Source organism: Dermochelys coriacea, chromosome 20, assembly GCF_009764565.3.
Source record: "Dermochelys coriacea isolate rDerCor1 chromosome 20, rDerCor1.pri.v4, whole genome shotgun sequence".
Taxonomy (NCBI): Eukaryota; Metazoa; Chordata; order Testudines; family Dermochelyidae; genus Dermochelys; species Dermochelys coriacea.
The window spans coordinates 7,314,928-7,459,106 of record NC_050087.2 but is presented as its reverse complement, the minus strand read 5'-3'; the positions used below and the strand labels follow the sequence as shown (position 1 = coordinate 7,459,106).

At 39.7% G+C, this 144,179-nt stretch overlaps 5 protein-coding genes across 13 annotated transcripts; all 5 read right to left on the bottom strand.

The window, feature by feature from the left end:
• Positions 1 to 50,465: 50,465 nt before the first annotated feature.
• On the bottom strand, positions 50,466 to 121,509 carry HOXC6 (homeobox C6). Of its 9 annotated transcripts, none has more exons than XR_006278371.1 (4): positions 118,427 to 118,441; positions 89,782 to 89,813; positions 52,657 to 53,271; positions 50,466 to 51,819 (listed from the first exon to the last, which is right to left on the bottom strand). XR_006278371.1 is itself a non-coding variant. In XM_043506739.1 (3 exons), the coding sequence occupies exons 1-3, from the start codon at positions 118,522 to 118,524 to the stop codon at positions 105,948 to 105,950; spliced, it is 648 nt and encodes a 215-aa protein (XP_043362674.1). In that variant the 5' UTR covers positions 118,525 to 121,509; the 3' UTR covers positions 105,213 to 105,947. The 9 variants fall into 9 exon arrangements, 3 of the variants coding, with proteins under 3 accessions (XP_043362674.1, XP_043362672.1, XP_038234346.1); XR_006278372.1 differs by having other exon boundaries at positions 52,657 to 53,268; XR_006278369.1 differs by lacking the exon at positions 118,427 to 118,441 and adding an exon at positions 97,460 to 97,517.
• HOXC4 (homeobox C4) lies at positions 78,140 to 80,402 on the bottom strand. The gene is made up of 2 exons (XM_038378414.2): positions 79,668 to 80,402; positions 78,140 to 79,194 (listed from the first exon to the last, which is right to left on the bottom strand). Exons 1-2 carry the CDS (start codon positions 80,209 to 80,211, stop codon positions 78,845 to 78,847), a joined length of 894 nt encoding a protein of 297 aa, XP_038234342.1. The 5' UTR covers positions 80,212 to 80,402; the 3' UTR covers positions 78,140 to 78,844.
• HOXC5 (homeobox C5) lies at positions 100,328 to 103,366 on the bottom strand. Its single transcript, XM_038378420.2, has 2 exons — positions 102,226 to 103,366; positions 100,328 to 101,577 (listed from the first exon to the last, which is right to left on the bottom strand). The coding sequence occupies exons 1-2, from the start codon at positions 102,680 to 102,682 to the stop codon at positions 101,363 to 101,365; spliced, it is 672 nt and encodes a 223-aa protein (XP_038234348.1). The 5' UTR covers positions 102,683 to 103,366; the 3' UTR covers positions 100,328 to 101,362.
• A 2,510-nt stretch (positions 121,510 to 124,019) lies between the features above and the next one.
• On the bottom strand, positions 124,020 to 128,653 carry HOXC8 (homeobox C8). Its single transcript, XM_038378419.2, has 2 exons — positions 127,352 to 128,653; positions 124,020 to 125,585 (listed from the first exon to the last, which is right to left on the bottom strand). Exons 1-2 carry the CDS (start codon positions 127,785 to 127,787, stop codon positions 125,293 to 125,295), a joined length of 729 nt encoding a protein of 242 aa, XP_038234347.1. The 5' UTR covers positions 127,788 to 128,653; the 3' UTR covers positions 124,020 to 125,292.
• A 4,398-nt stretch (positions 128,654 to 133,051) lies between these two features.
• On the bottom strand, positions 133,052 to 138,335 carry HOXC9 (homeobox C9). Its single transcript, XM_038378417.2, has 2 exons — positions 136,075 to 138,335; positions 133,052 to 134,401 (listed from the first exon to the last, which is right to left on the bottom strand). Exons 1-2 carry the CDS (start codon positions 136,610 to 136,612, stop codon positions 134,157 to 134,159), a joined length of 783 nt encoding a protein of 260 aa, XP_038234345.1. The 5' UTR covers positions 136,613 to 138,335; the 3' UTR covers positions 133,052 to 134,156.
• Between the last annotated feature and the right edge of the window lie 5,844 nt (positions 138,336 to 144,179).

The following is a 144,179-nucleotide window of genomic DNA, read 5'->3' as shown; positions in this document are numbered from 1 at the left end:
AACTTTCCTGCTCCTACTTGATTCCCCTGTTTATGCACTACAAGCTGCATTAGCACTTTTGGCCACAGCTTCACACTAGAGCTCATGTTCAGCTGATTATCTGCCATGGCCCTCAAATCTTTTTCAGAGCCATTGCTTCCCGGAATAGAGTCCCCCATCATATGAATGTGACTTACATTCTTTGTTCCCAGATGTAGTCATTTACATTTAGCCATATTAAAACACATATTGTGTGCTTGTGCCCAGCTTACCAAGCGATCCAGATGGCTCTGTCTCAGTGACCTGTCCTCTTCGTTATTTACCACTCCCCCAATTTTTGTGTCATCTGCAAACTTTGCCAGGGATGATTTTGTGTTTTATTCCAGGTCATTAATAAAAATGTTAAATAGCCTAGGAACAAGATCACAGGATGACTGTGAGCCAACAATGGGATGCAGCTGTGTTAAAAATAAAATAAATAAAAGGCAAATGTGATCCCGGGGTATAACTGGTGAGGTATTTCCAGTAGAGCTAGGGAAGTATTAATGCCCTTCTACAAGGCCTCATCTAGTAAGACCTCATCTGGAATACCATGTGCAATTCTGGTCAACCACGTTCAAGAAAGATGAATTCAGCCTGGGACAGGTGCAATGAAAGGCTGCTAGGACGATCAGGGGAACGGAGATCCGATCTTACAAGAGGAGACTAAAAGAGCTGGGCTTTGTTAGCCCAGCAAAAAATAAAAATAAAAAGGACTGAGAGGGGATGTCACTGCTGCCTATAAATACATCAGAGGGGTAACCACCAGGGATCAAGAAGACCTCTTGAAGCTAAAGGACAGCACTGGCACCAGAACAAACGGGAATAAATTGGCCAGGGGTAAATTTAGGCTAGAAATGAGAAGGTTTCTAATCATCAGAGGAGGGAGATGCTAGAACAGCCTCCCCATCGGAGTAGTGGGGGGCAAACAACCTAACTAGTTTTAAGATTGAGCTTGATAAGTTTATGAGTGGAGTCCTAAGCCGGGGTTGCCTGTGGAAATGGGGACTGGACTCAACACCCAGGAGGTCCCTTTCAGTCCTATGTTCCGATAGACTAAGAACTTCATAGAACAGAGCAGAACTTTGCACCACTTTGGCCACGGGCAGGGGCCTGCCAATGAGTTTGTACGTCATCTACATGTGCACTGCCAGAATGGCGTAAAGTGCCTGCAGTGTTAATGACAACCAGGCTGCGCTATTTGGTGGCCTGTTGCACCTACTCTGTGCTCCATTGGTACTGGTGCGCATGACAACAGAAAAGGTTCAGGCTAACGCTGACCCTTGCTTAACGCGTACCCACACATAAGCAAGCGCCTGGCAGAGCTTGCTGTGTGGTTTCCAGCTTTCGTAGTAGCAAACTCTGCTCTAGTTTTGGTTATACTTGCAGCACAGGTGGCTGTTTCCACATGTTCACATCTTGGGGGAAACACATTTTCCCTTGGGCAGAAATTTCCCATGGGTCAGCGCGGCCCTGAGGCAAATTATTATGGAAGTTTGAGGGAAGTTAGCTACTTCTGAGCTCCAGGATTGTGCAATAAAATAGTCTTTTAGCTTAAATGAATAACCCCCCAGAAATGACTGAATTAAAAGGTTCCAAAGTTGCTGGGCTGTTGGTCCAGGAGGAAGGCAGAAGAGATCATTATGATCATCCAGCCTGACCCTCCTGCATAACACAGGCCAAAGAGTTCACCACCATCTAGCCTATAACTTAGTGAGCCAGGATGACAAGAGTCTACCAAAATCTTCAGGGAAAGGAATTGAAAGACAAATGCCAAAGTGATAGGCACCTTAAAAACACTGTAGCTATGTGGTACAGGTCAATAGATAGATGGACAAACCGTCTATAGTATGTAATAATAGGATATTATCCTTTTAGATAGTTTGGGAGCCCTCAAGAGGCACTCACGGTGTTTTAGAAGCCACCAGAACCCAATCACAGCAACCACCTGCAAGTAGCTAGGTCACATGTAAATTACATACACGTTTGTATATATTTAGCAAAGCTTATTCTGAAACAATGTGGCTTTTTCCATATTTTTGTGCAAAGAGCAAAAGGTACTACATCCTGTCTACAAGGAGCAAACATTACACCTACCATCTCCTCTAGATGGGTTCTCCCACCCACCAGCATCACTTCCATGTTGTCCAGGTTGTCCTTACCATGGATAGGTACCTCGAATACAAAGACGTCATGCTCTGGGTCTAATTAAATATGAGTTATAGGACTGCTGTAGGGAGAGAGGGAAAGCGGTGTATCCATCTTCCACCCTGCAGTTATACCATTATAAGGGAAGCTGCTAGCAATCCCTATATTTAGGTTGCATAACATCCTCAGCTAGGATGTGTCCATTGTTTGCAGCAGGCCTTTGAAATTCCCAGAGATGAAACCCTCAGGTTAGAGAAGAGCCTTTTCTTTGTCCTCCAAAATTCACATTTCCTAACTTTGGAGCACTTGACTTTACAATCGAAATGATGTTCTTTTAACTTAGAGTTTGTGGTGGGGTTTTCGTATTGTATATCATTCTATATCAATGTGTTTTATATGTTCAGAAAGAAAGAAAGAAAATCAGTCATTTGTATAAATAATAACTTGCAGCCAAACTAGCTAGAAATGTTATTAATCATGTTTATTACATTAGTGTCTAAGAACTAATCAGTGTGCTAGGCACTGTACAGTGCCATAGACAGTTTCTGCCCCTTATCTAAATGGATAAGACAGACACATGGTGGAGCAAGAGGTAGTACATACAAGCTGAGTGAAAAAATCAAACAACTGGGAATTTTAAATGGCCTTAGATTTGTGCACCTAACTCTCCTAGCACATTTGAAAACCCAGCTGCTCTCCTTTGGGGACCCAGTTAGAGTCCAGCTTGAAACTTTCCGCACAACACCCGACTGAGGCATGAATTAATACAACGATCACACCGCAGCCCCTGTCTTGGCATATGCTTCATTTGCCTGACCTTGGCCCTTTAAGATAAGAGTTATTAGGCCAGAAACAATAATAACTAAAACATCAGAAGGTCTCAGCCTGGCTGCTTAAATACATTTTATGGGGGTGATTAGAGCAAGAAACATCACCAACTGGTGTGCTGGATTGCCATCTCAGCTTTGCTCCCGCTAACATTGTTAGCACTTCCTGTCCTCATTAGGAACTGAGTGTTAGATAGAGGTACCATTCTCATGGTCTAGATTGGTTACAGTCCCCTCTGCAAATACTTTCTTCCCAGCCCTTAACTGCTTTGTTTCCCATATTATGAGCCTCGAGCCGGCTGGTTGTCTGTTTCATGGTCACTGGGGTGTGCTAGTAGTTCAAGTGAGAAGGAAATAAAAGCAAGCTAAAGTGGAAATGTCTTATAGCAAAGCCTTGCCCCCCTCAGGAAAAAGGCTTCCCTCGGAGCAGAGGTGTTACTGTGACCAGGATGGAAATTGACGTATTACAAATGCATTGAGATGATTTGGGGACTTTTATTCTACTCCTGGAAATGGAGTTTTGATCTATGCACATTCACTGAAATGTATCAGAGTTCAGCTCCTCTCTGTGGTGTTTTAAAGGACTCCCTAATAATAATAATACCTGCCTCTTAGACAATGCTTTGCATCATTAGCTCTCATAGTGCTTCATAAAGGAGGTCAGTATCATTGTTCCCATTTTACATATAGGGAACCTGAGGCACAGAGAGGGAAAGTGACTTGCCCAAGGTCACCCACCAGGTCAGTGGCAGAGACAGGAACAGAATCCATGTTTTCTGAGCCCTAGCCCAGCACTCTGTCTCCTAGGAAACACTGCCTCCCTATGTAAAGTCTAAGAGTATTGTGGGTAAAGCTGGTAACAGCGTTTTATTTTCCTGCAGAAAGTTTTGATTTTCAGCAGAAATTCAAATGCCAAAATATTTAGGCTGAAAATTGAAATATTTCCGTACTGAAATAATGCCTCATTCTCTTCTAGGGGCCAGGTGCCCTAGTCAGACTACACCGCCCATGATACACCATCGTCTCCCCTCTGGGAAAGAGGAAGCAGTGCATCATTGGAGACCCTGGACATGGTGATTCCGGAGAGCCATAGTCTGGCCAGGAAGCCCGCTCACAGAGGACAATGGGGTCCTGAGGCAACTAAACAACAATTCCCACAAGGCACTTCCAAATTGAAATATTTTGATTTTCAATTGAAATATTTCAGTTTTGGGGTATTCATATTTTGGATGAAAAACAAAAACTTCATGCAGAAAGCAAACACTTTCCCCCAAAAAATTAATTTAGGCAAGACTCTGATTTTTTATTAAAAATAAGTTTTGTAGAAAATTTTTTGACCAGCCCAACTTGTCGCCGAAAGTCCCAATTTTTCCTGGTGCTGTACAAGACAATGGAGATTGTCCTGAAACAAAATTGTGGAAGTCATTACTGGAGAAGTTTGAATTTGGATCTGAACTTTGTGGCTTGGGTCCGTGTCTGATTTCTATACTTGCCCAGCTGCATGGAAAACCATAGACCCCATCGTTACAAACCTCAGTTCTTCAGCAGGGAAAGTAATAGGGTCTCATTTTGCATGTATTACAGTAACAGCTAGACTCCCCAGCTATGATCAGGGCCACACTATTATTATTTATTTGTATTGCAGTAATGCCTGGGAGCCCCAGGCATGGACCAGAAACCCACTGCGCTAGGTGCTGTACTTTATTTATTAGGGGTACTATGGTAGCATAGGAGCCCCAGTCATGGAGCAGGACTCCATTGTGCTAGACATTGTTAAACAGCCTCCGTGTATTTATTAGGTATATTACAGTAGCACCTAGGAACCCCAGCATGCTAAATAGTGTACAAACACAGAACAAAGAGACAGTTGGATACCTAATAAGAGACAGCCCCAGCTCTGAAGACTTAGTTTAAATAAACAAGGGAAGGGGATTGGAGACAGGAATTGATTTGCTCAAGGTCATACGAGAGGCAGAACTAGGAATCAAACCTCAGTACTCCAGGCCAGTGCCCCTATCCCATAGGCCACACTACCTCTCCTGTAGCCTTTAGTCGTGCATGTAGTTCTTAGTCATGAATAGAGAACTGCTGAGCCATTTTGGGTTGAAAAAGACCCCTCAGTGATCAGCTTATCCCATCATTACAGGAATCACTTCATTATTCCTAAGCTATCCTCAACAAATGGGTCTCTAGCCGCGAGCATCTCCAGTAAAAGCAAACCCCCAGTCGCTCTTGGCAGCATGTTCCATTGTCCTAACTGTTCTTAGAGTGATAAACTTTCTCCTAATGTTTAGCTTAATTTTTCCCTGCTGCATCATAAGCCCCGCTCCTTGCTCTCTTCCCATTTACTAATGAGAATAATTGGTTGCTGTCCTCTTGGTAGCAACCTTTTGCATATTTGCAGTCAGCAATCGTGTCTCTGCTCTGTTATCTTTGCTCTAGTCTGAACATGCTCATCTCTCTCGCTCAACCTTCCCTCTTAACAAGGCCATGTTTGGCAGACCTTTCATCATCTTTTGTTTCTCTTCTCTGAAGTCCCTCCAGGATGTCTTTAGCTTGTGGGGTGGGTGGAACTGGGAGCCAATCTTGCATATCTTATGTAGACAAAACTTGCAGAGTTCATAGGCCAGGAGTAACATTTTCAAAAGATCTAAGGCACTTATTAAAGGTTTTTAGGTACCGACCTGCATATTTAAGAGCCTACATGCCTTAAAAATCTGGCCCTTAATGACTTAGGCTCCTAAGTCACTTTTGAAAATGGGACTTAGGCACCTCTGCAAATTTCGCCCTAAGTGCCTAAGTGATTATGGGTCATATTTTCAAGTACCTACATGACCTAGGAGCAGCCTACATCTCATTGACAATCAATAAGACATAGGCTTAGTGCCTAAGCCACTTTTGAAAATACGATTTAAGCTCCTAAGTCCTTGAGGTGCCTTTGAAAATTTACCCCAGATCTTTAGCTAGTATAAATCAGTGGAACCACACTGATTTCCAACAGCTGAGGATCTAGCTCACTGTGTAAGGTCTACAGGATCCTCTATTGACACCCCTTCTCCCCCGTATCAAAAAAACCAAAACAAAATCAGGAATTACTAGTGACAGAGAAGCTTGGTCTTAATTAAGAGCAAAAATATTTAGGCTGTACTTGTCCATGAGAGTTCATCACCTAACTCCCTTTGGCCTTGTCTACATGGGAAAGTTTCACTGGTTTAATTTTTCTGGTTTTTTTTAATTGACTGAGTTAAACTGGTGCAGATCCCTGCATGGACACTGCTCTTCTGGTTTAGGAGTGGTTGATTTCATTTAATATTTAACTTGAACCTATTCCCAGTGGATTTACTATAAACTGAAATCAGCCACTCTTAAACTGAATTAAGAATTTTCATATAGATGTTTACAATGATTTCACTATATCACCAATGCACACCTTAGTTTTTACTGATAAAACTTTCCCATATAGAAAAGGCCTTAGGTTCTTTTAAAATTCCTAGCTTAAATACAGTGACAAAATATGTAACCAGATTCATGTAATTATTGGTGCTGAGGTGTGTAATGCTCGAATCTTGCCTCTCAAAAGTTTCATTTAAAGGGGCAGCACACAGCTACTTTGTGGTTATAAGTCTTCCCTGCTAATGTCATCTCCCTTCTATTGGTAAAAAAATTGACATCATAGATTTCACATGGGACTGTTGTGATCATCTAGACTGGCCTCTTGCCTAACACAGGCCATAGAAATGAAGACTCCTGAAACTGAGATTAACGTAAGAGCGATTTGTACTGCAGTGTGGTCAGAGTCGTGCATGAATTTCTTCTTGGGTGTCTCCTTCATTTCGCGGCTTTGCCACACAGTGCATTCTACATTTTGGCTTTGACAGGTTGAGCACTGATACCTGGAGCTGGTTGAAAATTTTCTGAACAAGCAGTTTTCCATCGGAAAATGCTGGTTTATGTAATTGAAACATTTTGCAGGAATGCGTCGATCATGATGAAATTTTTAGTGGAAAATTATCAGACCATTTCATTTTGACTTTACTGTTTTGACGTTTATGCTATATTACTATTAGTATAATACTGGAAATGGTAAAAGTCAAAATGAAATATTTTGACCTTATCGGAATGAAACGTTTCAATAAGATCAAAAGGAAATACTTCCAAAATATTTCATTTCTTCACAAATTTTGAGATTTCGTCTTTTCATCCCAGTTTGAGACTAAACCAGATTTCAAAATCTCAGACTTTCCCATACAATGAAAATTCCAGATTTTGTGCTGTTATTGAAATAATAGCAACAACAGGGTCCTTTTAAAGGGTTCTTCATCTGTAGATCTCAAAGGAGAGCTAAGTATCACCACCCCTAATTTTACAGATGAGGAAATGAAAGCACAGAGCAATAAGGTGACTTGTTGAAGGTCACATTAGACAGGCACTGGGACTTCTGAGTCCTAGCACGCTGCCTTATCCGTTGGGCCACATTACAAAAACCCCTCCAACTTAGATAACATTACATGAGATAATAATACTTGAAATGTTTGTCCAGCACTTACCGCGATAGGGCCCAATCTGTTAATAAATCAATCCTGCAAAATACCATAGACACATAGAAATATAGGACTGGAAGGGACCTCAAGAGGTCATTAAGTCCAGATCCTTGAGCTGAGGCAGGACCAAGTAAACTTAGACCATCCCTGACTGGTGTTTGTCCAACCTGTTCTTTAACACCTCCAATGATGGGGATTCCACAACCTTATTGGTAGCCTATTCCAGAGCTTAACCATCCTTATAGTTAGAAATTTTTTCCTAATAGCTGCAAATTAAGCCCATTACTTCTTGTCCACCCTTCAGTGGACATGGAGAACAATTGATCACCATCCTCTTTATAAGAGCCCTTAATATATTTAAAGACTGTTATCAGGTCTCTTCTCAGACTTCTTTTCTCAAGACTAAATATGCCCATGTTTTTAAATTTTGCCTCATAGGTCAGGTTTTCTAAACATTTTAGCATTTTTGTTGCTCTCCTCTGGACTCTTTCCAGTTTATTCACATCTTTCTTAAAGTGCGGTGCCCAGAATTGGTCACAGTTCTCCAGCTGAAGCCTCACAAGGGTCATAGATTCATAGATTTTAAGGACAGAAAGAACAATTGTGACCATCTAGTCTGACCTCCTGTATGGCACAGACCATAGAACATCCCCAAAATAATTCCTAGAGCAGATCTTTTAGAAAAACATCCAATCTTGTTTTTAAAATTGTCCGTGATGGAGAATCCACCATGACCCTTGGTAAATTGTTCCAATGGTTTATTACTCTCACAATTAAAAATGTTCGCCTTATTTCTAGTCTGAATTGATTAGCTTCAGCTTCCATCCATTGGATGGAGTTAGACCTTTCTCTGCTAGATTAAAGAGCCCATTATTAAATATTTGCTCCCCATGTAGGTACTTATAGACTCTGATCCAGTTACCTCTTAACCTTTACTTTTTCAAGCTAAATAGGTTGAGCTCCTTGAGTCTATCACTAAGGCATGTTTTCTAATCTTTTAACCATTCTCGTCACTCTTCTCTGAACCCTCTCTTTCTTAAATTGTGGTCCTCAGAACTGGACAGAGGGTTCCAGGAGCAGTCACGCTACCAGTTCCAAATACAGAGATCAAATAACCTCTCTGCTCCTACTCGACATTCCCGTTTATGCAACCCAGGATTGCATTAGGTCTTTTGGCCATGGTATCACACTGGGAGCTTGAGTAGAATGGGACAATTACCTCCTGTGTCTTACACATGACCCTCCTGTTAATACACCTCTGAATGATAGTAGTCTTTTTTGAATCACATTGTTGTCCCATATTCAGTTTGTAACCCACTATAACCCCCAGATCCTTCAGGACATCCTATGAGAATCTGAACACCCTCAGCCTCTATTAAGCTCAGTGGAAACTGAGGATATTAAATTTCCCCCCCCAGGTCAGATTGGTAGGTGCCTTGGGTTTGGGGTTTTTTCACCTTTCTCTGCAGGGTGGGGCGCAGTTCGCCTGCTGGCATCATCTGAGCATGTCTGACCTAAGTAATTCCCTACCATGTCAGGGTCCTTGAGCTCTGGTGGTACCTTGGCTCCTCCTGTTCTCTGCCTATGGCACACTCCAGTTTAGTATCCTGAGGACTGAAACGCTTTTGTCCAACTAAAGTCATTGGGCTCAATATAGGGGTAACTGTGTGATATTTAATGTCCTGCAATATACAGGAAGTCAGACTAGATAATCTAATGGTCCCTTCTGGCCTTATACGTGATGAAACTATGAGTTATACACAGGATCGGGCCCTTAAGATCTAGCTATAGGTTGAAATCAAAACCCTAGGCCCAAAGATCTCTGAACGTTAGGCTAGGGCCAATGTTCCCTCTAATTTTTGACAGGCCATGTGCGCAAAAAAATTCTTCTGTGCACATTGTTGTGCTTCTGTGCAAATTGTTATGGGCGCGGTGTTTTGCTTAGAGGGAACAGTGGCTAGGGCTACACTTATGACCGTGTGTAGAGTACAGGGACTACATGTGTAGCTACACATCGCCATGAAAGGCTCCGGCAATGAGGCTGCCATGGGTAAAGCTCCCCAGCAGGGAGGCAGCGGAACATGACACTGATAAAAACAGTAGTGTAGATGTGTGTGGACTGCTTGGGTGTGCAGAGCACAAACCCTGGGGGAGTCAGGCATGTAGAACACACAACTCTACTCCCCTAAGCCGTGTTTCACCACCTGTTTAACTATGTTAGCTGGGCATGCAGTGTCTGTACTCTACTCACTGCCTGAAAGACTTGCCTACATTACCGGCCGGATCGACAAGCCGCAATCAATCCAGCGGGGGTCAATTTATCGCGTCTAGTCTAGATATGATAAATCGACCGCCGAGCGCTCTCCCATTGACTCTGGTATGCCACCGGAGCGAGAAGTGTAGGCGGAGTCGACAGGGGAGCGTCAGCTGTCGACTTACCGCAGTGAAGACTAAGTACGTCAACTTCAGCTACGTTATTCACATAGCTGAAGTTGCATAACTTAGATCGATCCCCCCTGCTCCCCGCAGCATAGACCAGGCCTTTGTGTTTGAAATCCAGATTCAGATTTAAGAGCTGTGGCTTCAGCCCATTTCTATTAATAATGAACAAGGAGGGACATAGGTGAGACATTATATACATGTATTATTATTATTTATTAAACATTGGAAATCCATCTCAGAAGTAAATCCTGCATATGCATGTTTTTCTGGTTTAGAGGCAAACAACTTTTCCTTTTAAAATGCTCTTTTAGGCTCTAGGAAAATGCCACAGCAGAATCCTGTGTGCAAATGCAGGCACCAAATCCTGTACCTTTCCCCAAGCTTTTGAAAATAATGTTGTCTGTTTATTTTAGATGAGGGTAGCTTTTAACCAAGTCACTGATAGAACAAGCCCAGCCATTGGCTAACCATGGGATATTTTCCAAGTCCAGGAAAAGAATTTTTCTTATTTATTTCTTTGAACATTGAAAATAGAAAGAATGCAAAGGAAGAAAGATCCAGCACTAACGATCCAGCACATTGCAATGAAAAACCTGTTCTCTTGCATTTAGGAAGGTGAGTAAACTTTGAAGCACCTTCTGTACCTATTCCTTGAGTTTCCCAGGGTGTACAAAAAGGCAGGCTTACCACTGCCTCCTCCTTCAACAAAATACAGCACAGAGAGAGAGGGAGAAATTGCCATAAATTTCCATTATTTATACAAGAAGATGGAGCGTATGGCCGGCCAAAAGGCACACAGTAATGCATTTTACATAGTGCCATAATATCCCCTTTGTGTTTCGAAAGCTATCCATTGCAATCTGTACTCCCTTCAGTGCACTTTGTCAATTTGCCTTTATTTATTTATTTTGTGTTCGAAAGTTAGAATGACAAAATACGAAATAGTCTGAGATCCATCAGATATGTCTGATATCTTTTTTTACCGGCCCCTCTGCGTTTTATTCTTCATAGTAGCTCCGATGAATGTGTCTTGGCAAAGCATAACCGTATTTGTACTTTCCTCCTTCTCTATAGGATGCTATTTAAAAATAATAAAATTGGTGTTGCCTACTCTCTGGGTTTCATTGAGAGTCTTGTAATATTTTGTGGGTGGGTTCCCCCTGCTCAGACTCAATTTCATGTGAATATGTGCGAATCCCAGCTTCAACTTTTTTTTCATTTGATATTATATTTTAAAAGAGCATAGCTAGCCCTAGTAGTTCCAGAGAAAAGCTTGAAAATGCAAAACAAGCACACCTTAAAGGCTCAAAAAACAGAAGGCAAATAAAAAGAACCCAGTGTGTGTTTGTATCTATATCATGATTTTAAAGTCATGATTTGAACAATTGGCATTGGCACTGGCCACACTGAAATGTACATACCTCTTCAACGTATAAGGCCCAACAATAATAACATCAGTATATATTTGATTTCCTCTCTGTAGAAAACCATGCACATTGTGGCACTAAATTCAAATAGTAATTATTAACCTGAAGAGTGGTAGCACTTATAAGTCTCTGTTGGGATCAGAGCCGCTGGGTGCTGCATAGACATTCTGTGCCCCAAAAAGCTGATAGTCTGAATAGACAATACTGAGAAGAAGGGACTTGCCAAAGATCACACATCAGGTAAAAGGAGCTGGGAATAGAACCCAGATCTTTTCAGTTCCCTGCTGGCGGAGGGGGCTACTCACCCACACTTCCTCTTTAAATAGCAGCCATGATAATCATAAAGTACTTCCTAAGGTCCTGACTAAGGGTTTACTTCACTGCTTACTTTGGCAAACTTCCATTTGAATTCAATAGGAGTTTGCTTGAGTCAATACCGAGACAAAACAGAGTAAAGGCTTCAGGAGTTGGAACAATAACACTAATCAGAGGGAAAGGTGAGATCTCAAAGCACTTTCCAAACTTCAGTTAATCTGTTCCAGCCTCACAATTGGCCTCCCCCCTAATACAGAGCTAGATACATAGAATTATAGCCCATTTTACAGCAGGCTAAATAAGGTTGCAATGAGGTTAAGTGACTTGCACTAGGTCACTGCAACAAGTCAGTGATAGAACTGATAGAGAACCCAGGAGTCCTACTCTAACCCCCTGGTAAGATAATAACAAGGTTATATAGAATGTAGGTAGGCTCGAGTCCAAAATAAATGCCAGACCTTATATGCAATGCAGTCAAGAGACGATATTTTTGTTGACAAGTGCTGATCAAAAAGAACGTAAGCTTGTGTTTAATTTTGACACAAGTAATCCTATTGAAGTCAATGGTACGTACTGCTAATGTTTAAAATTAAGTGCTTCACTAGATCAGGACTTTAATCAGGGAAATTGGAAAAGGGAAGAAAGCAAGACATATTCCCTTTTCTTTCCAGTATAGAGTGATCTAGTATATACAGATGTCTAGCTGAGAGACACCAAGCTATACATAATTTGTTTTATTTAGGCCATTAGAATACAGTATAAGAAATCCTCAGTGCAAAAATTCTGGGATGTTCATAGTACACACAGCATTCTATGGTCTATTGGAAAAAACAACACAGCGACATTTTCCTATTACAATAATCAGTCAAACGTTACTTCAAGAGGCTGAATCTCCATTTGAATAGACAGCAAAAGATTGTCCTGGACTATGCATCCCGATCCTGCAGAAATACATTTTACATACAGAAAGAAGCCACAGGACTCGGAGACAGGAAATTGCACCACGCAAGAGGTTTTGCATAAAAAGAAACCAAAAAAAAAAATGAAATGCAAGGGGACATTTAAATAAAGCGAAGGCCCTAATTCCAAACCAAGCAAATTCAGGAAATGCAAAATAAAGGCTGCAGCATTTTCCTTAAATATAGAGAAGTTTGACATAAGTATCGCTTTGCTAATTTAATATGTATTGAGGACTGGCTGTCCCTGGAGATGGTTTATGGTGTATAAAATCTTTCCATTCCAGGTCATTGGTTCAATTCAAGCCCAAACTGACAGTGATGGCCTGTCTGGGAAGGCAGTGTGGTCTAGTGAAGAAAGTACTAGAGTGGAAGTCAGGGTTTAGGTGTTATTTTCAGTCCAGAAAACCCCATCTCAGCTGCCATCTAACCCTGTAGGCACCTCAACTCACTAGGTGCCTAAACTCTTGCTGTAAAAGCCCCCTAGGCACATAAGTTTCTGCCTTGGGACATGCAGACTGTGCCTCAGGCAGGTGCCCGAACACCTATCTTACGCCTAGACCCCAGCCTGATGCTCACATCAGGAGAAGCTAGGTGTTGCCCCTCCACCACCAATCTTACTTGTGGGACTCGATCTGGTAGGCGTGTACAGAGCATGCTCAACTCCACACACATTGGCTGGATGGGCGAAGCCACCAGCCTTGTAACTTTTAGCCTAGTGGTTAGGGCTCTTACACAGAATGTAGGAGAACCCAGTTCAATTCCTTTCTCTATCTGTGGGGGAGAAGGGGTTTCCCACCTCACAGATGAGTGTCCTGACCATAGAGTCATTCTCATGCTCTTTCTTGCCCACTGCATGTTTAACACCAGTGGAACAGCTTCAACAAGAATGACTGAGAGAGCCCTACACCAGAATATCCCATAGTCTAGTGGGTTGGGTAGTTTGTTAATTTTGTGAGGTAAAATGTGCCCTGTAAAGAAGGATAATCTCTTTCTCTCTGAATAATGACAGGTTTCAGAGTAGCAGCCGTGTTAGTCTGTATTCGCAAAAAGAAAAGGAGTACTTGTGGCACCTTAGAGACTAACAAATTTATTAGAGCATAAGCTTTCGTGAGCTACAGCTCACTTCATCGGATGCATCGGATGCATCCGATGAAGTGAGCTGTAGCTCATGAAAGCTTATGCTCTAATAAATTTGTTAGTCTCTAAGGTGCCACAAGTACTCCTTTTCTTTTCTCTCTGAAGTTAGACTGGGATATTAAGCGTGAAGTTTTTCAGTGAGCTGTTGCATTCCTACTGAATGGGAGTTCCTGTCCATTGACTTTCACTGAGAAATTGCTGCATCTAGTGATTTTGGGTCCCTCCATTTTTGGCTGCAACACCTTAAAGGGGCCTAATTTTTGGAAAGAATGTCCCTTAAAAGGGGATCTCAAGTTGGGCACTCAAAAAGGCATTTCCAATGGTAGTGGGGCAAAAGTCTCTTATGAAAATGTAAACATTGATGAGGGTCATGGAGCTGAATGCAGAAAATGAAAGTGGGAGTTATTTGATTCAGGGTCTGATTCTGATCACCCATGGCTGTAAACCAGGAGTTTATTTGGATCATACACAAGTCATTGGGCTGAATACAGGGGTAAGTAACTGGGTGGAATTCTGTGGCTTGCGTGGTATAGGAGGTCAGACCTGATGGTCTGTTCTGAGATTAAAATCCATGCATCTATTAAACTACACTGAAGCCAAGATAGTTATAGTGGTTTAAAACTGGAGTGAAATCAGAATCAATCCCCAAATGACCAAGTCCTTCTCATTCTTTTCCTTTTACTCTGTTGAGTTCTGTTCCAAAGATGGATGTGCCAGTGAAAGTTGAATTTGTAAGCTTTCAGTTGCCCTTTGACCCTAGGTGGGTTGACATTTCTCACCTGATTTTTTCCCTATTTCCATCAATTATTCCCTCCAAATGAAATATGAGCAAACTGCATGGAGACTATAACACCTAAAAATGTCCTGTTTCTACATAACAATTTATGAATGTGCTAATTTATGGGGGGATGAAATTTACGGCCGGGGCTTTTAGAAGTGAACCGGTGGCTTAAAATTCCAGATCAGTGACAGAATCCTCAGGCAGGCTTCAGATTACAATGAATAGCACTGGGAAACACAAAACAGTGGAAATCCCACTCTGCTCACTTTGGTATAAACGACTGAACGAGGTGCAGGATTATGGAGAATCTGCCCCATGGCTTTCAAAAGCTGAGAAGAGCTAAGCAGGGGGAAAACAATCACTCCTTGAAATTGTTTTAGGTGATTCTGAGTTCATCCTCTCTTGTAGGCAAATAATAGAAAACAGAGCACAGACTGGAATAGGAAGCCAAGAGAAGAATGTGTGTGTGTGTTTGTGTGTGTGTGTGTATTAGGGTTGGTTGAAAACTGCCAATTATGTGTCTCTGTGAGTGAGGGTGGTGGGTGTTTAATAGAGCTGGTTGATACCTGATAATACTTTTAATGGGAAATTTTTTAAAAAAATGTATTTACTTCCCCCTCTACTTCAGAATATTTCTCCGTTTTTCAATGAAAAAAATCAGTTGTCAAAATCAGTTTTGGTAAAAATATTCAGTTTTCTGAAATTTGTTATTTTTACTTAAAACTTGGAAAACATACTGAAAAATGTGGGGGTTCTGGTTTTTTCATCAAAAACACTAATGCTATCTAATTTTTTTTCACCTAAACATCTTGTCATTGAAACACATGCAAAATGTGGACTAAAATGAAAATTTTTGGTTTGAGCCAAAAGCTATTTTCTGTCAAAAATCTCTTTTCGGCAAAAAGAAATGGTTCCTTCTGGCTCGAGAGTGGAGTTGAGGATTTTTAAAAGGGAGTTAATTAAGAGGAAATTTCAGTGGGATTTAGGTACGTAGGCCCAGATCCTCAGAGACGTTTAGACACCTTTGGGAGCCAATAGGAACCCTGTATGATGTCTCCAGCCCTGTCCTCAGAGCAATTTACAGCAGCCTGGGGATTGCTCTGATCTTACTGAGCGAGCTGTCTATGGTCTCCTAGCGACCATGCATCAGCGGCGGATTGCTGGAGCGATTTGTGCTCTGGCTACCTTCCCTTCTCAGCCCTTATATGCTTCCTGTGCCAAAGAATGTGGAAGGGAGGGATCAGAGCAGGCTCTTTCTGCTGTCTCCACACCTGTTGGGGGTCCCACACCAGGGGCATCCTTAGCAGAAGATTTAAGGGGATTTCACCTAAGAGGTTGAAAAGGGGCCTGAGAATCTGGCCTACTCAGTGCAAAGTAGATTGATCATTTTCAATGAGTACAACAACTACAACAAGAAGTGGGGGTGCAAAGTGAAAGCTGAAGCAGCTCAGAAGATCTCAGCTGATGGCCAGCATCCTACAGGGTTAGACCATTGATAAGGCCAACTTCATTCCAAATATGACATGCCAATCATCCCAAGTGAAAGCTGCAATTTTTACTTTATTTCATGCTATAATATGACATCATACAATAGTGGAGAGTTTATTCATTTTAAGAAGATTAAAGCTGGCTGCTACTTAGTACTGACTTAAACAGCTTACCTGCTTTTCTAGATCAAAGTCTCTCCTTTCACTGTTATAAATTAAACAGTTTCCAATTTTTTTCCTATGGGAATTTTCATCAGAATTGACACACGTTTCAAAATGTTTCAATTTAGACAAAAATGGCAGGTTTGGCGGGGAAAAAAAAACATTTTGATGGAAAAGGTCTGACCTTTCAATTTTCAAAACTGCAGATTAGGTGCCTAAATCCTACTGATTTTAGTTTAAGTGCTTTTGAAAACTCCACTGGTGCCTATCTGCATCTTTAGCTGTCTAAATATCTTTGTAAATCTGGCTTGTGAGGCGCCAAAATCTGAATGACTTTCAGTGAGATTTAGGATCCTAAGGCTCTGGTGGTATTTTGATGCCTAACTCCTGTTGTAATCAAAGGCAGTTAGGTGCCTCAGTACCCTTAGTGATCTGGGCCCCATATGCCTAAGCCACTTTTCAAAATGGGACTTGGGCTTCTAAGTCACTTAGGTGCTACTGAAAATGTTACATACGCCTTGATTCAGCAATGTTTTAGGAGATTTAGGATCCTAAGGCACATTCTTAAGTTGCATTAAAGTTAGTTTTCAGAGAAGCAGCCGTGTTAGTCTGTATCCGCAAAAAGAAAAGAAGTACTTGTGGCACCTTAGAGACTAACAAATTTATTTGAGCATAAGCTTTCATGAGCTACAGCTTACTTCATCAGATGCATGCAGTGGAAAATACAGTGCGGAGATTTTATATACACAGAGAACATGAAACAATGGGTGTTACCACACACACTGTAACGAGAGTGATCAGGTAAGGTGAGCTATTACCAGCAGGAGAGTGGGGGAGGGGGAGGTGACTCTTAGACCCATGGCCAAGTATTCTGCTGAACTAGGGGCAGAGAAAGAGGGAGAGAATGATAATAAACTCTTTCCATGTGTGGTTTCAGAGTAGCAGCCATGTTAGTCTGTATTCGCAAAAAGAAAAGGAGTACTTGTGGTACCTTAGAGACTAACAAATTTATTTGAGCATAAGCTTTCGTGAGCTACAGCTCACTTCATTAGATGCATTCAGCTGTAGCTCACGAAAGCTTATGCTCAAATAAATTTGTTAGTCTCTAAGGTGCCACAAATCCTCCTTTTCTTTCCATGTGTGATACTATTTCTGCAGGGTTACTGGTTGTACTATAAGCCAGGAGGGTGAAGCTGGAACCACTAAAATACCCAATGGGAAATTTGATTCTTATCATCTGTACAGTTAGGGTCCAGACATTATCACATAATAATATTCAGGTTCCAGTAAGGAAAACTAAATGTAACATCTTTTTCCCTTCAGGCAGCTAATTCCTATTGTCTCTGCATTGGATATTTCTCTAAAAGATCTGATCTAGGAATTATTTTGGGGAAATTCTATGGCCTGTGTTATACAGGAGGTCAGACCAGATGATCACAATGTTCCCTGCTGGCCTTGGAATCTATGAATCTCTTTGTGCATTGAGATTGGTTTGATCCTCTGTACAATTTCTCCCTTTGTTCAGCGAGGAGAACAGATCCTTGTGGAAGCTGCACGGCAGGAGAAGCCACTGAAGCATCTCAAAATATAATTAGAATCTAAATATGACACTGCTGATACAGTTGGAGACCTCGCACCATAAAACAACAGGCCTGTGATTTGTAAATTGTACCAGGCCAGCCCTATGTCATACAGAATAGGAGATGCTCCCAGACATTACAGACGTTTTGCAAGTGCATGATTGCTTAAAGATTGCCCATGAGTTTTTCATTACCTCCTATTAATGTATTTACTCTGTGTATCTTTCATCAAGCTACGAGTCGTTTTATTTTTTATACAGGGATGGGTTGAGTTAGTAAATGGCACATATTTCAATATTAAGCCGTTTACTATCATCACAAGCATGAAAGATGCCTCAAATAAGATGCAGCTGCACGTGAAGTTGTTAGTGTCTTCATCCCAGGCAGTATATCTCGTGTATTTTAATTAAGTGGGTGTTCTTTCTCGCGGTGGCCTCGTACATTACCGGCGGTCATCCCAGATGTCAGCGAGGACTTTCCAGAGAAACTAAATCCAAATCAAACCAACAAAAGAGTATCTGCCAACCAGAACCAACCTGCCTCTTTTCTTAGGCCTAAATTGCAGTTTTGCCAGCCCTGTGGCTGTATTACCCAGGAGAAGGCTGGGAACCAGTTTGGGACTCAGGTATGTCTACAATGGAGGTGTAATTTCCAACTGGAGTAGACATATCCATGCAAGCTGTGATCAACCTAGTGCTAAAAGTAGAGAGTGTAGCTAGATGGCATGAATGGTGGGAGAGGCCAGCTGCCCCAGGAGTGATCCCGTCCAAGACCGTAAGCATTTATTCAGGCAGCTATTCTCTCTTGCATGTCCACTCCCAGGGTTACACTTTTATTTTTAGCCCACGAGCTTGATCAATTCTAACCTAGGCATGTCTCCTCTAGCTGGAAATTATACTGTCCAGCTCCAGGGTAGACATACACTCAGAATCATGGTCTAGTTCACATTTTACTTCTGATCTAAGGGTTTGTCAACAAGGGGATATCCAGGAAAGTTAATCCGATTTAACTAAAAATGGGAATTTGAAGTGGATTAGGTAACCTGCCCTATGTGAACACCTTTATTCAGAATTAAAGTGGACTTCATTCAGTTTAATATAATTCACTTGGAAGCGAATTAAATTAAAGGAAATTCAGGCCACTTTAATTCTGAATGAAGTGTTAAAAATTTCCTGCTGAGGATGCCAGCCTTGAGGTCTGGTGGCAAGTTGCTTGGCCTTAATGCGGGTTAACTAATTCACTTCAAATTCACACCTTTAGTTAATTCAGATTAATTTTCCTGCTGCATGTCCCCATGTAGACAAGCCTTTTAAATGGGGTGGTAGGGAGGAAGTGCCCTTCACTAGCCCTATACCCAGTGCAGTATGCTCAGTGTTCACTGGCTACTGCATGGGGAAGTGGGGGTGAGCCAAGTGTGACGCTGGCAGACCCAGTGCCAGCTCATGCCATGGTCCCTGGGCCTCAGTGGATACTGACAAATGCAGAGCTGGAAACCAGTCTGGCTCACCAGTGTGCTAGTATGATTAAAATAGATATTAAGCTATAAGAATGTGTTTTAGCGTTTAGACTTTATGAAATGCTTGTGGATTGCTTCATGTATTAGTCTTACGTATAATATCTGAGCACCCCATGTTAAAAGATAATATTTAAGTGTTTGCTCTGAAACTCTAAAAGTGTTTGCTACAACTGTCAAAGCCCACTGTCAGGGAAAACATACCAAGTGTGAAATGTTAGTTACCACAAGAGATGTCCTCTTCTCCGCAACAAAAGAAGGCCTACAGACATCAGCCAAGCCACTATGGAACATCAGGGACAAAAGACTTTGTTGATTGCTCCCCACACCACCCATGAAGAGGATTCTATCTCAAGCCCTCATCCCATCACAGCTTGAATGCTGAGGGAAGGACATAAAAATCCCTGCAAAGGAGGAATTATCACTGTGCTGCTTGGAATTCAGAGAGGGGGAAGATTTTCTAAGCATAAGCAAGGGATCCCCAGCTGTATGGCTTGGGTTAGCCCTAAAGGACAGCCAGCGCTTGCATGTTATAGCAGCTGCTGTTACCATCTGGAACTTAAGACTGTATCTCATTTGTGTATGTATGTGTACCTGCTTAACCTTGTGAATACTCTTATTTCTTTTTCGTAGTTAATAATCTTTAGCTAGTGTTATAGGATTGGTTACAAGTGTTGTCTGTGATTTGAGATCTGAAGTACAATTGACTCTCAGTAAGTGACTGATCCTTTGCGACTGGGAATAACCTGAATATTGCTGCGATTTTTGGTGTAAGGGACCATCTATCACAAGGCAGGCTTGCCTGGGTTGCAAGATAGACCAAAGTACCCAAGGGGACTGTCAGTGATTCCATGGTTAGACTATTATAGTGCTTTAGCAGTTCACACTCATTGGTTGGTTGGTGAAATCTAATTACAGAACATACAACCAATATGGGATTTAAGCCCTACTCCTTGACAATCTTGCCCTGAGGTTGGCATGCACAGTCATAAGCCACATCAGGCAACTTGACACCAAGAATGCCCCATTCTCCTCTTCCTTCTCATCTTCTTCCTGCTCACATGTGGAGAAGGGGATGTAGTCATTTGCATTGGTAGGAAAATTTCGAGCAGAACGTTTATCCATCAGAAAATGCCGATTGGTTGAAAGTGAAGCGATTTGTGGTGATGATTTCAGTAAAAGTTAATTTAGACATAAAACTTGAAAAAAGTGTTTTGATATGGTTGAAACATTTTGTAAGGCAACATGGATGTTACTGCTAGTGGTGTAATTTCCAGCTTAGATATACACACACACTTGCTATCTTTGCCCTATCATAGAATATCAGGGTTGGAAGGGACCTCAGGAGGTCATCTAGTCCAACCCCCTTGCTCCAAGCAGGTCCAATCCCCAATTTTTTCCCCAGATCCCTAAATGGCTCCCTCAAGGATTGAACTTACAATCCTGGGTTTAGCAGGCCAATGCTCAAACCACTGAGCTATCCCTCTCCCCCCAAATATGGAATATCAGGGTTGGAAGGGACCTCAGGGGGTCATCTAATCAACCCCCTCCTCAAAGCAGGACCAAGCCCCAATTGTTTCCATTTTATTGAAACAAAATGTTTTGATTGGTCAGAAATATTTTGGGGGAGGGAATTTTGTATAATGGGAAACTTTGAAATTTTTTTATTTCCATTCCATTTCAGAACAGCATATATTTTTTTAAATCATGGAATTCCCCACAAAATGAAAACTCTGATTCCCATTCAGTTCCAGTAGTGACCCCATTGAGGCTGTTTTGTCCATGTGCGCGCACACATACACACATACACACACACACACACACACAAAAGCAGGTCTTGGGAAACTCGTTGCAGTGATGCAACAGAGAAGTTACATGTGTCAGTATATAATGCCTGCATCTGTAATTTTCACTCCATGCATCTGGAGAAATGCGGTTTTTTTTTTGGACAAAAGCTTATGCCCAATAAATCTGTTAGTCTTTAAGGTGGACACCTGACTCCTTATTGTTTTTGTGGATATAGACTAACACTGCTACCCCCTGATATTTAATAGAGAAGTTGCTTCCTTGCTCAGGCATACAGGACAGGCCGTAATCTCCCCTCTTCTGTACATATATCAAGACAAGCCTGCCTATTAAAACAAAATGGGTCAGGCTCAGGGTGGGGACCCAGACTGAAAAAGTTGTCTTGCCTTGGAATGACTTCCACTCCAACAGCTTGTGCGGTGTTGGATGACCCATTTGCCAAGTGGATGAGAAAAAATGTCCTTCCTCATGAAGCTAAGAGGTTTTTTCTCTTGGAACTTACCATAAACTGCACAGCTCCCTTACCCTCTGGGCCATCTGCCTTCAAAATATTGAGCTGGGCTAGTGCCCAAATAACCTGTCAGTCTCACCTTGTCTCTGATGTGCTCTTCCTCCATGTAAGGTTTTCATGGGAGAAATAACTGAATGATTTAGACGAGAATTTCACAACCTCCCTGATCTTCCCATATTGCTAATAGGAAGGAGGGAGGAGGGCTAGATCCCGGAGAGATGGGAGGGGTTCCTGGAGTGATCCTGGTATGGAAAGGGATGTGTGAGTCAGAATGGGAAAGGTTGAGAGCCATTGATTTAGATGGTTTCCAATGGTTTGACCCTGTGGTTATACAAATAATAGCTCTTATCTAACAGTTTTCATCTGTAGCTCTCAAAGCATGTTGCAAAGAGCATCTGTATTCGGGATTGTCGTTAAAATGGATTTTCTTCCCCATGGAATTGCAATTATTTTTTCAATCCCAAAATGGAATGAAAAGCCAGAATTTCAAAATTTTCATCATAAAAAATTTAAGAAAGAAGAAAGAAAGAAGAAGAAAGAAAGAAAAAGAAGAGAAAGAAAGAAAGAAGAAGAAAGAAAACCATTTTGATTAAGCTAAACCGTTTCATTTCAGCCTCAAACCGTTTCAAGTTTTTAAATATAAAACAAAGTCAATTTCTAAATAAAAGTCATTTTGAAAGGAAAAATTGAAATGTTCATTCATTTTGACATTTTCAAAACTTTTTTTTCCTTTTCATTCCCCCCCCCCACCCCAAATGAAGTTAATCAAAGCAGCATTTTCCAGTGGAAACTGTGCCAATGAAATGCTCTGACAGATCCAGTCAGTATCATTGTCCTCATTTTACAGTTTTCAGAGCTGCCATAGGGATTGAGATGCACACCATGGGAGATGTGCATCTAAATCCCATAGCCAACATTGAAAATCTCTGTCTTTAATGTTTTAAACATCCAAATGTCAGTTTCCTACTCCCTCCTTCCTACCTCACCAACTCCAGAATCATTCCTGGTATATAACTCCATTAAACTCAATGGGGAAGCACCGGGGATGAATTTATGACTTTCCATAGAAACAAATATTATGAAAGGCCTGACAATGTTTCCCCATGTCACTGATTGGCCTATAAAGTTATGGAGGAAATTGGACAGCTCCCAGGAAGTGTCTCTGATCTATGGACAGTCACAAGCCAATGGGCATGATAGCTGCCTTCCATTCAGACTAAATGAGGGAGCAATTAAATACCCTCTTTGTTTAGTGATCACTGAATGCAATAGGAGTCACCTCGGCAAGGCTGGATTATTGGAGTTGAGTCCCTGTGATCACAGGGATGAGGGGTTTTCCCCTGGGGTCTGAATGCAAAAGCAGGGGTTGGTACTGTTTGGTGGGCTTGTGTGTCTGTGAGAGAGAAGCAGTCTACAGAGAAGGCAGCAGGGAAGCCAAAAAGGAGATAGAAGAGGAAGCACCTGGTAGCATGACTCTGAAGAAAGCCAAAAAGAGAGAGCCTTCTGGGCAGAGTGCTAGCTGGAAAGAGGCTTGCAATTATGAGCAAAGAAACTGTCTCCTGTTGTTGGATTCCTCTTGTTTGTTCAGGGAAGCAGGACTGTGTGGATATTCATTGGATTTAAAGAAGATTGCACCAAAGACATACCAGATTTATTGTCAGTTCTCATCCTAACAGAAACAACCTGCAAGATTCAGAATTTTGGCTAACAGCATGGCCCAGAAGAGAGGTAACACTAATGTAGGCTAACAAGGCTACAACAGATCCCCGGCTGGTGTAAATCAGCATAGCTCCATTAACATCAGTGAAGATGATGATTTACACCTGTTGAGCAAAACCAGATTAGGACAATCTTAGTCTGTGTAAAATGCAGCTGGGAGCAGGCCTCCCAACTCGAGTAGACAGACATGTGCTAGTGCATAAAATAACAGGTGAGTATTGCGGCCCTTGGGCTCACCGAACCCCCGGAACCCAAGTCTCCACTGGAGCTGCAATAGCCACTCCACTATTTTTAGCACACTAGCTCAAGCTAAACTAGCATGAGTCTGTGTAGCCGGTCTTGCTCCCAGCTGCAGTGTATACATACTCCCTGAGGCCCTATGAGCATCTCTCATGAGGCCCCATGATCACACCTCCATGCCATAGCCCCACCCTGGCCTCAGCCCTCCTTGGGACGGCAGCAAGTTTCAGAGTAAGATCAACTGGGGCTGTCCGCACTTCACAGAGCTATTGCTTCAGGCTATTTGCAGACTCAGGCAGGGCAGCAAGTTCTACTTTGTTCTTTTTTCAAGCTTTTCTTTGCATCCATGAAAGCTAGAAACTTGCTTTTATCTTCCGCCAAGGAAAGCAGATATTCTGATTTCATTGTGAGACTCCAGGAGCCGGGGGCCCTAGGCATAGGTCTCTGGTGCCTGTGCCTAAATCTGGCTCTGAAGATGGAGGATCATCTGGCCGGTATGATGTTTTCGTGATGAGACAGCCAGATGGAGCACTAGCTATGACATGGCAGTCATGAAAATCAAGTCAAAGGGCCGTATTTTATTCTAAGTATACCATTGCAATCCCCATTGAAGTTATCCTTTAAGGTCAGGCTATCCCCCTTGAGTGACTCAGTTTAGAGAGTTGTGGGATAAATCCTAAAGGCTTTGTTCACTTATATTTTGTCTACTAATCCATCTCCAATGTGGCTACTTGGAACATTCCAAACCTCTGAGCAGGTTCAAACAGCTGCCATTTTTTAACAAACAAAAAAAACCCCAACCTGTCAGGGAAATATTTCCTGCCTTCCCCAAAATGTGGAATCCTCCTACAACATAGGACTGGCTCCAGGCCCAGGATAACTAGCATTCAATCCTCGACGAGTGACAGGTTTAAGGTCCCCGTGTCTCAGAACCCATTCCTGCTGGAAATGGAAAGTCAGTGGAAGTTTTTCCTGAATGACTCTAGGCATGATTTGACCATAATGAAGAACAGCTGAGAATACTGGAGAGAACAGAGCTCAGAATCTATTTTGTGAGGCATCCCCTGTACATTTAAATAGACTAAGAAAGAAAGAAAGAGAGAAAGAAAGCTCATTACTGTTATATAAATAGGTTTGGCCAGAATTTGATTGCTTTAAATGATTTATGGATAATATCAATATTTATTTTTAAGCCTTTTTTCTATTTAAATGTTCACAATTGTGCAAAATTATGGGTTTGAAGCTTTTTTTAATTTTTATCATTTAAATTTTCACAGGTGTAGGAAATTAGAGGGCGTCATACAATAATATTTAATGACAATACATGCTGAGATGAAAAAAGTTAAAGCTTTATAACCGTGAAAACACAAACCGTTCAACTTCATATGTCAACATTTTAGCCTTAATAAACTCTAATAAGTTCTCAAGCAGCATTTTTTTCTATTTGCATATATGTAAATTTTGGTACTGGTGACAGAAATATTTTTTGTGTAAACGGTGAAATGTATTTAAATGGTGTGTAAATGGTTGTGAGTAAATGGTGAAATCAACATAAAAATCTAATCCTTCCAAACCTTTATATGAATAAACTAATATAGTTAAACTAGCTAGAATATAACTGTTGCCCAGGATCCCAAGGGATTTAGACACTTAACTCCCAACTAGACCTGGGTACATATTAAGAATTTCCCCCACAAGAAATTTCATAGGAAAAATTCCCCATTAAAATTTTTGGGTCATATTTAATTTTCTGTGGACTTTTTTGTTTTGAAACAATATTTTGAAATGAATCCTTTTATGTGTGTGTGTTTGCTTTGAAACATTTAGAAATGAAACAAAAAGGTTTGATTTTGTATTGATTTTGACAAATGAAAAATTCCAGTTTTTCAATTTTTTTTTCCTTTTTGGGGTTTTTCTGTTTTATCCACCTTTTTTTCTCCATTGGAAAAGAGGAAGAATGGTGAAAAAGGTGGGATAATGTAAGGAATCCCTCATTTTTCACACTTCTTTGATGTTTCCCAACTTTAAAAAGTTGGGGTAACAGTCCAAAAGTCTGATAAATGTGGGTGGGGAGACATTATTTTGAAATTAAACATTTCAGGGTTTTTTTCGCCAACATTTTTCAAAACAAAAAATTTTGAGACAACAAACAAAAATTAATCAACAAAATTCTAATGATGCAAATTTTCTTTGAAGATTTTCAATTCTATTCCCAGTGAACTTCAAAGGCATTTAGGGGCTAGAGTTTTAAAGAATTTAGGTGCCTAGAGTTACAGATGGGCACCTAGTGAGATTTTCAAAATCACGTAGGTGCCTAACTCTCATTGATTTCAGATTTTAAATCTGACTCAGAAGACTCCAACTGTGGCTTCTGTCTGAAACAGAATATCAAACTGTAAGAGGAAATAATGGCAACTTAATAATGTGTGCAGGTGAGTGGCTCTTTCAGTGGCCTGCTGGGTAACCATGGGCTAGTCAGGTCCTTGTCCTGTGCCTTAGTTTGCCCATCTGTAAAATGGAGATAATAACACTGACCCTCCTTTGTAAAGCACTTTGAAATCTACAGATGAATAAGTAAGAGCTAGGTATTGTTGTTTTGTTGATGTTGGTAATAGTAGTAGTATGGAGCTACAAACACCAACAAGGACAGTGAAATAAAAGAAAAGCAGACAGAAATGCCTAAGTAAAGTAGGCAGGAGATTTTAAATAATCATATTTGATTTTTTTTAAAATACACCTGCAGGAAAAATAAATACATATATCCAGTGGCATCCCAATGGCCAAAAGAATCTTAAGTCTGAGAGCCGTCACCGATGTAGACTTGAGTTTGCAATGCAACAGTGTCCTGATGTGATACCTATAGTATTGCCAAACATAAATGGCCAAAAACTACCTGACTGGCTTAAAAATGGGCTAGAAACTTTATTTTTGAAATGAAAGCTGTCTCTTGTAATCACCTAACTTTAAAAGTCAAGGCTTTTAGACCTGGTCTACACTAAAAAGTTATGTTAACCCAGCTCTGTCCACTGAGGGGTGTGAAAAATCCACAGTCGCTAAGTCAATCTAATGCCTGTGTAGATAGCACTAGGTCTTCCATCGACTTCTTCTTCTTAGGGAGGTGGATACCTATGCCAATGGGAAGAACCACATCCGTCGGCATAGGTAGTGTCCCTGCTGAAGCCCTGCATTTCAAGTGTAGACAAGCCCTTAGAAAAACTCTAAATGTTACGAGACTCATAAACTTGCTAAAATTGGCAACTCTGTGCCTATGAAATGCAATTATAGATTCATAGAATCATAGAAATATAGGGCTTGAAGGGATCTAGTCCATCCCCCCCCACACTGAGGCAGGACCAAGTATAGAGAATATAAGGCCAAGGGACCATTAACTCATTCTATTCTTGACCCTGTATAACACAAGCCATAGAATTTCACCAAGACTAAACCCTGTCTTCCATCTAGTCTTGATTTGAAGCCTTCAAATCAATGATGAATCCACCCCTTCCTTTGGTAGCTTGTTCTAATAGTTAAACCCTCTGATTATATATGCTCCATAGAGCTCATCTGAAAATGGGGGAGGGAGGCATGTTCCACTGAAATTTTTGACTTTTCGTCAAAACAAAAGTAAGCCAAAATATTTTCCAATATTTGGCCAAAAACTGCTGGCAACTGAAAAAATTAGTATTTGGCCAAAAATGTGTAGTTTGGGAATTTCCAATGAAAATCAAAGGTATTCGAAGAAAGCAGAACTTTCCAAGAAATGGTCATTTAGCCAAACCCTCAATTTTACACTGGGAAAGAAGTTGTGATGGATTTTTTTTTTACAAGCTGTATTACTGAGGTCAGACCTGATCCATCATGGGACAGTTTTCGAGAAGGTGAGAGAAATCCTAAAGTCTTAATCAGTTGTAGTATTCTGTCCAGAAAGAAAGTGCCTAAAATAGTGGGGGGTGGAGGTAGATGAGGGAAAGAATGCAAGAGGGTCACAGAATTGGCAAAAACAAACAGTTAAAAATCATGCCAGGTTGCTGAGGGGCTCATTTTAAATCACTGTTTTACAGAAATTGCAACCCAGATTAGGACAGACTTCCCTCCCATACCACACTTTTCCAGACCTCTTTAAGAATTGCAGAAAAGACACTGATGATGGAATGGGTGCGGGGAAGTGGCGTTTCTGGTGGATGTCTGAGGCTGAGGTCCTGTTGGGATGATCTCTGTGGTGCTGCTGGGATGTCATTGTATGTATGCATGTTAATGATTTGTTAGGGCACTTGGGATAACATTTTCAAAAGGGCCTAAGGATTTAGGAGCCTAAATCCCATACTTTCAAGGAGATTTAGGCTCCTAAAATCCCAAATTACTCTGGGAATGGGATTAAGGCCTGGTCTGTACTACAGAGTTAGGTCAATGTAAGGCAGTTCATGCCACCCTAACTGTAAGCATCTACACTAAAATGTAGGCTCCCACTGATGTACTCACCCACAACACCGAACAAATAACTCCACCTGCGTGAGAGGCATATAATTAGGTCAATGTGGTTTAGGTCATTGCAGTGTCAGTGTGGACACTTACATTGACTGTTGTTGCCTTTCAGAAGCCGTCCCACAATGCCAGACATTGACCGTTAATTCACTGCAAGCACTCCCGGTGAGGATGCACACCACCAACACGAGGAGCGTAGTGTAGACATGGAAAAGTGATTTAATTACTGAGGTGGCTGTATGTCGAAGTAATTTAGGTCAACTTAATTTGTAGTGCAGACTTGCTCTAAGTCTGTTAAGGGATTTAGGGCCAGGTTTCAAGAGTATTCACTCACCTACAGATGCAACTAGGTTGTCTAGTGGGATTTTCAAAAGCACCTAAACAGATTAAGCACCTAGGGCCAGATTTTTAAAGGTATTTAGGTACCTAACTCCCATGGAAATCACTGGGAGTAACGTTGTTTTAGTGCTTTAGAAAATTCCAGTAGCCACCTGGCTGCCTCTTTAGGCACATACAATTCCTTGAAAATCTTGCCCATAGGCACTTTTGAAAATGTTACCTTTGAGCCTTGGACAGGCCTCTCTTTATGAGTTTAAATCTAAACAAATAAGAAGCATGGGCCTTTCCGTACCTCAGGGTAGATAAATCCAAGTTGCCATGAGACAATCCTTTTTCAAAGGTTCCACCAGGCAATATTTTATAAAAGGTGACAGGCGATTCTATAGTCTCATTGCCTGCTGATTAAAATTACAGCAGGAAAGAAAATCTCTCCCTTTTTCCCTCTGCAGAAAAGTCTTAGGGTGGGAAGTTATGAAGATAAAGCGTATCAGTTTCATGTCCCGGCTCCATATTGAAAGAAAGCAATCAGGCCCGCCATGCTCATTCACAGCTGACTGAGTTGTTGCTGTCCCTTTTATTGAAACATTGAAACAGTCATGGGTTTTTTTTTCTTTCCCTGTGAATATGTTTCCTCATACCAGCCAGTGAGTTGCCAGAATGAGCAGTTAGCTGCCTGTTTATATTGCCATAATATGTGTACCAAAGAAAATCTATTAGCACCTTGAAGAAAATCACTCCGGGATCATAAAGGAACTGTCAAAGTTTCACAATCCCCAACTTTCACTCACATTTCAAATTCATCAAGAAGATGGAATAAGAGGGGGCCTCAGAAGCACTTCGGAGGGAGCTATTCTGAGCCCAGTTCAATAAGGCGGTGTTCAAACGGCCTTGAGGAATGTAAAATATTATTCATTCGCAAAAGTTCATAAATTGTGTGCTGCTTATGTGCCTTCTATAACAAACGGCTTTCTCCTCTCTTAGCCGCTAATGAAAAACGGCCAAGTAACTTCAGAGTTCCAGAGGACTTCAGATTCTGAGAGCTCGTGGCTAGAAGTGAAACCCCCCCTGGTTTATGTTTGTTAGCCTTTGGGGCCAGCTGCAAAGTCAACCTTTTCTCCATTGCTCTTGAAAGGACAGGTATTGGGTAGGGATGGATACTTGTGAAGGAGGAGGTCCTTAGCTCTTATATGCATGTATCTGCTAGGTTATGTGGTTGACCAGGGTAATTGAAAGGGCAGTTTATTAACGCATTTTTAAAGGGCTGGCAAGGGATCCCAGAAGCTTATACTCTCTGATATTCTTTTACTGTAGCTTGTAAAATTCAATTTGAATAAGTAAATTAAATAAATAAAACTAGATGTTCAATTTGTCACATTAGTATCTCACAGATTCTGTAGATTTTTAAGGTCAGAAAGGAATATTGTGGTCATCTAGTCCAGTGGTTCTCAACCTTTCCAGATTACAGTACCACTTTCAGGAGTCTGATTTGACTTGCGTACCCCATTTCACCTCACTTAAAAACTCAGGCTTCAGCTTCAGCCCCGCTCAGCGGCCCTGGGCCCTACCAAGTCTAATGCTGGCCCTGGTGACTCCATTAAAACCAACTCACACAAAGTTTGAGAACCGCTGATATAGTATATAGAGCAGTATCAACGAGTCATTGGACGAAATTGTAGTTTGTACTGACTTCGCTGGTGCTTTTTATGGAGCCTGTTGTAAAACAAGGCAAATATCTAGATTAGTTGATCTATCCCCAGAGCTACACGTACTCCTGGTTGAGAACCACTGATCTAGTCTGACCTCCTGCATAACACAAGCCAAAGAACATCCCGCAGTGATTCGTGCAATGGGGCCCCAATAACGAACCCCACCCCTGTAAGCTAGCCATGTATCATTGTCCTGATTTTCCAGATGGGGAGGCTTAGACAGGGGAAATGATTTGCTCCAGAGTGAGTCCACGACAGAACCCAGAATTCATTAGTCCCAGCCTCCTACTCTAATTACTAGACAATGCTTCCTCATGCACAGATCACTCAGACTGAACTCCTCAACGCTGCCTAATGGATCTGAGTGTCCAGTTCCCATGGCTGGTTTTGAAAAATCTCAGCATCAGCCTCAAGCTCTTTTGGTCCAATGAATTGGGTTCTATTCCCAGGTCTGTGACTTGCCTGCTGGCTGACCCAAGGCAAGTCACTTCCTATCTCTGTGCCTCAGTCTCCCCATTTGTAAAAATTGTGGTCACGATACTAACCTTCTTTGCAAAGTGTTTTGAAATCTGCAGATGAACAGCATCATACAAGAGTTAAGTATATATTATGATTATTTAAGGTACATAACACAGCAGGAAAAAATGCTGTCCTGATGTATTTTTTCTAAAATGCATTATGTGTACCATGCAACTGTGTTGACTTTTCAGCCAGAGAATAATTCGGAGGCTTTCATTTTTAAATGATACCATTCCTTCTTATGGCCACAATTATGCTAATGATAGCATTATTAAGTGGCATGGGAATGACCCTTAAATCAAATCAGAAAATTTTCCCTTCAAGAAAATTGCAGTCCATCAGATAATTCAGCACTCGAAAATACACTTGGAGGAAATTGATCAGCTGGGGAAGTCAGATATCCCCCCACCCCCTGTGACTGTGAATTCGGTGAACATATTTTTTAAGAAGATTATTTATGGTTTATTTTAGACACCAGATCATTTGGTGCTTGTTTCATCAATTTGTCACTGTTTTTATTGTCACCAATTGCCCATAACTGGAGTGCATTTAAAATGTCATTGATCTTGATATTATGGTGTCATAATATGACAGTAATAGTTGTACCCTGTACAGGAAGCCCAGTTCCTAAGATTGATGGCTTTCACCGTACCATTATATTCTGTCCATCTAAGTGATAAAGAGCGTGTTAGAGGCATTCAATAGATAAATTAGATAGCTTTTCCAATTATTCCCTTTATTTTATAGGGTCACGTGTCTGATTAAGAACTTTTTACTTCTGTTATTAGCCAGCCAATTTTATATGTTCGCTCATGTGTTTTAATTTTACTGATATAATGAAAGATATTGAAGCGTTCACACAGGGGTCTGTAATTGCCTCCAGTCTTTCTCTCTGTCTCTGGGTCTTTCACTGTTTTAGGAACATGTCCATTTCATTCCTTTTCTGCACGATTAAGGCCAGTGAAGACAGCTTATACTCAGCTTTGCCATGATTTCTGTTAAACATTATGAAAAATAGGGATGAGATACAAACAGACCAGTTTTTTGTAGAGCCCTCACTTGGTGTTATCATAATTAATTATAACAAAAGTTTGGGAAGGAATGTTAAACCTCCTGCTCTGGGTTTAGCCAGTCTCTGATTCTTAGGGCATGTCTACATTGTAATATAAGCCCAGGTTCAAATTTAGGGTCAAGTCTAACCTCCCCGCCCCTTTCCATCTAGACACAAATTGCACTAACCTAGGGCTCAAACCAGGATCCTAGAAACCCGGGGGGGGGGTGATAGGGCTGAGCCTGAGTCAAGCCAGGACCCAGAGTTCAAGTCCTATTGCTTTGCAGTGTAGATACAACTCCATTGGACTTGTGCTTCAGGAGTTTGCCAAAACCATTCCACAATCCCATGGACCAACTTTCTTTGTCCTCTGGACAGTCAAGTATGGTGGAGAGTCATGTTTTCCTACGCTGCACCACAAACAAAGGGCAAGAGAGGCCACATTTTGGGAGGACACTTGGTGGTCTTAGGATATGGGTGGTTGGACTCGGGCCCACATAACGCACTATAGACACTGGTTGGGACCACAGGGTTCAACAATTGGTAGCCTGGGGTTACAAATGAGTGTAGATGCTCAAGCTCAAGGTCAGGGTTTCTCAAACTTCATTGCACCATGACCCCCTTCTGACAACAAAAATTACTACATGACCTCGGGAAGGGGGACCGAAGCCCGAGTCCCACCACCCCAGGCTGGGGGACCAAAGACCAAGCCCTGCCATCCTGGGGGGCACCAAAGCTTGAGGGCTTCAGCCCTGGTTGGTAGGGCTCAGATTTTGGCTTTAAAATGGGGTCACAACCCCCTCTGGTGTCCCGACCAACAGTTTGAGAACCACCGCTCTAGGTTAACAAAACCCGCATCTGCTAATTTGAATTCTACTAACCCTGGCCTCACACTGCAGTGTAAAGATACCCACAGAGATCAGGATGAGACCTCAGTTGTGTGACAGATTATCCCATATATGCTACTGCCAACTTCTTATACATTTCTCTGCAGCATCTGGTAATGACCACCATCAGGGATGAGATACTGAGCTAGATGGACCTCTGGTCCAATCCCATCTGGAAAGTCCCATGAGTCTATGTTTACTGAAGACAATCTAAGTCAGCAGCTGGATTTTAGAGTGCTTAGAAATATTGGCTGTGTCTCACCCTTAACTGTGCAAGTGCTACCACCCCACCAGAGTTAGGACACAAACACACAAAGAAAATCGTACGTGGAACAATTATAAATGAAATTTATTTTGCATAGGGAAGCACAGATTAATTGATAGAAAGCACATGTCATAAGACAGCAACTTGAATGTTTTTGCAATCTGTACATGTCCTGTACTTATACATAGAGGTAACAGAAAAAATAACACAAATCAACTGCAAACCACCTGAAGAAATATTAAGGCTGTTGCTAGAAGGAAGGATCCTTTGAAAGGTGTGTGTGTATGATTGTGTGTGTGCTTTGTTAATGAATTAGACTTTTTCATAGATAGATTAATATATTACAAGGCCAGACAGGACCATTGTGATTGTCTAGTCTGATCCCCCGTATAACACTTCCTTCCCCAAAAGAATTCCTAGAGCAGATCTTTTACAAAAACATCCAATCCCAATTTAAAAATGATCAGTGACAGAGAATTCACCACCACCCTTGCTAAGTTGTTCCAATGGTTAATTACTGTCATTGTTAAAAATGTACACCCTATTTCCAGTCTGAATTTGTCTAGCTTCAACTTCCAGCCATTGGATCATGTTAAACCTTTCTCTGATAGATTGAACAGTGCCCTATTATCATATTTCTTCTGTCAACCTGGCTGCATTAACCATGGGGGTCAGGTCGACCTAACTCTGTTGCACAGAGCATGACATTTTTCACAATCCTGAGCAATGTAGCTAGGTCGACCTAAGCTTTAGGTGTAGACAAGGCACCAAAATTTGAAAATGATGCCCTTAATGCTCTGCATAAGAAAAGGGTTGTGTTCAATTGAAATAGTTAGTGGATATTGCTCAGCCTTCTTCTTCTTCATCTTTATTATAATCATTAGTTATTTGTATTATTCCAGTGTCTATAGACATCATCTAAGATGAGAGCCCCCCCCCAGTGTTAGGTGCTGCACATGCACATAATGGGAAACAGTCCCCGCTCTAAAGAGCTGATAACCTAAAGAGATAAGGAATGGGAGAAAGGAAGGTGTTTATGTCCATTTTACAGATGGGAACACAGGCATAGAGAGATTAAGGCCGACTTTGCACATCATTTTTGCACTGAGCATTATGTCAGTTACCAGGGTGATTTTTTACCAGTGGAATTATACCAGTCCAGTGTGGATGCAGCTATAGTGGTGTATGAAACAGACTATTCTGCTATGAGCACATTTATAGCAATATAATTGCTTCCACACTAGGCCAAATTGTATTGCATTACCTCTATCAGTATGGTTAAAGTGGTACAACTTTTATCTGCAGACAAGGCCAAATGAGCCTAATGGGGGGAAATTATAGGAAGGCATTGGAAAGCTATCAGCAACTGAGTGATTCAGCCTGCATCCTCACTGGGATACCAGCCTGAGGGAAAGTGGCATTTAGCCCTAGCCTATAGCCCCCGCTAGCCCGGGTTTAAAGCACCATTTCTGGTAAGAGGGTTTGTGTGTGGATGGGAAGGGGTGTGGGGCAAACAAGAGCCCAAATTAACTCTGCAGTGAAGGCATGCCCTAAAAATATGAGGTACCCAACTCTCAGCCAATGCGAGTTGTGTGCCTAACTCCCCTCAGTCCCTTCGAAAATTCCATCTGAAGGTCACACAGTATATCTGTACCAAAGCCAGGGATTGGGTGGCTGAGGTATTCAAAGAGATCTAGGGGGGTTAGATACCCAGCTCCTAATGAAAATCAGTGGGAGCTGGCCAATTAACTCCAGTGTTACCCACTCTTATGACTTTATCACAGGTTTCATTATAATGTAATGTTTTTCCTAAAGCCTCAGCTTCTGGAGACATATGATTAGATATAGCTCGGTGGTTTGAGCAGTGGCTTATTAAACCCAGGGTTGTGAGTTCAATCCTTGATGGGGCTGTTTAGGGATCTATGGCAAAAATTGGGGATTGGCCCTGCTTTGAGCAGGGGCTGGACTAGATGACCTCCTGAGGTCCCTTCCAGCCCTGATATTCTATTCTATTCTATTCTATTCTATATGCATCCCAGCAGCCAGTTTTAAAAAAAAAAGTAAGCTTCTCACACTAGTGCTTGAGAGCCCAGCAAGTAGCGAGATAGGGTAGTCTAGTGGGTTGAGCAGTGGGCTGGGACTCAGGAGACCCGCATGCAACTCCCAGTGCTGCAGCTGGCCTTTTGGGTGATCTGAGGCAAGTCACTTACCCCTCTCTGTGCCGCTGTTTCCCCAGCTATAAAATGGGGATAATGATACTGACTTGCTTTGGAAAGAGCTTTGAGATCTACTGGTCCAAAGCACTAGGTAAGAGCTGGGTATTATTTTTTTTAAAATCTCATGATTTTACGCTAATATTATGACTTTGGGGATCCTGACTCTTGATTTTTGAGTGTTTCAAGCTGGCAGTGCTGTCATCTCTTTGGCTCTTTTGAAAATCCCAGAATGAATCCTGCAGCTTGTGTGTCCCATTCCAGACCCTTACCCATGGGACCATCCTCCCTCTTCACTTTATACTGAAGTTCCATTTACAACTGGTTTACATAAGGTTGTGAGCTCTTTAGGGAAGGCACCATCTCTTTGTTACATGTTTGTACAGTACCTAGCACAGCAGGGCCAAGGGGTGAATTCCTAGCTCCACTCTAGTCAAAGAGTGTTTCCCCATTCACTGCAATGGGGCCAGGATCTCACATCCAGGAGCAGATCTTCAGCAGGAATAAATGTTTGTAGCTCCATTGAAATCAATGGGTTCGTGGATTCCCAGGATTGACCCCAATCGGGAACTTCACTACACAATGTCTGGTGTGACATCATCAACTGTAGTCACTCTGGCTGGCACAATAGTCAGTAGGAGATTATGCGTATTTGATTACATGTATTTACAGATAGGAGTGGTTTGCGTTACTGATGGTTATACACACATCAGTAGAAAGTACTATAGTTCTCATTACTAGCCATGATTATCAGTAGGCTTGGATGGATTAGATTTTTATCAGTAAATGTTAGTAAAAGTCGATTTCACCACACACACAAACTCATGAAAAAAATATGTCCACTGTTAATAATCGAAATTTACAGGTAGGCAAAAGTGCTAATGAGGATGTATTCAGGTTTGATTTGAGGGGATTGACTTTGTATATGTGCTTTAGTGGGTATAAAGCTTTAACTTTTTGAATCTCAACATCTGTGCTACCATGAAATAATTATTGTCTGATGCCCCCTCCCTCCCCCACAATTTCCTGCAGTTGTGAAAATTTAAGTCGATAAAAGTTGGGAAAATGATTTAAAATAAACACTGACATTATCTGTCAAAATTACTTAAAAATAAATGGTGCCAAGCATAATTATAAACAACTTGGGCACTATAACAATTGATTGAGATAGCTATGAACCATCGGTTAACCCTTTATGTCCTGCTATAAATGGAACTTTAATACAAGTGTGACTTCTATGAGATAGCCACATTCCAGTCGATCTATATTTTATTTTACAATTTTGAAAATAAATAATAAATTGATCTTTTTAAAAAAACAAAAAAACCATAAGTCTGGCATGTGGCCCATCTCACGTGCCATCCTGTAGAGTAAGGAGGTGTAAAATTCTCCTTTAATCTCCTACGCTGGCTACTCATTTTGTGGGAGCAGCAGAGGTTAGAGAATAGCAGCTGCTTTGGGATTGCTATGCTCTCCTGTGCCTCTGGGTGTGGACAGAAAAGGCCCCTCTTTGTGCCCTCCATATGTACCAGCAGAAGCAGCTGTACCAGTGTGTCAGGGGATGAGCACCGCCGCAGGGCACAGGGCAGGGGATATAGAGACTGGAGCAGGTAGGGGTGGAATCAGGTACTAGGTTGTGACTCTCGGGGGTATGTCTGCAGTGAAATGTATGTGATTGTAACTTGGCTTGGCATAGCTGCAGTAGCTTTAACTTGCTAGTAACAAGAGTAGTGTAGATGTGATGGCACAGCTTCTGCATGGGCTAGCAATGCCAGTATAAGCTCACCAGGGACTCTGAGTATGTACTTGGGTAGCTAACCTGCTCTGAAGTCCATGCCACCACATCTTCAATACTACTGTTACTTGCAATAGCTAGATTAAAGCTAACATGAGTATACCTATGATCACCCCTTCATTTGCAGGGTAGTTGTATCCTATGTCACAATCTCCTTCTCATTCTGCTTCTGCAGCGCTGGGACGGCATGCTGCCCCATTCTCAGGACTAGAGGCTAACGCTGCAATGGAGCCATGATTTAAAGAGACCATTCTCAATCTCCATCAATCTTTCCCGAAAGATATTTGCCACAGTTTCCCCTTTCCCCACTTGTGATGAATGAACTTTTAATGGAGAAGAATAGGCCGACTTTTTAAAGTGAAACGTTTAGAAGGAAGCCGATGATTTAAACAACTTTAGCTCCATTACACAAAAAGGGAAACTGGATCTTAAACTCTCATTTATTTCAAGGAGCTTCTGGCCTGGGATAAACATGACATTAAGTAGCCATCTGAGCATTGCTAAAACATACATTTGCCCTAGTAATAAAATGTTTTTAAGAGATAGTAATGGTTACCTTGAGAGTGGTTCATATTATAACCATTTAAAATCCCACTGCTGAGTTACTTCAATAACTGTCCATCAACCAATGGCAGCAGCACATTTAGAAACAGAAGGCACTGTTGATACTTTGCTCTTATTTGGAGAAAACCTCAGGATTATATACAATGCCAGTAAGGTGTCACATCTAATTCAGAAATCCAGTCCTTTTCCTGGTGCGCTTGAATCAATTGCATCTGCAAAATATGGGGAGGAGGGGTGGGAGTTGGTCTGATGTATTTTGGTGGCATGCAAATCCAGAAGGGGAATCATGCACACAATTGAAAATAAAGTCAGTACAAAGAAAAGTCGTTGCATTTCTATGGAGACAGGGCCCAAGCTTGGTCTCATTAAAGTGACTTGTGCCCTAAATTCAGCAAAGTATTTAAGCATGTGCTTGCATCCACCCCAGTTGCAATCATTTGCAGTTTTCTTACGAGTCTTGTAATATTTTGTGGTGTTTTTTAATAGCCCCTGCTCCAGGAGTCAGGCAAATATATGAGCATCACTACTTTAATTGCAACAGAAAAATTCCCCACCCTCCTGGTTGTGGAGAAAAGTTTGAAAACCAGGCCCCTAAATGCTCAAAAGTCCTAAGCCAAAGGAACCCTCCAATTTATTATAAAATAAATTTCATTATGTTTAAGCCAATCTCAAAATTTTTGCATGGTTGAGGTTGTCAGTACTGCAATCTAACAAAGCACTCAAGCATACCCTTAACTTTAAGCACATGCTTAAAATCATGCCTGGGTTTAAGTGCTTTGTTGAATAAGGATGGACTGGTGAATTAGGACACGGTGAATGAAAATTTGAGCTCATCTATTTATTGTTTCTGGCAGGAGCGAAACAGAGAGAAAGTTGAGTGAGCTGAAGGCTCTGCAGACAGAATTAATGGCTCTGCTATATTTACTGGAGGGGAAAGGAACTGCCTTGCCTTCTGTGATTAATAAAGGGAAGAAAAGAAACTTCAGGGATACATTTGCAGAAGGCATTTCCCCCTTTCAGGGCCCAGCACAGTGAGGTCAATTTCTTCTGAGCGTGTAGGTCTAAATTCTACTCTGTTCCACTAGTGTAAATCTGGAGTGTGGCCTTCTCTATACGGGGGATTTTCCCTGATTACAGCCATTGGTGTAGCTACACCAGTGCAAACCCCTAGTGTAGACAGGTGCAGTTACTATTTCCTCCAGTGCAGTTTATAGCCATCGGTGCTGGAACTCAGGGTGCTTGAAGTGGTTTCCATCATCTACAGGGTTTACAGTTTGGTTCAATGGCTCTCAGCATCCCCACTATACAAATTTTTCCAGCACCCCTGTTTACAGCTGTTAGAAATTGGAGTTAACTGCACCTGTGGAAATCATGGCATATAGCAGTCCAGTTTCACATAAACTGGTTTAAAAAATGAGTTGGTTAAACCCTTTCTGGACATTCATATCTGTTTCAAATTGGTTATATCCATTTAGTTTTGTACAAGGCAGGCTACGCTTGTGCTGAAGAATCTATGCCATTGTTGGCCAACGGTAGCTGAATTTGGGGCAACCCTCCAATTTTGGCATGGCCAAACTCAACTCTGTTTCAATGTGTGTTGCTCTGGAATTACACTGGTGAAACTGAGAGCCAAGTCAGGCCCTGAGCTTTGGTCTGCACTTGTGTTTACCTCTAAACTAAATGCTGAAGTCTGCAGTGAAGGGGAGCTTTGCCTTTGCTAGAGTTGAAGGCCAGAAGGGACCATTAGTATCATCCAGTCTGACCTCCTCTATCACACAGGCCAGAGAATTTCATCTAGTTATTCATAGAATCATAGAATCATAGAATATCAGGGTTGGAAGGGACCCCAGAAGGTCATCTAGTCCAACCCCCTGCTCAAAGCAGGACCAAGTCCCAGTTAAATCATCCCAGCCAGGGCTTTGTCAAGCCTGACCTTAAAAACCTCTAAGGAAGGAGATTCTACCACCTCCCTAGGTAACGCATTCCAGTGTTTCACCACCCTCTTAGTGAAAAAGTTTTTCCTAATATCCAATCTAAACCTCCCCCATTGCAACTTGAGACCATTACTCCTCGTTCTGTCATCTGCTACCATTGAGAACAGTCTAGAGCCATCCTCTTTGAAACCCCCTTTCAGGTAGTTGAAAGCAGCTATCAAATCCCCCCTCATTCTTCTCTATGTAGCCCCAATAACTTGTGTTTGAGCAAAGCATCTCTTCCAGAAAGGCATCCAGTCATTATGTGAAGACATCAAGAGATGGAGAATCCACCCCTTCCCTTGAGAGTTTGTTCCAATGGTTAATAACCCTCACTGGTAAAATTGGTGCCTTATTTGTCATTTGAATTAGTTTGACTCTGACTTCCTGCCATTGATTCTTGTTATTCCTTTTGCTACTAAATTTAAAAGATTTTTCATACTAGGCATTTAAGAAAAGACGTACCCTTGCTTCCCTAGAGATCAGGGGATGATGTTGATAGCACATAGGACAGCAGAGACACACAGATGTTGTGGAAGAGAATTCCTGGGTTGTGCAGCCCTTAGTATAACTGGATAGTTCCTCTCCCAATCATTGTATTTAATCTTGTCTTCAAAAAATAACTAGGTAAGTTCATGGAGGATAGGTCCATCAGTGGCTATTAGCCAGGATGGGCCAGGATGGTGTCCCTAGCCTCTGTTTGTCAGAAGCTGGGAATGGGTGACAGGGTATAGATCACCTGTTCTGTTCATTCCCTCTGGGGCACCTGGCATTGTCCACTGTCGGAATACAGGATACTGGGCTAGATGGACCTTTGATCTGACCCAGTATGGACATTCTTATGTTCTTATGGAGCTCTCTGCAAAGCATCTCCTGGGAGACCTCCCAGGATTGTTACAACTCATGCTGGTGGCATGTTGGCTATGGAGAGTATGTTTTGACTGCAAAGAAGGGTAGTACATGGACATACCTGTCTTGCTATAAAATCCTACAGGAGACAAGGCCCTGTTATTTTGAACTCGATGTAGGTACACCAGGTAAACCCCAGGTTGGGGGGTGTAGGATTGACTTGGACTAGCTGCATCAAGGTAAAATCTACCTTTGATTTGTTGGATAGCTAAGGCCTTTTCTACACTAGAAAAGTTTTGGTGGCATAGCTATAGCGGCAGAGCCTCCTAGTGTAGATACAGCTTATGCCAATAGGAGTTATTCTGTCGGTGTAGTAAAACCACCTCCCCGAATAACATTAGCTATGCTGATAAAGTGCTATTCTATTGGCTTAGCTACATCTACACTGGGGGTTTTGCTGGCATAGCTATGTTGGCCAGGAGGTGTGGTTTTTTCACACCCCTGTCTGGCACAGCTATGCTGACTTTGTAGTGTAGACCTGACCTGTAGTGTAGACACCACTTATACTAGCATTAGAGTACTTCTGCTGGTATAGCTTGCACCAGTACTGGTCCCTAAGCCTATGTCTGTACTAGAAGCACTACAGTGGCATAGTTACAGTAATGGTCGGGGGGTTTTCCATCCCTGTAGTCAATCCACCCCTTTGGGAGGTGGTAGCTAGTTCGATGGAATAATTCTTCTGTTGATCTAGCTGGGTCTCCAGTGGGTGTTAGAATGATCTAACTACATTGCACAGGGCATGACATTTTTCATAGCTATGTCTGCCTAACTTTTAAGTGTAGACCAGGCTTGAGAGACATAAATATGCCAATATAAATGTGTCTACAGTAGGGTTTATACTGACATAACTAATTCAGTTTAAAAAATCACACTCCTACCTGATGTAGCTATGCTGAAATGTAGACCAGGCCTAACTCAATGTAGAAAACACACCTTTTTCCCAATGAATATTCCACCAATGGATTGTCTATAGACAGGAATTGCATCAGTTTGTCTTAAATTGGTTTTAAAAATGAAGTAGTTAAACACGTTGTGGACACTCATATCAGTTTCAAACTGGTTATAGCCATTTAGTTTTGTGCAATTCAGGCTAAACTACTATAAACCAGGTGTAAACGGATTGAAGTTTCTATATGCAAAGTGGCACTAGTTTAAAATCACACCTTATGTGAAGACCAGTTCTAAGTGAAATCAGATTATGTGATCCTCATTTTCCATTGGTCTGAGTCTTGCAAAGTCACTTACACTTGTGTGTAGTATGTGTGAAATAATCCCATGCTCACTAGCATTTTCACGCTCTCCTCACTATTTTAAATGGTGCAAGGGCAAGAACAACAGGGGAACTGAGATGAAAGTTTCTTCACCCTCATCCAGAAATAGTTTAGCAAAGTTTCTTTTATAATATGAAAAGACTGTAGTATTGTGTCCTAATGGATAGGGCATTGAACTGGTATTGCGTTCTGTGCCCAGCTCTATCACTGGTCTATTGGATGACCCTAGCAAGTCACTTCAGTTACCCCATCTATAAATGGGGATAATGATACTGACCTCATTTATACAGCACTTTGAAATCAACAGATGAAAAGTGCTAGCTGACAGGTATTGTTATTATTACCCTGACTTTCTCTTTATGGGACATGCTGACCAGCATTAGCACCTGGCCATGTTTATAGTTCATATTGAAAAGCCAATTGTCCATGGATTAATAGATCCAGAAACTGTAAGACAACTATTTCCCTTCAACAGGCAGCATGAATACTGCTGGACATCCGTGGGGCCTTATTCACCAGTGCTGTGCAGTTTGTGGTTGGGATTGTCAATTGGGCCTCAGAGAATTAGGTGCTGAAATCCCATTTAGAGTCAGATGCTTCTTTGACAACCCTGGGCCACGCCAACATTTACACTGGTGCAAAATGGGTGTAAAATCAGAGCAGAAGGGCTGTGTTTTACACTCTGTTTGCACTGGTGAAAATGACTGCAAAAGATGAACGGCAACAGAGAACCCAATAATGGAGCTCAAGATTTTGGGCCAAATTCTGCTGTTACTTAAGGCTTCATCCAAAGCTCATTGGACCCTCACCCTCATTTAGACTGAGACACTTTTGCACCACTCTAACAGTTTAAAGGGGCTGTAGTAGGGTGGTCACCCCCGCTCTGGCCCTGAAGGGGTTAAAACAGCCCTGGGAGAACCAATAGTAAAAGCAGCACTGGCAGGACTATGGCTGGGGAAAGGGATTAAGAACAGCTGGGGGAAGCTGACTGTATAGCTGACCGTAGGTGTGGCTGGCTTAATCAGGGCCCAGCTGGCCCTTATCAGAGGGCTGTGGGCCAGAAGCTAGAGGAGGCTCACTCTAGCCCTGGATTGGGAAGGGCTAGCTGTCTGGGAGCAAGGTATCTTAAGCGGAGCAGTGCTAGGGAAGGGTAAAGGGAGCTGGGAAGCTCCAGCCTGGTAAACCCCCAGGCTGCAGGCCTTGTAAAGGCCCAAAAAGGTACTGGGGCTACAGAGGGGCAGCCTGAGGACAGGCAAAGGCAGCAGGTCCTAACCCCTTGCCAATGATGAGTGGCCATTACACTGCAGTCTGCCCAGTGAGCGGGGTCTAGATGATGACTGGCAGTAGCCACTTAGGCAAGGTTGGTTTAGAGGGTTGGAGGTTCCCCTGGGAGGGGAGACCCAGAGTGTGGGGGTACTGGGGCAGAACCCCAGGGTAAACGGCACTGGGCCAGTGGCAGGCAAGACACTGGCCAACAGAGGGTGCTCTGGGCTGGAAAGAGATAATTCCTGATTATTAACCAGCAGGAGGTGCTGCACCAGTGAGTCCTCGCCTCGCTACAGGGCCTTAATATAAATGAGAATCAGACCTATTGATGTCGGTGGGAGTCCTTCCATTGGGTACGATCCAATAAGGCCCTTTGCATTGGAATAATATCCAGTGTAACACTGTTGATTTCCAGAAGAGTTATTCAGGCTATATCTACCCTACACAGCACATGCTAGCACAGCCCCTTAGTGCAGATGAAGTGTACACCTGAAAGAAGGAGGAATGCCATCTCCCCAAACGATGTTGTCTATGCTGACAGAAGCACTTTTCTGTTGGCCTAGCTGCAGCTACCCTGGGGGTTTTGTCGTCCTTGCTGTCTCACTAGGAGGTGTGGTGTTTCCACACCCCGACGGACATGTATAACACAATCCAATGGCTGGAAGTTGAAGCTAGACAAATTCAGACTGGCAAATAAGGCATACATTTTAATGGTGAGAGTAATTGACATTGGAAACAACTTCCCAAGGGTCATGATGGATTCTCCATCACTATTTTAAAATCAAGATTGGATTTTTCTAGCAGATCTGCTCCAGGGGAAGATCTTGGCCTATGTTATACAGGAGGTCAGATTAGGTGATCATAAAGGTCCTTTCTGACCTTTGATCATATGCCCGTATATGGTCTCTGAATTTACACCTGAGTCTAGGGCCTTGTCTACACTAGAAAATTATGGCAGCATAACTATGTCACTCAGGGATGTGAAAAAATCCACATCAGAGTAGTGTAGTTAAGCTGACCTAAGTCCTGTGGGGGACAGTGCTAGGTCGATGGAAGAATTTTCTGTCAATTAGCTACACCCTCTTAGGGAGGTGGATTACTTATGTCAGCAGAAGAACCCCTCCCATTGGCATAGGTAACGTGTGCACTGAAGTTCTACAGCAGTGCTGCTGTAGAGTTTCATGTGTAGACAAGCCCTAAGTTAGAGCAGGACTGGCCTTCTCCTTGGAGAACAAAACCCACAGTGTGAGCAGTGACCTCAGAACAAAAAGCAACCGCTGAAAAAAGCAGGACCATCGGCTGCGGTTCCAGCTCTTTGGCTCGTTTCAGGATGAGCCATCATAAGAACGCCTGTACTGCCTGGCGGCATTGCACAGCCTCGGGTCTCCGGCCGAGGCACCTCCTCAACAGTCCCTTCAGGAAGTCGGCTTCGTTTCCTCACCCACGCCCTTGGTGTGAAGAAAGGAGCATTGGTTGAAAAGTTGGATGAGAGATCAGTTTGCAACAGATAAAGAGATAACCACAGTTCCGATGCAGCGTTTCTGTCAGTGTCAGTTGCTTATTAACAGGAAAAGAATAAACACTGAGGAAAGTTCAGATGGGCCCACGCGTTCAGCAAAATTTGGCATACCCTCACTCCAAAACCACATCCATCTTTGTCCCCCTCTGCCCCCACCCACATAGCATAAGCTGTTATTTATAAACAAAAGGCTGAGATTTTGTCCAAAGCTTTGCGAATGTCAACGGGAAAAGAGTATCTAGCTCCAGATTTGAAAATCTCACCCAAAGCTTTTCAGTGCGGCATGCAAAGTCTGGGCCCATTGCTGCTCACTTGACTCTATCAACTAGCCCACTGGGACAAACTCCGAGGCCCAGATTTTCAAACTTGGGTGCTTGGGGATCAGCAAATTATCCCTGTTTAAGCACCTATATATGTGACATGAGTTTTAGGGGTGATGAGCATCTTCACTTTCCACTGAAGTCCATGGAACCTACCTAGAGCTGGCTGGATTCCCCACCCCCACTCCAGAAAATTTGGGGAAAAAGTTTTTTCCATTTTCATTGAAATTTCCAGTGGAAATGTCAATATTTGACTGAAAAAACAAAAGCTATTTATTTTATTAGTTTCCAGCAACTAAAAACAAAAAATATTTAGTGAAATCTGAAGAATTTCTCATGTGTGTGTGTGTCACACACTTATGGACAAAAATATTTTTATTTTCTGATGAAAAATAAAAAAATCATGAAAACGAGACTTTCCATGAAAATTTAATTGGAAACCCAATTTTCCATCATAAAAGAAATTTTGGCAGCGAATGTTCAGTCAGCCCTAGACATAAGCACATGCTTAAAGTTCAGCATGTGCTTACATGCTCTTCTTGAATAGGGATGCTGTTCCAAATTGGGACTTATGTGCATTGCTGAACAGGGATGGATTTGACCTTGCAGAACTGGGAGGGTTTAGAGCAAAGAGGATGACCCAGAGCCTGGGAAAAAATCTCATGTGAATAAAGGGGGAAAAGATTGGGACTCAAAAGGAAACAAAGAAGAGGGACATGATAAAAGTATGAGCTGTAGCTCACGAAAGCTTATGCTCTAATAAATTTGTTAGTCTCTAAGGTGCCACAAGTACTCCTTTTCTTTTTGCGAATACAGACTAACACGGCTGCTACTCTGAAACCTATAAATAATGAACAGTCTAGAGAAGGGAGATCCGGAGCTTCTTTGTTCCCTGCCTCAAAGCACAAGAACAAGGGTCCGGACATCTAATTAAATTAAAAGCTGGGACACTAAAAACTGATGGTGTGTGATTAGACTGTGGAACTTACTGCCACATGAAGTTGTTGAAGCCAGAAATTTAGCAAGATTTGAAAGGGATTGGACATTTATATGGCTAGCAAGAATATCCAGTTACCATAATTAATGAAAACAAAAGTTGGAAGAGATCGCAAACCCTCCTGCTTCAGGGTGTAAACCAGTCTCTAACTGTTAGTGATCAGGATGAGGTCTATGTGAAACCCATCTGTCTACCGTAGAGATCTTATACCTTCCTATGCGGTGTTTGGTACTGGATGCTTTTAGAGATACTGAACTAGATGGACCTTGGCTCTGATCCATTCTGGCAATTCCTATGTTTCTATGATCTTGTTCTTTAGTGATTTCCTGTATTGGGCCTATGGGGTTGACCTGATGCCCACTGAAGTCATTGGCAGTCCTTCCTCTGGCTTCATTGTGCACCGAACCAAGCCCCATGCTACTCAAGGCTGGTAGTTTCTTTCTTTTATCCAACCTTCTCTTAGCTGATGGTACCCACCTTCCCTGCCTCAGGTCCTGAGTAGTCTATTTATTACTCAAAGCGATTAATTAGCAGGATAGGGAGGCAGCAAAACATTCTGCCAGCCTGTTGCTAATTAGTGCGGCGTTACAAGGATGGTACAGAGAAAGAGAGACGGTAGGGACAGCTCATTCGCCCACGATTCTTAATGAAAGCAACACAATCCTGAGTGTTATTTAATTTAATAAGGGAATTAATATCATGATACAAGGCTATCGCCCCTGCTCTTCAGACTGGGGGGAAAATGCCACATTCATCTTACTTTATTCAGAACATCAGCCCACTGAGCAAGCCTCTTGAAGGCTATTTGATTACACAGTAATAGCTGTTTTTTGCCCTGATGGCAGCAGACGGGGTAGAGGCCTGTGGACCTTTGATAGTAGAACAATGAAATACTCAATAACCCTTCCTAGCCCAATCCGCAGATAAAGTCCCCCAGTCTTAATTCGATCTGTAAAGATTAGGCTGGCAATAAAAAGTATTACAAGGCTGACGGCCATGGAGTCTCCCAGGGCATTTGACAAATGGATTTATGACAGTAATAGTAGATTAGAATGCGACATTGAAATCCACTCCAAGGGCCCCACTCTGCTTATAGGCACTTGCGTTAGCAAGTGGCAAGCCAGACACATGGGCTGCTCCCAGAAGGGCTGCCACAGCACTGCCGAGGGAGGTCTTTAACTGGAAACTGAGGTCCGAACGTTAATAAATAGGAGGTGTATAAAATGCTGGCTGTCTGTTGTTTATTTCTTATTGTCTTATCAGCGTTCGCACAGCTCCCGTGGTCCAACTCTGAGCCACAGCAGCGCTCCACAAAACGAGGCGGTTTTACAACATGCTAAATGGACCTGCTCTTGCACTGCATATTATCCTAAGTGATGCTCATTCTCGGATGCCTCTATCATTTTGCAGGCGTATAACTTGAGAGCATTTACAAAGTAACAATTTGACCACTCTTGAATTATAACATCCAGCAAATAGCTCTATTTACACGCCTCATGCTGTATGCCAGATTAACAAAATCTGCTGTCAGATAGCCCAGAGTAAAAGCGGGAGTCATCCACAGAAATCCAGGGGACTTGAGCAAGTGCTGACAAGTTAACTTGAGTTAGGGCCTGAGGCCCAGATTCTCCCCTGAGAGGTAGGCGCCGAAATACCTTGGAGAATCTGGGCCTCAGTTCCTCTGTAGTTGCAAGTGAAGAGGTGATGCCAAAAATCTTAGTGGTGGGGGAATGGATATTAGGTGTTGTTGTGATGAAATTGGGAATGGATGGGGGAGATCCTGAGGAGTTATCGTGCTATTGATTAACTCATGCCTTTCTCTACAGACTCTTCAATCACTGTGCTCTGGGTAAGGTTTATACCATGCCTGCCGGAGGCGAATTTCATCATGAAGGATTTTTGATGAGTGAACAGATTGCCTGGGCAAAAATGACAGATACATTCTTTGGGGGTGGGGACCAGTTTTTTCTTCTTTGTACAGCACCTAGCACCATGAGTCCTGGTGCATGACTAGCTTCCTAGATGCTACTGTAGTGTAGCTAATCAATAATGTACAGCACAGGTGCTGGTTTTTGGTTTTCCCAGTGGGTGCCCACCCTGCTCTTCTGCAAGGCCCCGCCCCTCTGCCTCTTTACACCCCACTCGCCCCTCCCCCAGGACCCTCCCTTCCTCATTCCCTCTCCCTTCCTCTTCCCACTGTCCCCTGCCCTATCCCTTTCTCTTCTCTGCCCACCCACCTCCCCCTGCCCGCTGAGCAGGTGATCAGCAGCCAGCCTGAACCACTGTGGCTGGTGGGTGCTGAGCACCCTTATTTTTGTCCATATGTGCTTGAGTCCTGGAGCACCCATGGAGTCGGAGCCTATGATGTACGATGCCTAATACAATGCGGGTCTGATCCATGACTAGGACTCCTAGGGGCTACTGCAATACTAAAACTGATGTTAATACTAACAAACAAAACGTTAAAATACTGCGGGAGGGTACCCTCCAGGCCAGGCCTCAGTAAGGGTTTTATACACTCTCTACACACACAAATACCCTGAGGGCTTGTCTACACCCAGTTTTTGCACTGATTTAACTCTGATTTTAGCTAACAGCAGCAACTCCTTAATGTGAACATACTTACACTGCTTGAAAAGCATTCCTATCGTACATTACTGATCCAGTTACCCAATGCAAAAACCGGGTGTAGAGCAGCCATAGACTGTCTTACAGGGCTTTAATCTTACACACACACACACACACAAATACCCCCCAACTTTTTTACAAGGGCTTATCATACACAATATAAATACACCCACAGCACAGATTGCCTTACCAGGGCTTTATCCTACAGAGATGGTCTTACAAGGACTTTATTCTATACACACACATACACAAGATGTTCTTCAAAGCCCTTTCCTACACAACAAATAACACAGACCCTTTCACAAGAGCACTCTCCTTCCTTTTTACAACACATAATTCCACTGTCAACAAGCTGCTTTAGCCCACAGCTGAAGATCAAGAAATATGAACCAACTCCCGCTTCACCTGTTAAAAAGGTGGAAGAAGCTGGTCCTGGAGGTGGCATCACTCCTTCTCTAACCTGGTTTCCAGTCTGTGGGTGTTGCTTTGCCCATTATGGGTGGGGAGGGAGAGGTTGCTGGGCTGCTTAATTATTGTAAATGGAGCAAGAACCCTTTTGACCTTTCTGCCACACTAGGTACAATTGAATTAGCTTTGAGTTTGATTTAATTCCAGGAATGGGGTTGTAATTCGCTTACAGCAGAGCATTTTCCTGCAGGGCTGCAATAGGGGTGGGTTGGTGGCCTTTGTGGTGTGTGGTGATACACTTGGTATCCAGGAAGGCCTTCGACGTGTCTCATTTCCTTAGGGACCACAAATGAGGCCTTTTGAAATCCGTTAGTTCTGTGCATAGGGCAACTTCAGCTAATCTTATTTATGGTTTAAAAGCACAAGGCCTACTCCTGCTTCGTTGCAGTCAATTGGAGCTCTGCATTTGGCTTCACTGGAAGCCAGATTAAAACTCACAGACATGCACCCATAAACACTTGCACACACACACACATATTCTCATACACACATATACAAACACATACAGACAAATGCATGCACACGCGCATCCTCATATAAACGTATCTCACAGATACCCACCCACCCACACATACACACATATTCATATACAGACACATTTTACGCAAACCACACAAACCATTCACACAAACCCAGCACACAACAAGATAATACACTTCTCCTAAGCAAGAAAAGAATTCTGCCAACACAATCTTTGTTCTGCAATTGACAAAGATCTTGTTATTTCAGATCATAGCTATTTTTTCTCATAACAGGTTTCTTTAAATTAACATTTCCTTTGCAAACAGAGACTCTTCTATTTTAAAAAAAACAAATTGCACGAGAGAAATTTCTAAGTCAAAAAAATGTCTTCTTTAATTTGCCTGTTTTACCTCCTAAAGTTTGTTGATGGAAGACCAAATGGATAAAGTTCTAACCATTATTAAATATTTATCAGTTAATTACAATATGTAGATTTAGTTGCTGGGTAATTCATCTTGGGGGTGGGATACAATAAAATACACTTGAAAGTTGCGTTATCATAATTGCCTGAGGCCATGGGAACAACGGTCTGCAATGTGTTTTACAGTTATCTGCACTGCTACATTTCATTTTTTTGTGCAAAGCTACCTGATTGTTTTCAGGAGACTCAAAACTGTACAGGCTCTGTTGTTGTTACCCTGTTTGTTTTAAGGCACGGCAAAGCCCATTGCTCACAATGTCTCCAAACAATTCCAACAAGACTTTACACTTCAACTTGTAAAATGAACCACGACTTGTCCAGCTCCTGCCCTAAACTCTATGGGGCAGAAAGTGGATCTGCACACTGCTTTTCTTACTAAAAGAGGAGGCGCATTGTGGATGCCCTGCTGAAAATCTCAGACTAAATGTACATTTTACAAATGCCTGCAAAGCAGAGGAGAAAACCTTCCATCTGAGGATGGGTGAGTTCAAGGGAAGGCAGGGGCCATTATAAAAAAGTGCACAAGCAGGCAGGGCTCCAGAGCTGCATACTAACTGGGAGATGAAAAGGGCTGGGGGCCTACTGAAGTAGTGCTGTCTCAGTGATTAATGGGGGTGAGAGAAGGGTGAAGCCCAACCCCTAGTAAACTACAAGATGGCAAAGTGATTTTAAGAACAACAGAGCAGTGTTCCTGGAGAAAACCAACCCAGACGAGCCAAAAAAACCCGCCCAGCACAGTTTTTAAAAGACCTCTTTATTTTGAATACCAAACAATACAATAAACTATGCCAAGAGCCAACTGATCTCTTTTAAAAAGAAAAAAAATGTGTAAATTACAGTGAGAAGCTAACTTATTGCAGGGTCAAATTTTGAGTGGGTTCAAACATGTTTACATCTACATTTGCTTATCAAACAATAACCCACTGGCTAGTAGAAGTGCCACAGCTATTTCTTCCAGGTAGGGGGAATATGAGGGATTAAAGGAAAAACCCCCCTCATGAGAAAATCTCTGGGTGCCTAATTTGAAGCACCTTAAAGGGGCCTAATTTGCAGAGGATGGGAGCTCAACCCTTTCTGAAAATCAGACTCCTTTTAAGATACGTCCTCCAGAAAGTAAGGTAGATAAAATCAGAGTTGTTTTCAAAAAATGTTGCCCTAGGCTTGGAGGAAGTTTAAGAATTGTAAGGATATTTAAAGGGTAGCTATTGACCTTTGTAACTGACAAAGTCACTGGTAAGCAGCTGAGTAAAATCAACTTTAATAAAATACATGGAGCGAGTTATAAGCTCACACAGAACTTGTCCTGTTATTGGCTGGGTTACAAGCACAACCAGTTCCTAGATGCCTTATGCACAGATCTCTGTACAATTTAATATGCAGGAGGTAACTGGGAATAGGGGGGTGAGGAAATCAAAGGATACTGTGGTTACACTTAGAGGTTTTTCTGGTTTGTTTTTGTTTTTGTTTTTTAATGACATAATAGGACTGTAGCAATTTCCCCAGCTTGGTTTCCGTGGCAGAGAGCCCTCACAGATGCACAAGAGCTGCAGTTCCGGAGAACTTCCCGAAGTGCAGGATATGTGTTTAAGTCTGTTTAAGTGAGATGGGCGTTGCAGGGCCCCAAGGTAGCACTGACTGGGAATTTGAGCAGCACAGCTGTGGTCCAAGTTTATAGCGTAACTGTGGCTGAAGAGTGAGCTGGCCCCAGGCATGTTTTCCAGGTAATTTCTCACTCCAGCTCCTTTGCAGATTAGGGGGATTTGTAATGACACTTCCCTTGCAGAGACAGAGGAGGATCCAACTTCCAGGACAGCTGCAGAAGGGCTGTCAGAGACGGGCTGTCAACCCACACATCTCCTTGGGCCTTGCTGTAGGACTTGTGCATGGGCACATCCTACCCACCAGCTGCTAGGGGACAGGCTCCCAGTTCCCTCCCTCCTGTTGTCCTTCATCCTTCGGATCTGGAACCAGAGCTTGAGGTTGAGCAGCTGAGCCAATCCCACGCTCCACTGTCAGCAGGGATACCTGATAACATGGAATTCTTTCTCCAGCTGGGCATTGGTATAAAGCATGCCGGCCCTCAGCAGGGACCTAGAAATAAAAAGGCCACACCATCTCATCTGCTCCTGCCCTTGCAGCAGCAGCAGTGCCTCCCCCCGGCCCATCCCACACCCCATACAACATCTGAACTTTGAAGCAGTTGACAGTAACATAACTGCAAGCAATAAACTGGCTGCAATCATTGAAATGTCCCATTGTGGATAGACAATATCCAAATTCAGTTAAAAGTCTGGTTTTTAACAAGCTCCAACAGAACCTGTGCAGACAATTTCAAAGTGTTCTGCTATTACCCAAAGTTGTGATATATGCTGGTTTTCTTTCTTTCTCTTTTCTTTCTTTCTTTCTTTTCTTTCTTTCTTTCTTTCTTTCTTCTTTCTTCTTTCTTTCTTTCTTCTAATTTAATCTCTCGCGGTCTAGGTAACTTGGTCTAGGTAACTTTACATCTATCTTTTTATCCATGTAATTTTACATATATCTCTCTTTCATGTCTGCCTAGGTAATTTCACATCCTACCCCATCTACCCTCCATCCATCCTTCTGTCTCTCCATTTTTTTGGGTCTCCCAATGAACAAATAAACAAGTTGCATCAAAATGCAATGGACAAGAAATTAGGACAAGAAAGTATGCAGAATTATTATTATTGGATTAAAATTCGTTTCGAGCACGGGCATTGTTTCATAAACCTTGTGAGAACAAACATCAACCATGCAGGGCAAAATTCTCTGGAGTAAGTCATGAGTATTTATACAGTTGTTAAATTCTATCAAAGGTTACTGGTGACCACTCATTTGGAGTTGCTAAGAAACCCTGGTCTACAATGCACACACCGTAAAAAGAAAGCTTTATTGGGATCAGATGGAACATACCTGCGGGAAGTAGGTTGCGGTTTTTTTGCTTGAGTTGTGTCATGTTTGGGGGTGAGCTCTGCTGGTACCATCCTGTTAGGATTGGTCATTGGTCCAGAAAGCTTCTGCTCTGAATGCCTTTTTGGGGAGGCCACATGGAATGGCAGAGGAGACCACTGGAACCTTGAGGGCTAGTTGTGAGATACGATCATCCGCGCAGAGTCCTGTTGAAGCGCTGCAAGGCAAGTCTGTGGCTTGTTGACGAAGTCATGAATGGTTCTGGCTTCAGGCAGCAGTGTGGTGGTGTCCCTTTAGAGATGGGAGAGGCTGCTGATTGACACCCATGCTAATGGGACCTTAGGAAAGACAGCCTCCAAAAGTCTATGGTCTTGGGCAGCTTTTTGCATCTCCAGTTTCTTCTCGCTGGTGGGGTGGGGAAGAAAGGGGACTGGATATCTTTAACTCAATACAGGAGAGGGACTCAGTGGATCACAGTCATGGGCAGATCTCCAATGGCTTCTTCTGAGGAAGATTCCACCAGAGTTAGAATCAAGAGCAAATGTTCCAAACCAACATACCCAGGTCACTTAAGAACATCTCTCACCAGCCATCCTGCGCATAAAGGGCCCAAACCTGCTGATAAAAAATAAAATTAATTTAAATTAAAAAAGCAGCCTAAAAAAACTTGAGGATCCAATAAATGATGTCCTCTGGCTTTGCATCTTTTTGATCACCTCCCATGATTGGTGGTGTGGTGTGTTTGAGAGAGAGAGAGAGAGGGGAGAGAGAGAGAGAGAGAGAAGCCTTGCCTTGGGGACAGCAGATCTTAAATCTTGTTAACACAACAACAGATTATCTGGGTGCTTAAGTGACATGATGGAGGCAGTCATGTTGCAAGTAGGTCTTTATTTGAAATAAGCTATTGATGCATGTGCTGGGTGTAATGGCTTGTTTCATGTAAACATCATAACCTTTGCTGAAGAAATGCTTGGCCCCTGGTCAGTGCAATGTTTGTGTTTATAATCGCATCTTTATTTTTAGTAGTTTATGGAAATTAACCGTAGACGTTTTCCAGGGTCTTCCCGGTCTTCGTTCCTCTTAGGGCAAAGTCCGGGAGTTTTGCAGTCGGGGAGTTCTTGTTTAAAGGCCAACGATTTTCTTTGGGAAGAGACAAGCAAGGACTATTGGCAAAACCATTAGCTTATACAGGGAATGACAGGCGTACAAAAGAGCCTGGAAGATAAATCGAAATTAGCAACTACAAGGAATAATTATAATTATAATTGTTGTTGTCTCGGAGTCTCGTTAAAGGCTTTTCAAAGACACCTCCTATTCTAACCTCAATTGCAAGCCCCCATCCGGAAAGGGCAGGAGATGGACCGTGCGGTCCGTGCGACTCTCCTATAGCTCAGCAGCGCGGGTAGAATCCTGGCGCTAAAGAGACCAAGGAAAGTTTTGCCATTCAACGGGGCCATGATTTCTCTGCCTTTACAGCATCTTTCGTAGTAACTTTGGAGGAGATCCAGCTAAAGTACATGTGCCCAGCCAGTGATCGACCTCTTCTATCGTTAACTGTGTGCCTAGAACACACCAACCAATCTCAACTAACAAAGCAGCCCGGATGGTAAAATCAACCGAGAGAGGCTGTTGGGTTATTTATGACTGGAAATCCCCCACAAATCTTGTTTGTTTTAAATTGATCAGACGTTTAGTGTCAGATCTCTGTATGACGGGGGAAGGGGCTGTAGTTAAAATGCCAGATACAATTACAAACAAGTTGATTGGGGCTGCTAAGGATGCGGATTCTAGCTATTCCCCCCCCCCCCCCCCACACACACTTTACCGTCCTGCAAACTTTCCAGAACATACACCGCGCCTTTTCAATGTTGCCAGTTTAATTTGCCCCTTGTTTCAGAAAGGAACAGGATAAAGATCTTCTGGTTTTCTCTCCTTGTATGGTGGAAGACTTCCAAGGATCAGAAAAATCTCTCTCTCTCTCTCTCTTTTCAGAGTAGCAACCGTGTTAGTCTGTATTCGCAAAAAGAAAAGGAGTACTTGTGGCACCTTAGAGACTAACAAATTTATTAGAGCATAAGCTTTCGTGAGACAGCTCATTCATCGGATGCATTTGGTGGAAAAAACTCTCTCTCTCTCATATCCCGAGAGAAATGTCAATGCTCAGGTTGAGTGTAAAGAACACGTGGGATTGCTGTCCTGTTTACAAAGCGATCTCACTCTGTTCAGTATTTTGTACCCCACCCACCATCACAAAGTGGACTGGGAAATGTATCCGGTGTGTAACTTTTCCTTCTTTCCACCCAGCAACAGTTCAAGATGAAAGGCGCTCTGGTCTGTTTGTTTGCATGTGATGTAATATCAGTTGCTAATGCTGCTTGAGTATTATGCACCTATATACAGGCAGTGTCCCCCTACATATATATTAAAGTCTTAAATACGGAGGGAGTGTTGGATAGAAACATAAGCGCAAAAACAAAATTCCGCAAAGTAAAGAATGGCTGAAGTCAGGCCAAATTTTGCCCTCACGTATACCGGCAGAAATAGGCCCCGGACTAGATGAGAAGGGGCTCGAACCTACGCAGGGTCTAGTGTTTCAATTCATAGGAAAGTCCAGGGGGAGTCGAAAGCACTCAAGCCTTTGCGGGACGAAGCCTCAGGAACACTCACCTGGGCGCAAATTTAAATTGCGCTGCGAAGTATCTAGCGTGCAAGGCAGGGGGATGTAATGAGCCCTTAGATTTTTGACTGAGCCACGACCAAACTGAAGGCAAACGCCAATAAATAAATAAAAATAATCAACATAACCATTAACTAGGTCAGCCCGTTAGAAATGGCAAGTGTGTGCGGGTGTGGAAATCCCGATAGCCTTCAGATGGGGGTATTTAAAAGGGGTAATAAAGCGGGGGGGGGGGGGCGGGATTGGCTGGGAGAATAGCCAGAGTACTGAGTGCAGTTCAGATTACCCATTCAAAAGATCATCCCAGTGGCATCTAAACCGATCCGGATTGTAAGGACCCCGTGTTTATTGAAAACATATTTACAACTGCAGCATTTCCTTGTGATTCCTCGGCTTCTGGTATATTTCATTAGCTGCTTAAAGTTTCATTTAAATCCGGTGATTTACACTACACTGAGCTAAATTTAGTCTTTGAGCCCTGGGGTGTAAATCTGTTGAAGTCACTGGAGTACACTAGCGATGAATTTTGACCTAGCAACTCTCTGTCTTTCTCTTCAGACACCATTAGTTAAAACACACTAAGTTAATGCGTTTTATTGTGATTTGTTTTATTTAATATCTACCTCCAGACTAGCTATACAGTTTAAGGAACTGATCAATGTATCCACCATTATGATTCCTTACACAATTATTATTAGGAATATTGCATTTTCTGGTGTTTGCACTATGGTGGATTTAACTAAACCGTCTAGGCTGGATAATAGTTCAAGAAACGTAGGCTCATTCACTTTCTTTAATACAGGGTTAAAACATGTCTACTTTAAGAAAAATCATTCCGTTTTAATTCTCTTAAATTATATTTAACTCTATTTTTCAAGACTCCTATCTGGGCTTGTTTTGAAGACAGGGCAGTCCAAAGGTAAGGAGATAGGCATGAATTATTTATCAGAAGTGAATATAATTATGGTTTGGGACAAAGTAAGGGATTAATTTAACAGATAAAGAAAGTGAAGTTGAGCATCAAATATTTTAAAAATAAATCCTGAAAATTAATTTCGGTAGAAATCCAGATTCAACCTCTTTGCTAAAGATTTAGCTGCGGCCAATTAAAAATATTGAAATCGCGTTAATGCTTCATTATTTTTTTCCAGTAATAAAACTTCACCTGAATAGGACTGATGTCATCAATAAGCAGGAGAAGTTAGCCTTGTCTGGGTTGTTCATTTATATATCATTGAAAATATTTCTATCATCTTTCTAGTGATTCTTCCACAGCTTTGAAAGATTAACCCAGTTACTAAAAACGTTTTAGAAAAGTATAAACATATAAAATTGTTTCCAAATGGCTTTTGAGTAAATTGAAGATATATATGATATATAGTGTATATATAGCCTCTCTGCATAGTCTCTGACTATATATATACATACAGCCAGGCATATACATCTGGATATATAGAGATATATACAGTCTCTATCCAATACATACCTCTGTATATAGCCTGTGATTATATGCCACACACAAACATACACAAAAATCCACATACACACCTAGATATATGGACATAAACATATATAATCTATACTAGGTATATAAAACTTTTATATGTAGTCTATGATTATAAATAAACACAATCACACAAGTTTAACTCACATATATCTAGATATAGAGACATAAATATATATGATCATATTATATATAGCTGCTATGTAGTGTATACACCCAATACATCTAGATACATAGAGTCATACATATATAGTCCTATACTATATATAGTTTCTCTCTATACACACACAACACGATCAACCATACCAACTAGATATACAGAGACAAATGAAGGGGATAGTTAGAAATACCAAACAGCTCATGCACTGGCCTAGCTCTTATTTTTAAACGTTTTTTAGATAAGGCCCTCATTTCCTTGAAGCATAAATTAAGAAAAGCGATTAGCTCCTCTATAAAATTTGCATCTTATTAGTATACCACAAGGGTTATTTTACAGGCAAATGCAGGCGAACGTTCAAAGTACAAACAAATTTCGATATAGAAAAAAACGTTTCCGATGCAAATATTAATGGGGGGGGGGTTAGAAAGAGGTGCTTTATAAAAGGGGGATTGGGTTTCCCTTGTTCCCTCCCCTCTTTTTGGTGCGTGTGGGGGATAAGGAGCATGGAAGGCAGGTCACGTTGTGTAATCTATGGTTGATGCGTCTGCAGGAGTTAAGACCTCGATGCATTCTAATAAATTATTTTTACTTGTTTTAAACCAAGGGGGAGGGGGAGAAGGAAGAAGAGGGGATTTGCTGTTGTTGTTAACTGATAGTAATTCCTCTGAAAAAAGCGATACAGGGCTATCAGGCTAATCACACCCAGATTAACCGCACTAACCCCCATCACAGTCCAGATTCGTAACAATTCCTCCTCCACCCCCCAAAAAGAAAGGTTGGAAATCTCATTCTCACACAAACATGATGCCATAACTTCTACAATGTGTGTGTGTGTGCATCTAAAAGCAGTAAGAGCCTTTTGTCCTGAACATCATTGCAAAGCCAACCACGACCTGCATGGGAAGTCTGCTACTTGTGATTGGGCACAGATTCCAATTAAAGGAAAAACAGAAGAAAGAAAAGAGAATAAAGAAAGAAAGAAAGAAAGAAAAGAAAGAAAGAAGACAAAAGAAAGAAGAGAGAAGAGAAGAAAGAAGAAAGAAAGAAAAAGAAAGAGAAAGAAGAAAGATATGTGCGGGTATTCTTCTTTTTTAAGTTGGGATCTGTCACAGGTTCAGACTTCCCATGCAGATCGTGTTGGCTGGCAATGATATTCAGGCAAACACATAATGGTGTATAACACACACACACGCAAAACACTCCAGTCTCATTCTCAATTATAAACCATTTTACACTTTAGAAGCCCAGCCGAGAGAGGGGGCGAGAGAGAGAGAGAAAAAGAGGCATTTCCAATAGTCACACTTGTCAGGGAGACCATCTTTTAGCCCTCAGCAGCAGCAAATCCATGTGAACTCTGGGTGAACCAATATTGAGGCAATAAATCATCCTTACAAAGCCTGCTGTTGGACGCGAGTGCCAGTCCCTTACCTTTAACGCTTTCACGGGCGAAGGAGAAAAAGCGAACAACCAAAAGTTCAGATAATCTATGTGCAACCCAAACCGGGGGGTGGGGGGGAGACTTGCGGACGAGAGAGGGAGGAAGAAGAGGGAGGGGGAATCTGTCCATATAGGCGACGCAAGTGGGGATTTTTCAAAGCAAAGGTGGGGATAGTATTATGTCTATGGTGCCGATTATGATGGTGCAGTGGGGAGGGGGGAGGGGGGGCTGTCAGCAGCAATATGTGAACAAACCCAGTGTCATGAGAGCAAGATGGGGAGCTAGGGCAGGTGGAGAAGAAGGCACAAAGCATTGATTAGTGGAAGGAAATAGGCACCATAATGGATCCTCAGGAAAAAAAAACCCTTTTGTGCAATGGAATCCATCGACTAATGGTGAAAGGAATTTACAAAAAAAAAAAATTAAGAAAATACCGTTTTTGCTTTTGTGTGGTCTCATAATTTGGCCCTTTCCACCATTAGGTTCCAGTGTGAGTTGCCTTAAAGGATCCATTTCTTTTCTGAAGCCCACCCCACCTTCTGTTCATGAAGGACTTTTCTTTCTTGTTGAGAGTAGAGAGAGAGAGAGACTGGCCCAAGATAGATAGATAGATAGATAGATAGATGATAGATAGATAGATAGATAGATAGATAGATAGATAGTCTTTCTTTTCTTGGTCCAATCTCCTCATTGACATTTCTTGATTTCACTCTCCCCCCACATCACTGCGATTTCTTGTTTAATATGCACAGTAATTGGGGTGCCTGTACTTTTTTTAAAAGATCTGATATAGGATTTATGGCATTTATGCAAAAAGGCAACCCCTTGTCTGAAATTAACACAGCGCTGGAAGGCTTAAAAAAAAGTTTAACTCGCACACACACAAAAATCCATGGTTGACTAATCTAATATGACAAACTATATGATGGATATAGTTTATGTTAATTCACAATGCCCTTTCCTCCAGAATTTAACTGTAAGTTAATGTACACCCGGAAACTCGAACTCTACACGGTCTGCTAATGGGTTTAGGTATTAGCTAGTTCTAACGATGCATACAAATGTACTTGTCTCTGTAGGCTGCCCTAAGATTTATGACTCTTTTGCCTTCTGTAGCTGTAATAAAAGGAGGGGAAGGAAAAAAAACCCCCTAGTCTCTGCCTCACTTAGTACATCAAGGCGTCTTTTTAAAAACCCCAGGTTATAGGGAGAGAGATTCCGACCAAGTCTGCAACTTTTCCTAAAATGCTCGTGTTGTTGCGTTGTGTCTGTGTGTCTGTGTTATTTCTTTGCCCACGCCTCAGTCAAGAGGACAGCGGCTGAACCCACACACACACACACGCCACACACAAAAAGACTCTATAGAAAGCTAAGGAGAGTTCCCAACTCCTACAGCAAGATGATGAAGAATGATTGGATTCAGAGCCCAAGCAAAAGAGTGTGGGTGGGAAAAAAAAGTTCTTTTTTGGGGGAAAGAGATGTTCCTCTCGCGCTGATGCAAACTCTAACAAAGGAACAATGAAGATACTGCATCCCATGAGTAGAGCTAAGAAGCTAACTTTGTATTATTTCCCCCCCAGGTTCGGATTTGACTTTGTTGATTAATTGTTCTTGTGCCGGCGAAAAGAGTGCTTATGCTTGGAAGAAGATGGTGAAATGCTTGTTTTAAAAAGAGGACAATATTTAAGATGCTGTGCTAAAGGTATTTTTATATGATCGCTTTCTAGAGGAAAGGCCAGAAAGTGTGGTAATTTTTTTATGTGAATGTATTTTTAAAATATATTAAATCTTAGTATTTTGGTGCAGGATTCGCTCTGGGGAGGGTTGTGTACAGTGAAGATTGCAAACTTAAAGGAAAGTTACCTCTATATACTGTTCATCTGTAGAAGAAGATTTACTGTTGGAAGAATAATTTTGACGCAAATAATTTGGGTTGGGGGAAATGAGGTTAGGACGGGGTGCGGGGAAAATATGTATGTTAACTGTTAAATCTGTGTCAGATTTATTTGTGCAAGAAATAATTCTATTTTAATTAAGATTTTTTAAGAATATGCTTTCTCCAAATGATGTGATTTAAGCATATAATTCATTAAACATACTGAAGATTTTGTTGGCTAGACACTGTATTTCTTGATCTCTGCAGGCCAATCCGTGTCTGAATGTTACCTTCGCTGTCGAGTGCATATGTACAATTTTTACTAACCTACCTTCGTGATCGTTAAGTTTATTTGTGTCACATAAAAGTCAGTCTGGATATTATTTTCTACTCAGTGAGGCCCCTAAAATGTATTTCAGTGAAAGGTGTGTGTGTGTGGGGGGGGGGTTTAACTGAAGAATTGATGCACGTGAGCTTGAATTTAAAATATGAAGTTTCTGCTTACTGTTATTGTTCTTATTATTGTTTTTTTCCCTGAATGAACTTTGTGTTTTGGCAGAGTTATGGTGCTTGGAGGCATTTGAGAGGATATATTTCATCACCAGGGCTCTAAATGTCAGAAAGCAAAATATAAATTAGAAATCTGATCTTTGATATTATTGAATCGGAAAAATACCAAAATATTCCAGAATGGGGGTGTTTATTTTAAAATGTGATTAGCGTTGGCACACGCTACTCCTTTTATTCTTAGAATTAAAAATCGAGGGGGCAGCTCATCTATTTATTTTCGTTTGGTTCCTCCTAGCCAGTGGGTGATCAAAGGGTGGCTTTAACACTGAAATCGCCTCCGAGTTTTGGAATGACAGATCGTCTTGCAAATTGCATTTGAATGCAACTGTAGAGTGATTTCTCTCTCTTTTTTTCTTTTTGCATCACAATATCTGATTTCAGAATTTCAGTCAGGGGAACGATAACCAAATAAATTATTTTTGGAGCTTCCTAAATACACTTATTTCCCCCTTCTCAGATGTTGCAAACGTCCATTCGATTGCTCTTTAAATCACTTCTATTTTGTTATTTGAAGAAAAAAAAAATGGACCAGAGAAGAAAGTTGAGTCCTTCTAATGATTCTGAGACACATGGTGTTGCTTAAAATGTTCGCTTTGAGATTCATAAATATTTTAAAGCCACAAGTCAACCTCTCCTATTTATTGCAGTGTATAATTCAAAATTATCGTGTATTAATAAGCCAATAATGATAATCTCTATAGGAAAAGCATGCTAGTTGTGCCGGTTTTTATGGCTGCCCTTATCCTTTCTAATGACCTTTGGCCTCAGCAGCGTAATAACTCACTACAGAATGAGCAATTGTCTGGAGTGCCTTAAATACCTGACAGTCTTTTCTACAGTCCGGACACTTCCAGCGAGGGTAGAGTCTCTTGCTTCAGAGCATCCAGAGTAGAGAAGTCTCCCCTCTCCTCTCAAGATCTGGATTTACAGGGCAAGGGGGGAACTCTGGACCAGAGGACAAGAGTCTGTTGCCCTAAGGCACTTTATGGAACTCAGTCGTGCTCTCTCTGCTCACGTGATCCAGAATTCTCCGCTCAAAGCTGGTTAATTTCACCTCAACTGCCATCGCATTGGAAAGTAAATTCCTACAGCACAACCAAAGATATGTTAGTAAGTCATTGCTCTGCTCCTTGTAAAGGATGTGTAGGGATGAGTGCCTGGGATCTTGATTTTTGAGGTTAAAAACAAATGTGCATAGCTCCTAATTCTGCTAATTTCTTTGCAAGAAATGAAGTGTATATTCTGCCAAAAAATCTCCTCCTTCACAGCTCCCTCGTCACTGATAAAGTTTTGGAGCCGATGGAAACCGGTTTTCTCCGCCCTTACGGGCTTGTGTTCATTAAGACCATTTTTCAATTCAATAAACGGTAGTGTTGTTGTATTTCTTCGTGGGCCTATTTTCACAGTAAACTTGCGCCCGTCACAGAATGTTATTGTTTTATTTCCATAAAAAGATCTGATCTGATGCCCAATATATTTATTTTGGATACATTTACCTTCTTTTAACTGCCCCTGTGTCCCAGGAAATTATGATCCTGTGGAGTGTTTTTCCTGGGAATATAAAAGTAATTTGTTTATGTTAGACAGTGGAGTGGGGTGTTTTTGTCCATGTATTTACATAAAGATAACAAATAAAAAGGTGGCTAGTCCCCCCCCATACCAACACACTACATATGCCCTAAATATTCCCTAGAGAAATGGTTCTGAAGTTAAATCGAGGAGCCACCTTGTGATGTAAAATGATAAATGCCTTCAGTGCAGGATCTGAGTGGGAGCCAAGCAGCAAGAAGTCATGGAGCGGATACATCAGTAACCAGCTTGGCACAGAAGGAAAAAAGAAAGAAAAGAAAAGAAAATGCACACTCAGCAAATTCGGTTTCCACACACAAGAAGAATTACAAATGCCATTATTTGATATGGTATGTTGCATGTTCCTTCCCACTTAGCCTTGGAGGGGAAAATAGCCAGTAATCTCTCTCTCTCTCTCTCTCTCTCACACACACACACACAAACACACACACACACTCTTTCTCTGTCTCTCTCACACACACAAACAACAACACATATCTATAGCATCCATGGCGTTTCTAAGACAGCTATGGAAACAGATGTGGGAAATCAACGAATCTCATCATACATACTGTATTGATCAGATTCCACTGAGGCAGGAAAATGTCAGGAAGCAATTTCTAAGGATCACCATATTCTGTTCCACTGAAGTACTTTTAATCAAAGGGCACCGCGGCCCCTCTGCTATGGTCCCCATGGGGGAAATAATGGCTGTTGTTTGTGTAGCAGCTTCAAATATAGACAGAACAGTTTAAAAATCTTGCAGTGCTCCACATTTCACAGGACCCAGCAAACAGTTAATATCATCTGTAATTTGCAAACCCTTCCAGCTGCAAAACCCATGGTGCACTGTAACATTACAAGTCTGCTGATTGCTAATAATAGCGTGTTAGCTTGCTAACTTGAGACAGCCGCACTCTTTGGTGACTCTCCCCAAGAAATTAGGAATACAACATTGAAGAGAAAACATTGATTCTGATTTATTGGTAGCAAAGCAAATTCATTAGGTCTGGATCATGAAGCAGTTAAAGAAAATGTGTGAGGTACAGCTTTTAAAGTCCAAGTCAGTCAAAGGGTAATGAAAGGAAAGTGGTAGTAGGGAAATTGTATTTCACTCTGTTATTTTACATACTAATTTTTTTAATCATCTAAGTTTACTGCATCCTTGTTCCAGCTCTTAAAGAGATCAACGCTTGGCTGGGGACGCTACATTTGCTAAAAGAAAGGGAGTACTTGTGGCACCTTAGAGACTAACAAATTTATTAGAGCATAAGCTTTCGTGAGCTACAGCTCACTTCATCGGATGCATTTGCTAAGTTACTTTGGTGTTGTAACTTTCTAGTGCAGGCATTCTCGACCTCCTAGTATTCTACTGTCCTTGTATTCTTTCATTCTCCATGGACAGTCTGTAGGTGCATCGGGGAGGGGGGTAAATGCTGTGACATGAATGTTAAAAATGTATCCTGCTTTCCAGGTATTTCATTTTTTTTCCCCATCCATTCTTTAGAACCTTGGATATTTTCTTAGCATGAGCTGACTTTGGGGTCAAATGGCTTGAGGCATGCCTAGCTGAAATGTGTTTGCCAACGCAATGTCACTTACCTGCTGCCTTAGCTCTCTAAGGATCTGATAAACAAAGAACATAAGTGTGGGTTTACCCTTAAGCAGGTGTAAAACACTTAAACTGGTGCTTAATTCTGATCAGGAGCTTGATCAATGAGACTTAAGCAAGTGCCTCAGCGCTTTGCCGAATCAAGGTCAATGATATTATTTTCACAGAAATGTGGGGTTCTATCCTGCAGCCACTGTTCAGCTAAACAGCCCAGTGATACCACCGCCTCGTGCCTCAGTTTCCCCTCCTATCCTCTTGTCTATTGAGACTGTAAACGTTTGGAACGGTCTCTCACTGTGGATTTGTACCGTGCCTAGCACAACACCACCAGAAACAATATTAATAACAATAAATGTCTGTATATCTTTTGTTTCACCATTCAACAAGATTAATTCAATTAATTCACTTGTTCTTCCCCCTCTGATTTCCAAACTATTCCAGAAAATACTGACTATATTAAAACCAACTCCTCCATCCATAAGTGAATAGAATATCTCGGACAAATGGTGTTTAGAGTAAGAGAAGGTGGGTGAAGCAATATCTTTTACTGGACCTACTTCTGTTGGTGGAAGAGACAAGCTTTCGGGCTCCACGGAGCCTGAAGAAGAGCTGTGTGGAGCTGCAAAGCTTGTCTCTTTCACCAACAAAAGTTCGTCCAATAAAATATATGACCTCCCCCACCTTGTCTCTCTCATATCCTGGGGCCAACACAGCTACAACACTGCAAAAGCAAGCGGTGCCTTGTCATTTAATAATTCTTGGGGTGCCGGGGGGGGGGGGAGAGAGGAGGCCATAAAAAGATATTCTGGATTTTTTTTTAACTTCAAGTAAAATAAATCCAATTCTATACAACCAGTCTTCAATACAGAGTGGGAGTCGCTGGAAATCAGCATGGCTCCATTGGATTTATGTTGATTTACATTAGTTGAGGAATGCGGCCTTTCTCTTTCCTTAATCAAACCGGCTGCATAAGTACTTTTCAATCTAATGGTCCCAAACATCTGCAAAATATAAGGTGAATCCTGGCTCCATTGAAGTCAATGGCAAAATATTCCCACTGATTTCAATAGCTCCAGGGTTTCACCCCGAAATTACCACATCTTTGAAGAAGTGCATCAAAGAAGTTAATGGTAAATTTCAGTGAAAGGGCCCAGAGATCAAAGGTGTTGTCCCCAGTAGTCTGGATGTTTATACAGTTTTACGGTTTAGTTCAATCTCATTAGGATTTGGGTTAATTATTTTTCTCCCATGCACAGAGAACTGACACACTGCCTGGCTAGTGTGTCAGCCCAAACAGGTAGTTTTGCTTTCAGGGTTCTTTTGACATAAATTCCATAGGAAAGGCATATGTTGGAAATGGAGCTTTATGGAAATTTATAGTTAGATGGTAACTTTAGTGTTAAACATTACTTTGAAATGGAGACAAAATTATTTACCTGCTTCCCACATTGCCTGCCTAAACTTACCACACACCTCCATACACAAACTCTCATCACTACACAAATACAATCACACACACACACTCACACAAGCATACACTCACCAGACACACACATCTACACCATGCACACATACTCATGAACACACAAACACAAATATGCACACATATATCATAAGCAAATACACACATTCAAATACTTACAAAACACATATGCTTACACATATACATTGAACACAAATACACACACATACTCAAAACATTTGCAGACACCAGCACAAACATTCACACCCATGGACCATAAATAAATATACATCTCAAATATATATCTCAGAAAAGAATCTCAAAGTTGGAAAAGGTTCAGAAAAGAGCAACAAAATGATGAGGGGTATGGAACAGCTTCCATAGGAGGAGAGATTAATAAGACTGGGACTTTTCAGCTTGGAAAAGGGACGACTAAAGGGAGATATGATAGAGGTCTATAAAATCATGACTAGTGAGGAGAAAGGGAATAAGGAAGTGTTATTTACTCCTTTTCATAACACAAGAACTAAGGGTCACCAAATTAAATTAATAGGCAGCAGCTTTAAAACAAACAAAAGAAAGTATTTCTTCATGCAACATACAGTCAACCTGTGGAACTCCTTGCCTGAGGAGATTGTGGACTATAGAAGGCTAGGACTATAACGGGGTTCAAAAAAGAACTAGATAAATTCATGGAACATAGGTCCATCAGTGGCTATTGGTGTCCTTAGCCTGTATTTGCCAGAAGCTGGGAATGGATGACAGGGGATGGATCACTTGATATTATCTTTTCTGTTCATTCCCTCTGAAGCACTTGGCATTGACTGCTGTCCAAAGACAGGATTCTGGGCTAGATGGACCTTTGGTCTGACCCAGTATTGCCATTCTTATGTTCTTACAGACATACACCTGCGTACACATATACATAAACCCATATACATATATATCTCACAGGCACACTCATACATAAATCAAACATAAACACACATATACACAAAAATATACATACATAACATATACAAACACCCACACAGACACCAACATACCATATACACATATGCACCATACTCAAATACATATTCTATACACTAAACATACACAAGTACCAAAACACGCACATGCCCATACACAAACACACTGAGGCACCTATCTACCCCATACTATATGCAACCACACGTGTGTGCAGCTGCATTTAGACACTGATCTTGCAGTACTTAGATGACCTTTGTCCAGTAAAAGTTGCAATAAAGGGGTTCTACATGCAACAAAGAGACACAGTTGTCTGGTTGTGGGGTGGGAAGCATCTAGCCAAGCTGTGTATGGGACAGGAAAATACCAATAGCCATTTTCAATGTAATGTCTAGCACCTGAACCTGAGCCATTCCTAGCAACCTCCCTTTGACTTCAATGGAGATGTCGTCACCAAGCCAGGAGTGCAAATTTGCCTTCATGCAGGACCTACCACTTGATGCCAATCCTGAAGCCTGGAGGGCAAAATCTATCACCCCACATCCCTGCCTCCTCACTGTACTTAGAGGCCTGTACTGCAGCCTCAGTCTCACCTCCCCCATCCTGAAGTGGTGAGCTCTGACACCAGTGGAAATGGGCTTGTTTGGAAGCATGGAGCTTGCTCCACTAGAGCATGACCTCTGGGTGCCCTTGTTTAATGTATTCAGCCAGACAAAGCCCCGGACTGGGGAAGAGCTCACCACAGCATCTCCGGCTCTTCCTAGGACAGTACTCATCTCATCCAAAGAGAAGAGTCCCTCCACCCCCACCCTCTCCTATCTGAGGGTGGGGCGGGGGAGAAGAGAGGTCTTGTTGAAACTTAAGATGATGAAGAAATTGTTTTTGGAAGAATGCCTGTAGTGAAGTTGCAACATTCAAGTGTCATCTTCGGCTGGCCCTCATTCAAGGCGTGTTTAAATTCAGACCTTTGGTTTAGGGCAGATCTGGCAGGACTAAAATAAAAAAAAACCCATTTCACAGATCACCACTGACCAATAGGAAGCTATATCCTAAGCAAAACAGCCACTGTTTAGGGCCCCAGATTGAAGGGGTTCTTTCCATCTCCCAAGACTAAATTCTGTATCATGCAAGCTTTTGAGAGTCGCCTCCAACACATACACAAAAACACACGGGCTAAAGGGAAACATCTGACCATTATACATGTTCATGCCTTTGAAATAAACACCCCTTTGTTTGGTATACTTCAGCACATAGGTGAATCCAGGATTTGGTTGCTTGGATCTAATTCCTAGGGAGTTGCTCATGGAAAAGCTACATATTACTCTTTTGGTGCTCAATAGATTGAAATCATGTCTAGAGTTAAAGGGGTAAGGTAAACAGCCACCTATGACTCTTTATTCACAAGCAGTCACACTATACCAAGAAATTTCTTGTTCTGAATGGGGAAATTTCTTTTTCTTTCTTTCTTTCTTCTTCTTTCTTTCGTTCTTTCTTTCTTTCTTTCTTTCTTCCTTCTTCTTTCTTTTTCCTTTCTTTTCACAGATGGATATATATTTGGAGCCAAATCCTGCTCACAAAAAGAGTAAACCTTGACTTCAATGGTTTTACTTGCCTAAGTAAAGCCAAGCTTTTGGCCCAGATGCAAACCCCCAATACAATCACAGAGTACAGGAAATCTCTCCCCAGTCCCCAGTGTATGATATACTGAGTGAAATGCCCCGTCAGGATAATTTCTGCAACCACCAAGACAGAAGTCTGTTTATGAAAGGTTATTAAAGCAAACTTAATTTCCGAAGGTTAGCCATTTGTTTATAGTGTTGGAGTGATTAGACTTAAGGAACTCATCTCATCCTCGATCCTTCCAAATCAGTTTTATAGATTATCTTTGTAGTTATTTGGACCATACCTGCTTTGAAAGTCAATGTCCTCTTTATTCATGGCATTGTAACAGAGAAAAGCCTGGCAGATTTATGGGTATACGGAGTGTTCCGAAAAATAGACTAAATTAAGTATTCAAGCCATTGAACTGTAAATACAGAGATAGTATCATTTCGCTCTATCTGGGTGAGAAGAGAAAATTGGCAATGGGGTCCATTTTTTGCCAAGACCACATTATTATTTAAACAGCAGTAAATCATATAAATGAATGCAGTCCCCCTCCCTTTTCTCTCTCTCTCTCTCTCTCTCTTTTTTTTTTTTTTGAGCATATAGCAGATTTTAATAGGAAAACAACTGTCTCTTCTGTTCTTGTGTGTGTGTATTTTAGCCCATATAGATGTCCATGCATTTCGCCTTTATTCCGAAGATTTTAGATTTCAAGTGATTCCATCGTAGATTTCTCTAGGCTCGCATTTTCCTTGGCTGCTCCTCGGAAGAAAGTGACCTGTCGTAAGTTAACTTTATGAGAGTAAAGTGCTCATAGTGCGCATATAATCACTTTGCTCTTGAACGGGTAGGTGCAAACACTGCGATAGTTGCTTGTGTTTATTTTCTCAATAGAAGAACCCCAGCTAGATTTTGAAGCTTTTATTATAATTATTATGGAGTCGGGTTGTTGGGTTGTTTCCCCCCCCCTTCCAAGTATTTGAACAGAAACATCAGCTGTGAAATTTACAACAACTCTGTTCTTGTCCAGTTCGATTAATTTGGGGGGAGGGAGGGGCTCGGAGTCCTTGGAAGCACCAAGGTTAATAAAAGCACCAGGGTTAACCAAGATAAATATTGTATGCCTCGTAGGGTTTTAGCACTCCCACTAACCATATCAACCTCTCCCAGAGAGCAGGGTGTGTGTTTAGACGGTACGGATTCTAATTGTCATGGTGACTGAGGCCACGAGTGCCTTGTTTACATGAATTGGGTATTTGTTTCTAACAGTCTTGCTTTATATATATATATATATATATATATATATATATATATATATATATAAGCGCGTACGGCTCACGCAAACTTGGAGAACTGCAATCGAACAGCAGAGCCTCGCTTTTACTGCGGGAGGTGTCAGTTTGCAAAGTGACACTTGCCAACAGTTCACCGGAGGACTCTGCTGAGCGCCCATAATTCTTTATAATCCTCTTGCAAGTCGTTATGAAAATCGCTCTCAGTTATCAGAATGAGAGAGAAGCGGTGATGGATACAGCGAAGCCGAAGAGCCCCATATGTTACAAGGAAATAGACGTAAAGAGACAGTGTTATTATTTTGTTTGTTGGTTACTTGTTGGGGCATTTTCTAGATCTTCCAAAGGAACCTTGTGATAAGAAACAATGGAATTAAATTTGACTCTACAATCTTTCTCTCTCACTCTCTCTCTCTCACACACACACGCACGATTTAACCTAATAAGCTATCTCCAAGCCTTGCTCTCCAAACATGCCGGGCATATGATAAAGCTTTAAAAGAGCAAGAAGTAGAGACGGTTCTGCCATGCCTACAAGCCACGGATTGACAGGATAGGGGCATAAAACAGCCACGGCCTTCCCCTATTAACCCCAAAGGCAAAACGCCTCGGATTCTTTTGGCCACATGGATTCTATTTACAAGGGTGGGGTTCATCCCAGCTCTGCCAACAAAAGAGAGGGCTAGCCGAAGGAGGATGGATGGGTTAGGGAGGGTATAGACACAACACGTTCAAGCTGTTTCATAACACGTCAGCCAGGGTTGCTCGCCCCACGGAGACTAATGTGACTTTAGGCACCACACCCGTCCCTCTCCCCTCCCCCTCCTCAAAACGCTCCTCTCCCCCCGGTAATGAAGGTCTGATCGGATCACAGGAGCACTTAATTTGCAAATATGGAAAGCAGGGACAGAAGAAGGCAATCTCTTGCCAGAGTTAATCGCCATCCGCAGTGACCACGAAGGGCTGTTTTAGGGTAAAGATCTTAAAAGAAGCCATTTGATAAAAGGGTTAGCAATCAAATGGAAAGACTAAAACCAAAACAAACCAGCTCACCACCCCAAGAATAAAAGGTCGATAGATTGCAGGCCTAGAAGTTCTGTGATAAACAGTAATCCAAGGGGGGAAAGTGCGCTTTAAACCATCTGCTGCCCGGGCTATAAAACAGTTGGATTTACAGTTTGCCTCTGCCAGATACCCATGTGAAGTCTTTCAAGGAATTCCCTCTTTACAATGGTCAGGCCAAACCTTGGGTCTGTTCTGTGACGCCCTCTGAAAGCAGAATACACACGTACAAACACAAACACACACCCATAGACACAGACATACAAACACACACCCATGCACACTCCCAAACACACGCACACATAGAGACAGACATATATACACAGCACATACCCAAAGTCAGGCACACAAACACTCCTAAACACCCAGAGGCACTCACAAACACACACACACACAGACAGATATACACACAGCACATACACAAAGTCAGGCACACAAACACTCCTAAACACCCAGAGGCACTCACAAACACACACACGCACATAGATACACACAGACATACACTCACACAAACACAGAGAGGCATGCACACACAAACACGCACACACACAGCAGACATGCAGGCATACAAACACACTCTGACAAGCACACACTCACATTGGAGGTTTATCTTCACAATAGTCTTTATGCTGCTGGTTCTAAGACTTTTCTACCCATATTAGGAAAAAAGTTTCTTCGTACCCAGAAAGATGGTTTCCAGATAGAGAGGAGAACTGTTTAGATTAAAAAAAAATTACAGGTCTTGATGTTTCGCGCCGGGGAGTATAAACACTTCTCAATACTGTATTTCTTCACGAATGGCGCAGATAGTAACAGCAAAGCCAGTACAGCATTTTCTAAATCTCCGAAAATCCTTGGAGAGGAAAGGAAAGGTTAGGATGACCAGCATGGGGCGACTACATTTGTACGTATCGGTCGATTTATGCCACCCAAGATGTATATTGTAAACTTGATATTAAAACATTCACCGTAAAAAGGCAGATCGTCAAGCTAAAGAAGCCTCCCAGTAGCATCAAGCCATTGCTATATAAAACACTGGTCATTTTCTTCCCATACAGCAATGTTAGTCCCACTTTTCCACCTGTGTTTCTCTCCCCTAAAAGCAGCTCCAGTTTTGTGAAAAGAGAGAGAATCAAAATCTGAAATAAACTACTTGAGAGGTTGTTGTTGTTTTTACAAATGGGGTGGGGTTACCTTCGCATTTGCCTTTTTTCCTTCACATCATCAGCATTTATTTTATTTATTTATTTGTAATAAACATTTCCCTTATTAAATATGCCCATGAAGAAGTCAGGTCTCTTTAAAACCAAGTCCTAAAATATTTAGCCCATTTCAGGCTCATGCCCTTTTACAAAGCTATCTCGCTGTATATACACCCAGGGTCAATTCTGTATACTGAATATATAAATATTGTTATCAAGAGCAAACTTTATACATTCGGTGCCCATAGAGGCCCATGCAAACGGCATTCTAGCACTGAGGTGAAGTTTATACAACTTTAAATTCAGCTTTACCATCTGTTCCTTTGGTTTTAAGAAGGAAAAGAATCTAAACCAAAGCTTTAAAAAAATAATAAGAATGCGGCTAGTGCACTCTTTCAAGCAGGGTGCTGGCAGAATAATTCTCTAGCTACAGTCAACATCGTCTCATAGACACCATAGGCTTTATTTTACATGCTTGCAGTGGGAAAACTGTCCAAGGATCAAGCCAGACTATTATCTTTCCAAACCTTAATTGTTAAATTAAGATGAGTTAGTGCGGTATAGCCTCTGCACCAGAGACACCTAGGACTTGAGTTTGAGTCAGCGAGGTCAATGGGGGTTTGCCACTGACTTCCGGATTTTTGTTTGTTTGTTTGTTTCCCCTCAGCCTCCTCCGTCCCCCAATTTATTGAAAGTATTCTACAAACCAGTATAGCTGTATTTAAGCATTGAAATAAACATGGCGCGTGGAGGTATCGAATTTTTACCTGCCAGGACCTCCATAGTCTGGAAAGTGTACAGAAGGTAACTTCCTTAACATAGGATTTTAGGGGATTATTTGTTATTATGCAGTTTAGACCCTTTAAAAAAAAAACCTTCTTGGATTTAAATGGAAGTAAACTGTAACGCTTTAACAATCATCTAATCTGGATATTTTAATAAAAGAGGAGTCTAAGTAGTCCTAGATGAGGCTAGAGACATGGGCTAGATAAAGTTATACGTCCAGACTTCAGAGCTGTTGCCAAACAAGTAAATTAACCTGCTGGTTCAAACAATAACTTTGGGATTATGCCGTTCCCTAACACGAAACTTCAAGACCCTAGTCAAAGGTCCTTTGTCCTGCTGTCCAAACTTGGGGTCATGACCTAGCTAATGCAAAGCAAACCTGCGAGTAAACACTTTATTGGGTCTTCTTTAAATATTTATAGGTACTTCAGGGGAACTGGTTTTGGGGGATTTCAGAGAAGCCAGACAGACGTTTTGCTGCATGTACGCTCCAGAAGTAAGCCAAACTGTATCTAGTCATTGCAAATAAAATAACCATAATTTCATGGACAATCCTGATAGCAGGTTGCTTCTACTTTTTGGGTCTCACAGCATTTCGGAAGGTTAACCAACTTCCAGGCTGTGTGGGTGTGGGTGTCCGATACGGTTTAATTCTATCTCTATATGTGTGAGGTTTTGTACATACGAATGTATATATAAAAGGTGCACATGAGCATAAACACGTGTGTGTGTATATATATATGTGTGTAAGCATCTACTTTTAATTATCCATGTATATGCCGGTGGAAGTCTTTTTGTATGTATTTATGTGTGTGTGTGGTGCATATACTTTTAATTCTCCATGTGTGTGTGTGTGTGTGTGTGTGTGTGTGTGTGTGTGTGTGCATGTACTTTTAATTCTCTGTGTGTACTTTTAATTTGCAAGGCTATTACTCAAGGGAAACTTGCACTCAAAAGCTGCAAAGCACTTTAAGCCTGTTAAAGTGTCTGCTTAATAATAATTTAATGAATTGAAAATAAATGTATTAAGATGTGATTGGGTGAGGTTCACAAGTAATAAGCAGAGGGGAGCACTCTATGGAGGAGTGAGCTCGGGTGTGGGGAAGAGGATGATTAAAACAACATACTTCCTTTAAAAAAGAAATATCTGGAAAAATTACCTTAAAATATTTTTGATACCTTGTAATAAATTAATTCTTCTATCCCATGCTGGAGCATACCCTTTTGTTTGTGTTACAAATTGGTATTTTATGGTCGTGTGAGACTCGACTTTAGTTATATTCTGCTCTATTTCCTAAAGAAGTTGGCTGTCTTTGGGGTAAAGGTTAATTTTTTTCAGAGGTATATTGTCCTTAATAATTTCCACTTTTCCTGAGAAGCAATAAGTATGAGGCATAAATAACCATTCAGAGAGAGATGGGGGTGGTGGTGGAAGGGAGTTAACATCTGAGCCCCAGAGAAATGAAACTGTTTAGCTGAAAAAGTAATAACACAGATATTTATGAGTGACTAAACAGACACAAACAGAATTGATTGAGTGACAGCTGTCACAGTGAGCGCATCAGAATTAAACTTTATGAAAAAGCCCTAAAGTTTGAAATAGCAATTTTAATAACACAGATCTCTTTCCATTCTCAGTAACATATGTATATTACTTATACATCGCATTATATATATATATTTAGAGTTATTTTTCTTGGCTACCCCTCAATTATTTACAGGTTGCTTGTTTGCTCCTCAGAAAGAGTTACACAAAGGACATTGGTAGCAGTGGAAACTTTAATTTAGGAATGGGAAAAAATTAATTTAGGAAAAGTGAATATTTTACAAAGCAATATTGAACTCCCTACGTAGAAATAAACCAACCTCTCTCTCTCCCTCTCTCTCTCTCTCTCTCTCTCAACTCAAAACTATCTATTGCTGAGTAGGGAAAATACTTTTCCACGTAGGAAGACAATCTATAGCCAATGAAACAAACAAACAGAAAAGGGTGGCATTTGCCAGAAACTGTTAATATCATTACCATAACGGCTGCTGGCTGTTCGTAAGGAAATACTAGTCTTTCACTAAAGTCCCAAAATGTTTGGTTTGGTACCTTGCCCATCAAAATAAATCATAAGGACAGATTAGGAAGCACATAAAACTATATCTATGGATAATGATATACGAGACCACAATAAATGTAAGTTACACGTTCGAGGTGCTGTCAGTTATGGTTGCAAACCCGTAACTCATTCACTTAACCCTGGCTGAATGTTTGTCTTTTAATTACAATTAACAGAGCAGACGAACTATGTGAGGGATAAAAGACAAAAGTGGCTGTAAAGACTTGGGATATTATGTTAACTGAAGAGCTTGGAAGCTAAACTATGCCACTTCTGTGGATTAGCCCTAGGGCAAAAGGGGGAAAATGTGTATCTATATACTGGAAAAGTTTTCATAAAACTGAAGGCACTTAGTTTAACGCCTGAAGGCCCTTGTTTGTGAGAAGTTATCTCCCCAAACATCTCTGGAGCTGTTGTTTTTTAACAGGCAATACAGGAAACTAAGTTTCACAGCTTCTTGAACTACATTTAACAGAGGTCCCTTCAAGGGTCTGTATACAAGGGCTTTATAACGTCTTTTTTATAGCTCGTTAAAGCCTTATAAACTGCTTGTCACTCACGTTAGAATTTTAGTCCTCAAAAATCTAGCTTTGAGGGGAAACAAAAAAAAAAGCAGGTCATTTTCAAGCAAATTGGACTAGAAGAAAACGAGTTAAAATAAACTGACCTGAGATGTTAATTTGATCCTCTGGAAACATTTTTTGTTGATGATGTTACTTTTATAGTCCAATAATATAAGTAGAGAGAATATCCAATCACGAATAATGAAATACAGTTTGAGGGGGAACATACCCCCACGAATCTATATGTGCCGAGGTAAACCTGGAACATAGCGCACTGAAATGAAGGAGCATCTAATCTTCGAACACGGGATGATGGGGAGTGGGGGTAATGCAGCCCCTTGTACCAGATCCATATGTGCCATGGTATATCTGGACCATTTTGCACTCCTAACAGACTAAACTATTGTTTCCCCTCTGACACAAAAATTGTCTCCCTTCTCGCTCGATTGCATTTACCTCCTGATTTTAATCCTCGCTTTGCAAAGTTCCCCCGTGTTTTTTTAAAGTGCAAAGCTACTTACTTGGCGTTGGATACTTTGATCTGGTCATAGGGTAGTAGCCAGTTGGGAAATAAGCCATGGGAAGGCGGGAAGTGAGAAGAGAGATTTGGCCGTAACTTCACCCTTCTTCCTTTCTCTTGGATTATTTTGGTGACAACACAATGCGATAACACGCATTGAATCTGCCCCATCTCTCCCTCATTACTATGGTAAAATCTACAAAGACGCTAAACAGTAGTGGTGCCGCTAAATCTATCTGGAGAGACACAGAAGGTACACGTTGTGAGACCTACCCGGGTCAGGGGGGCTTAGAGGTCAGCCTGCCTGGCTAGAATAAAGCTGATGGGATAGAAAAGTTGTCCTTTCAGTGAACCCATTTTTGCCATTTACCCGAACTTCAATAAAGTATCTTTCAGGCGCTCAACATGGAGGCGTCAAGAGACTATGGTGCAGGCTGCTTACAGCTAGGAACATTAATTTTTTTTTCTCTTCCCCCTGTTGCCTGGCTATATAATGCATTCATAATCTCCCTCCATGCCAGGAATTGTGTCATGGCCAAGTCTAAAGGCTAAGTAAGATGCTAAATAATACTCAGCAGAATGCAGAGAAAAGGTGAAAAAGTAAAGTTAGTCTCAGAGCAAAGAACCGGGACAGAAAAGTAGGTACAAGAACGCAAAGGCATATACCTAAATGTGATTCTTTTTTTATTACGGATTATGTAGACTATACAGCTGAAAATGTGATTAATGTTTCCTTAGCTTCCTCATCAGACACTCAGAGAGAGAACACACATACAACAAAAAAGTCTCATCGCATTCAGAGCCAGTCCCCTCTCAGAATACCCCCTTGTAATTCATCAAGTTATGATGCACTTTGCAAAAAGGGGACGGGGGGAGAAAGCGGATCAAACTTTAAACAGAAATATTTCCACCCAGCCCACCCCCACTAGCCTCAGTTTAGTCTGCAGATCTAGGTTTCCACACATTCACTGATGAATACACACACACACACACAAATTGCTTGGCTATGAACTGCCAGTTCAACTTTCTAGCAGCACCATTATCACAAGGTTAGGACTTTTAGCCTTTGTTTTCTTTACAATGTATATGCATGGTGGATGTGTCTGAAGACAGTGTCTCTAACCTCAAGTAAAGGATCTTTTTTTTCCCTTTGGAGGATGCTTTGTTACAGATTAGCTAGCTCATTCACTTTATTGTATATAAAAAGAATTTAAATACCATGTTTTTGTGTTTGTTTTTACTGGTAAAGTGTGTGAGATTGTCTGTTACAGGCAAGGAACCAGAGGGAGAGAAAAAATTGCAACCAACTCATAACACATACCTCTGCATGGAGGTGGAAATGTTTAAAGAGAACTATAGACTTGATGTCTATTTACAATGGCAACATTTTTCTCCATTCTCACTCTTATATTAATGTCCCTCAGCAGGAGTGTAAAAAACTGATGAGCTTTACATGTACAAAACCTATTATAAATAGTAATCATAATCTATATTCCCCTTTCAGGATCAATCTCACCAGTTATCACAATAGGTTCTGAGACCATTATTTGTTTAAGGGAAGGCTATACATGTTTTTGAGAGCCAATAAAAACCAACATTTAAAAACAAATGAAATAAAAATAAAAATAAAGGTAACAGAAAGATCCCCTGTCCTAATCCCCTTCATTCAGATTTGATAATCTCTCTTCTGGGGAGGGCTAAGGAGATCTAATCACCTGGTCAACTATCCTAATGCAAGACATTTAGTTTGTGTTAAATGCTTGAAGAATAAATGTCTTTAAACAGGCCTACCTGAAAATCTGGCACCCCTATGTTATTTCAGACTGGGACAGTAGTTCTGAAAAGGAGCATGCTGCAAAGCTGCAAAAGATTGGGGCCTAGAAAACAGCTATGTATAACTTCCCCATTTGTACACAACTCTTTCTTACAGTTATCTCATCCTTCCAGGAAAGTAAACAAACCTTCAATTGTGGGGATAAATTTCTTGCTAAACTATCCATCTCACTTTCCGTTTGGATCATTTATTCAAAGTCCAAGAGCAAGAATGCCTTTTTGCCAAACCTTTTACTGTCTTTGGAAGAATATTAGATGAAACCTATTGAAACTAGTTCACATAATCTTTCAACAACAACAAAACAACAGAAGTGTAGAGAAAGCGAAAAAATCAGAAAACCCTTATATTAGATAGGGGGAAAACAGAGATAGATGAATGATATTCTAACCCAAACACACATCACTATTCCTTTCTCAAAACAAGATTCCTTCCCTCCCACCTCCCCCCCACCCTCAAGTATATATAGGTTTGACTGGGAGAATCTGAGATTGAAACACATTGACCAAGTTGTGATGTCATAAAATCTAGAAAACAGAGTTATTTTTATGTTTGTTTAGACTTAATTTAAGCAGTCACTCCTGCACATGGAATTAATGCCACAATCCCAGGATTATTATATATATATATATATATATATTTAGGGCAAGGGGAATGTGGAGAGTGAAATAAGCCACCAGACATTAAAGTAAAACTAATTCACACTCACTGGTTTATTGAACACTGGGACTTTCACATACACACTAAAACTCTTTATTGCAAGTTTACAATGATCATGTAAAATCAGTCCAAAAACACAAATAACCACGACAAAAAAACTAGCTACTGACTTTGTTTAAACCTTGCTCTTTTTTTTAAATATGTCACTATCCTTCCCTTTTCTTTTTTTCCCTCGCTTCTCAAAATTTAAACCAATTACTCGCTCAGCCTGGTTTGTGTGATTTTTTTTTCCCTTTTGAAACATGATGATTTTTTTTTAGCTTTTTCTTCACATTTATACCAAAGAATTTCAATGCTCCATTTTATCCTCGGTAGATCATTGTGCATTTGTAACGCAGAGGGCAAAATACCTACATTCTTTTTCTTTTTGATTATTCTTATTTGTTCATTAAATTCATCTAACGGAACATTGACCTTTTCCCCCCTCCCCCTTCCTTACCCCTTAAAAAATAAATAAAACCCTGAAATGGCGTAAAAAAACCTGCAGGTTCTCGGTCACCTGGCTTCATGCTATGTTACATGCATCTAAAGCCTGTGGTCTTACAGAAGACCTCATTGTTTTTTATACGCACAGGAAAACTACAAGAAAAGAACCAAAATATATATATATATATTAGATTCTATAAATAATCAGTCAATTTTGTGTGTGTGTGTGTGTGTGATATTGTTTATAACCTTGTGATATCCTCTGCTCGCTGATCCTGAGCTGTACCCGGTGATAGTTCCTCGCTGGGGGCAGCGTTACCAGCAGCAATGGTGCCCGCCGATGAATTAGATGGAGTCGAGGATCTGACTTTGGTATTGGGCAGCCTGTGGTCTTTTTTCCATTTCATCCGCCTGTTCTGAAACCAGATTTTGATCTGCCTTTCCGAGAGACACAAGGAGTGAGCTATTTCGATGCGCCTTCGCCTTGTCAGGTACCTGTTATAGTGAAACTCCTTTTCCAACTCCAAGACCTGCTGTCTTGTATACGCAGTCCTGGAACGTTTGGGCTCGCCTCCATTGTAATTGGGATTCACTGGAAAAGCAAAGATTAGCATGAATAGAGAGAGAGAGAAGCAGACAGAACAGAGAGGGGGAGAGAGAGAGAGACAGGAAATCTAGAGTGGCTCAGGAAAAAGTAATCAGCTAAATGGGTTATAAAGAACTTCTGGCAGCCCAAGACTTTCTATTCTAATAAGAAGGGGTTTCCCTGGCTCAAAAGACTGAATTATTTATGTACCCCTTACAAAGCTTTAGGAGTTTCACACATACATAACAGAATGAACCACATGGCTAAGGCTGCCCAGACTAGCTTGGCTATAAAATTTATGGTGGGTGTAATTACCCATTCCGAGTCGTAAATCCAGCTCAATTGTGCTAACCCAAAGACTCTCATGGAAGGGAAGGAAATAAAAAAAAAAAAACCGAGAGAGCGAGCGAGCGAGCGAGCGCATGGTGTGAAAATAGGAAGGGAGACAGAGCAGAGGGAGAGAAAAGAAAGTTGCCTACCAGTACTGACGTGGATTTTTTTCATCCATGGATAGACTATAGGTTGCTTAGAAGCTGTGCTGTTAGGATGCTCAGGGTTTGGCTGGTTGCAGGCTGGAGGGGCTGGGGAAGGAGAGGTGGAGGAACTGGAAAGAGCAGTCTGCTCACAGAGCTGCTGCGGTTTCTCTGAGAGGTGGTGGCCTCCTTGAGTTTGCCCATGTCCCCTTTGGTGCGCGGCTGGGTTGCCGGGAGCTTGAATATTGGCACAGCTGTATTGGCGCTCTGGGTAGTTTGGTCTTGGTGGTGGGTACAGTTCCTGGTGATGATGCTGAAAGCTGGACTCCCTTGTCCGGCTGTAATATTCCGGACTGTGGTCTGGGATGTAATTATTTTGCGAATATTCCTCGCATGGAGGAAATTTCGGATCGATGTAGTTAGAGTCCATCAAATAGGAGCTCATGATCATTAATTTCTGGAGTGGAAAATAATTTTTCTCGCTTTGTCGTTTTTCTGCTCCATAAAGCCCTCCTACAAGCTGGCGACCCCGTAAAGTTACTTTCACCATGTGACTCCCTTGTCCAATCACACCAGCCAGCCTAGTCCCCGGATAAGGAACCAAAAGCTTTTTCAAAATGTATCCAATTTGTGTGTGTGTATGTGCGTGTGTGTGTGCATTGTTGTTTTTGTTTGTTGTTGTTTGTGTGATCTCAAAATTAGGAGCAAAGGGGTCAGGATGGTGAGAAGGATCAACCGACCCCCTTTTCTTCCTCCCCCCCCCCCCACCCCCGCCGCCGAAAAAGACAAATGTGTAAGGAAAAGTAAAAGAATAAAATCCTACCGGTTTTTGTAAAGGGGGTGGGGGACATATGGGGAATATTCCTCATAATACCCCCCACCATGCTGTAGGCTGGATTTTAGAAATCTCTACGTGGTAGAACTTCCCCCCAGATCTTGCAGATCAACAACAGAACAAGCCTTAATTATGAAGATTAACTATCACTTTACCCTGCACAGAATAAGACATGCTCAGACTATGTTGAATTTTTCACTTTAAAGAAATGCTAGGTTACAAAACTGCCCCCCTTTCTACCCCTAAGTAACATAGGGCAGTTTAAGTGCCCTTATTGGTAAATTTGTTTCCCCCACCCAAAATATTGGAATATTGTTAAACACACATCATTAAATGGGGGGTGGGGAGGGAAGGGAAGGAAACAAGTTACCTGAGAGGTAACAGGGAATATGCAAATCATGGCTCCATAATTTAGAGTTTTCTAAATGCTCCCAACCTTTGCTTAAGAGATATCTCATTTCCTTGGAAACTGATAGGATCTATTTGTGTATTAAAGATCATAGCTACACAGTCTTTCCACCCACTCAGAAAGCTGGAATGCTTTTGGAGTGACCACAATTCTTTACTTGTAAAACTACTCGTGTGTTTTTATTCCTACTGTCTTTTAAAGGGTGATTATGCTTTGTTTTCGTCATTCAAAATTCTGCCCTTTCCAGTCTGCCAAAGCTCCATATAATATACATATATTACATACATACATTTAATTAAACATACATGTATGTGAGATAGATAGATAGATAGATAGATAGATAGATAGATAGATAGATAGATAGATAGATAGATAGATAGATAGATAGATAGATAGATAGATAGATAGAAATGTGGTTCATAGCTCCACATCCATCCAGAGAATTAGTTTCCCTTGTAACGTCCATTGAAAAGACCCATTTAACTAGCTGCTTTAATAGAGGAAGGGAGGAAAGGTTGAGATAACATATATAAAAATGGCTCCCTTTCCCAGATGTCAGGACAAATAGACCCCCGGTGCAAGTACAGAAACTGGAAATCGATGTAAATATTTTGGAGAGAGCAGTTATTGCAATTAAAGGCTTTATCTATAGCTTGCACTAAACAGAGGGGCAGAGGGAGTCGGATTAATCCCTTGTACTGCTTGATAACAATTATAGTTGAAAATCATAGCTTGCAGGGCATTGCCATATTTTACTTGATAACAATAAAAGTGACACATAAAGTTAACTGTTTATGTTTTATTTATTAGACTAAACGTGCCAGCGGTGTCGGAGGCTTTTGGCTCGTTGTTACAGCTTTTATGGGGTTGTAAAACGCCATAAATCAGTCACTTGAAATGGTTGGGGCTTTTTGTGCTGTTGGCTCAGACTTCTGCTATTTCTTCTTTATATGAAAAGTAATAATGTGATTTTATTATTATTATGATCCTCATCCCCAATCATCATTATTATTCAGTCTACCTTTAACAAGCCACCCCCACGCTGTCCTGGCAGAAGCTACGGCTGTTTTGCACTTGAATAACTACCTTTTAAAATGACATAACCAGTATTTGAGGATTTAATTAGAACAGCTGCAATTAAGGGAATCAAAGGAAAGCAGAACTTTACAAGGCTCTGGCATCGTCCATATACTCCCCTAGAGACGAATTTGTGACTCTCAAATGTTCACACAAATTCGATTCTACAGGGTACATATAGACGACTGTATAATTTGGCACTTGTGGTGTTGAGGCTTGAGGGGTGGGGCGGGAAAGGATTGCACTTCAGAATAGTGCTCTCTGGCTGGAGGAAAGTTGGAGAGGATGCAAAGGCCACTCACTTAGCATGTTGCTTAAGATGTTTACAGATATGGTTTGCTTTGCATATTTGTGATTGCGGGTCCTATCTCACTCAAAGACTCAGTCCCATATATATTTTGGCACTGTTGCATGTGGAAACTCATTTGCTATTTTCATTATTATCTAGCTTTTATTGGCATATTTTTCCCATGGCCTAATTGCTTATCCAATGGCTTGACAAAGATGAGCCCTACTTTATTAAAATTAGATATGTTCCATCTCTTGATATAAGCAAGTAGAATCCTATCTCTCTAAATAAAAGTTGCAAGGAGGGTGGGGGAAGAATCTAGAGTTTGCAAAAGACATTAATGGAAATGTATTCTGGTATTAAAAACATTGATTCAAATCTATCTAATACATTCCTTTTCACTAGCTATATCTCATGCTGTTCGAACACCTTGGACTCATACAGGATTTTGACATTTATTGTTCATACGGATGCAAAAACTTTATTCCAAGGCTGCGGAGATATTGAATAAAGATGTAGAGTTAATAAAGTAATTTTACCTAGGCATGTCTTTTTAATGGATGAATCTCGGTAAGCCACAGATGAGAGGGATTAAAAAATATATCCACAGGTAGTTATTTACCAACATACTTGGTGGTTATCATAAACAACTAAAAAGTTCAAAAATCCAAGGAGTGAAGGTCACCTAAACTAATTTCTACCAATGAGTTACAGATCTACAGTTCGAAGGCTTAAAAAAGCCTTTGGCTCAGTGTTCCAGATGGCCAAGGGAGAACTGCAATTTTATTTCAATTATTTGTTATTCTTATAGCTTTGGGACTTAATTGCAAATATTTTTTTTTAAAAAAAAAGGTTTTATTTAAAGAAGCGCCTGGCCCTGTTGTCTTGTCAATCTAAGTTCATCCCCCCCTTCTATTTTAGTTTCTTGCACATTATATCTAAGCAGTACACAAATATATTTCCCCCCTTCACTTGTCTGATTTTTTCTTTGTTTTTTTTTTTTTAGTTTTTAGTGGAGTTTTTAGATGTGTCTTTTGCTTTAAGTGTTTGGAAGAATTTTTGTCTCCATAAAATAAGTCTGCACGGACGTGTGAAGAATAGTTGTACAAGAATCTGGCTCTTTTGTCTGTAAACCTTCCCTCCCAGCCCTCTCTCTTTCGCCTCAATTTCCCCAGCCAACCCAACAATGTCGACAAACAGTTTTGGACTGACAACGCCAAGAGAAATATAGCACCTCGAAAAAATAATTTCTGGTCTTTATTTCCTTCTCTACCCAGGGATCAGGTTGCAAAATATAGATCTGGTTACCATTTCAAGAACATTTTTGAGTACAAAGCGCCTTTCTGACAGTACTGAAGAAAAATAAGTGACTATTGTCCCTGCGGATTCATTGTCTTAGCTATTACCATACTGACCGTTTGGTAACCTGTACCTCAAGCCATTAGCAATCTGTGCATCCTAGAAAAATGAAGTACCTATCTACTGGGGTTTTGTTATTCAGTGTTTAATAATAATAATAAAACAACAAACCTCATACTATGAACTATCTCTTCTTGAGATTCATAGGCAAGAAATAAATTTTTGAGTAGAGTTTTATTTCAAAGCATTTAAGGGTTTATTTTAAGGTGATTATTGTACAATAAGTTACATTAGTGTGTATGCTGGGGGCGGAGGGGGAGACAGATAGTTTCTTGCAGAAAAAAACAGTTGGTTTCTCTGTGACATTATGCAATGACATGTAATTAATTAAATTTTAATTTTTCTAACAACTTGAAAGCAGTAAGTGCAAAAAAGACCTTTTCTTTTTGTTCCTTCATAATACAAATAGACAGGTCTAATTTATGCAAAGAAATATGCAAATGTTTAATTGATTTTTTCTTAAATCTGTTGTCAGTAAAAGTAATGAATCGGCCTAAAACGATTTTAATAACCAGAGCATGTCAGGAGAAGTACTCGCCTTCACATTTTCCTTTTTAGTCTCTTTAGTCTCCGAATCAGTAATAATGTAAATATTTACCCCTTCTTTCTAAAATGTTAAAGATGAATTCCTGTTGTTTGTTTGTAAAAATATATACAAACCGTTTTCTCAATCTCTCTCTTTTTCTCTATCCCCCCCCTTCCCACTCCACCCAGGAATTCAATTTTCTTCAAATCTCGTTGAAAGTGGCTTTTTAAAAAGTGGGCGCATTTTAATATTGGTTAGACAGCGTGACCTGAATTTCACCTCAACTGTTTGACTTGATCCAATAGGTCACTGCCAAGGAGTTATTGATGGGGGAACTCCATTGAAATTTGTCTCCTCACAAATGGCCTTTAGATCTTCTAGCTAGTTCAATAACTAGTTATAATGTAGAAGGGGAAAAATGAAGCCCAGAGGCAAACTAATTTGATGTTTCATTTTTATGCTGGAGAAATTGTTGGTTTTCTTTCTATCACCTCTCCCCAAACCCCCCTTAAAATCTGGTTTTGGCGAAGATGCCCTTTTAGCTGAGAGGAGATTTGAATCTGAATTACAAATATATTTTATTATTGTTGTTGTTATTAATTATTATTATTAATTATTATTATTATTTATATTGGAGCCTCAGTTCATGAACTTCAAGACTTGACCTACACGGGAGCTTAAAAATAACTTCCTGCTTGGTAGGAAACATGCTTTTACTTTTTGTTTGTTTGTTTGTTTGTTTGTTTTTTTGTTTGTTTGTTTGTTTGTTTTAAAAGAGGATTATTATTTGTAATAGATCAAAGTAGCCAGGATGGGTAAACGAGTTATGTCTCAATTCTTTATAACGTCTCATGTGATTTCATTTAGCTCGAAAAGAAAATATATGTGTTGCAGCTTTGAGAACTAGCAAACCAAACCTGTTAGAGATGGTCCTTAAAGAATAACTGTTTAAATAAATTGAAATTAGCTAATAAACCTGCGATCGGTAGAGTTTAATTTATTTCATATACCATATTTGCTTGTCTTTAATGGTCCATATAACTACAACTGATCGCTTCCTTATTCTCCTTTAGCCTCTTCAAACCTATTTAAAAGGCTGAAAATATGTATTTTAGTTATAATCAATAAATTCTGAATACAATCTTTTCTGAGTCTGACGGCTCTATCCTTTTCAGCACGGAGAAAAAACTTTGATGGAGGATCCTTTTAAGTGACATATATACAGGCTATAGGGTTTCTCCTTGACTTTTTCTATACAAACAATACCTGTAATGACTCATCTCATGCTGCTGAACCATAGGTTAAGTTGTAAAGAAAACATTGGTCTTCTACGGGGATGGGCGGGGGGGAGTTGCAGAGAGAACCGTTCAGTGGAAGTTAGGTGGATGTTATTGTGTGGTATGGAAATATATACAAACTTTAGACAGCTCTTGTTCTGTATTATCCTAGAAAGCTTCTTCTTGAGTGGCACTTACTAGCTTAACCCATTCAGCCTTGAAATCGTCCCCCAGAATGATAATATTAATAATTACAGAGAATGCACTTCTATGGCTTGATTCTGTCTGTGATAGCACCTAGCTCCTGACAAGGACTTTGAAAGCCCCGATGCTCAGAGAAAGTGGATCTGGGCTTAGCCACTGAGACAGTAGAGTGGGTTAGAATGATAATATTAGTTATTTTAAATTGTGCAGGGGAATAGAAAGTCATACCAACCTCCCATGAGGTTGAAGGGTCAATATAAGAGTTAGCTACGTCGTCCTGGCCCGCAACTAACTTTAGGATAACTCTGATAAATCCTACTGTGCGTTTATTTTCAGTGTTGCAGAGAGAACCTCCCTGCCTCATATAGTCCTGCTAAATGCCGTCTCTTTCAGTTGGATTCCCTTCCTAGCTGGCGCAAGAGTAAATAATTCAGCTGAACAGGGGCTACACTTCGTGTGACATTCGCCATAGAACATTTGGCGTGTAAATGGCAAAGAGAAAACTCCGATGGGTGATTCTCATTCTGAATCTGCGCCTATGGGGAAATAAGAAGCACAGGTTGCAGGCACTTCTGGTTGGTACTGACACCCTTTGCAATTTAAAATCAATTCTGTGGTGGCTTTCTCTGGGGATGTGAAGTAATCACTGGACACTTTTTAAGCAAAGGGCAGCAAAAGAGCACCCTTTCCTACTTGGGTTTCAAATGGCCAAACTGCTCTTACCACACATATGTGTGACAGAGTGTCTAATTAGATTATATGTACAAAGATTTCCTCAATATAGGTTAGAGACTGGTGAGTGCTTGAATCAATAGCTGTTATTAAAACCTTACAGATATCAATTCTCCTAGCCAGTTTAATGAATACAGCTTTTATATTCAAAATGTACAGGATTTACACACACACGTATTATATATACACTGTATATATATGTACAGTACACTGTTTTTGTTATATATTATATATAAAACAAATACAGTGTACTGTACATATATATGCATACTATAACCATGTATCAGATATATTATGATTTGAAGTGTAAATATTACATATTGCACATCTAAAACTGTTTTAAAGTATTTGTGTATCTCTGTATGTGAGTGTATGTTTACACACACACAACTAACACATATATGCACACACACCCCGCTCCACCCCCCATATATACACACAGGGACAGACACACAAGTCTGTGTGTATCATTGTTGTTTTAGGTGATGAATACTGTTCTATAAGGCACTGGAATTAGTTATTTAGGACTGATGAAGAAAAATTATCTAGTGTGATCACTTTATTCTTCTGCATAAGATTCCTATCTTTGGATATTCCTATCTATCTCGATTTTCTGTCGATCAACCGCACTCTATACAAATATACAGAGTATAAACCCAGAACCATGTGTATTCTAATGAGCGAATAAGATACATGGAGTTCTGGAGAAACCTTCTAATTGCCTTCAGCTACCAAATGAGGTATTTGAATTTAAAAAAAAACAACTTTCATTGGGCGGTGGAGAATGGCAACAATGGACTATAATGATTGAAGAGGAGTTTTCTGTTATCTATAATGTTTATTTTTTTCACTAGGGTACTTTCAGTTTAATCTTTCACTGTGTAATAAACTATTATTTTAGTTAATCCCAAAGGTGAATCCGTCAAAACCTTTTAATAAAACGTTTATTAGTTTCAGTAATTCCAAGGGTTGTAGCTGTACCTCCAGAGCAGCAGGCAGAACTTAACTTAACTTGGTCTGCTGTAAAATACTTTAAAATAAATTTAGAAGTGTAAATGTTGCCCGACTCATCCTGGCCATTAGAATTCTGCAGGCATTGTCGTTTGCAGCAGTCATTAGTCAAGCCTACAGAAGCAAAAGGAGCCGGGTAGTTGGACAAGAGAAATCTCAAGAATGATATACAGAACCAGGCCTCTAGCATCAATTCAAACCTGATAAGAAATCGGCTGCCTTATTGCAAAAAGATGGCTAAGCTCGTTCAATTGGGCCTCGGATGCACTGAATAATTGTTTGATTCCTGGAAAGGCTAAAGTGTTTTCACTCCAAAACCTGGGGACCTGGGGAAAGGGAAAGGTGAACACCTAGGGTACCAGAAATGCACCCACATGAGATTGCAACGGGGCTGTGAAGGCAACAGATTGTTTGGATTCCATCCAGAGTTTAGCAGCTGAGACTAGCTCCATGAAAAAGTGGAAGGTGGGATGAAATGACGGCAGAACAGAAAGCCAGCTAATACTAATAATAACAGACTCCCTAAATCCAAAAATCTTATTTTAAGCATTCATTTGGAAAAAGTTAAGAGGAATTAGGTATTAGTTCAGGGATAGTGCATCAGCCAGTGCAGCATGGTAGGAAACTGACATAACATATAGGGGTTGTTCATACTCCACTTCTTCGCTTGCACATGACCCAGGAACTTTGAGACTGGACTTTTTTTTAAAAAAAAAAGCCTTATATTTCTGTTCTCCACAGTGTTATGGGGAATTAATTTCGACAGAGACAGGTACCCAAGAAAAGCAGAGACAGATGTAAAGTGCTAGGTTGTGTCTATAGGTAAAGTATCCTCCCGTCTCCCCGCAACAGTCAAATGTTTTATTCCTAGCCAAAGTGTCAGGGAAGCAAAAATAATGGGGGCTTTTGGTTTTTAACAGGAGAATGTCTATTAGATCATTCCTTTACAACGTACCTTGACTGACTGTCTTATAAAACTAGCACAATGTGTATACACACACACATACACACACTGAGAGGGACTGAATGCTATTTTATGGAAAGAGGTCACTTTTCACCATGCCGGAGAGAGAGAGATTGACTGAATGCTACCGTACAGAAAGAAGTTAGCCTTCAGCATGGATTATACACACACGTAGGCACAGTTCATTTTTATGTGGATGTCGAAAATGGATCTCTTTGATAATCTGTTAATTTCTCACTTAAATGTATTTAATCAGATATAGCAATAAAGAAAGCAGACACAAAGTCTTACTCTGCCTATAGGCCTACTGAGCATGTACCTAACCTTTTAGCTCTCAGAGTTTCAAGGAAAGCTGGTGTGTGTGTGTGTGTGTGTGTGTGTGTCTATTTTTATTACTGCGAAGCCTAGTTAGATCACAAATCTTAGTCATTTTTGTAAAGTATGATTTTCTCCTACTGGATATTATGCATCAAAGCCACAAAAGTATACAATATAGAACAGAAGGAAAAGGGGAGGAAAAAACAACAACCAACCTCTTGCTTGTCTTTAATTATATAAACCTATCAACCTAATGGAATATTCAATACAAGCTATAATAAAATAATAATTATTATTATAATTATAAATAGCTGTCCTCCCCCATAGGAGACGCTCAGTTGACCTCTCTTTGGGCTATGTTTAAGCAAAATACGTTCAATATTTTTTAAGTCAAATATAGTTAACAAGGGGAGGGAGGTCTGAAGACCTTTTTTAGGAAGCTACTTGGTGCATTGATCTCCAGTACCAGTGGATCTTTAGATTTTATTCATTGCCTTAGCAGAAAATCAGCTACAAATATTTCCACTATGTCTTCCCTCAGATTAGGCTGGGACTCCAAGCAAAAGATACAACTGTTTTTGTTTTGTTTTGTTTTTAACGATAACAGTGCAGAGCACTATTGGGCATAATAGACCATTTCCAGACCATAGCACGAGATTATTTAAAAAAATAAAATCTTTTCCGAGGTACCTTTGAGAATGTAAGTAAAAGCAGATTTGTGGAATTTACAACCTTAAGGACACAGACCCTCTCACTTCCTGTGATTACCGACAGATCAAAACGGACACCTACCTGCGTTTACAACCCCCGCCCCCTCCCTTCCTGACAGGAAAAAACCTCCTGTAATAAAAGTCTAGTCAGCCATCCCTTTTGTGAAAGATGAAACAAAATATATGCAATCACGGCTTGTGAGTCTAAAAAACAAGGACATTGATTTTGTTTTTGTTTTAGAGAAAGAAAGAAAGAAAGAAAGAAAGAAAGAAAGAAAGAAAGAAAGAAAGAAAGAAAGAAAGAAAGAAAGAAAGAAAGAAAGAAAGAAAGAAAGAAAGAATTACTTACTGCTGTTTCTCTCCATTTTGTCATGGCCAAACCTACAGAAAAGAAAGTTTCATTTTTTTAAAGAAAGAAAGATACATACAGGCTATGCCCTACAGGATCATCCATAAACTCTAGCTATGTGCACTTTCAAGTTGACTCCAGTTCCTTGTAGATTACACTCCAGTTCATGTTACCTAAACTCAAGCAAACTCTAATCCTGCCGCGGACAGAAATAAATAGAAAGGTCAACAGTAGCAGCTCTCTCTTCCCATGTGATTATTTTGTTGTTGAGACATAAATTAGAGAAATCTGTTGAATGCCAAGAAATGATTATATATATAATGTCTATATAGATATATCTACTAAGGGAGAGGAGGAAATGAATAGGATACAGAATAAAGACTCTAAGGGGCGTGGGGGGTGGGGAATAACATTTCTTCATGTACATCCAACTATCTTGCTGCCTCAAATCCTCTCGCCTTTTGGTTTGGCTAGGAAAACAAATATGGAATTTAAAAATAATAACCAACAGTTTTGATCAGTGGAACAATGAAGCGAAAGTGGGAGGGGGGTTCGTATTGGGGAAGGCTTCCTCCTTCTAAATGAAGAAGTGATATGGTGAACGGTTAGGCATCTCCAATTCGTGCAGGGGTAATAAGGGAAATACATTCATATCTGCCAGGAGAAAGGGAAATCGCAAGTTAAAAAAAAATCGAGAACTCGGAATTCAACTCTTGACCGGGAAAACCCAGATCAAAACATCATTTGACGGGAATGCTCTCTCAGAATCAGATATTAAATCAATAAAATCAATCCATCAGTACAATCTGCATAGGCAGAAGATCTCTGCACCGTGGCTCTTAAAAGAGAGAGGAAAAAGGGGAGATGATGTTTAAAAACCACTGGGAGAATAACCGAGACCAGCGATCTGAAACAAAGTGAATCTGACCCTTGGAGTTTACCTTATTTTAGCTGGATATTTTGATTTCTTCATTCCACCTCTAGCTAGCCAATTTTTCTGGATTCAGCACCACACTAAACTTATGTTCGAAGGCATTATGGTTCCGCTCACAAGGGTAATTAATATGCACAATGGTTTTCTTGTAAAAAGGAATGTTTAATATTAACCTTTTTTAAAAAAAACTTTTAATTCATAAGGTACGAAGGTGGCAAATAAAATTTTGAATATGGCCATTTTATTGATCCTGAAATGGAAACAGTTTTCAAAAAATGTTATTTAAGCTAAAAACCAAAGCAGCCAAATCTGCTGAGGAAATGACAATAATTTACCAGGTACAACACTGACTTTTTAAAAATTAATCATGAAACCTATAACCGAAGAAAGAGTTAGCCAATGAAAGACCCTCTTGAAAGAATATATCTACATTTCAAGTCACACCAAAACTTTCTTCCTGTGTCAGACATGCAGCGTCTTAAATCTCATAGTACCCATAACAAAGCTCAGAGCATTCTAGACTGTGCTCAATACAAATATTTACTTTTGATATCCTTGGCAATACTCGGCAACGTGTTTTTAGATACCTTGAATGGTTATTTTTCATTATGGGTGTAGCACTGAAACTAAAGCACTTTCGATTCTTTATTGAAAGGAGGACAATTGGAAAATATTATTTCCTTAAATTTGCCTTGCAAAGGATTGCTTAGAAATAATCAGATCCTGTCCCTAATGTAAAATCTCCGTACTCTCTCTTCCCTTTGGCATCCTATTTAGAAGGCACATCTAATATGGTGGCTGTAAAGGACCAAATAAATGTTTACTTTTGGAATATGGCATCTCTTTGGCAACTGCCCACTGCAAACCTTTCCGTATATAATCTTCTGAGGTTTCAGAGTAGCAGCCGTGTTAGTCTGTATTCGCAAAAAGAAAAGGAGTACTTGTGGCACCTTAGAGACTAACAAATTTATTAGAGCATAAGCTTTCGTGAGCTACAGCTCACTTCATCGGATGCATCCGATGAAGTGAGCTGTAGCTCACGAAAGCTTATGCTCTAATAAATTTGTTAGTCTCTAAGGTGCCACAAGTACTCCTTTTCTTTTTTCGAATCTTCTGAGGGTGACTAAGAAAGTTATAACCCTACCTTTTAACAAAAAGTGGAATGAGGTTCTCGCAATTGCAAGTCTTGTTCAAGGCGAGCACAGATGTTGGTTGTTTCTTACAATAGATAATAAAATATCCCCACTGTTATAATAGGATGTAACCCAATTACATTGACTCGCAGTGGCTGCAATTTTGGAGTTGCTAACTCATGGTTTTCTGTCGTCTTTGTTATTGTTATTGTATTTAGTTTGTTCACCTTTAACAAAAATGTTCCCAGTACGAAATGTAGGATTTTAAGGTACTAAAATGCCAGGAAGCGCTGTTATTTTAAAGCAGTATCCCCTCCTTTCCCAAAACGGGTAGTTTAAAATGCGACGTGTAAATATCTTGCAGCTAAAGTAATTTCAGCGAAGTAGGGTTTCGCTCAATTTTAATTCCAAATTAAGCAGAATGCCTCTGAATACCAACTGGCAACACACAAAGATGAATACAGTTGAGCACTGTGACTTATCCTATCTGTGGCAGAACTTGGACTGTATTTATGTTCCAAGAAAAGAAACCCTCCCACAACGGTGCAACCTTAGGTAAAATATCAAGCTCATGCTATTGTTTTATCACCTGTTGGGAGGAGAAGGGGAGATGACTGATATAGTGACAAACTTGCCTGAATGTCACGTTTGCTTCTGCTAATCAAAAGATGTTTAATTCTTTTTTGTTTGTTTTTAATATATCTTAGGGTGTGTGCAAACCCCTTTTCTTGATTGGCGAGAGTAATCACGTGACTCCACTTTGCGCATGCCTGGTGAGATCCTTGGGATATTTTGTGTGCCATAGAAGTACACCAATCTTCCAGGCTAGCTTTCCATCTTCTCGTGGTGAAATTTTAGCCAACCACATATACATTAAGAAAAAATGATAATACAGCGAAGAGTCATAGGGATGGAAACGCAAACAGTGCATTTATCATAACATTTCAGAAATATTTAGCTCTGGATAAACCTAAATTAAAAGTTGACGATTTCAGATGCCAAGAACTTCCCCATTGGAGAAGATGAAATGAACTAGCAACACTTGGGCCTGATCAATCTTATTCTTGAAGCACAAACAAATAACGGGCTTTATGAATAGGATTTCCAGGTGAAAACCAATTGTATCAGTTTATTTTTGTGAGAACGTTTTTTTCCCCCCTGAAACTCAGAGTTAGGGAAGAGACAAAGCGCCAAGAAACCCAGAGCGCTTGTTCTTTTCAATCACGACTAAAACGGCTGTTTTTGAAAAGTGCCACTTCTCCTTATGAAGAAACTTCTTAATTCATTGGACCCTTGGGTTCTTCGTTCATAAGAGAAATGTGATTTGCGATACAAAATGCTAAAGCTTCTGTCCAGGCACGGAGTTATGGCTGTGTGTGTCCTCTGGCAAAGTTGAGGATTGGTCACACTACATATTAAAATAATCTTTATCTATGGAGAAATTTGGGGGATGTTTGTATATGCATCTTCATCTTCATGAAGCCTGAGTTAGTTTAAGCCTTAACTCTCCAGTCTATCCACTCCAGCATCCCCATTGTTATATTGTTCTTAAACCAAGAACAAGTTGTAGATCAAGCAAGAAAAAGGAAAAACAACCTTCTGGAAACCCACGTGCGAGCTGGAGCCTAGAGGTGCATTGAAGCCCGCTGCCGATGAAGCAGCTCCGCACCTTCCAGATTCACTCGGCGCTTTGCAGCGTGGAACCCACCTGCGTCGCCCCAGAGAACCTAGAACTATGAGCTACCGCGCCTAGTGACTCCTAGCCTTGCAGCGGGGCCGCATTTTTCTTCGCAAAGGGCATGAAGGCTCGGGAAGCGGTTGCGATTTATTTCTGCTAACAGGGCATCCCTTTTCTTGTCTCCCTTCTTCCCCACCCCGCACCCTCCTCCACCCCGCTTTCCAGGCGGCTATTCCACCGCACCGAGCCTTAAAACAGTGCCACACCAATCCGATGCTGCTACTCCCGGTTCAATGTGAACAGCAGAAGTGATCTCAATCTACTGGTTTGTTTGGAGAGGAAGAAATTAAGAATCGGGTGGGCAAAAAATGTCTTTGTCGTGGGTCCTCCCCCTGCCCCATCCCACTTAGAATCTTCCTAGTTGTCACAACTGCTCAAGTTTTGTTGTAAAGAGCAGAGGGCAAACCCAGCTCACCTTCTTCCTCGGAAGAGCGATCTCGCACCAGAAGGAACTCATGGCACCATTAAGGGGCCCAAGAACTCACCCAGTATTACACAGAAGAGGGGGAGGGGTAGATGTATACACATATGGCTGGGCGTGCAGGCTGGACACGCAGCTCCTTAGGGAAAAAAAGCCATAAGGGAACACTGAGGAGTGCTGGCTTCGGAGACCTTTTGGAAAATCTGGCCTCAAATGTGGGTGCAGGGATCTTAAAAGTTTGGCATATAATGGAGAATCTGGTCAAATCCTTTCAATAATATTAATAAATAATAATAATAATTATAATAATAAATAATAACAATAATAATAATAATAATAAATCCCAGAAGGTTGCAAACGGATCAGTCCCATGTTGAAACTATCCAGAAGACAATGAAGTTACACGCAGGGTGAATTAGCGCCGATGTGGCTTCTATAGTTAATAAGTATGTATCAATCTCTATACATACACCACATCACTGTGTATATCTCTTGTATAACACTTTATATTCTGGATACACATGAAGGGTGTACTTTATGGGAGCATGTATGTACATAGTATCTACTTATACACAAACTTAAATACTCTATACCCAGGGGTCTTTGTTCAGGCAAAATTAGCATGGGAACTTCCCCTAACTAAAGGACTACAGTTTGGTTTATTTTAGCACACACCTGGCCCATTCAAGTCAAAGGAATTTTTCCAGTGGGGTCAGGATTTCACCTATACCTATACAAAGAATCACCTATCTGAAGGAGTGTCTACAGCATGTAGAAATAGCCGGACCATGTCGAATTCTGCTCTGGCCCTCCACACTGCAAATCTGGAATGCTTCATCATTTACTCTGGTGTGAAGGGGAACAGAATCTGGCTCCATGATGAGCATGTTAAACAAACTGAGAACCTTACTGAGGGACTCAGCAAGTGTTGCTGTTTATTGAAACTGGCTGAATCTTTATCCCAACGTAAATAACTAGGTAACAAGGAGTATTTAGGCTTGAATCTCCTGGAAGTTGTCTCTGAGTTGTATGGCTGGGATCAGAGCCTGGATTTGAGACCAAAGGCTTGGGAAGCATCTTATAAAGACCATAAGTAACAGGAGCAACACCTACTTGAAGGCACATGGCCTATGTATACACACAGGGGCCTAGGGTCACAATTCTGCTTGGTTTCCTATAAGAGGACGGAGTTTACACTCCCATTCCCCCCCCCCCCAGTATATTGAGTGTCCTGATTTTCAAATCCCTAATGAAAATGAAAGCTGTTTGCTTGGAGGAACTCATTTTCCCCAGGAACACCTTTTTCATGGAAGTTTGGAGGACAAAGACCCTAAAACTTACTGGGCAGGATCCTCCTTTTCTCCCCAACTCTACAAAATAAACCCCACTGGTTTCCTTGTGGGGTGCAGATAACGCAGAATTGGGCTCTTTGGGTCAGAGATCAGCTCCCAGTAAATTCCTATTAAGAATAATGGATTTTCCTCAGATTGTTCGTGTGTGTGATTCTCCATTGTTCTCAAAGGGGTCTATTGGATTCTGAACATTTCTGAAAGTCCAGATCCTACATTTACAAAAAGAAAAGGAGTACTTGTGGCACCTTAGAGACTAACAAATTTATTTGAGCATAAGCTTTTGTGAGCTACAGCTCACTTCATCGGATGCATTCAGCTGTAGCTCACGAAAGCTTACGTTCAAATAAATTTGTTAGTCTCTAAGGTGCCACAAGTACTCCTTTTCTTTTTGCGAATAGAGACTAATACGGCTGCTACTCTGAAACCTATCCTACATTTAGGCGTCTAAACTGGAGCTGGGCTCGTGGGATATACTGGCCCTATACTTTCATCTTGCACCGTCTCTTTTAAGCGCAACAAAACATTTTATATCTTCACATGTACACACCCGTTCCCTTCACAGATAGATTCCCCCCCCGCCCCACACACACACACAAACACACCCTTCCTTCCTTTTCCTTTGAACTAGAGAAATCCTCTTTTCACTTCGCTGTTTAAAAGGAAGGTCTTTTGATCGCGAGTTGGACTCCAATAAAACAGGCCAAGTAACAGTTATTTCTGGGATTGCCCACTTCTCTTGACTCTTAGATCCAGAGAGCTCAGCGCTACGAAGGCAGTTGTATGGACTGGGGGGGAGGGGGAATGTGGTATATAAACAAACCAAGACGCTCTCTCGAAGTACAGTCGAAACAACACAAGTCCGTATCAGGGACAGGGATTCTTACGTATTTACCAATCATTGCTACATTTCCTGATTTTTTTCCCATTCACTAAATATGACATGTCTAACTTTGAATATAATATAGTCTTTGTGGTTAGATTTCAGTTATGAGCCCCGGCCCTACATTCCCAAAACTACCTTTGCCTAGGTGTGTTGCAAACAATATTGAAGGGAAACCATCCAGGACACCAGTCTATTTCTCTGCATTCAAACAGTGCTCCAGACAGGTGTTTGGACTCTGGCCTGCCCCATTTTCGATAGATCCTTTCGAGACTGCATTGCTCGAGTTTGAAATCTATCCATTGGAGGTATATTGTTACATTAAGCCAAGGACACACGAGGAATAAGAGCAACATCTCCTGGTTGTGGAGGGGGGAGTACAAAAAGAGAGAAACAGAGATTGCATTAATGGCACTTTGTGTAATCTGATCACATCATTCTTCTGAAGAAAAAAAATGCCACGTCTCTATAGCCTTATCTGCGACAGGGAGTTTACAAATTCTTCGGCCTAGTTCCAATCCCTGCATAGCTCTGAGTTCATGCCTCCCTCCACACACCTGCCAACAGCATCAAAGGAGTACAGAAGTCAGACTTCCAGATCTCTTTCCAGCTCAACCTCCCCCCCCCCCGCCCACAGCAATGCGCATGCACTTCACCACCCAGCAACATTTAACACACACACACACACACAAAGCAAACTCTATACTGTGGTCCTTAAAAAAAAACAGAGATAAAAAAACCCCCAACAACTCAAGCAGGAACCAAAACTATCTGATCAGAGTTTTAAAACCAAAGGGGGGAGGAGAATCAAAAACCCCGATCTTCCACCTTTCACTTTCTTCAAGTATTTTATTGTCTACAGAAAGAGTGGGGTAGGACGGGGGTGTGGGGGAGAAATGTCTCTGCTTAACCAGTAATATATGGAGCTTTCTGGCCTTATCTAATTTCCACAAGCCCTGGGGAAAGAGAGGGGGTGTCTGATATTCCTTCTAGATAAGGTTCCTGACTGCTACTCGCCTTATACGCCCTCTATGTTACTTTAAAACGGCATACATACTAGTTTGTCATACAGTAAAAGAAGCAAAGCCCTCCCCCATCACAGTATCTACAGAATTCCATGCCCATCAGAGTTTAACGCTCTATTTTAATAAGACTCACTGGGTGCAATGGATTTTTCCCCCCCCAGAAAGCGAGAGAGAAGGGGGGAAAAATTAACTTACTGAGATCGCTTGGGATCCATTTGGTAAGATGTACCTTCACTAACAGCAGTCTGAGACGCCGTAATCCACACTAAATGCCTTGTCCCACTGTCCCAGCATTAAACAGCTCTAGCAGCTGCGATGGTGGACAGTTAAGATTATATATGATGTAAATATATTGTGGGTTTGTCAGCTCCCCCAAACCATAAAACTTAGTTTAATGACATCACGTGTTCTCTGAGAGCCATTCAGGGCTTTTGCTTAGGGCCATCCACATAAATAACCTTCAAAAGTTTTAAACTACTAAATTCACATAGAAGCCATGAGTATTTCTGCTAATGTTCTCATGTTCTCAGTTAAACTAAAAGCCCTTTGCTCAATAATAATTATGATGTTAATAGTAATAACAATGCAGGATTTTTTTTAAAAAATGGAACTTTGGTCTGTGGTTGTTTTTTTGGGGCCATTTTAAGTTCACACTGGGTTGACACGGATGACAGGGGAAAGGTAAGTCATTTTTTATTTCCTTCTTGGTTTTACAGCGATCTTTGGGAAAGGATTGAGAGGCAGACAGGAAAAAACAAAACCTCTCAAGAAAGCAGCGAAAACAACAATAAAAAATGAATCAGTCCTGGAACATGACTCTTTAAAAAAAAGAGGGGTTGAAATAAATCCATCCCCCACCCCCCACCCCGGGAAAGTCAGGATTAACCTAATTAATCATAACTAACTACACTGCTGCTTCGCACTATGGCAATGAAAAAGTTTGGAGTTGTACGTGTTAGGTTTAAAAAAGAAGCAACAACAAAACAGAACCAGCAAAACCCACTCCTCCCTTAGATATAGCAAAAATGGATCTGATTTTGTTAACCCTTACCTGTCAAGTCTAATTGTTTCTTGACAGTTTACCGATCAAGGAGAAAGGAAAGATGTTGGTGACGATTTAACAAATACAGTGTTTAAGAGAAAGGAGAATAAGACTAGATACAGAACTACTTAGTTAGTGAACAGCCACCAGTATACGCCAAATTATTTTCCGTGCTTGAGCAATTTCTCAATAGATTTACACAGCATGGGTAGAAAATAAAAACCTAAAAGGAATAGTTAAAAGACTCTATTATTCTATTTGTAATTACCCAAGGCCCACATAGTCAGAGGGCCAGAGCGTTAAGCAAAAACTGGTTCAGGCAGAATGAAATTTCCAAACCTAGTTTTGATTTGCTTAGCAGTATTTCACTGTAATGAACGGAAAAATGACAGTTCTTCCAGAAAAATAAAAGGAATTTACTATTGACTGTTAAATGACAGTAAAATTAAATGTCACAGCCTTTCTGAAAGCATTGCTTGATACTTGTAACTTACCTAATAATAAATAAATAAGTAAATAAATAAATAAATAATTTAACTATAGGAAGAGGTAGGGTCCTAACTCCATGTTTAATAAGAACGCCATATAGACACTCCACATTTGACCACGCTCTACTAATTGTACCCTTAAAGACTTCCAGGCTACCACTAAAAGAAACTTTTGTTTCCAGGTTCAGGAAATTGTTCCATTGTTTGAAATGTGTAAAGGAAATGCTATAAAGTTTTATGGAGCTATTGGCTTCTTCAAGCATTTGTTTCCACTGTAAATAGCTTTCAAGACACATCAAGGATGACCTTAGTAGTGTGTGTTGTCTATAGGTATGGTGTGTGTGTATACAAATAGACAAATATATGTTTGTGTATATACACACACATATAATTGTATATATGCAAGTGTTTGTATATGTGTGTATATGTATATCTGTCTGCCTGTATGCATGTGTGCACATACATATACATGGACAGACACACATAGATAGATAGATAGATAGATAGATAGATAGATAGATAGATAGATAGATAGATAGATAGATAGATAAAACAGACCTCAAGAATACTAAATTAGGCCAATCACGTTAAATAATAATAATTACAATAACAATAATCAGGGGGTTAGAAAACAGTGGTTCTAAATACATTTTTTAAAGTATCGAGATTTCCTGTATAAGTTTTTAACTACCAAAGAAAATGTAATTTTATACCCAGATCTTGTGGCATCCTAAATATAAAGTAACTTTCACAAAGAGCACGTTAAAAAGTCTACCCTAAACTTCCACCTTAAACCTTGCCGGTGAAATCTTGGCCCCACTGAAATCAATAGCAATTTTGCCATTGGTTTCAGTAGAGTCAGAATTTCACCCTGAACCTCTATTCGAATATGGGCCTCATTCTGCTCCCACTTAAGTAAATGGTAGTTTTACCATTGATTTCAATGGGAATAGGAAGGGTCTATAGCCACTAAAAGGTACGTGTATACATATCACTGTACAGACCCCAACTCATGCAACACATCCATTTAAACCAATGGGAGTTGTCCCTGAGCGTTCTTAAGTTGCTTCTCAACCTTTTAAAAGACTGTTTAGAGGTATAAACTGGGCTGTTTTGGGAAGGGTATTTTCTCTGAACTATACACTTGGGGGAGTCTTTGAAAACTAGATTCCTGGCAGAAGAGGCCATCTGTCAGTTGGAGGGGAATGAATATAGAGCCTAAAATGAGTTCACTTGGTTTAGAAGAAGCCAACGCTGCCATATTATTTGTATGTTGGAAGTAACAGCAGTGCTGCACTTTATTCAGAGATGGTTCTATCTAGCACTCTACAATCAGAAGACCCCATCACTGAAAAGCACACATGACTCAAAGCTTCTTTGGGTCGAGGTATATAAGTGTACAGTAAGAAATGGACCCCTCATTCTACCCCTGTTATCTCCAGAGAGATTTTTAAGCAAACTAGAAGCAGGATTGAAAACAATTCTAAGAAGGAAAATCAGCACAAAGGGGTTAATCTCAGCGGGCACGCCAAAGTTTTGTATTATTTAGTGTTTATTTAATATGACAAAATATAAGTTCCATGGTCTTTCACATATGAAACTGCAACCAATAAATATACGGCGTACATTATTGAAAACAAGTTATTATAATGGACTACATTTAAACAAAGATGTACAAATTTTTGCTTTTTTATATATTTTTAGCATTTAGCAAATCTACATTAATTACTCAACAAATAAATACACAATAATATTAGGTCCAGATAATTCATTTTCCCCACATGCTTTACTCTTCTGCACAAGATATTTCGGATGATTGCTCAGGCCGATTATTTCATAGTCCATTCCTTTCTTTTCATATGCAAATAATAAAAAATAATGAATTCTAAGTCCGAACAAAACAAACCAACAAACAAAACCAACTCGTCTCAGAGGGTTTTTTTTTGCCATGTTTGAGGACAAGTGCATCTATGAAATAAGCTGTGGATATATCCAATCCACGTACAAGTAAACATTTTTCTTTTAGGCTTCAGAAAGTAACAGTGGAGGTGTCAGGTCTTTTACGTACAACCCGAGGATACAGAGGTTAATTTACATACAGTAAAATATATCCGCATTTTCCTTTCTGCTAAGATTAAGCAGACAATTAAGGAAGATTCTGTGACTTTAGACAACTTACTTTGAGTTTTTTCTCCCGTAGGCAGCTTATTATTGTTGTTGCTATTGTTATTATTCTAGCACTGATAAAATATAACCCATTAGCTCTGCGGATTGTTTTTGAGCAACATGATTATGATAGTCCCTCCCGCCCCCCAGAACGTACAGGTTAGAACATTGAGTAACAATCTAAAGAGCTATACACTAAGTTCTGCATGAAGCGAAGAGCAGGTTTTTGCATACTAATAAGATAACTCCTTTGTCTGATGGATTTGTGAGGGTATGTAACACAGTCCATTCAGCAACACGACCCCCTCCCCACCCTAAAAAGAAAAGTTTTTTTGAAGGTAGATTACAACCAAACTCGTGTAAATATTTATTGACTCTCTCTTTAGAGAGTCATCCTTCTACTTAGAGAGAATCTTTGCTTTTCAATTTGGAATCTTTCTTCCACTTCATTCTCCGGTTCTGAAACCAGATTTTGATTTGCCTTTCATTTAAGCACAGGTTGTTGGCAATTTCAATGCGCCTCCGGCGTGTGAGGTATCTGTTGAAATGAAATTCTTTTTCTAGTTCCAGAGTTTGGTAGCGAGTATAGCTAGTTCTGGAACGTTTGCCATCTGTTTCTGGAAAATAAAAGACACCACATGAAAAGCCAAAACAGTTATGTTTCAAAAATAAATAATAACACAACAGAATATAAATAAGTCCCCTTGGTTATACCCAGGACAATTGTCTCTGCCTAGGACTTCAAGGTTTGGCCAGGGTCAACATGTAGCTTCTCTTTTTATAAACACCTTCAGATTAAAGTTTGTAAAGATCAAACGTATGCAGACTGAGCAGAAGAGAACCTGTTCCCTGTTAAACATTAAGAAAGTGTACAAAAGAGGGGAATATATTTTAATGGGCTGGATTTCTATCCTGGAGAGGGTGCAAGGAGGAAAAACAAGTCTATATAGACAGGATGACTTTTTTATATGGTTTTTTTGGTTTAATATTTTTAAAGAGAAGCCTAAAAGAACATGTGTATTTTTAAAACCCCCTCCAAAAAATTGGAATATTGCCTTTTATACACGTTTTGTTTCTATGATCCAATTATGCTGTCATAAATTTGGGCGTATATAGCCTCTAAGCCTTTTAGTGGACAGTTTTACGAGCAATTGATGCCTTAGTCGTAAAATTTACGACCTTAGTTTTTTTTTTATTATTTGCCCCGTATGGCCTATAAAACCAAGGCAAATCCTGTGAAACAAAATCAAGAAGTGAAAGTTTACCATGGCTCATGTGTAGTTTGGTCATCCACGGATATATTTGTGGTGGTTGCTGCTGCTGCAGTTGTTGCCCTCCTTGTTGTGTAGTTTGCACGGGCTCCGCTTTGATCTCGCCAGTGCCCTTAGATCTATCCTCCAACGCCGTGTTACCAGCCTTCTGACTGTAAATTCCTGGGTTTAGAGGAGTCTGGTCGTCTCTGGCTAGAGAGTGCCCTGAAGAACCCATGACTGTACAGGAAGGTCGGTCGGGGTTAGTTCTAGGGCTTGAAGACATGTCCAAACCGTTCAGAGAGTTGGAAGAACCAGAGGATGGGAATGTGATGCTTAGATCCAGCCCACTGTAGCAATACCTGGATGACTGAACCTCAGACAGAGATCCATAATTCCCATAACTTTGCATGGTATAGGCAGGAGCATTTTGACTTTGCTTATAGAACGAATTGGCTACGTAAGAACTCATGTCGGATTTTTTGCACCCTTTTGATTAGGCTTGATTTGTGGCCCTTTGAAGTTCAGGGGGTTTTTTGTTCTCTAAAGTGCAGAATTTATAGGTGGAGATTCTTCTTTCTTTATTCAATGTGCGCTGCCCAAATATGGCATGTTTAAATAGAATCACGTGACTGTGTTGGCCAGTCATAAATTTGGCTTGATGACCCCAGGAGGTTATTGATGGAAGCCTGTGAAACGTATCTGATATGTTGGCAAAGCAAACTAAAGGCCCCAAGTAAAAACCAAGACTACGAGACTATAGCGTCACCTGGTGCTAGGCCTATGGTACAACGCTTCATAAAATACGGCTTCCCATGCCCCCCTCAGTGTATACATTGGGCTTGGGTGTAGAGTGGCCAACATATACAAGTCTTTAGCCTTTTAAGAAATGGAAGATTTGGCTAATTTTGTGTTGACAGAGCTTCAGAAGCGGACATGGACGTATTTGTGTGGGATAAAGCCTGTGATGCAAAATATCTTTAGATACATGCCATAATACGTTCTCGTTTTATTTTCTTTGTGCGCATATATTATGTGGCTATAATAGCAACGTATGGTTTATATGCACCTTTAGAGAGACACACGTACCTAGCTATGTTTGGGTGGGAAGGGGGGTCCATATGTGTGTCTATGCGCATCTGTATTATTATAGATATGTTTGTGTATTTACTGTAGACTGAAACGCTTTTAGTATTTCTAATTCACAAAACGCGTTAGTGTGAACTGTTAGTCGCTATATTTTATTTTGTTAGAATACTATATCAGTTCGTGCATACATATATACACACATATATATATACTATATAATATATGTAATGTATTGTGTGTAATATATGTTACACACAATACATTACATATATAATATATACAGTATACATACATTGTCTATGTTGCATATATGTATACATTGTACATATGAATGCACATATGATTTATCATCTAAATCTCCTGTAATATGCAGGTATACACAGCAGATGTGAATATATATATTCACATCTGCTGTGTATATATATATATATATATATATATATACACTCTAGCTCTGTGTATCACTCTGTGTGCGTTATGTTATGGGTTAATATCAGTGTATGTATTCAGTGTCAGTGAATCCCATAAAGTTACCTCCCCATAAATATTTCATGGCTTAGGTGAATGAAATAAACACATACAATGCTTTATCTTCGGTATATGTGAAAAAAAGCTCTTAAGTATTCAGCATGGACTGCTTCTGTCATGTATCTACAGTAATGGCCGAAAGTTTACAATTTCTCTTACATTTACCACTGCAGTTTACTGCTTGAAGAAGTAAGGAGATCTGTGCTTGATGCTTACTGAGAAACCAAATCTCCTTTCAAGGGTATTTAGTTAAATGATTGCATTAAAATATGATTCCTTTCGCTAGACTGCCTTAAGACTAGGATACGTGCGTGTTGCAATATACACACAATAACAACCTTAAAATCTATTTCAAGGTTTGTTGCTTTAAATGTTATGACAGTTCATATATATATTTATATAACTATATAATTTCTAGTTCATAACTATATAATTTCTATTTTTTCTATTAAAATTCAGACCAGAGAAACAAGTTTGTTTATTTCTTTTTAACCTTCCTGTTTTCTTTACTGTGTAGGAAGAATGTTGTTTTATAAATGCATATTTTGCTCTCCTTTCTTATGCCGTTTTAAGTAACTTACACAAGCGGGGGTGGAAAATAAGCAAATTATGGGATTATAAAACCTCCCTGATCTTTTTATTTCAGCCGAATCCTGGTTGTTTAAGACAAACTCTAAGAGTATGGTGAGGCTTCCAGGAAAGATATGTCCCTAACGTATCGCTATATGTGTTAGATACAGAATGTTACTACCACTGGTAAATGCCTTTGTACTGAGTATACCACAGAGGATATAAAACGTAAGTTGTGTTCAAGCCTTCGTAACATATTATATAAGTCTGCAATATACCGTAGTGTAATATTAGCATTGTTTATTTCATAGTATGATATTGTCAGTTACCCTCTACTGAGTGCCAGCTTTTCTATAGAAATGGTCTAAGTAAGTCTGGAAAAGTGTGTGACTGCTTAAAGCTGGGTGTTCATCAGCAATTTCAAATTCATGTATTTTATTATTTATTTATTTATTTATTGAATAACAACAACAAACATTCTCTGACCTGTGAATTGCCTGATGAGAATTGCAATAAAAATACTATTTGAACTTTGGAAATCCATTTTTTTAATCAGGAAGCGAGAGGTATGGCACAGATCTGTGATGCCCTTTAACAATACAGTAACAAGACTAAATAAAGGAGACAAAGCAAACTGTATACTTCCCCTTTTGGAATACTTTTGAATGAGAGAAGTATGGAGGAGGTGTGTGTGTGTGTGTGGAGGGGAAGGATAAAGGAATTTGATTTTTAGGAAAAACACATGGAGAATAAGTGAACTTTCCAACAGACTGTTATCAACAGAGGGTCTCCAATTGAATCTCAGAGGCAGTCTATAAACTTTAAAAATAATATTCAGTTTTATTAAATACTCAACAATAGTCCTCTGGACATGATCTTTATACATGAGAGGGTGTAACACAAGATTTTTTTTTCTACTGCTATAGACCTCCATTCACTTTATACTGTTGAACATTACAGTGCTAAACATAAATATAAATACAGATACCACAAATACAGCTAAAAATATTCACACATAAACTGTCACAGTTTGCAATGATGAGCCCAGGTATTGTTTAAATACAATTAGGTTACTCTTGAAAATGCTATATTTACGTGGAAAGAGATTTCAGGGAATTATTTTCAACATGGTGGGAAACTCGTTTTCTGGATGATGATAATAATAATAATAATAAAACAACTGCATAGAATCCATCTTACAAGGATCATCCCAATACAACTAGGCAACACTACAGGGTGTTCTGCCTCCTGCAAGCCAATTTCTTTTTAGGAAGAAAACTGTATTCAAAGTTAGATAAATAGGCAAGATGGGGAGTAGGTGAGGGTTTATACTCAAAACCTAAAAGGGATTGTGGAGCAAGTTCTGAACTGAATATTGAGGAATGGGGAGTGAGAGTGGGGGAAGGTCTGTCTTTCATGTTCACGTTTGGCTCTTATTTTTTTTTAATGTAGCCAAACATATAACTTGTGCCAGTGATAAATATAGCGTGTATGTGGGGAGGGGTGGAGGTGGGGAGTGGGGGGGGCATGTGGGGCTGAGCCGTCAATTTTCACTCCTTTTGCTTTTCCTCCTCTGTCTCTTCTCGCTTCTCTTCCTTTGCACCCAAGCTATCTGCAGCTGCCCCAGCGCCTGCGCCTCCTCCCCCAGACAGAGTGGAACTCAAGTTACTTTCTTTTTTCCATTTCATCCTCCTGTTCTGGAACCAGATTTTGATCTGACGCTCCGTTAGGCAAAGTGCATTGGCGATCTCAATCCTCCTCCGCCTTGTCAAGTAGCGATTGAAGTGGAATTCCTTTTCCAATTCCAGGGTCTGGTAGCGGGAATAGATCTGGCGACCCCTTCTACGATCCGCTCCATAGCCGACTCCTAGGGATTCAGAAACAAAGCAAACTAAAACTAATTAGTAATACATATATACCTTAGTGAAGACATATCTATTTTGATCACTGCAATCACAAAATCGATTCCCCTTCTAGCCCCCTCCCCTCCATCCTACATCCCTATTGTCAACCCCCCCTCCCCAGTTCTTAGCTCCTGTTTACCCAGATTCAAGTTAACACACTCAGCCCCTGAAGCACAAATGGTTTCTAATCTAGGCATGCTACTCCTTGCAAAGCTTTGGAGAGTCTTGCTTTAATTATTCCCCCCCCCACTCCCCCAAAACTAAAGAGAGAGACAGAGAGCGAGAAAGAAAACTAGGGGTTCTCCCTAAAGTGTTGCCTTAATTACTAGAAATAGACTCTTCCTCTTTTGTGTTATCAACACAATTTCATAAATTCCTATGTAGAAATCTGTCACAGAGAGGGATCCTTTTTACATATCCTCCCGTCCCAATAAAAAAAATGTACTTACTCACCTATCATTAAAACTTATTTTACCCAAGTAATATTTTGTACTTAACTCAAAAGCAGAGCTCACTGCACTTTATTATAGATATTTTACACTCTCGAAGTCTTTTAATTAGAAAGAGCATAACAAGCCATATTTGCTTGCAACAACTTAACAAATAAAAGGCCTGTAGCGGCAACTGTGAAGGAGCTATATTATTGTTTTTATGGGGCCATAAAAAGTAGCTGAGCCTGTTCTGCTAGGGAGATAGTCGTAAAGATGGTTCAGTTTATTTAATTTATATCTCCAAGCTGTAAAACTTACCACTGTGGGAGTTCATGCGTTGCATCCATGGATATATTTGAATGCTAGTTTTTTGTTCTTGCGAAGTGTTCCTGTTTTGGTCACTGGTAAAATCCTGTGCAATGGAAGTCTGTGTATTGTGTCCCATAGAATTTTGCCTGCAGCTAGAAAGCATGTCTTTTTCTTGGTAAAAAGCATTAGATCCATAGTCATATGGTCCTCGGCTGGAACTAAACACAACATTATCTTGCGGTGAATAAAAAGGAGAAGAGTAAATCCGGTTTTGAGCAACGGCTGCTCCATAGGTAGAAAAATGCCTGACGGGGTCATAAGCCGTTGAATTGAGAGCTACATTGGGTAGCACATCTTGGCCACTGGTTAGATGGCAAGATAACGATGGGTTTGTAAAATAGGAATTCATATCTTCCTCTATACCTGGGTGTATGATTTCTTTAATATTTATTTCTGTCTCCAGTTTGTAGTCTGAACTAGATTGTTATAGGGAAGGCTCTACTCCAGGACAGACAAAATGACAAAGTCAGCTGACCTGATTTGAGCCAATAGGAAGCTAGATGTCAAGAAAGGGAAAAATTGCTTTTGCTTGTGTTGATTCCCCAGTTGAAACTAAGTATGCATTGAAAGTAAGTCTTGAAAATTCTAAATATAAGATGGCTTAGAAGAAGGAGAGCAAATATTAAGTGCGTGGGGGGATATTTTGAAGGGGGGGCTCTTAGGGAAAAAACACATCTGAATTAAATTTGAAATTTCACAGCCAAATCTAACTTTCTCTGTCTCGCTCGCTCTCTCTTTTATTATTTTTTTCAACACTGAGCTTTTGAAGCACAGAATTTTTTATGCTTTCCTGATATCTGATCACAAAATAGCCCAGAATTCAAAGTAATATATCTCAGGTGCCCACAGAAGATTAATTCATAAATTATCCATCTTTCTTCGTTTTCTCATGGAGCATTGGTCAATATTATGGAATCAAATGGTTGTGTTCTTTATGAGAAAATATTACATAAAGCGAGCAAAAAGAAAAAAGACATGGCGTCTGCTCAACTGATAATGTGGCTTTTAGAACATTCCTGAACTATGGATTTGGAAGGAAGTTGCAATAAAAAGAGACAACATTCCGAATTCACATTAATCTGGAAGTTAGATGTTCTCTTTTAGTACAGTTTGACATTCCTGTCCTGAATATTTCCCTTGTAATTTTCAATGGTTGGTACTGTTAGAATATATTTACATTTTCAACAGCAACCGCAACAAAACTCACTCTTTTCCTATTTCCAATTTAAGTACATTTTGAGGTCTTGCTTGAGGACAGCACCTCTTGTTTACGTTTACAGAAATTTATGGTTTCAAATATTTACAAGAGATTTAGGAAACTTCCTTTGCAAATATTTGGTTAGATTAAAGAGGATTATATTATCTCTTGTCTTGGAGAATTGCACCTAGAACTAATTGAAATGAAGGCAGCTAATCTAATTTTAATTTCAATCCAGTCCCATAAATTGCTCCTTAAATGTAAAACATACCTGCTGATCTGTAAATATTGCAAGGTATATTCATCATTCTTGTGGCTTGCTATTTAAAAATTCAATTATGCCAGGAAATCCTTGGCCTTTTTCTTCAAATTTAGGATTTGTGTAGAGTGGTCTGGTGAGATGCAGGCTCAAAGTTGCAGGGTAAAAATTCGAACATCTAAAGATGTTTTCTTGCTATTACTCAATACACTTAATTCCTTTTTAGCGATGTCTCCCCTAAAAGATTTTAGTTTACAAAGAAGAGGGGGGAAGCTATATTTCCCCCCTAGCTATAACAGGAACCCGGATGCCAAAGGATTTTATGATCTTTTTCCTCTGTGTAACAAAGCAAAGTAATCAATGGTGGCAATAAAGCCATAAACGAGACTACAACTGAAAAAAAAAAAAAAAAAAAAAAGCTCGTGTATTCATCTTCTGTAACATTAAGGCTTCCCTTGAGTGTCACTAGGAAAATAAAATAAAGTTTCTGAGCAAAATGAAGATAGCTGGAAGTACACACCATGTTATTTAGCACATGTGCCCTTGTTGCTGACCATACTTTGGCTCCCACTCTACAGTGTTCAACTTGTGACCAGCCTAGTACAGATATACGAATTATGCCCAATGTGAAGATTTACTGGTATTTTCCAAAAAACGAAGTTTAGTTTGGTTTCTTGTCTTCCCACTCTTCTCCCTCTCCCCCAGCCATTATACGTGGGTATTTATGGAAACAAAACAAAACGGAACAAAAAAACTACATATGCTATCCCCCTGGTGTTGACATATTGCACACCCAGCCACATACACATGCAGATGCATGTGTCTACAGATACATATATGTTATATAGATTATAACAGTGAATATATGTATGTATGTATATGTCCTATAGGAACAATCTCATTTGAAACCATGTTACTTTGGAAACCAACGATTGCACTGCTTCCAGATATGAAACTGGGGCAATGTACAATAAACTGAATGCATGCATGCATGCATGAATGAATGGAGGTCGTTTGCTTCCTCTTGGTATGTTGCCTTACCTTATGTGTTACTTATGGTCCAAATGTACTTGGAGAGTAAATTGAAAGTAGCAGGAATCCTTGGAAGATATACAGATATAATTCTATGTGGGTGTGATTTATGTGGCTTCTTTCACCTATAAAGATGCATTTATAATAATCCCAGTCTTGTTGAAGTTTTGGAAAAGTCTTGGCTTGGAGGGATTAATTTTTGTATAGGTGCTCCCGGGCTCTTGTATTAAAGACCTGTCTGATAACCGTGCGACTAGGAGTGGAGAAAGTTAAGTGTTTTATTACTTCTCTAAACAGAGGGCAAGGCTTAAAAGTCTGGTCGATTTATAGTGAACAGTAAACAGCTGCCGTAAAGAAACTTAAAATAGAATGCTTTCCCTCCTGAAAAATCATGTTTCTTGGGAGAAAAACTCATGCAAATATAAATGAGGCATCATTAGATTATGTTCTACTGATTGCACTCCTCAGTCTAGCGTTTTTAATGCACTAGATTTTTATTCAATTTATATTTTAACCAGTATTGGGATTTCTTGAAAGTATTTCATCAAGGTATGTCACTTGGAAAAGGTATTTATTATTTTCCCGCATGAAAACATGTACAGGGAAATATCTAGGGCTATTTCTTGTTAAATTGGTCTGCAAACAATTATGTAAACTCATCAGCAGAAGCAAGAACAGATGTTGTATTAAAACTGCTACACAGCAGTGGAAATATGCACAAGTCTTCGAGTAGTTCTTTAATAGCAGTTGCTCTTTGTTCCCAGAAAATAAAATCCCACAGAAATCTGAAATAACATCTACTTCTCAGAAGCCATATCTCCCCCCACGCACACACACACATTTACCCCTCTCCCCACTCTGATGTTCACAGGGGGGGAAAGAAAAAATATGTATAGGGAGAATTTTTTCTCTCTCCCAGCCATAATTAGCGAATTGATGAACTGATTTAGAAAAAGTCTTCAAAAAATTCAATCCCAACACATGTGTTTTCTATCTCCACTAATTATTGAAAGGAAACAAACCCAAATCTCTCCTCCCCCCCTTAATAAAATGCTACTGTCAGGTTCCTATTCTGCTTAGATCCTGAATGCAAATTCAGACGCCTGTTTGTTTGTTTTAAGAGGGAATGGGTTTGTTGTTTGGTACAGTCAGAATGACTAGTTGAGGCTGATAGCACAAATGTAGTCAAAAGCAATCACACTCTGTTAGCCAGTGCATTGCCTGGATGTAGAAATCTGCTTTTTCATAAATACAGGTTGTGTCTGGGTGCTTTTAACATGCACCAAAAGTTAATATGGGTCAGAAGTGTTTACTTGATGTTCCTGTGCAGTATGAATATACATTTTAGCATTCTATTAGTGGGAGTAGAGAGAAAGTATTTATACTTTCAACACACATATTAGAATTCCAAGTGTGTGTGTGTGTGTGAGAGAGAGAGAGAGAGAGAGTACAAAGAGTTTATATTTTGAATATATATTATATCTGTGTATGCATGCATGTTTATGCATTATATATATATATATGCATATATATATATTATATATAAAACTAATGTGTATAGTCAAACTAGAAATTCTTTCTACACATACACACCTATATATACATGTAGAATATGAATGTATCAGTACGCATATATACACACATACACATATATAACATATAAACTATATAAAGAGAGTGGTGGTATGTATTTATATCTCAGCTGAATATTTTGTAGTTGTTAGATGTAAACAAGTGATGTCATTCAATATCTTCCTGATTTTAGCTGATCTTACTTTTTTTAACTTGGCATATATTGCGCACGTGAGTTCTTGGCTTCTAATTTATTTTTTATCCCTGTTTTTTATAGCACGGGCTTTCCTAGTTGAATATTGTTTTTCTTGTAAATAGCTCTTATAAAAAAGAAAGAAAAAAGAAAATCTATTTGAGGATTACTTGGCACATATGCGCCATGGGCCACTATTTCCCAACCTGAAATGTTTTGCATTGTTTTGAGTTTCTTCTTTCCTTAGTTATATTGCAGTAATTAAACCTTAGGATGAAGAATCTGGCAGCTTCTGATTAAAATAGAAGAGGAAATCTATCCTTCTACTGCATACTTTCTATTCAGCTCTTGATGGACTGTTTAAACTTTATTTCAATGTTGCAGACAGATAGTTTTGAAAGAGGAAGGCTATTTGGCAGGTTTATTTGCCACTTCAAGGCATCTTCTTGACAAAGAAGCACAAAACAATAATTAGCAATAATAGAGCTCTCTCTTTTTTCATTTTCAACCTCTTTCCTAGAAAACATTATTTTTATTTATTTATTTATTTACTTACTTACTTACTTATTATGATATAAACCCCATTTCTTCAGTCCTGTATGCAAGTGTGTCTAATATCTCTAAAGACAGGTTATAAAGATTATATTTACCATAAAGTGCATTCCAAGTTTGGTATAATTAGAAGGAAGACTCCTTTCTATGCACCAGCCATTTTATTAATTGTGTTGCATGGCTGATGGAAATAAGTGTAAATGTACTTTTATTTTTAAAGAAAGAAAGAAAGAAAGAAAGAAAGAAAGAAAGAAAGAAAGAAAGAAAGAAAGAAAGAAAGAAAGAAAGAAAGAAAGAAAGAAAGAAAGAAAGATTCTGCCTGACACCTCATCCTCACCACACACAAAAAGTTGAATGTGAAAACATTTAACCTTTATTTTCAAAATTGAAAAATAATAGTTCTAAAATAACATGGGAGCATAGTTTTCTCAGGTTTGCAACCGCCATTCTATAATCACTGGATGCATTTCCAGGGAAAAAAAAAGAAGACAGAATTCTGGAAACTGTCAAAACAAATATCTCATAAACAGGAAACTGGGAGATGGGGGGGGTGGCGGGGAGAGAAGATAAATTAATCTATTGCACTATTTAATTTATTCCCTTTTTCTACCAAGGTTTGAAGTTCTTTCTAACATTGTTGAGCGTTTGTTTATGTTCATTTGAATTCCTATTGCAACTGAAATAGACGGTTATTATGCCTGAACTACTATTTCTAATATGTGGATTTATTTATTTTTGCCTTACCAGATTTATTGATGGCCCGCACCCCAACAAAAGAAGCCAGAATCGAAACCTCTCCGCAGAAATGGAACTTCTCTTTGTCTTAAATTGCCAAGTAACAATGTTGCTGCTAAAGTTAGCGTCAGCACCTTCACATGCTATGTAACGATGAGTAATGCATGGATATAATCCAATTTTCAATGTAACATTACGTCAAATGTTTGCTAATTAAATGCACTTATGAATAAACATTCTAGTGCTGGGGAAACCCCAAAATGTTGATACATGTAAAATAATTGAGTGTTACATTGTGTAATTGCCAAAAAAAAAAAAAAAAAAAAAACCTTAAAATCTCGTTTACAAAAGTACGGATAATTGTTTCATATTCCATTTGATCAAGGAAAATTTATTTCTCAGCCACTCTCTAGTTTGACGAATGAGTGCATCAGACTGCATCGCATGTGTGTCATGCCTTATATGTTAAAACCAGGTGCCACTGCAAGCTCCTAACACCCTGTGCATTTCAGAGAACTATTGTTTAGCTTGGTTATTCTGTCTGGCTGCGTGAAAATATTCCCTACTATCATGTTTTGGGTGGGTTTTTTTCTTTTTTTCTTTTTCTTACATTCAAGATAGCTGTATTTATGACGTCACTGAGTTGACGCGGGCAATGGTTAGTAGCTAAAATTATTAAGAGTATCTATATAGATAGAGAAATATAGATACACAACTATTTATGCTCAGTGTAAGGATTAAAAATAAAAGGAATACAATTTTATTGCGTTCTGGAAGGATAATTCAACAATGAAAAATTGTTGTCATTAACTATAGGCAGCTTTATATTTTATTGTTCGCAGATTCTAAAGCAGAAATTTAATCTTAGGTCGCAAGTAAAAAATAATAATTCAGGAAACAATATTATTTGCCTTAATGATGCTTTTTCAGAGGCGATCACTTAGGCAGAATTAAACTATATATTTGGAGACAACCTCTGTGCACTTTGTTGAATTTATACATTTACATTGTCTTTAATCGAGCTATAATTTAATATTCCAGGATTTGCTTAAATACACTCATATTTTCAAGAGGGGAAATATCGTTCCCAAGTTGACATGCCTTATCTATTTTTATGAGTTCACGTACATTGGAATGATTTAAAACACGGGAACACGGAACGAGAGGGGCTTTAAAAAAGAAAGAAAAAAAGAAAACTTCTAGTGAATGGGTATAAAGTGCATCGGAGGACTTTCAAATAGGTTTTAGAGGCCAAACTTTTTGAAGTACTGTTCAGCTAATACCTTAATAGGGGGCCGTTTATGGACGTTCCAGGGGAAGTGGGGAGAGAGACATTGCTGACTCTTTTAAGGTACTAAAACTTCCTTGCAAATCCGGCCTTTATTGTAGTCCAGCATTTTGCAAGTAGTCAAGTAAGGGTATTTTGCCCACTCCTCCCCACCTCACCCCGCCTCCCCACCCCCACAAAAAGGCACCAAATTGCAAAATTTCTGGTTTGCAAGTTTCTGTCACTTGGTGGCAGTATACAAAACAAGTAAACAAAACGTGCAGATATTTAAACACTCGCTCAGAATGAAAGGAAGAAAGAAATTCTCTACCTGTGGAAACAATAGCAATTGTACAACATAGATCTAGGAAACGCATATTATTTCAACGCTAGAAATATACACGGGGTTTGGGTTGCTTTTTGCCCCTGGGAAATCAACGTTCTTAAATCTGACCAAACCGAACCAGATTTTTGCTTAGACTTTTCCAGAAAGGTGTGTCCACATGCGACAAACAAAAACAAAACCAGAAACTGGATATACTGTATGTAATCTCAGATTCATATGAATTTAAACACCCGTTTACCTTACTCTTAGAGATTCTTGCTTGTCAGCTATTTTCTTCTGGTTTCTGTAGATAATGAATACGCACTGAGATGTCTAAAGTTCTTTCTCGGCTTATACATACACTTTGACAACGATATTTATTATATATACTTACAATCATATTATCTTTAATCTATTGATCTACTTTTCTGTCTAGAAATTTATTGGCGCTATATCCGCATTGTATTTTATTTAAAGTGGACACATTATCTACAGAGATACATTGTTTAGCATCACTTTGTTTCCCAATGCTCTGAACTGCTTAAATGTAGCAAGGCCTTCTGTGATCAAACCTTAAATTCATAGAATTAAACTGAAATCCGCAAGAGATTTTATTTTATTTTATTTTATTTTATTTTTAGTAGAGCTAATAACAAGAGATCTAACTTTCCTCCGATAAGAACAGGTATTCCTTGATACTTCAGTATTAGGCATTTTAAATATATATATATATATACATATATATACTTTAGTGAATGTTGGGAGATAAAATAATTAGAGAAAAATCATGATATTTATATAGTTTATACATGATATTGATATATATATATATATATATACATTCACTAAAGTTTTAATTTTGTTTGCTGCAAAGAGATCTTAAATGACTAGCCTCAAATATTTCTTTCTCAAAAGCATTTGCTGGACAGAATTTAGAAAAAAACCAAAAATATAGTGAAAAAATAATATGTATTCGTGTAGTAATGACCCAGTTACAAACCCAATTGAAAATCGAAGTTAACATTACCGCAGGTACAATTTACACTGAACACAAATGTTAATTTATAATATATTTGTATATCACGTACTATTTCTGGATAAAGTGTGGGCTACATTGATTCGTCGTCTTCCCTCCCCGCAATTGTACCATTTTCAAAAGTTTGTAAATTGTTTTACAAGTATTACTGTACTTGTATATTTATAATGGTATAATAAAAACGTATTTTTAGCATTGTAGCCTTGCATAACAACACACACACACCCATTTTGCATAATCTTTATATGTAGGTCATAATCTTATCTTTACATATTTTACCGTTAAGATAAAATATATAAAAATACGATTTATTATAATCTTATCCTTAGATAAAATGATGATAAAATATATACATATATAGTTTAAGAATGTGAAGTCTTTCCAATATAAATTATGTTATCCCAAATATTCTTATTCATTATATTTAGGCTAGAGCCTAAATGCTCATATTTGATATATTTATAATATATTTATGATATATTTATAATAAAATTAAAATATGAACATTTACGACAACATAATTTGCATTTCAATAATGTAGTAGAATACTACACTTTTATACAAGCTATATCAGTAGAAAAGCTGTTATTTTTCTGCAAGCATATGTCAATAACACGTGGTTATTTTATTATAATCCCTCCTGCGTACTGATGCTATAGATAAAAGAAGCAATTTATTTCCTCTGTTTTAGTCTGTAAAACTCAGAGAATATAAATCATTACGTTATTCCTTCAATACGTACTAAAATGTTTCTCAGCATTGCCAGTATATGAACGATGACAATCCGTCAGCCTAAGTAGAAAATCAATACATCAAAAATTGTTTTGTATACCCAATTCCAGGCCTTTCAGAGCTGACAGTGGTTATTGTAAACAGTAAATGCAGCTACTGCAATAATATATCGAAGGAAAGGGAACAGATTTTTGGTCCCATTAACCACAATTCAAGAGAAGAATGCAGATGTATTTAGTCTGGAACCCCTAAAAGATACTATTTCTGTAATGACCTGGTTCCAATAAACAGTCATTGTTTGCTCAGAAAGTGTCTTTATGACTATAGGGATTGCAGACAAGGGCTGACACAATGCGTTTTCAGTGAACAAACCGAAGACAAAATTGTATCTCTTACTTTAAACAAAACAAAACAAAACAAAACAAATAAAAAAACTTAATTCAGTATAATCCAGTTTATTCTTCCTTTTACAATAATGTCTCCGAAAGGTATGTCGCAGAAATTGCCTCTGGGAAACATTTTTTAAAAATTTAAAATACCTCTTTGCGCTTACCCAAGAGAGAAAGTATTTTGGTGGCGGGGTGTTGTTGTTTAAACAGACCAAAAGAAGAAGATAATTTTCAGAATAAAATGCAGAGCATAGATAAATGGATTTTAGAAGGATAGTAGGATAAAAACATATTATTTTTTTTAAAAAAAATTGCAATATATATCACACATAGAAACATAGAAATCAAATTAAGAATCATCCCCTGGTAACTTCCAAAACACTTATCACGTTAGATAATAAACCCCCATGTATTCTCCTGAGAGACTGAAATACAGAAGAGGAGATTTCATTTATTTGTTTATTTATTTATTTATTATTCAAGGGCAGAAAACGCGAAATATTTCACTAGTGCCACGGTTTACGAATCAATCGCATCAACTTTAACACAGACTCCTTTCTAAATGCCTTTTTCCACATATTGTATTAATATGGGGGGAGGGGGAACAGTAGTAATTTATAATGAGCCAGGAAGCAAGAATTGTCTTTGTCACCCCTCCCCCATCCCACCCTTAGTCACAACAATGTCTGGCTTATCTTTTACTTCATGTTGTTATTTAGGTACATTGTTTTGTACTGTAACTTTTACCAACAGGAATTTCTATTACAAATCTAGAGATGCTTTTTCCATGAGGGGCTGTCATGTCAGGAGAAAAAAGAGATATATATACTTTCGAGGAAATTAAGCTAATACATTACATACATTCTCAAATTAAACCAATACACATCACATATATTGTTCTCTCTGGAACGAGTGAACAAATGAATGGAGAGAGAAGGGGAAAGAGGGGGAAATATAGGGAAAGAGATTATAATTTAAATTGCATATGTTGTAAATGAACAAAAATTATTCCGAGAAATTAAAAAACAGGCGAGAAATGGAAGACCGCATAAAATATAAAGATCAGCATAATTTTAAACAATGTTATAATAATAACAACAATATGACAACATAAAAACCAATATAAAAATATCCCAGAAGAAAGTTATTACTATACAAAACAGAGGGTGGAATGAAATATTCGAAATGGTTCCTTCTGGGACGAGAGACTAGAATATAATCTCCGTAATGATGTTTTTAAAGACTATTTGGACCAGAAGGCGGAGTTTGTGAATAAAGGACGATTTCGAAATTTAAAAAGTACTTAAAAATAAAAACTCTGAGGGGGGGCAGGCGGCATCTCCCCCCCCCCCCCATTTCAATCATTTGTTGAAACCCGTGGGGGCTGGGCCAGCCAGTCAGTGGCTGATGCACACAAATAGAAGCAACCCAGTAATTGCTCATTAAAAATGGCACTAAAAAGCTTTTCTCCTGCGCTTCCTGGATGCGGCTGGCTGCCTACACTGCGCATGTGCTCTAGATAGTCAATGATCGCCTCTTATTAAAAGTTTGGACTGGGATTATTTTTCATTTTCATGGAAAATGTCGTTTCCGGGTTCGCTCTGCTCTTCCCACCTCCCCTTCTCTCCCCCCCTCCCCCGTTCCAACCGAGCCCTCTCGGTTTCCTTTCGTTTAACCAGTAGATCAGATGCTTTTCTTAGGCCTTTCAGTAAGTCTCCCCCCACCCTCTCCTCCACCCCTTCCCCAGCACATCACCCCCCCCCGTTCACACTGCACCATTGTCAATGGAAAGGCAGACTGCAGCACGCATCTCTCTCTGTCTCCAGCAAACCAGCTCCCCACCAATGTGACATCACCATCCGTAAACCCTTTTTGCACCGAATTAACTACATTTGTGCCGATCCTGGCCATATTCTGTCATATCCAAGCTACACCCCTCGCCTACCCCTCGCTCGCAAAACGATGCATCATTATCTTTAACACCCATTGCTATGGATCATTAGTTACACATTTTAGCCAATAAGGGAACACTTACCAATGTTGCCTGTCTCCCCCTCTCCCACTCTTTCTCTCTCTCTCTCTCTCTCTCTTTCTCTCTCTCTCTCTTTCTGTTCCACTGACGCTGCAGCTCATCTCCACAGAAAGATTTAAAAAAAAAAGATGGAAAACAAAAGCAAAATAGTTCTTCTCTGGTTGGACAGGGGATGGGGGGAAGCTTGGGAAGGCATCTATTTTTTTCTCTTTAAAAAAAAAAGGTATTTACAACTCCTTGTGCCCCTCATCATTGCATCCTCCAAAGGCAATGTACTGCGTTTTGCCCCTAGGGGTGGAGAATAGGAGGCGGCAACAAGACGCAGCAGTAAACTCATTATTCCCAAAATGCCCAAAGCAACCAACAATTCCAACCCCAAGGAGGGAAAAAAATCTAGATTTTAAAAAAAATAATAATAACGCTAATAATTAGGTGGGGGAAAAATACCATCCTATCCCTGGCACTGCTTGGACTGTTAAAGGGAGGACTACTGTGAAAGAGTCATAAGAGAAACCACAATAAAAAGTTCACGTTCATGGATGGAGTCCACATGACTTCCTGTGGCCAATCCAACTTGTGATTCAGTCGTAAACTTTTATTGCTTAGCTGTAAATTTTCTGCAAACAACCAGGAATGCGTTGCATTTTTGTGACGAGTGCAAATGCTCTCGTCTGTCGCCATGTTTATACAATTCTTTTTTTAATATTAGTAATTTTTTCTCCTCTCTTCACCCCTCCTCCCAATTAAAGCAAGCAAATTAATACTGGATATATATAAATACATATAAGACATACATATATATACACACGCGCGCGCCCGTACTAGATTTTAATTTCTTAGCATTAGTGTCTGTCTTAATGTGGAGCCTTTTTTGTTTGACCAGGGAGATACGGCCTTAACAATATAATGGTTTTTATTTTTATTATTGCTAATTAATGGGCTACTTAGAGAGATCAACATGGAGGAAGGATGGACTTTAAAGAGGCAGGAAGGAAAGGCGGTGAACTGGAAGGTTTAAAAATAATAACATTATAAAACCGTGTTAATTTTCAGGATGTAGGAAAAGCTAAATAACACTATTGTGTCTGCAAGCTCCTCAAGCTAACCTAATTAAACTGTGTAGTAACATCTCTCTGCAACACAATATTCTTAGGAGAGGGTGTGTCCACTTTCACTAGCAAGCTCAACACAAATTTGCGATCCTCAACTCTCCTTTGGTTTTCTAAATTATAATAATTTTGCTCTTTGGCTTGATCCAATCTCCATATCCTGTCCTGGGATATTAAGATTTGGAGTGAAGTTCTCCAAATAATAGTCAAAACTTGAGCAGCTGATGCGGTATTTACCCATAAACTCCCACATTTTTACCCTAAATGTCGGTATGATTTTTTTAAATTAACAGCTTCGGATCCAATTTTACAGTTTCATTGATGGATTTTTTTTTAAAATCACTCTGTGACTGGAAATCTCAGCTAATACTAGTTCTCAAGGAAACATCTCAGAGTCTGATTCTTTCGTTGAATCATGCGATAGGATGGGCAGGAATTATACAGTAGGAGATATTATTTTTCTTTGAGTTTTTAGTTGGGGCCTATGCAAACACTTGAAAATATTGATTTGGAGTCAGAGAGATTTTTTTGTGTGTGTGTCGGGTACAGGCCTGCTTTGATCCTGTGGAGTCGTCCACAAGTCTGCAAATAGACAACCGCAAAGACCAGATCTGCTAGTTTAGATTAAATGCTACACTTTCTCCCCTCTCTCCCCTTGTTGAAACATTTTACAATCCCAACTCTTAGCTTCAGGGCCAGGCATGGCAGAAAGCTTTGGGAGGAAAAATACACGTTGTCGCAATAACTGAACTCAGTCATTTGTCACGCATTTTCATACCATGCTTCCCTATTTCCAGAGTTCAATTCTGCAGGTACTTCTGGTTTGCTTGCTTTTTTGGGGGGTGGGGTGGGGGCTAAGTGTGTCTGTCTGTCTGTCTGTCTATCCGAACGACACAAAGGTTGCAATACAACCGGATGGAAGGGAAATTACATTATTCACTTTACAAACCACCAATAAATTTTATAACAGGTAGTTAAAAGTTACGAGGGGGAAGCAACCACCACAACAGCTCTAAGAACACAATGGACTCCTCATTTTCCAAGGAGTAAACCAGAGAATAGAATCCATATAGTGAACAGGAAATTTTAGCCCTGCAAGTCAGAGGGTAACCTGTCCCACACGTTTTTCCCCGCACTTGAAACATTAGGGCCCATGACTTCAGTATTTAATTTTCATTCCCTTTATCCAACACCCTTGTCTAGGAAAATAGCCTGTCGCTTCTTTCCTTGAATTAAATATTCGAGAAATAATAATTCCACTCCCTTTGGAAATGGTAACAAGAGGATCAAATCGGGGGGGGGGGGGGGGAATATAACAGCTAGAAAATGTGTAAGGATTCATTTTTTTCCAAGTTTTGTTTTTCAAACTTTCAGTGTTCATCCTCGTCTTTTCAACCCATCCTCCAGCCTATCTGCATGCAGTGCAAAAAATAAAAATAAAATAAAATAAAATAAATGCCAGAGAAATTCGTTGCCTCTAAAATATAATCTGTGCCCATTTCGAGAATAAAATCTAAACGAATTTTTTAGCCTAATGCCTGCATTGTCGTGTAGCTGCTGCTATGATTAGAATAATAAATTAAGACAAAATGAGCAATATGCTCAAACTCAGTTTTTTAAGGAATTACATTTTTCACAAATCACAAATGGAGATCCGAAGGAAATTTGATTGGCTAATAAAAAGCGTGAAATAGGATATTTCTCACTTCAGGCGGGTAGATGACTCTAATTTCAGTAATACTGAAGCAATGATCGTTTCTGAATAAGCCACTTTGTGAACAGCGTATCTTCTTTCAAATTACTTTACCCCATAAAATCGTCTTTTCTCTTTTTCTCTTGAAATGGTGGAGTGATTACAAAAATAACCGGATGTCAACTGAAGATGCGACTTTGTTGTGTTGACTAGACAGCATAAACATTTACCCCAAAAGTTACTGCTTCACTTGTAGTTTCAATAATTTAACTCCTAACCGTTTGATAGATGAGTGTCGCTATGTGGTATTCGTTCATATAAAACTACTTAGAGATGTGGATTTAAATATGATGGATAGACTGCGCACACAACTTTTTAAAAAATTTTAAACAGAACACTTTGATAAATTATCTTTCTTCTTTGAACCTCTCTAAGAAAAGTATGGGTTCGACAAGACCTTAAACAAAACAAAACAAAAAAAGTTCAGTAATAGCGCAAGCTGCTATCTGCAAAGGCTCCTTAACATTGCTGTAGAAGGTGTGAAGAGCATAGATACATTCTCTTGAAGCGAAAGGAAGAAAACTTCGGTGTTGTAAATGGCAGATAAATAACCCTGAAGATTATACCTCTGTTAAGATAAACCAGCCTATTTTATGCCTAATAAAACAGTTTACCTTAAGTGTCTACATTCGAAATGGAAAACTCTACAGTGATCCTTATTATTTTTAGCCCTTTCGTGGAGAAAATGAGTGCATGAGCATATATGTCCACTCTAGAATGTGCAATAACATAGAAGTGTGTGTATGCTTGTGTATAATTCTAGAATTCGGGAGTGGAGGGAGTGTACACTTAGAATTAGATAGATAGATAGATAGATAGATAGATAGATAGATAGATAGATAGATAGATAGAAATTCCTATCCCCCCCCATTTGCACTAGAATTCTAGAATTCTACATAGACATATTCTTATTGCATATGCACACACATTTTGTGTATGTATTTTGAACATGAATAATAGGCACACATACAATCTGCATTAGAATTCTAGAATGAGGCATACACCACATCCATGTTCCATATGCATAGGCATTGTGTGTGTTTGTGTTCTGAACGTGAATACATGCAGGACATACAATCTGCACTAGGTTTCTAGAATTAAACATACACACATTCATATTCTATATGCATATACATTGCGTGTGTGTTTTGAGCATTTGTATATGCACAAACATATAAACGGTACTAGAAATCTAGAATTACACTTATACACCGTTATATTGCATATGCACATGCATTATGTATATGGGGGTGTGGGAATTGTGGGGTTATGGGGGTGTATGGATATACATATCTGTATCGATTTAATATGTTATAAACTAGTTCTTCCTTGTTGTATACTCTTCCTGAGCAGTATCCAACACTTTCAATTATTTGAGGCATTTAAATCCTTTAAGCTTGGTGTTTTGGGTTAAGAATGTCCCAGCCCCAATCTCCTCTCCAGACATAGTTCAGGGCATCAGGATGTATCTTAGGAATCTTGTGCTTTCTTATCTATAGTTTCATTGTAAACAACCCGTCACTTTTATATCCACTACGCCGATATGATGTAGTCCATTTATCAACAGAAAAGAAAAAAATATTTACAAGATCAGCATATATGGTTTAACAAAATGACGGTTGGGGGCATATTTCTAATATTCCTATTTTACAACGGGAAGAAATGAAGCCATCACATTCAGGTTTTATTGGAAGAGATTCAGTGTCGTGTCACTCAGAGATCCTCAGGTGCAAGAGCGATAACTGGGATTTATGTATTGATTCATAAAAAATTTTTCTGATTTTGTATCTGAAAAAAGCTATTCATTGCTTTCATGACAATTTTCTTGGTAAGATGCTTATGAGGGTTTCACTTAGTTAACTATATTCTCATATAGTCCAAGTATGGCTTGTGAATATCTCTACAACGTAGTTAAGGCACATTTTAATGTATACATAATCTCTTTCCAATCTCTCAATCGCTTTATAACGATCGCTTGCAAGTAGCAAATTGCACATACGTATGACATGAGAAATTCTGAATCTTCTGGGTTATTGTAACCTCATTTTGAGCAAAGAAAGAAAGAGTGACGGGTTAGCTGCACTTTAGAGCTATGGAAGACCAGCATGTTACACGTTTGAGACCTCTCAGTAGAAGTTCCCAGGTGAGGAAAGTAAAATAAAGATATTTACATTTAATACATTGCTCTCTCTTTCCCTCTCTCTCTGCCCCCCACCACCACCCAAATCCATCCCAAGGAAGGTGGACATGCGTAGGCATGTTTCATACCAAGAGAAGAATTTTAACAATGAATATTTCTGGAAGCTTGCAACTTGAAAATGGAGTTTTAAAAAAACACTAACACTACATATCAGTAAACAATACTGCATTGGTAATGATAATACCAGGTTTTATTTGCCCCCTGGCTTATTCACCATGTCTAATTACCCATATTTATTGTAGTTGTGCCAAGAGTCAGACATCCTGATTTCCTCGCAACTTAAAGATGGCTCTTGGTTTTGAACTATGCTAGCATGGCGACCAGTAACTTGAATCTATGAAATATTACTTGGGACTCTTTGACATCTCCTAGCTGCGTGTGTGTGTGGATGAACGGTTTTAAATAAATGCATAACAATTTATGCAACTCAGACCTTTTAAAATCTTTTTTTTTTAATTATTATTTATTTATTTATTTACGTAATGTCTCACGTATACAATACAAATCCACGGTGTCCAGAAATTGGCTTCTGGCAGAAATTGCTACATTCAGAGTTTGAACACGCAGAACTATGCTTTTACATAAAACAAATGACTTTTTTTCGAGCATGTTGCATTAACAGATAAGTCAAGACAAATAGATAACTATACATTCAGTGCAATTTAGTTCTACACTACTTTATAAGCACAATAAAATAATACAATACTGTGCGTTCTCAACTAGGCAGTTTCAGTTGTTGGGAATTTTTTTTCCAAGAAAATAAGCAGCAACAAATACAACAAAACCGCATTACAAATACTTTGAAAGCATGACTCCTTCTATAGGTAGTGAAAAGTACATTACAAGTTTTTTTTATTATTATCATTTTATTTTATGCTACTTAGTAGCTTGCATCAGGGCAAAACGCAGCTCGCTCGTTCTTTTCCTTTAATAAATTCTGACCAAGTAAAATTTAGGATATGTAAGCCCCTTGTTGATAATAGATTTGATTATTATTGCAGGTTTCCCTTTAGGTAGTATATTAAGAATTTCGAGTGCTCACACAGTGAAATGGTAAACAGTGCCTATATAAATCATGAAATGTTAGGCTCTTAGCCTTCATGTTTTGGCCTACCGAGACATAGGCGTATAGGTATTATCTACATACAGATATATTCATATATAGCTAATATGTGCGTGGTATCACCTATGATCTTCCTCCAATCTTCCAATACAGACAGGCAGCTAAAAGTTAAATGATAACTGGGTATTAGCACTGAAGATATATAGATATATAGATATTTTTAAAAAGCTAAGACTAACAGAAAGCAATATCATACTTCCCCTTGGATCATGAATGGGGAAAACCAAGGTAGAGAAGAAATACTATTCAAACCTATTAAAACGAATACATAAGATGCATACATTTATATATCTATCTATATATCTTTACCTAGACAGATAGGAGTGGGAGTAGGGGAGAATCTACTGTTTGGAGATGTGGCATTTGCTTCAATGATTGTTTTGTGTTGTTCCCCCCCCCCCTTGTTGTTATAGTAAAGCCAACCATATATTTATGAAACCAAAAATGCAAATATCTATATATATATATATAGATAGATATAGATATAGATATAGATATATATAGATATATATATAGAAAAAAGTAGGGGAAGTTGTTCTATGACAATAAAAAAGGCTACAACTGTTTGACAGGTAGTTACTGCTGTGTGAGGCTCTCCATTCTATACTCTATAAAAGCAAATGACCGTCGTAAACATCTCGATTTATCATCTGCCATAAAACGAGACTTCAAGGAGCTGAGAAATCAGTCCTTGCTTTCTTCTTTTTCCTCCTCTTCTTTTTCCTCTTCTTCATTCCCTTCTTCCTCGGTTTTCTCTTCGTCTCTGGCCCCCGGGAGCTTGTCTTTGTTGTTTTCTTTTTTCCATTTCATTCTCCTGTTTTGGAACCATATCTTCACTTGCCTCTCCGTCAGTCCCAGGGCGTGAGAGACCTCAATCCGCCGCTTCCGTGTCAAATAAGGGTTGAAGAGGAACTCTTTTTCTAGCTCCAGGGTCTGATACCGGCTGTAAGTCTGCCTGCCACTGCGCCTTCCGGGAGCTATAGAACACAAACAACATAACTTGTTAGATCTCTCCTTGTGCTTTTTTTTTAACTCCTTGCCTGATCTTTCCTAGATACACTGGTGGTCTTCTCTTCTCTATGCCTGCAGCCTCTCGTGGTATTAAACCAAAATAAAAAAACTATTTATTTTTCATAATAATAGTAGTAGTAGTAATAATAATAAACCCTGACCATGCTCCCTCCCACTCCAGACCCTTCTTCTGCAAAATATCCACCTCTTGTTTCCCTTTGCAAATGTAATTCACAAAATATATCCTCCCAGAATCCTAATATTTGATGGATTTTAGCTGTGGTGTTAAATCAAATGAAACAAGCTATTTAATTTTTTTAACAATATTATTATTACTAACCCAACCTCCCCCAGCCCACTCCTCTTCTGCAAAATGTCTAACTGTGGTTTCCTTTTGCAAATGTAGCTCACTAAATATATGTTCACAGCTTCTTAATATTTTTGAGCCCTAAGGACCTGCATTTTTGTTGGATAAGTTGGCTCTCCCTTGTGTGTTTGTATTATCAATGTGTGTGTATACACATATAGAGATGAGTACATATGTGTATGTATATACATACACAGGAAGTGTATTGAAAACAGCTACATAAATAGACATTTACAACAACAACAGAATAAGGGCTTATGTATTTGAATCTGACTCCTTACTCTCCCTTCTCCATAGTGCTTACTCGATGAGAAAAAATCATAGATTTGCTAAAATATTTTATAGCTTGAAATTATGACAAGTGTTTACCTGTAAATCAAAGCTTTGATAAATAACGTTTTCCCACTTTATGTCTAATTTAAGCCTTTTCTGGGCCAAAGCCTATAAGCTTTTACAAGGCAAGTGGGTCTTCTTGGGGGCTGGGGGAAACTTTATTACTTAGATTGTCCTTTAAAATTAGCACTCGGTAGTCTAACCTTCATATGTTTTGAATTAACAAGTATTATGTACAACCTGGAGGCTAGAGGAGAGAAACTTGTACTTTCAAGTATTTAGGATTCTGTGCAAATGAGGAATGGTTTCAGTTTACTTCATCAAACAAAGTTCTGTTAAGTCCATTTTCCTTTCTCCCTTTATCTTTTCCTGTCCAGGACAGTAGAATTTCCCTCCACCCCACCCAGCTCTGAACTAAGTTCCCCTTTAAGTTTAACTTTTATTTAATTATATATAAAGATAGATAGATAGATAGATAGATAGATAGATAGATAGATAGATAGATAGATCTTGCTATATATAGATATAGAGAGAGTAATACTTTACATATATACATATATATGTGTAATGTTTTACACACACACACATATATATATATATACATATATATATAAACGTAGGTATGTAAAGTATGAATAATTCCTTTATGCAAGTTCCTACCTTTTAGCCTAAGTCTCCAAGCGGTTAAGAAAGGCTATATGACATTTTAAAGAGCAGTGTATTATCAACATGCAAATAACCTCGTGGGAGCTGTATCTTATTGCCTATCCTCAAGGCAAGCAATAAAAAACAAGTTTTACTTTATTGTGATTTAAAACCTTTGCACAGTATTATCACCTTGCTGTCTCTCTAGTAACTGCTGGCTTGTCTGATTTCAAAGGACTTCCTAGGAGGAAGAAATATTATTAAAAATTGCTCATTTCTTTCAGACTTTACAGCCATGCCTATCTTTTTTCATATATAGACATATATATATAAAGATATAAAATAAAGGAAAATAGTTAAAGGAGGAGAGTAAAAAAATGTCCTAACCGTGTGGTCTCATCCATGGGAACATGAGACTGGGAGACGAATTTTGATTTAAATGGCCTTGTCCCTCGCTAGAGTTACTGTTGGAAGACGATTTACAGTCAGGATATTGTACAACGGTCGCCTCTTGCTGGGCACCATAAAGCGACTGCCTTGGTAGAGCTTCATATCCATAGAATTTAGACGCGTCTCCGTGACACGCCAAGGCGCATGGGTTTTGCTGGTATCCAGAGTTAGAGATGCTGGAGGTTCCGTGGTGGAAAAACTCTTGGACATGGTGTGAAGGGTGTTGGAAGCTGGGAGCGGTAGCGCCCGGACCATAAACCAGAGCATGGCTCCTGCTTACACTTTGTGGAAATCTGCAGTCGTAGTAAGTTGGTTCCAGCGATTCACCGCCTTTGTACTTGGAAAAAAGAGGATTTACAAAGTAGGAACTCATGACTTTCGCATGAAAAAAAAAGTCTTTAATTCTAAGAGATTAGTGCTAGGCTCTCCCTGGACTGTATAAAGTCCTGAGTTTTGTGGCTTTTTTTTTTATGAGCTCTCAAAGACGTTTCATAGTGCCTGAGTGTGTATACGGCTGCTTTATGCCTCTTAATGCTCTTGACTTCTCTTGTATCTGTCGGTAGGTAGAGCTCTCTCTCAGTTTGTCTGTAAGTTGCTCCTTCCCTTTAACACCATAGGCAAATTCCTCAAAATCCCGATGGTGTGGCGCTTTCACACGCGATTTGTACTCATCACTCTTCCACACCAAGACAGGCTAGAAAGAAAATGACAAGGATTTGGGGGGTCTTGAAGGGGGTGAAGGGTACGTGGAAAAACCAGCCTTCAGAAGGGAAGGGGGAAAAACATATCTAATGAATGAAGGAGGGTTATGAAAGGTGCGCATTAATATCCTTAGGTGATTTTTTGCAAGCGAGCCTCTTCACTTATCTCAGCAAATACATGCGCCAGCGAGGTCAATTTAGGTAACCTCAACAGGTAAAAGAAACGCCAGCCAGACCAATTCGGTGTCAATAGAAATATTATTTTCGTGGCGATATTTTGAAGGGGTTTAAAGACAAACAGGAAACCAACTGAGTGTAGGTTACGCATTTACAGTGAGGTTTTCGTCTCTTCTCTTCTGACATTAGTCGGCACCCTCTTGAGCTCGTGGCATCCCTTCTCCCGATTTTTGTTGTTGTTGTTGTTTGTTGTTGTTGTTGAAAAATCGAAATGGAACAAACAAACACAACAAAAAGAGAAGCTGCCCCTATTGGAGACAATTGGTTTGATTGGTTGGTTATTGTTGTCCTATTTTAAAAATAAATAAATAAATAAACAAATAAATAAATAAATAAATAAAGAGTCTGGGATTTTTTTTTTTCCTCTTCCTTTTGGACCAACCATTGAAACCCCAGCGCTGAAAATAACAGGAAAGCATCATTTCAAGGAAATACAGTAAACAATGCATTTAAGAAAGCTACTTTTGAAGAAAGAGAGGGAGAATGGGACAGAGAGTACGAACTCTCTTTTGTATGGGTATCTCTGCGTGTTTATCTTTGTGTCTGTGTGTGGTTAGGGTTGCCTTTAAAAATCGACATGTTTCTAAATCACAGATAGTTGTTTCCATGTTTTAATTTTACAGATGCTGCTAACACACCTATTTCCCCCTCTAGTTTCTCTTCACTGTGAATGACCATTCATTGAAACCTTTCACTTGAGACACTTCATTTTATGACAGCATTAAGGAACGCAGACCATTAAATATAGCATAAGCTAACGGTCTTCCTCTTAAAATTTTGAGGGGAAAAAGGGCTGCAAATTAATCTTTCCTGTGCTGTTCTGCAGCTTTTTAAAAGTGAAAAAAATCAAAGTCACGTCTATAAATTATGGAGTGATATTAACTGTCAGCGTTTTCCCTTCAAATATTTCCAGCGATGGCTTCAAATTTTCCCCCTATGTTCTTTCTGAAAATGCAAGTTAATTCATTTCAGAAAAGACCTAAGAAATGCCAACTGTTCTGAAGTGTGGAAGAGTGAAACACATTTTAACCCAAACTTAGGAAGATATTTCCAGCGTTCCAATTCTTCATTTTAGTGGCATGAACTAGTTAAAATATCTGGCGAGACTGTCATTTAGGTGTGTTCTTTTTTTTTTAAGTAGACATCTTTTCAGGAGGGAGAAAACAAACAACCCTTTCCCATGTCTATTAGGTGTCCCCAAATAAAACAAATGATTGTATTTTCTCTTTCAAAAAGCTTCAGAAATAGGGATTTGATGTGGGTTTTTTTTTTCAAATATGCACACATATATATATATACGGAAAGCAATTTTCCAACCATGTCTTAGGTTATTACTGAAATGAAAAGATACGTGTACGGAGAGCAAATATTACCCACAAATTAAAAATAATTATAAACAGGGTAGAATTAGCATGTCGAATTTTACATGAGAAAATGTTATGTCTCATTAAACGCCTAAAAACAATTTAAAGGGGGAAATAAGCACCTGGGGCTATAAACGCCTTAATTAGCAGCTAATAGTCAATGTGACCATTTTACAGGGATATGATCAACGTAATTCCTCCTTTTAAATATCCAACAACTAAACATTATATACATGGCGGTGGATCTATATTTAATGACTGAGAATTCAGATAGTCTCTTCCTGAAATAAAATGATGTGACTGAAACATTAGCTACATTTTTAGCCGAATGTGCATTTGTGTGATACCTAAAGATACAGTAAATAATGCAGATTATTTATCGCGCCGTATGAGGGTTTAAGAATAAATGTTTACCTTCAAGGTCCATGCAAAAAGCACTCTCATTAAATCAGTTATGTACAACTCTCAGTTCTTCTTAAAAATATCTTGACATTTACGGTCCAGGGAAAGTGCTGTTCTTTGTCTACAGTTTTTTTGGTGTGTGTGTGTGTGTGTGTGTGTCTCCACGCTTCGGAATGTAGCTTTATAAATTTGTGTGGATTGTAGGATTATATATTTTTTATTGTATTTGTCATGGGTGTGAGTTATTTTTAATGTTCTGATCTTACTGCCAAAAAAATGTTACGGCTTCATTTTTTTTTTCAGAAACATATTCTTGAAAAGGGGTAACTTGTGTTGGGTTCTAATAAAGAAAAAGACTTCAACAAAACAGCTTTATCTGCGAGCATTTTATATATTTACTGGTTGCTGCTGGACTGAGGGGCTCTGTGTCTCGTCAGATATAATTAACTGATTTTTTTTTAAAAAAATCTATTTATTGAAAGACTATTTTACCTAAGACTCAAAGCTGTGCTACCATCTTGACAGTTTCTAATGTGTTTGCTTTTCCGATACACATTATACGCTAATTTACAAGTCATAGGTGAGGGAATTTATACATATTTGTTTTGATTTGTTTTTCTTACAACCTTTTAGAGGCCTAAAGGTGTAATAGGATGTGTTGTAACTTAATGGGCCAAAAGACTTCTAATATTGAACAACAGCGCCATCTTGCGTTTTCTTTACCCGAGAGAGAGAGATCCCCTCTGTCAAAAAGGGAAAGGAGCGGTTTCTTCAAGCATCTAAATCAGATTAAATCTAAAAGAAAGCCAAAGAAAACTATATGATTTACTAAACTGTGAAGTGGCTATGGGTATTCTGAGTTTATCAGGAGGCATTTTATAACCAATAATTACACGAATTACTGATTTGCCAGAGAGCTTGATATGACGCCTTAGAAATAAAATGAGATAGTGATTGTTTCTTCACAGACAAGAAGGTAGTATTTTTGCACAAATTATTTCTGTTTCTTCTTTTTCTGCTAAGGAACTCATCAAAAAGCACGACGTGTATACACACTGACAAACAAACGCAGCAGCGTACCATCTCTCCTTCAACCTTCAGTGCTTTTATCAGTTTTAATTTAGGGTGGTATTTTTCCCCCCTGAGCCAAGGGGGTCTGTTGTTTGTAGTTTGTAGACAAAACATTCCAATAATCCGGTTTCAAAGAGAAAAGCACCCACCTTATTTAAACCATAAAACAATTAAACCCAGACGTCTAGCCAGTTCTGTGGTCCTGTTTTGTTCAATTCTATTCAGCACACATAACAGTGAGACAAACAGAGCTGTAAAACTGGCTTTTTTTTCCCTGCGGAAATGTACCTATGGACAGCTTTCACAGCTGTAGTATCCTGTCTTTTTTGTGTGCGTTACAAAAGGGCCATTTTCAAACGAAGCAGGAAAATATATACACAGAGATGCAAACCATATGCCCAAGGAAGATCCTCCATTTGAGTATTATTGTTACATTCATGACCAGCAATACTCACCGCAAGGTTTTGAAAATGTGCCCCCCCGCCTTTGAAAGTCACGTTGCATCGTTTCTTTTTCTTATCGAAAGATTAAGACTCTCCAATTGCAGATAATTTCAATGCCTGCTCAGTTATTATTCCCCACTATCAACCAGCAGCCAAATGACACTTAAAATTATGAGGCAACTCTGCAGTTAAGAGCCTTGCACATGAACTGTAACTGCAGCAGGATTTAAAACTGTAACTGCAGCCCATCACCAACAAAAGAAAACCCTCGACGGAGACAAAAGGGGCCATATCCCTTCATGCCCATAAGCTCCAATGGGACTTGTGCGGGAGTAAAGACTGCAGGATGGGCTGGGGGAGGGTAAGCGACCTATGGTCTCTTTGGAAATGAGAACTGGTTGAATGGGGGGGGGGTTCAGAACTGAGGCGCATGGATCATTTCTTTTCAACGTTAATAAAAGCGTTTCATTACAGAGAGGGGGGCCCGAATCTGATTGAAAAGTCCCATCCAAAGTGAGAACTTTTCCAATAAAAGGGATGAACTTTCTCCATTGCAGATATGAGATGGCCAATCCACTTTGAAATCCGAAGTGTTTTTGTTGTTGTTTTTTAATGGAGTTCACGCGGACGGATTTAGAAGGGGAGAAGAAAGAGAAAAATATACGAAATGACAGGGCAATTCTGGGTTGGGTTGGATTCAGTTTTGGTTGTTGTTGTTGGTTTTTTGTTTTGTTTTGGGTTTTTTGTTTTTTGTTTTTGCCCATCATTCTTGGCCCTGCTAAAATGCTTTTTAACCTGCACCTTTCAGTGGACTCCTTAAGACGTTTCAAACATAAAAAGCAGGGGACTTGGACTCTGAATGAATTGAGCTTTGAGCTTCCACTGGTGCCAGGATGATGCTCAAGCTGAGGTACTGTGGTGGACCCATACCACCTTAAAAAAAAAAGCCAAGATGCCATAAAAGCGAGAGTACAAATCAATAAAGGGGGGGAGAAACCTCAAAACGTTAAGAAAGAAATATTAAAGGGCAATATTTTATAAGATCAATGGGTAATGACTTCCAGGTTTTTTATTTCGGAGAAGGCGAGAAGCCAAGGCGACAAGCATGTCCTACTACCTCGCTCTGATTTTGATTAGAAAGATTAGAATCCTGCTCTCCTCATTTCATTAAAGAAAGGCACCTTATAACAAGTTTTGATGATTAAGCATTCCTCGCTGATCATTTTTATACTTTCTCTTCCCCTCTTGTCTCTCACTGAGCAGCCTCTGAGCACCCATCAATTTATACCTCAAGCTAAAAATGTATTGTGACAGCCTGTTCTCGCCCTTCTGGGCCACTTAAAATGGTCACAGACCACTACAACATAGAACAGAAACTTCCTACCCATTTAGACTGGTGGAATTAGTCTCTACCTATTCACTGAGACCGAAAATTTCTCTCCCCACACACATTTTCTTGTTTTCTTTTTTCTTGCTTTTTTTTTAAACATTCCTCCCCAATCGATTATATTTTACTTTGCAACGTAACGTCCTCTGAGGTGCAAGGAGCTGAAGAAACCTACAAGTCTTGGCATCCCATTGATAATGCAGAGTAGTTGCTATATAGGCGGATGTCAGACAGAGGAATGTTGCCGCAAGCGCCCTTTCCTAGCATACATATTTAATCTTTTACATATACTTCGATTGCCTGGGGGTCATAAATTACTACAATTAATTATCCAAACCTAAAAATTTATGGCACGTATAACCCTTACCTAAACGCATTTTATGATTATACTATTAAATACAAAATGTTGTGAGCGGAAACAGCGTCCTTTCTTTCCAGCCATCTTCATTTGCTTCCTGTAATAAGGTATATTTCAAATGCCATTTCAACAGACTGCGATTTTATCAGTGCTAAATTCACTGGTGCAAGAAGGGTGTCTCCTTTAAGAATCCCAACACAGCTTTGAATACCATTGCAAAATAAACTCTGGCTGTTTCTCAAGTGGAGTTTAAATAAAAGACACCTGCATGATAAGGGTTTTTTTTTTTCCTTCTTTTTTTGTAACGTTAAGTATATATTTACATAGAGCTGTTCTACTATAGCAAACATAACAATATTACAGAACGGGTCTGAGACAGGAATAAAATACACAAATAATACACCAGACCAACACTATGACAGAACACTTTTGAGCCTTTTTTTCTCATTTTCTTTTGTACAAAATATGCACTCACAAAGTCATGAAATTAAAAAAATAAAACACTGGATAAGTTTAACTTACGAAATAAAATACTAAAAAAAAATTAAAAAAATTCAAGTACTTTTCTGTTTTGTTTTCCCGAAAAGGACAAAAAAAAATCATTTTATTTTAGTTGCATTTTATAAAAGCATGGTGCTCCCAAACGCTTGGCTGTGTTTAACTAAATCTAAACACTGATCAGCACATTCAAAGTCAGAAACATTTCGAACCAAAGAAACAGCTTTTCCTTCCTCCCTCCCTCTCCTCTTTTCTCTTGCATTGATTTGACTTTGCCAACTTTACTGCTGTTCTTTATCGGTTTTTTCTTTATTCATTTTCTTCATTTTCATTCTCCTGTTCTGAAACCAGATTTTGACTTGGCGTTCAGTGAGATTAAGAACTCTGGCTACTTCGTACCTCCGGTCCCGTGTGAGGTACATATTGAATAAAAACTCTTTTTCCAGTTCCAGGGTCTGATACTTTGTATAAGGACATCTTTTCTTCCTTGTGGAACGTGCGTGAATCCAATTTGCGACGGGATTGCCTGGGAAAGAAGATTTTTTTTTTAAAAAAATAATCATTAATTTCAACTGCTGGCTTCCCCTCTCCTCACACCCAGATTATTATTTTTCTAAAATAAATGTGTTTAATTAGGAAATTAGCAGGTAAATATTTTAAAGTGACCCTCAGAAGGCATTAATGTGTTTATTTTTGGAAGGGGGCCATTTCCTTTCCTTTTACTATTGCTCTCGGATAAAAGTTTCAGTAAATAAAACCGTAGCAATGGGTTTAAAATAATAATCATCCCCTAGCAGGAGTAATCTAAGAACATAGTCATAAAAAGTAAAAATTCCCACCATTTTATAGGCCCATAAACTCTCTTTACAACCTCTGCTCTCCAATACCTTCTCTATAACCATACCAGTCCTAGAATGACTAGCTTATTTTTTTTTAATATCTGGAAGATGCCACAGAATAAATCTATTGGCTCCAAAAATACAGTCTTCAAACCTAAAAGACCTTTCTCTTTGCTGCCTCATCATCCCCACTTTGTTAGAACGAAAAAATTACACTGTTTTATCGTTAGAACCATCTCCTTGATCCAACTGTAGGCTTTTTATAGAGCCATCTACCAGCAAAGGAGAATGTTTTCCCTGATCCTACTACTTGTTTTATCACAGATCTACTTTATATAGTCATATATGGATACTTATCCCTATGTATGCATACATATAGAGATACATATGGGGATACCCCGACACCCACAGACTCACCATTTATAATTTATAAATCACCATTTCATCAGATTGTTAGGCCAGAAGTCTTAATAAACACATGGCATACTTGTGTATGTGTGTGTGTGCACGCATGTTTGTGTGTACAGGCATACACACTCACAGAGACACAACTGGACGTTTATTCTAGTTCCACCAGATTTGAAATCACATTTTATTTTGCTCTCTGTGCATTGCCTCTATGCACACACTATATTGTCAGAAGCAACTATCTGCATTTCAGAGACATATGGTCATTCTGAGATGAACATTTTAGAGTGGAAAAGACCGGTTACATTTGTAATGGTGCAAGGGGCTAATCAGATCTCCCACAGTGCTCAAGTTTTTTGCACTAAAGAAGATGGGCTTTTTTTCAAATGTTCAGTCCAATATCCTGCCTAAAGCTGCTTTTCGCCTTTATTTATCCCCATAGATTCTTTCTGCCTTTGCCTCCCATAATCCACACTCCTTAACACTTTTCTCAGGGCAACCACCTTTCCGTTTATTCCCACATGTTCGGAGTATTTTATGAATAATTACATAGGTGGGTATTTTTAAAGACACATATATACCTCTCTCTATTTATCCCTGGGTGTTTTTCTCCCCACCCCCACACCCAAATCACTGAATCAACTCTAAACTAGAAGGGACTCTTCTTGACTGAAAGGGGAAATATTTGAGAGGCAGGAGCTTTGGTGGGGAGGCTGGGTTATGAATATTTGACCAAAGAAACAAATAGAACCCCCCCCCACTCTCGTTTTTAAATAAAATGAAAATGAAACTACTTTGTCCTGAGGTTAGACTAGGGAGATTTTTAAACCCGGGTCTTCCTGTATATCTGGAGTTTTAGGACAGGGCCCTCTAAGGTAATTTCATTTTATTGAGTACTGTACGAGAGGCTGTAATGCCTCCCCGGTTGTAAACAAGAATGACTTCAACTTACTAGGGTCTAATTCGTTCTTTTCTTCTTTGTGTTTGCTCGAAGCGACTGCCTCCGATTCCGGAGAGGGTATAGTCTGCGGAGTTCGGTCTCTGAGATCACCCGGGGATCCGTACATGTAATCCGGATAACTACGCCCGTCCACCGGGCCACATTCCGCCCTTCGGCCGGGGAAAGCGTCCGGCTTGAGCCCGTAATGCCTGCTGCTGGGTGGGAAGCCAGGGAAGGACACCGCGCCTGAGATGGGTTCCAACCAAGTGCGCATATACCTGGTGTCAGCCCCAATGTGAGGCTGGTGGGTATACGGATGGTAAACCACAGAAGACTGAGAATGCACGGGAGCCCATGAAGTAGTAAAAACGGCCGGTTTAGGGGCAAAACTGCAGGATGGAAAATCGGCACAGTCCGGTACTAATCCTGAAGGTCTAGCTGCTGCAGGGTGAGAGCCAGTGGCTGGGAACCTTGATGCCAAGAGCTCTTCATTTTCATGACTTATCAAGGAATCTACATAATAGTTGCTTATGGGACCAGAAGCCGACATGTTCCCCCCTCTTTTACATTCATAAGATTATTGTATGAACTGTATGTGTACTTTTTATCTTCTCATAGAACAATCAGGGCAGGTAATTATTTTTTCAGCCTTTCCCAGTTTGCTATTGGCTCTCAGCTCTCACGTGATTGTATTTACCCAAAAATACAGTGTGGATCAATCCGCAGGTCTTTTTTTTTTTTTTTTTTTTTTAAATAGAGACTATGCGACCTGGCTTTTCATAAAACTCTTGAAATAATGCAGATATTAGAAGCAATGCCTCTTGCATTTCATTAGCCAGAGGTGGCTATGTCTGGCATAAAAAGCTGTCCTGCTAGTGAGCCTATAAGGTATGTGTGTAAGGTATCCCAGGAACTATTTCTTGACGTAATTTGTCTCTGTCTGTCCTTTGCTTCTGCAGCTTGTATTCTATAGTGGATACATTAAATTGAATATCAGTAAAAAGGGACTGGTTCAAAGTGTAATAGAGGTGTGCTTCCCATCATACTTCAGTATCACCCAAGGAAGGATCTGATTTTAGGCTCTTTTAGCCTAAAAATAAATGGACTTTTTGTCATCTGTTACAGGGAAGTACAGTCGTCAAGCCTGCTTTAGGGCAAGAAATCTGTTGGTCACATCATGCATATCTATTTTTTAATAACTGTCTCCTGGAGTGGAAAGGATAACCTTGTAAAACATGAGTGGGAAATAATAACACCACCACCACCCCCTCCCCAAAAAAGACAGCTTTTGCAGACCCTCTCTGAATTATTCGGCTAGTAGCCATGGATGTTTTTATGTCCTTCAATAAAATTTTTACGAGGATCATTTGATTGTTCATAAATGTGTCTTTCATTAAATAAAACTGGAAGAGTGAGTTTCAGCTATAAGGCGTAGCTGGGAAAGGGAAAACCTTCTGAATATTTACAGCAAGCAACAATGTACACTTGTCACTTATTAGTATTATTATTTTAATGTATGGAAACTTTTTTTTTTTTGCCAGATCGATTGAAATAGCTTGAGTTCTGTTTTTTGTTTTTAATTCTTAACATTCGGGCTGAATTTTGAAAGAAATAACCTTCACTTTGTAGAGAAAGGCAGGTAGGTAAATAGATCACGCCCCTTGGATTCTGAAAGAATGGAATTAGTGGATTTCTCTGGAAGAGGAGGAAAAGAATAACCTACACAGAATAACCTCTCTTAAAAAAATGTGGATTATCTCGTGCTGTGAAGGGCAATTCATAACTTCGAATTTCATAGTAACTGGAGTGGGATGAAGGTGAATGCTCAAAATTGTGCAAGAACAAGAAAAGTGGAGGCTCAGAAGGTTATGGTGGTTTCTCGAAGAGCGAGACAGATAGACAAGGAGAGATAGAGAAAGAGAGAAAGACAGGGGCATATGCCCGTTAGTGATGCAGTATGCACCAGTGACATACATTATGGACAGTGTATGTAAGTCCCCTGAACACACATGACATGAATGCCTTTTTCCCCAGTATGTAACATAGGAAATTCGAGCATGAAGAAAAAGCAGATGGCTACAGATACATGCCTAAATATGAATTAATATGTGATGTTGCTAAAAAAGCCCCCAGCTCCTAGAAACTTACAGCCCATGTTTCAGCTGAGAAAAGATTAAGACTGCACCTTAATTCCAAAGTTCTTAATAAATATGCACAAGTCTCTCCTAGTTTCTGTTAGAAGTGTATTTAATTCTATCAAGGGACTACTTTAAATAGAAATTGATGTCTGTGTGTGTATGAAAATCCAAATTCGGACAGAGCCTATGAAATCTGAAGTCATCATCTCGTTCCCTCTCAGAATTTATTCTCAGTCCGTTTTAGATCCTATGCTTTATGTGAGTCCTTAAAGGGAAATATTCCTATAGGAGTATAATATCCCCTTTGGCCTCTATTGAGTTCAATTTATTTGTCAATCAAAAGTCTCTAGTGACGGTTGTTTTTATGTTCACGAGGGAAAAATTATACTCATCATTCTTTCTCTATTTCCATTTTTGTTAAATACTCACTATGTAAGATTGCTAAAATGCTGTGATGTAAAAACGTGGAGGTGTAAAGGAATCTTGTCTTTGGTACATGGATGAATTATTGTAAATGGAGCCTTACAAAAGAATGGTTGTCTTTGGACATATATGCGGGAGGGGGGGCTTTATATACAGAGGAACAGATAGAGAAGAACAGTGAGTGCAAAGGAGGACTGGTGAAAAAAATTATAGGGAAAAAATGACAAAATATACAAGATATGAAATACATAACGAGCAGGGATTATAAAAACACAGGGTTTAAATAAGTAAAACCAGTTCTTGTAACCTTAACACAAGCAGACAAGGTCACTAATTTAGTTGTGAATGGTGCATTTTTGGTGTTACACAAAGGAAAACATTGCTGGCCAAGATTTCTTTTATTTACACTGAAACTTTCATTAAATAGAATTGTTTACTCTCCATAGGGCTGCATAGGATTTTTTTTAAAATAATAATAACGTTTGCAATACCAGCCTATTTCATTCAAGGAGCAGCATGCTTTGAGAAATTAACCAGTTCATAACAGAAAGAGGCAGCTCATCTTAAAGTAAAATAAAAACAGGGCTTAGCATAATATTATCAGAACATTTAGCTATGTAATTGCATACAAAAACTCAGAGTCTGCAGGGAAGTAAAATAATGTTCATTTATATTTCTGTCTCCATCAAACCTTCTACGTGGATAAGCCTAAGGTTTCATGAATAAAGTCGAGTAGCAATGCAGGGAAAATAAATACATATTTTGAAATATACTTATTTTAGGGAGTAGTCTTTCCAACCGGAGATGAACGTTAGAATTAAAATCTGGTTTGATACACAATCAATACCAACAAGGTTACCTTGCAACATTTGTGAACGATGTAGCTAGACTCTGAGCAGATATGATTCTGTTTCCATAAAGATCTCGCTACTTGTTTAATGGAAGGTTACCTCTACTGAAATGATGCTGAACTATCATTTCTCATGTAGGCTGTCTAATATCTCTTCCTCCTCCACTACCCATTATTCTGAAAGCAAAAACTTCTTTGCATTTAACAAAACCAACACATCACTGCAAAATATAAACAATATCAAATCGAGGGGGAGGGGGGATTTGTAACTGTGACGTTAAAAAAAGCAAACGCCATTGTTTATTTTATTGATCACCGTCTTGACACATTTAGTTTTGACACCTCTTGGAGCGAAATTATTTCCAGTCACTTTGGTCTCGTGTGTGTGTGTGAATCAGATAAGCGTGTGCAGTTTTCAGAAATCCATTCTTTCTCTGTTTTGATTGCACATAACTGCAGACCCTTATTCCCTCAGTCTTGTAGTTTCGCTTTGATAATCTTTCTCTGACCTCAAGGAGATGCAAAAAAAGCCCAGGGCAGTGTCTTTTCAGCTCTGTGATACTGCGATTTTTAAAAAAAACAGAAACAAAATCAAAAACTTTAAAACTAGCGGTATCAAAGGCTAGTTTGGAGTCCCACAGCAATTGGAAGTAAATAAATAAATAAACAAACCCCACCACCTCCTTGTGGCAATTCAAGGCCTGAAGAACACTAGGCAGCTCTCCACACAGGGGCTCCCATGCAGCTGTACGGATTTGCACCCTGAAGCTGTGTGGAAGATGAAAGCGGTGCTCTTTATAAATAGCAATAGCAACTCTCTATGGCTGCCAGAGGAAGACATTCAAGAAGGGGTTTGATCGACAAACTCCAGTGAGGGTCTTGGGATTAGCAGACAACACTCTACCCTTGACAGGCAGACAAACAGCGACTCCAAAAACGCATTCCCCGCTTCCACTTGGTTCAATTAACACTGTCAAGTTCGTATTAATAATCTACTTTTCCCTGCACACACACACACACACACCCTGCATCGAAGCAATCTGAAGCCGTGCTGTGTTATCTCTTCATAAACAAAACGAAACTAACCATACAGACAGCACAAATTTACACACCAGCAGTGACTATCGCTTTGATTTTAATCCCTAAACAGAATAAAGTTCATCCCCCACCCCGCATCTCTTTCTCTTGTTATATTTGTTCCTTGCCCTTCCTTCCTTTCGCCTCTCTTCTGCCTCCCCAATTTTTTTCTTTCTTTCTTTTGTTCTTTTACACCCTCCCCCTTTCTCTTATGAAAAAAAAAGTACACAATGGGTTGGATTGCATGAATGTAGAGCAGACAGTCTGAAATCAGTAGAAAATATCTTCTGATCTCCTACATATCTTTTATTTTTCATGTTTACCTTTTTAAAGCCAGTCATTGAAAAGGAAAGGCCAATTTCAGCAAACTATTACTGGTGGATCCCATAGCAATGCAGCTGGCTGTTGTTTTGTTTTCCAGATTTCTTTGGCTACTTTCATATCATATTTCTTCGGGGTTTTTTAAGATGTTGGACAGAAAGGATCTTCAGAAAAACATATTGCTGATGAAACTTGTCGAAAGGTGCCTTTATATGGACATAATATTTAAATTGAACCCAAAATGAAGGGAGGAAAGGGGAACAGGTAAATAAAATGAACATTCAGATTAAAAAGTACTCTAGAGGAGTTTTTACCTGTTTAAGTGCTCCTGCACACCCACACGCACACACACACACCACTTTGTTGCAAAGAATTTTGTTAGAAGTTATGACTTTGGATTCAAGACTCCTTAGTGTCAGAAGGTGGGGTAATAGACAATAAATTCCGACGTGCAATTAAAGCCCAGGACAATTTATTTAACTGTGTTATGGTGTCCTTCCAAAATTTCAGGTTTCCACTAGAGGAATCCCATTAAAAACATTCACAGATGGAAGCTTGTCCAGAGCAATAGAGGAGGGGAAAATATTTAAATTACACTAAGTGCTAATCTCCAAGGCATATCTTGGTTTGGGGTGTGATATGAAGTACAGGTCAACAAAAGGGGGGGGGGGACATTTCAAAAAGAAGTAAATTAGAAGAACCGCAGGAAAACAAGCCTGAACCCAAAGAGTGAAACTGTATACTGCCTGAAGAAACATATTTCTATACATCTCCCTCTACATTTATTATGTTTCTGTCAGACACCCTGTAATTAGCATAAATAACTATAGTTCCAAGCAGCAACTTTTGTCTGCAAATTCTATGGTTTAGGCTGCACAGTTGCACTCCAGCTAGAATGAAGGAAAATCCAAGGTGTTACGATGACAATCATGCACACAAACCGGACAATAACTTCACTCTATTTATTAAAAAGGGGGTGTTTCAGCTGAAGGCGATGGCTTGCATCTGAATATAAACCACAGGAGCTCTGGGCCTTGTTTAATTATACCTGCCTTGACCATATCAACCTACCTCTTAACCCATCTTGCTCTACAACAGAATGAACTTTCTTTAAAAATAAATCAAACACCACATATTTCCCCCACACACACACACTCACACTTGATTTGATTCTGTTAATCATTTGTAAAGATCATCTGCACACCCCAAGAGCTGATTAAATAACATGGTGACTGTGTGAGAATCCAAGACACCTAAGCATAACAGCCTTCAACAGAGGGATTTGGTAGTATTCAGAAAATTCTAGACAGCTGCCCCAGTTGATTTTTCAAACATACCACAGGCACGTATCTTAGTGAAAGCTAAGCTTTCAATGCAATTTCCCAAGCTCAGGCGAGGCAAACGGCTAACTGAAACAAGGAGGGATTAAAAATATATATCTGCGCTTCTTGAATTGCAGCAAAATGGAGGAGCTTATAACCAAACCCTAGCCTCCCTGTTACGAATTTACAAGCTCCTACTAACTTCTAAATATATTTTCCTTCTCCAGGCGGTATTTTCTTAACGCATCACAAAATCACCAGAAGCAGCAAAGAATAAAATACATAGGAACCCATAGAGACACAGACAAAGCCTTCAGGTTCTAAAATTACACCTGCTGGGGAAAAAGCATTATATAAACATAGGCAAGAAAAATGATACTATCGAGCATATAGTAATATTACTAATATTTTACCCTGATAACAACAGTATCAGAAAGTGTGTGCATGTTTAGCAACAAAGCAAACAAAATTATATGAAGTGAGATGAACGCGAACAGCGTGGTGTCTTTTTGACTACCCATGTTTTTTACATAAAAATAAGGAAAATTTACACAAAATTGTTAAAGCCAATAAATTCCCATCCTCGTGCCTTCTGATCTAATATCATAATTAAAAAAAACAGTAGGGGAGGTTTTAACTTTTATTGCATTTCTGGAGTTGTGTTGCTAGACGTATATTAACTTCAGGGTTCTATCTCTCTACAGGGATGTAGTCTTTGGTATAAAATCAATCTTAATATCTACAGAATAGATATTTTTCTTGTACATGCTGTTAGAAGAAAAGGATAAACATCTGCAAATTGTTAATACAGAAAAGGCGAAATTATATATATATAATGAATCCTTTAAATAATTCAATTATCACAACACTAATGTCAAATAATTACACTTAAAACGAGCAATAATCAGCCTTTTCCCTGTTGAAATATTAATTTACAGTACCACGAAGAAGATTTTTTATTAGTTTGTTTTTTACAACTTGCTATATTCAATTTTCCAAACCTGGTCCAACCTAGCTGTCCAACCCAAAAAGATTGTGAAAATAGTCATTCTCCATGCAATATTGTTTTGAATCAAATACAGAGCTATTATGCCCTTTCCACACTTAAAAATATCGTATTTAATACCGCAAAAAAAGAAAAGCGATACCTTTTAAAACTATTGGCTTAGGACTATACATTTACTTGTTTGCACGTGCTTTTTTTGTCTGATCTGAGCTACCATATCAAGATTAGATGTCTCTCCTAGGTAGAAGGGACATTTCTATTTCTACAATCGAAATGTATTGTTTGCACAGAAAGATTGTTATGGAACTGTTAAGCATAAAGTTAGAGTAGGACACAAATACAGAAATGTAACAATACAAGAAAAAATATATATACTGCCCTTTCTCCCCCAAAAATCTGAACCCGGTTTAAGAAAAATAATGTACCCTGACATTTTGCCCAGCCAAAAACAGCCATAGTGGTCTTATCATTATACTTTCCCCACCACAAAACAGTTCCCCACCACCCCCCCCTATAATGTCAACACAACATGGACTCAGGATTTCTTTTATAATAACACAACACACAATATCTGAAGATTCACTTCTAATGTCTCAGCACCTTTTCTCTAATTATTTTTTCTCCTTTTTCTTCTCCTTATTTCTATCTGTCAGTGGTATTCTTGAGGGGGAAACACACACGCACAAATACACATATGGATTATTTGTGTGTAACCCTGGATGGTTTTGTTTTTTTTTCAGATAGGTGACGTGTAGATGTAACTTTCCAAACTTTTCTAATGCGCTTTCTTTTTTGGGGAAAAAAATCTTCTTTTACTTTGCCAAACAAAGATGCTAATCATATAGCATAGCCCTCTCATTTTCTTAATCAACAGTTACTTAGCTTTTACACGTGTCCTCAGTGGATAATAGTTCATAATCCAGTTTGTAGCAGAGCAACGCAAGAGAATGTATTCTTAAAAGTGGAACCCCCTGATTATA

What these genes read in the sequence shown, in the direction of transcription:
- HOXC4 (XM_038378414.2), bottom strand. Translation starts at nt 80,211, where the DNA reads ATGGTGAAAGTAACTTTACGGGGTCGCCAGCTTGTAGGAGGGCTTTAT. An exon ending in AAAAATCCACGTCAGTACTG is followed by an intron (nt 79,195 to 79,667) that starts GTAGGCAACTTT and finishes TTGCTTTTCCAG; the next exon opens with TGAATCCCAATTACAATGGA.
- HOXC5 (XM_038378420.2), bottom strand. Translation starts at nt 102,682, where the DNA reads ATGAGTTCTTACGTAGCCAATTCGTTCTATAAGCAAAGTCAAAATGCT. An exon ending in CAAACTACACATGAGCCATG is followed by an intron (nt 101,578 to 102,225) that starts GTAAACTTTCAC and finishes TTTATTTTCCAG; the next exon opens with AAACAGATGGCAAACGTTCC.
- HOXC6 (XM_043506737.1), bottom strand. Translation starts at nt 107,450, where the DNA reads ATGAATTCCTATTTTACAAACCCATCGTTATCTTGCCATCTAACCAGT. An exon ending in ACGCATGAACTCCCACAGTG is followed by an intron (nt 106,289 to 107,050) that starts GTAAGTTTTACA and finishes AATTAGTTTTAG; the next exon opens with TTTGCTTTGTTTCTGAATCC.
- HOXC8 (XM_038378419.2), bottom strand. Translation starts at nt 127,787, where the DNA reads ATGAGTTCCTACTTTGTAAATCCTCTTTTTTCCAAGTACAAAGGCGGT. An exon ending in CCCATGGATGAGACCACACG is followed by an intron (nt 125,586 to 127,351) that starts GTTAGGACATTT and finishes TGTGTTCTATAG; the next exon opens with CTCCCGGAAGGCGCAGTGGC.
- HOXC9 (XM_038378417.2), bottom strand. Translation starts at nt 136,612, where the DNA reads ATGTCGGCTTCTGGTCCCATAAGCAACTATTATGTAGATTCCTTGATA. An exon ending in AAAGAACGAATTAGACCCTA is followed by an intron (nt 134,402 to 136,074) that starts GTAAGTTGAAGT and finishes CTTCTTTCCCAG; the next exon opens with GCAATCCCGTCGCAAATTGG.